Below are 124,077 nucleotides of genomic sequence, written 5' to 3' on the forward strand. Positions count from 1 at the left end.
AAAAGGAGAAATTTGCACATCAAAAAAGCTGATCAGGTGCCGGAGACAAACGCCAGGACTACGGTGAACGCGCTGGATGCGCGCATTATGAAAATTGTTAGTTTGAGGTTACTTTTCGAGCAAGTTTGGCGTTTCGGATTGCAAAGACTTTAATCAAACAGGGGCTAATTCTGCAGCTGCCAGGGAGCAGGTGAAGAATTGTGGAATTGGCTCAAATCATTTGGAAAAAAATATGAATTACAATCTGGTTCGAAAGAAATCCACATGTTGAGTGCACGGTGAGCAGAGAGGTTGAATTAGTGGGTCAAAAGCATTGACAACAACAACACCGGAAGTGGTTAATACGTCCAGCTTCCGCAGCAGGAAGGAAAACTTAACCGAAGCGATCTAAATATTGACACTGAATATTGAATAGTGACTGTACGAAAAAGAAAATATCGTCAAAATGTCCACTTTTAAATCATAGTTAAATGAGGTGCACATTCCTCGTTCTCCAACTTTAACCAGTTGACTCTCTTTTTTCAAACCAAAACTTCAAGGCTCTCAAATTGAAGGCGAACGCATCAATCAATCAATCAATCAATCAAACCTCATTTGTGTTGCACTTTTCATACAGGCTAGTGAAATTCAGAGTGCATTACAGGTGGATGACTGGCTGGAAATAACACAATTCACATGTAAACAGCAAAACAATTTGAGACTAATGAACGTGAGAGACACACACGTGGTGAAAAACGTAAAACCGCTACGGATTTTATACATTCACTTAAATGTGCTTTAAGACGTAAATTAAAACAAGAGACAATAGATAAAATGAAATGACAAATAGAATCAATGAGAGGGAATAAAATAAATGAAAAATAAATGATTAAATAAAATAAACAGTGGCCATTAAACATTCTAACGAAAGCCAGGCTAAAAAGGTAGGTTTACAATTTGCCTCCACACAGCAAACCCTGGCTTCCACCAGTACACGAAAACATTGTGATTTTCTCTAAACCAAGCACGAGCCTCACCTCCAGTTCATCTTAATTCAACTAAGGAAAACTCCACAAGAGGGATGTCTTCTCCGCAGACTTTGAAGCGATACGACTTTTACAGAACGAATGTTATCGAGAGTATCGTGTCCATTCCTGGACAGATAACATGTCACAACAAGTCGCATTTAAAAATCTCACAATATTATACTGATATCATTTCCCTTGAACATGTTTTATTTGTTGAGTATTAGATTACATCATTTAACTCCATTAAAGACATATAAGACTACGTTTTTTCCTCAGAAAAGCTTCAAACGCGTGGAGGGGGATCTGGAGACTAAAACCGGCTTATTCAGGCTGAAGCTCAGACGAATGGAGAACTGGACACTGTCATCCAGCAGGTTTCGTTCCTTTTCTTCCCACGTGCCGCCGCCCTGATGCTCGGACAGCCAGTCACATAACATCAGGGACGATCCCCCGCGCAATAACCCTGTAATGGTAGAACAATCCTCTGCACCTGCAGATCGACCTCGTGTCGGTTTCGAACTCACACCTGTGCAGTAGCACGCCACACGTCGCCATCGCTTGCCACACGTAAACGCAAGCAGGCTGCACGTGGGCCTGCTGCTCATAGACGTGTGTGCACGCGCGTGCATACTGCACACAACCGCCTGCTGTATGTGCATGAAGCAACTTATTGCATCACCCATGCAGTATTCATTTCACCACTCAGCACCTGAACCACCCGTTTCCTTGTTTACAGCTTTCGGAAACTGTTTGACTCGTATGTAGACGCTTCGTGTGTTGTCCTCCATTGTTGTTCCTACATTTATGCATCAGCCCCCCCCCCCACTGGCCTCTACACAACAGTCACACGTTTATGTGTATTTGTCTTTGCTCAGCGTTGTCGTCCTTGCTTTTTTCCCGCCCAGACAACACTGGGCCGAGAAGCGGGTTCCGGTTGTGACTGTTTAAAAAAATAAAAATAAAAAACTGCAGTTCGCCTGTGAACCTATGGCGTCGCTGCTGAGCTGAACCGCGACCGGAAGCTGTTCCTCAGTCGAATCTCGCGATTTTTTTTTGTTTTCATTGATTTGAAACATGGCGTCTGAAGGAGAGGCGGTTAGTGTTGCTGCAAACAGACCGGAGACCGGAGAGGGGTATGTTTGATTCATGCAAAAAAGTTTTATTGTCAAAAATGTGTAGGGCATGACTCCGATTGTCTGTGAAATTATAAGCCGCGAAACGCTCTTTTTTAGCCATAAAAGCTGTTGAGAGCAGACTGGCCAGCTAGCTAACGTTAGCGATGCACAGACTCACCGACTGAACCATTTGACGGTACAGTTTAGCTGCTCTTTATGAACAGAAACGATCTCTACATCAACAGAACTGACAGTTTAATCTTACTCAGTCTGCCGGCAAACCCATTAAGCCTGCGCGTAATTTAAGACTTTGTACAAGTTGATATGTCCCTCTGATAATCACACATACAAACCCCTTACGCCAGACTCCGTTTGAATAATGCCAGTTTTAGCAAACAGTGTACTTTTGACTCACTGAAATAGAACACTTTGTACAAGGGATAGGTGGGTAACAGGTTTAGATCTGCAATGATTAATCGGGAGCTATTTAAATAACCAAATAATCGTTTTAGCTATCCTTCAAGCTAAAATGCCCAAATTCTCTGGGTCCATCATCGCAAATGTGAGGATTTCACGCTTTTCTTTGCCATATATGATTGTAAAATGAATAATTTTGAGTTTTAGAAGGTTGGTTTGACGAAACAAAACATTTGACAAACACTTACAAACATACCGGATGGGTGATACCTTGGACACTATTTCACTTATCTCATTATGGACTGTATAAAGCCTTTTGAGGAACTATTTTGTTTTTTAGCAGTTGATATGAACTTACCGTCTGTATATACACAGTTGGGTAAATATCTCGATATCTGATCAATCTTTCTGTTAACTTTCAGGGATGCTGCATTTGGGGAACTACCCATCAGCATGGATACTGAATCTTCAAATGGCAAAGAGGGAATGGTAACAGTGTTAGACATTATTATTATGATTTTGTTTTTACTTTGTGTATTTTCATTTAGATGGCAGCGCAGCTGACTTGTTTTTTTGTTTTTTTTCGACTACATGTGATACAGACTCTTCATGGCTTTGCTACGAATAATTGTACACAAGCTGTTTTCTCTGGCACAGGAGACGGCTGGCGAAGGCTCAGAGGCTGCTGATGCTCTGACTGGATCAGGAGATGAGGAGAGTGGGAGGCAGCTGGGGGAGGTGGAGCTGCAGTGTGCCTTGTGTATGAAGTGGTTCACCGCAGACACATTTGGCATCGACACTGCGTAAGTATAGCCAAATGAGTAAATCTGTTATTCAGCTGATGGTCAGTGAAATATCCGCGGTTGTGTGTCAATGCTGACAGTTCTCATGACGTCGTCTTTTACCCCTCTCCCCCTCTACAGGACCTGTCTTCCCTTTATGACCAACTATGTGTTTCACTGCAACGTGTGCCATCACAGCGGTAACACATACTTCCTCAGGAAACAAGCAAGTACGTGTTCTTTGTGTTACAATCTGCAGTTAACATTAAGAACCTTAGCGTTTTCAATCATTCACAAACTGATGGTGCTTTTTGTGTTCAGACCTGAAGGAGATGTGTCTCACAGCCCTGGCAAACCTGACATGGAGATCCAGAACACAAGAAGAGCACCCAAAGACCATGTTCTCCAAAGACAAGGTGGGTTTAATACATTTTCACAAATGTGTTGGTGCTGACGTGGCCCTGTAAAGCCCGATGGTGCAATGGATGTGATTCAAGGAACTTGAATTGACTTTAGAGCCCAAATGATTAGTTGATTAATTGGTTATTTGACTGACAGAAGATGGACTGGCAACAATTTTGATAGCTGATGAACTGCGTAAGAATTTTTTTAAAGTAGAAATGCCAAAACTTTACTGGCTCCAGTCCTGAATGTGAGTTAACGGAATATCTTTGGGTTTTGGATTGTTGGCTGGAATAAGAAAGACATTTAAATATCTCAACTTAGGCTTTGGGGCATTGTGATGGACATTTTTTAAAAACCGTTTTCTTACATTTTATAGATTTAAATGATTAATCAAAAAAGTAAGGGCAGATTAACAAATAATGACAATAATCATTAGTTACAGCCCTACTTGATTTTCAGTAAATATTATGTCACAAACTGAGGCCTGATTTTTACATATAGCAAGGAAGTGTTGTCTCTGTGCATAAATAAAGATTCATCCACCATAAAGAGGAAATTCACGTCGTTCTTCTACTAAAATAATTTATGTTTCCCTACGAGAAATTAATTTAGAATCATAGCACAGACTAAATGCAAATGAGAAGGAGTGAGTGTGGTGAACATTTGTTGTCGTTCACAGCGTGAATACTTTTTCGTTTATGGAAATATTGGTCTGTTTTTTGATTCTCTGTTGCAGGATATCATACCATTCATTGACAAGTACTGGGAGTGCATGACAACTCGTCAGAGGCCGGGGAAGCTCACCTGGCCCAACAACATAGTGAAAACAATGGTAATATTGTGGTATATTGTGGGGAGATACAGTCCAGTACACAGAGAATTTAGAAGAGGCGGCTTCAGATCCTTCATATAAACACCAGTCTACATCAAGGAAGCCAATGAGGAGAAATGTGGTGCTCTCACCCTTCCCTGCAGGTTGCCTCCCTCAGGGGTTGTGGCGGTTCCCAACTTTTGACCCCTTTGCATAATGGGATAAGGGATAGAGGACATCGTGGATCAAAAATAACATGGCCTTGATACAGTTATAGCATAGTAATGGTTTTGTAATAGTACTTTTGGTTATTTTTTTGTTAATTTTCCAGAGTAAAGAGCGAGATGTTTTTCTAGTGAAGGAACACCCTGACCCCGGCAGTAAGGACCCAGAGGAGGAGTACCCCAAATTTGGCCTGTTGGACCAGGTATTTGCCACTCAGCTGTTTATAAATGGCACAATGGGGGCTTCTTGGGCTGCAGAAACCAAAGCATGTTTGTATACATATCTAATGTACAACTTAAGCTGCTGGCTCTGGCTCTTTTGTAGGATCTGGGAAACATTGGACCCTCATATGACACACAGAAACAGACCACTGCTACTCCCACAGCTGGTGGGCTCAATGGTAAGAATACTACTACTTGTAACACGGATTACAGTTGCACTATTTCACATTGTGTTTCAACAAAGGCCAGGGGAACGAAAAGTTTTAGGGTGCTTCCACACTTGTATTTTGGTTCATTAGTTCTGGACCAAAGCAAAAAAGCAATTCAGTGTCTCTCTCTACTTCTGGACTGGTTCAAGTTCACACTGGATTATTACAAACAAACCGAGTTTTGGACAGTTTTGTCGGCTGTCACCCTAGGCCATCAGTGCTGCATGGACCCAAATGGGGAAATTAAATCACGGTGACTGACAGCAAGTCATGCAGCACTTTACGTACCTTTTATGTGTTTATTTACGTTCACAGAGAGCTCCTGGAGAATAACTGATTATAAATATTATAAGTCAAGACTGCAAGCGAACAGTCAGAAATGGGACAAAATGGAGGTATTTGTCCCTGTAATATTACAAGAGGATTGTTACTATGTGGTTTCTATGTTTCCTGATATGGACCTGCTAAAATATGAGTAGGGCACAGGCACAACACACCTCCTGTTTTAATTCCCATTCATGTTTTGATGGATCAGGGAAAATCCCTGCACCCTAGTTACAGAGGGATCTTGTATAATTATAAACTATAGTAGTTAAACTTTTGATTTCATGCTAAAATCACATATCTGCTGTTATATAACCCTGCGGTCGTTCCGCTTTGCTTTCACACCACGAAAAAATGGCCCCAGAGTCCGTTTGGAAACAAACCTCTTTTTGGGGGGGTCTCGAACGGGTTGTTAAGTCCCCACCAGAGTTTCAGTGACAGCTTTAACAACAGCCCAAAAACTGCGCTAAGCTGGGCAAAGAGATCAGAGTTTGATAGAATGGAACCAAGCAGGTTATGTGTGAAAGCACCCTTACATAAACAATGGCCAATATAAAGTCCCCAAACTGAGAGTAAGAGCTTGTTAAATGTGATGACCATGGTGATTCTGTGCATTGTGTTCCAGGTGGATCTTCTTTCTCAGGTGACTATGTGGTATTTTGGCATCTGGAGCTGATCAGTGTCTTTTTGTGTCTTGTAACCCTCTGGATAGAAGTTGGCCCTGAGGTTCCAATCAGACTTTAGTCCCCCACCCCCCCAGCTCAAATCATGCTTGAGCCAAACTGATCCTCAATAAGCATCTTGTGGGCAACTTCATCCACGTCCAGTTGTAACCTCCCTGTCTGTTCTCTGTATCTGTTTGGTGCCTCTTGCCCAAAAGCTTTGCCCCCTTTGATCGGTGAACATATCTTCCTCGTCTTTGGCTTGCTGCTAATGGACCCTGAATTCCCTAAAAAAAAAAACTCCTCACTGAAATGACACTCTGCCCTCCATACCACAACGTATGTGACAGCAGAGTGCCATTTTTGATCTGCCGTTGGCTTTCATCCAATGCTAATTAGCCTCACCCTCTTCCTACTCCTTCACTTGTGTGTTGTGTGACAAACCATCAAACTTATACAATTCTGTTAAGTTCGAAATCCAACTTCATTAGATGAAGGACCCGAAATTAGTTGTTAAGCCCTAAGTAGATGTTTCAAATCTAAAATTCCTCTTGACCTGTACAAAGGACGACAAAATCGCTTCATGTGACGTTACTGTACTGACTGAAGTGGATCCTCATTATGTGCAGACAACAGACATCAACCAAGTCTTCCCTGTCAGTGTTTAATAACTGAAGACTGTTTCAGTGGATATGTGAAAACTTATATATATTATATTTTAATGTGCGAAGCATCTGTGCCAGCTGCTTTTCTTAAAAATATCTATATATACAAATAAAAATAATGTAAGAATTAGGTTACTTTTGTGGCTATTGGACAGCCAGTGCTTTGTTTTGAGGTCTTTGTAACTAATTGCCAATTGATTATTATTGTTACCATGATTTTCTTCTTATTTGGTTTATACACGATTTAATTTTCCGTAAAACCAGTTTTCAGTATTCCTGGAAGAAAGATGAAGGAAATCTGCCGTTAAACCCCAGCATCTGTCTCTGGTTTCACTTAGTGACAGTACACTGTGGCAGGATCACATAGAAGAGGGATCACAAGAGGCTGATAGTGTTTGGAAAATGCCATGCGAACTAATTCCTGCCTTCTTGTGCCTGCTGTCTCCCTGTGTACACCCAACGCCTAATAACCTGCTTTCACTGTGCGTCTGTAAGTCTGTGTGTGTGTGTGTGTGTGTGCGCTCAGTGGCAGTCTTGGCAGTACTGGTGTGGAAAGATGAAAAGTAAAAGGGATAAAAATATATTTTAATTAATGACGAACTGTAAGTATGATTTAAAGCATGAGACAGTTTTGGAAGTATAAAAACTTCGAGGAGGCCTGGAAGCTGGATAGAACGATCTACCATCCAATAACACACTTCAACTAACTATGCCACCTGGTTTAAAGTAGTGGGACTGAACCTTTAGTAATCTGTTATTTATAGTCAATACAGCAGCAACTTGAGCCAGCAGGTGTTTTATCAACATAAATGGGATGGACAAAAAACAGCAACATGAATTGAATCCTCCAGAATGACCCTAAAGTTGAATCGACAAAACTGAACATTATAACCTTCATGAAAGGAGGATTTCGTGCATGTATTAGACTGCATTAGTTATAACTAATTATACCTAATAAACTGGCAACTAGGTGTATATTGCCTTTGCCATTGACTGCCTGTGCGTGTATGCGTGTGTGTGTGTGTGTGTGTGTGTGTGTGTGTGTGTGTGTGTGTGTGTTTGTGTGCATTTGTTTCTGTTCAGCAGTGTAATCTGTGGTGTGTCTTTGAAGGTGCTTTGGCCCCTGGCCCAGGAAAAGGAAGAGGAGCCAAACGTAAACAGCAGCAGCAACAGGAGGGCACGGCTGCAGGGGCGACGAAGAGAACACGCAGGTATAGAATGAAAAACGGCTGTCGCAGCGATGTGAGGATCCCGAAATGCACTGCACGGACAGGATCAGGAGACTTAGAGCTTTCAAGCAAAGTATAAGTTGTCAAGGTTGTGGGAGATTGAGTCCGGTAGAGACCAAAAAACAGGATGTATTTTAAAAGATTCAAACTTGTGCTTCTCCTCCTCCCTCGTCACAGTGACCCTCTGTTCTCGGCCCAGCGCCTGCCTCCGCATGGTTACCCGCTGGAGCACCCATTCAATAAAGATGGGTACCGTTACATCCTGGCAGAGCCAGACCCCCACGCCCCAGACCCGGAGAAGCTTGAGCTGGACTGCTGGGCCGGCAAACCCATACCCGGTGATCTGTACAGAGCCTGTCTGTATGAGAGGGTGCTGCTGGCCTTACACGACAGAGGTACTCGGACGTCAAAGACACATTTCTAGGAGAGTGGTTTAACCTGTCACATCCTTAAAAAAGGTCTTGAAAGGTCTTAAATTGATTCTTAAAATTGAAGGCATTAAAATATCTGGAAAAGTCTTAAGTATTTTATTTATGAAAGGGCGTATATATTTTAAGATGAGGCCTAAACCCATGAGAAATCGTTTTGGCCCGTGTGGAGGAACCTTTATCGTTGTAAACATTCCTATTGTCCTCAAACAAGCAAACTGTAATTACAGGCTAGCAAAATTAGTTATGTAAGGTTAGTTAGGTCAGACTTCATGGAATGCACAACAGTGGAAGACAGTTCATTGCATTAACCATTTTGATTATTATATTACAAATTTATATGTGATTTTGCATATGTTTGTTATGTGGAGATGCATATCAATATCAGGAAAAGTCTCCATATTAATGTTGTGATTGATTTGCAACATATTGCAATGGCTTTAATGTGCATTTGTTCTGCTGTGGAAAGGGGGTGATACATTTTCTTTGTTGAGATCTTAAAAAGGGTTACGTTTGCTTTCCAAAAGTGTGCTGATACGCTGTTGCGGACATGATTTAAATTTTCTCCTCTACATTTTAATTTCATGTCTGTCCCTTAAAAGGCTAACTTATTTCGTGATCAAGCCGTGTTGCGGCGTCCATGTTTGTTTTGACGTGTACAAAACTGCCGTGTGTCCGTGCTGCAGCGCCTCAGCTGAAGATCTCTGACGACCGTCTGACAGTGACTGGGGAGAAGGGTTACTCCATGGTGCGAGCCTCCCACGGCGTACGGAAAGGCTCCTGGTACTTCGAGGTTTCGGTTGATGACATGCCTCCGGAGACCGCGGCCAGGCTCGGCTGGTCTCAGCCACTAGGTCGGTACTGCTTCGTACTCGCACTAACCGCTTTGAATTTTCTAACAAGGCATTTAGAGTCTAAACTGCTGTAGACGTGTTCAGAGATTCTTCTGATAAAAGTAACAACACGGTGTAAATTCGGTGTATCTCTACTCCATCCACTTCATCCACCTGAGAGACGTGGGTTTCCCATCTGCTCTTTTCTCATGTGAATCCTGGATTCCTTAAAGAGTAAGTTCACAGTTTTTCATTTCCGCCGGGTGCCCATATGAACATTGGAACAGGATTTGCTGGCTGTAATCATTCCTCCTGTAGAGCTTTCAGTATAAATGACTGGGAACAAAATGCACTTGATCTTTGTAAAAATGTGTTTGAGAGTTTATCTGAAGCTACTATGAGACTTGAGCAGTCTGAGTCAGACGAATCAAATAGATCAAATCAAAGCCTCCAAAGTTACAGTCATTTTAGCGTAACATTTCCTTTTTGTGTTTCCCCGTTGAGCTGCAGTGGAAGGACACAAACAAAAAGACTGTTTCAGTGTTAATATGAGCCCCTGACGAAGTCTTTTAAGACAGACTTGAAATATTGTGAACCTGCCCTTTAACTAATATCACTCTTTCATATAGATGAACATGATATTCTGTGTTTTTAAAATAATGATACATTTCATTTGTAGTGCTTTTCTTGATACTCGAAGACTCATTCACACATCGACAACACATTTTGGGTAGAGCAGAGAGAAGTCAGTTTTCGCTCATCGTTTTTGTACATGATGTTTGGCGTAAATTCAATCCAGCAAAATGTAGATGCTCCCTGATTTGTTATTTATTCTAAAGGATGCAGATTGCTTTGCAAACAGCCACATTTTCCCCTTTTTTTACACTATAGGTAACCTGCAGGCTCCGCTGGGTTACGACAAGTTCAGCTACTCGTGGCGCAGTAAGAAGGGCACACGGTTTCACCAGTCAATAGGAAAGCATTATTCCTCAGGCTACAGTCAGGGAGACACGCTGGGCTTCTTCATAGAGCTGCCTGATGGCACAGAGACAGCCAAGGCTCTGCCTGACACATACAAGGACAAGGTAACACCTGAGAGATAATGAGAACCATGCTGACTGTACACACGTTGTCACTCTGACATGTTTTCTTGAATCTGTCCTGTTTTCAGGCGCTAATTAAGTTCAAGAGCTACCTGTACTTTGAGGAGAAGGACTATTTGGACAAAGCAGAGAAAAGCCTCAAGTCAACGAGCCCTAGCAGGGTTAGAAAACCTCACCAAAATAAAATCCAGTTAGAAAACTCGGCACCGTTGGCTGCTGTTAACTTTTGGTTCCTGTTTTCCAGATGATATTCTATAAAAATGGAGTGAGCCAAGGTGTTGCCTTTGAAAACCTGTACGAGGGCATCTACTTCCCTGCCATCTCACTCTACAAGAGCTGCACGGTCGGTACAGGTGTTGTGCTTCTGACCTTCGTGCCTTCTTCATTTTTTAGTTTGTTAAAGTTTGCCTCTGTCTCTTTTCAGGTTTCAGTCAATTTTGGGCCACATTTCAAATACCCTCCGAAGGACATCAAGTACCAGCCGGTGAGAGCCCATGCAAAGGGTCACTTCCTTTCCAAGATCACGCTAACGTCTACTGAGCTATTGTTTGATCAGTTGTCTGTGGATCCTTGGTTTTTTTTTCTCCTCCCCACAGATGAGTGACATGGGCTGGGGAGCTGTGATCGAACACACACTGGCTGATATGCTTTACCACGTGGAGACGGAAGTGGACGGACGACGCAGCCCTCCGTGGGAAGGATGAACACGGCTTGAATTCAGTACGCACACTCCCCCAGTCAAAACATTGTTCCTCCGTCGGACAGTAAAATGAAAGCACCACACGCTGCAGTAGACTGTCGGTTGATAAAGTTGTGGCTGATTTCAGCTCTTGCGATGTTAGTTTTTCCAGACAGGAAGTTAAAACCTAATAAATTTGTCCTAACGTGATTCTGCCAAGTTTTTAATGGATGGCTGCATATATCATTTGTAAGCGTGCCATCAGCAGACATTCCACCCCGAACATTTTACAACTAAATCATCTTATCTTTGGTGCTCTGCTTTAAAGTATGTATACTTTCACGTTATTGTTATGCTGTAGAGAGACCTAATTGGATGTCAGAACCGATGTTCTGCGTAGAGTTGCGGCCAATCAGATCCACTTCAACATTTCTCAGTCATTCTGTAGACAGGAGTTGTTTCTGCAGTCTTTAGTGTGTTTTGTCATTTTGCTCATTTTACTTGTTTTACAATGTGTATCGGTTATTTACTGTTTTATACTCTGGGTTAAATAAATAAAATAAAAAAGCTACATGGAGAAAGCTGATCTCATGAATGAAATCTGGATTTCAAAAAAGGGGTCATTTATTTGACATTAAAAAGTGGTTCCAAACACTTTGCTTTAAGCACTAGTGCCTATTAATGTGATTGATGTGCAGTACTTGTCCACAACGAACCTCTAAACAGTTATTTTCCTCGTGCCTCTTCGCTGCAGCCAGAGCCATTACATTTTTGGGTCCGTCCATCCGTCCGTCCCATTCTTGTGAACGTGATATCTCAGGGAATATCACGTTCGAGGGAACGCCTCGAGGGAATTTTTTGTCACAAACGCTCACTTGGACATAAGGATGAAATGATAAGAATTTGGCGGTCAAAGGTCAAGGTCACTGTGACCTCACAGAACACATTTTTGGCCATAACTAGAAGAATGCATATGCTCATTACGATAAAATACTCTTAATACCTTTCATTAAATTCCTTCAAAGCCTTCACTACATGTATTATAAGAGTCTGGACAGACATGGATGTAAACTGCAACTTGGCTGGTTGGCGGAGGCGTAGAACTGTGAGGCAGGAATTCTAGTAATCGATAAATCTGTCGATTATTTCCTCAATAAATCGATGAATCGCTTGTTCTGTAAAATGTCAGAAAATATTGAAAGAGAGATTTAATTTACTATCATACAAGACTAAGATGATCTGTAAATATTTACATTTGGAACCAGAAGGGAATGTGGAACCACTAAACTTTTGTCTGTTTTTGCTTTAAAATGTACTAATGACCCTGCATGACAGGCTATTGCTTTTGTGTGAACTGAAATGTGAGCAGTTGTCGTTTCCTTTGAAGGATTAAATAAGAGAAAAGTCAGAAAAGGCAATCTCTTATAATGTTATGAAGTAGCTTCACTTTCCATGGTATTTGTATTAAAATTCAAGTACTTAACAGAAAGCTACTGACATAAGTTGTTTTTAAAATGGATGGATATGAGTGTTGCTGCGTGTGTGTAACTGACAGATCGTTAAATTATACATCGGCTGGACCTGAGAACAGATGAAGCAACAAGTGCCAATGTAGCTGTGAGTGAGAGCAGAACAATACAAATGCAAAGAAATGTATGCTGTGCTGTGATTGAAAAAGGAAGAACGGAACTGCTCCCATTGTCCTTCGCCGCTACAGTGGATGGATTCCGGTTGTTGTCAGGGTCCTAGAGTAGTCTCTGTGCTGTGATGGTCCTCAGAGGGCAGTGCTGAGTAGTCCTGACCTCATGTAGGTCTCATTGGAAACCAAACTCTGTCTGCTTTCGTCTGACGAATCTGGGGGTTGCTGTTGGAGGGGAGGGAGGAAAGAAATTTTCAGCTTTCACATAACTCTGCACACAATTTGGGAAAGAGTAGACTGTGTTCTTACATGTCTGCGGAGGATTCGGTCCAGCAGGCTGCGTTTGGGGCTCTCGGGGGTCTGGGACCAGTCCAGGTCTGGGGAGCGAGAACCAACAGGGCCAAAAATATTCAGCTCCCTGAAACATCCCGTCTCTATCATCTACAGGGGAGACAGGAAGATGTTGAGGCTGTTTTTTGGTTCTGTCTGGACAGATAATACGATGAACGCACCTCATTCTGCCAGTTTATAGGAACGCTGCCTGTGTTGAACTCGGAGTAGAAGTTGCTGTCTGCTTGGTCCAGGATGACTCCCTTCACCGTAGAGAACTCTTCGATGTCCCGCACATCACTGCAGTACACCTGTCTGGGCTGGAGGAGTAAAAACAATCACAGCATGCACTGAACACGGAGCTAAATCAAGTTTATCGCCCTCCTGCGCATTTATTCAAGCACAGCTTACATATCTTAGACCCATAGTCGCTGGTTGTTCTGCACATTAAGTTTGCAGATTAAGATTTCACTGTGGTATGTTGAACTCAGAAACCATGATGCACTGTTATTGATAAACTGGCCAATATAAAGTTCAAATTAGCTCCCCCTCAAACATCTACGGCATTAAAATTCTGGGCACCACTTTCCAAGAAAGCATTCTTTATAACGGGTTTATTCGCCATCAAGTCTACAGTTTCAGTCATTTTATGCTCTGTAGCCCTTTTCCTGAAATTACAAAGGGCACAAAGTGAACAATGATTGCCAGATCTCAAAGAATTAAAAAAGACAAGGCAAGTTATGTTGGAGGATATAGACCAGCAAAAATGTATGTCTGTTGTAATAGAGCACTTTTACACTGTGCCGTGAATAATTCTTCTATCACTGCCCATGTCAGACTGTGTAACGGGTGGCACGAGGGAAGTTCCACCAGTGGATAAAACAGGAAAATGCACATGTGCCGAGATAGCGTTTGTCTCTAAACCATTCAGAGTGGGTAAATCGTTAGGGTACTTGCATCAGGTTTAAATGGAGGCTCGACAAGTCCTGCCTCCAGCATCCTGAAGTTGATTTTTCGGAAGAAGGGATGTGACTGTACTTCTCTCCCCGTTGAGCCCTGGCAGCCCAACCTCCGTTCCGGGTCCTTGGTCAGCAGCTGCAATGCGGGAATTAAGAACCCGTTCATTTCTTGGGTAAAAGAAAAGACGTATTCGTCCCTGATTGAGTTGTGAGTCGTCAAAGCGATCTGCTGAGCACTTCTGATGACTTCTTGAGGACTCACCGAGGAGCAGATGTCTTTCACCGCCTTGCCAAACTTGTCACAAAATTCCTCCTGCTGCGTCTGAATCCTTCTCTCCATCTCTGAGGCGTTCGGATGCTCTCCCCGGGCCCTGAACGGGGGCTGCCCTGCAGTCATTTCGTAGATCAGACAGCCGAGGCCCCACCAGTCTGCACTCAGCCCATAATGCGCGTTGCCGATCACCTCTGGAGCTGAAATCAGGATTCTAATCAGTGACCCGTGTCTGCTCTGCTGCAGGCTGCTTGGTGATTGTGCCGTTTCCATCCAAGCCAAACACCACAAAGTTTGTTGTTGTTGTTTTTTTTTCGTTTTTTTTTATAGCCATGCTAGACACGAGGCCCTAGAGATGGGAATCTCGGTCAGTGGGTCTGTCAATCCACCACTTAAGCACAGACTGTAGTTAATGTCTGTCCAACTACTGGAAGGATTTGAATTCTAATGCTGAAACTGTACAGAAAAGACTACCGGTACCATACATAATGTATATGGTGATAGTTCACGCCTAAGTCTCCAGAAAAAATAGACCATATTTCCACCATCTCTCAGCTCATCTTTCACATCTTCATCACCTTGATACTTTAGTGAGAATTGCTTATAGCCAAGAGTCCTTTGAACTGACAGCATATATGAGAGGTTAGCGACAACTATTTCAGTCTCTCCGTTGGTCTATTCAGCTCTGATGTTTTTCAGCTCTTCAGAGGAAGTTTGAGTGACGTTGAAGTCAGATGCTTTATTTATTGTTTCTTATTATTTGAGTCTGTTTCCATTTTGTTTATGTCATTACGTCAACGTTTCCACCTCAGACAAGTGCAAAAACCTTTTTTTGACTTTTTTTTTTTTTAATTTCTGGAATTTCTACTCAGTTTTTTTTTTCCAATGCAAAAATTGAAAAGGTGCATAAAAGCGGGGGGGTCGCAACACACTGAGCGAGGAATGTCAAGACATTAGAGTTCAATGTCAAGGCCACCCGGGAACCCAGATATAAACCCTCTGATACAGGCCGCCACAGTGCTTTGTGTGTCGTGAGTGTCTTTACGTTTTCATCTCTTGAAGAGTTTGGTTTTGCTTTCAGATTAGCTCCTCTTGTGGTTCAAAGTGTCAATCAGTGAAATCAGCCTCTGTGCTGTTTTGCTGAGATGAGAACCTACGGACTCACGGTCCTCTGTGGACTTTGGCTGGAGACCAACAATGTGAGTTACATACAAACCCATATAGCCCAGCGTGCCCACCCTGCCTCGCAACAGACTCCCCTCAGACAGCCTCACAGCCAGGCCCAGGTCAGAGATGCGGATGTGTCCTTGGGGTAACAAACAGAAAAGAAATCCACTGAGCTGCTTTCACGGTTCTCTCCCTCTCCCCTTTGCCCTATCATTTCCTACATCCCCGCACTGTGGTGTGTAAAGCAGGAGTTGGTGCTGGCTCTTGGAAATAATACACAAAGTGTGTCTTCAGTAATCTGACCAGCAATTTGTAAAACACTAAGGCGTTTAAAACAAAGGCGGTTCCAGGTCTTCAAAAGTGCTGCCAAGAATGAAGGAACAGGTGTAGAGACTTCTAAACATAGATGACACCACACATCATTCCCCCAGGCTTTCACTTCCTCAACCTGCCTTTGTTTGTACCCTGTGAACAGGTAGATGCATCTGAAGAGTGTTTCCGATTGGCCGAACGATTGCCTGGCAGAACTCGATCTGTTATTTAAGTCATTCAGACTAACTTAGGAGCCAACGTCAGCAGGTGCTTTAAAAAGAAAATAACTTCATTATGTTCTGTCTGCGCAGCTTCGGAATGTGATCCGTTTCGATGTTGTTATATTAGTCAGCATTAGTCATTGCTGGAGATCAATTTATTGCACACTATTCACTGGAACAAACGAGGCGTACATACCCTTGTCATCCAACAGAATGTTTTCTGGTTTCAGATCCCTGGAACATCAAACACAGCATTTGATTCAGTAGCTCCAGGACAGTAAAGATGGGACTTGAGGCACTGCCAATGTGGAAGTATACCGACCGATATAATATTGACTTCCGGTGGAGGTGCGTTAGACCGCAGCAGACTTCCGCGGCGTAGAAGCGCACTCTGTCCCTCTCCAGGCCGGGTACTCCTATCTTATAGATGTGATACTTCAAGTCCCCACCGCTCATCATGGTCAACACCATGCAGAGGGTGTGCTTGGTCTCATAAGCGTACGCCAGATTCACCTGAATGGAGACGGAGAAAGCGCATGTGAAGCGCAGAACCGCCGAGAACTCGGCAGTATTCTGTAAGCTCCTGTAACATCTGGGCACTGACGTGTACGAGGAAATAGTGCGTTTGTTGGGGACAATTTTTCGGTTCCCAACTATCACACATTTGGGGTGACGCTTGAACCCCCCTCTTTAGCTTTTTATGAGCAGCACATAAACATTTATTAAATTGTTTATATCACACTATAATGTAGTTGTACGCCGATGTGAGGATGTTTCTAAGTCTTTCTATTAATGCACAATTTTTGTCAACCACAACTTCTCCTATGGAGACACAGTTTATATGATTACAGCTGTGTTTTACCATATTGTCGTTCATTATCTGTTCACACAGCAGCCTCCGCTTGCCGGTGTCCACAGGACGAGTTAGAGCTGTTAACAAGTACATCAGTAAACCCTTATGTCTGCTGGCAACTACATTCTAGTGCAATATAATTTAGGCAGAAAGCCAAAGGACCAAACAGCCTGAGAGCTGCTGCGGTAATCTCACCACAAATCGACTGTCCAACCCTTCCAGTATCTCTTTCTCGTTGAGAGCCATGGCCTCTCCTCGCCTCTTCTTCACGTGGGTTTTCTCCAGCTTCTTGCAGGCGTACATCATTCCCGTGGCTCGCGCCTGACATGCCCACACCTGGAGAGGAAACACGGTACGATCAAGGACACCGAACGTGTGGGGTCCTTGGGACTGGGGGCAGCATCAAAACCACAGGTGAAAGTTGTGTCAAAAGTAAATCGGGTGTTTGAAAGTGACTAGCTCTCTGAGATGAGATTCCCGTAGCTGAACCGGTGTACACAGGGCAACATGCGGCACTGTGAAGCATTGTAAATATTCCAACGGTTTAATACTGCATTTCCATTCAATTGGGGAACTTTTAAGGGACAGATTTAAAAAGAGTGATCAAAATGGAAGCAGCAGAGGCCGAGATATCCAGACTTTTATTCTCTAGGACTCCAAAAGCACGGGATTCATACATTTCCCATGAAGCAATGAAACGAGAACCACTGCCCAGTTTGTAACACAGGCTCCCTGGTGAAAGTTTATGGTCACTTAAGTGACTTTCTTAGACTTTCTTTGGTGCTATGTAGGTATCGCAGGTTATTTTCGGTTTTATTTGCTCAGGGTTTTGAGATATCAGTCACTGCCAGCAGTTTTCACTGGAACAGCTTTTGCCTAAGGAAGTAGGTTAATTGTTGGCAGGAGGTTTCCAGAGTAAGAGGGATTCTGGTAAAACAAGATAACGAAATTCCTTCCCTTTCCACTGTAGTGTGGATGAAGGCAGAAATGTCAGAAATGGATATCTCCAAACGTGGACAGATAAGACCCAAACTCTCTGGATTTGTAGATGCCGCTAGACGTACTTGAGAAATGATGTGTTTTTATTCTTATTCTTATTGTTTGGGTGAAGCATAGCAGGGACTGATTTGGTCATTAAAGTGATGTGACTGCGGTCTTACCTCTCCAAACCCTCCTTTCCCCAGTAGTCTGTACTGTCTGAACGTCTGCTTGGTGATGGGCTGCCTTGAGGAGAGAGACAGTTTTTTTGTTTGTTTGTTTGGTTTTTAATAAAAACTATAATTGCAGTGGAGCTGATCGAGTACAAGCAGGTAAACCAGCTACCCGACCGACCCCCAACACACATACTAACCTCTCTAACATCTTCCACTGCAGAAAACGGTCGAAAAACATGCTCTCCTGGTACTGGATGAAGGGCTCTCCGCCGAGGTGTTTGTGTAGGTCCCTAATCCATTAAGAACGAGAGGTTGGTCGTTATTCCCTAAAAACACGCGCATGTACACAGAGTAGAAGGAGCATGTGTGGACTCACGCCCTGCAGTCACGAAAGACGTCCCCACAGCAGTCGAGCTCCAGACCGTGGATGCAGCTCTGTTTGTGCCTCAGCACAATGGAGACACACTGAGCGGACTGAGGACAGATGGACGTGGTAGTTAAAACAGTGTGTGGAGCAGCAGCAGCAGCAGCAGCAGAGACCAAAGCGTTATGTTATTGCCGGCAGCAGCGGTTGAAAGCAACATTTTTGTTTCTAGGTGGACTAATATGAGAATAAAGTGTGGAAACTGTATTTCATAAAGTGCATTTCAGTGAAAATAAACACATGCAATAAGAAAAAGATCCATAAAGATGAATGTTTGAAGTAGTAAAGACGTGTGTTTTCCATGTAGTTGCCAGACCTGACTCATGAGGAATCTCTGAATGATGCCGATACCAAAATCTCTCCTCTCCTCGTCCGACTTTGTCTCAAAAGAGTCCTGAGGGAGACGAAGACGAAAGGGATACACGGGAACGGAGCATGAATGAGCGGGACACTGACCACATCCTGCGTACCGAGCCATGTCAATCGGGACATCAGACTCGGACAACTGCACATTTGACTAATATCAGACATCCTGCTCTAAATTTGATACACAGCAACCATCACATTTTTTCACAGCGCTTATTGCAAGGAAACGTGTCTGTCCTATAGCTCTTTCCTGCTTATTTTTATCGTTCACCATCCAAATGTTGGCAACTTTTTGGTATCAACTGTTGATTCGTTAAAGGTTGTGAAACGCACAGATTAATGCTTGTCACAGACCTCTGCAAATATTTCCTTCCTTGTTATTCCAGACCTGTACTGGACGCACGGTCATGTTGGAACAGTCCGGCCCACTCAGGCAAACTGACAACACAGCACATCTGATGCACTGCCCTGCATCTTTTTAGTTTTAGTTTTTTACTGTTTGTTCTAATTGTTTAGTGTAAACGTTTCACATTTTGCATTTTAAATGACCGTAGTCCAAGAACTGCCTCCTGAGCCTCAGGTTGCTCTGTATTTCTTACAGTAGCGAATCCTATGACTCATATTCTCCACAGAAGTCAGCAGAGTTTGAAGTGTACCAAAGCGTCCTGGAGGGAAGTGTAGTTCTGCAGATCAGGGCGACTCCGACAGAAGAGCTGAAACAGTTTCTTGCCGATGGGCTGCTTCACACACAGGCTGTGGTAGTCTCGTTCTGATGGGGAAAAATCAAAACCTGATGTGAAACCACACAGCAAACCGCACCGTGCGATGGCGTATGAAATACAGTACACTCGTGCACACACCTATGTTCATGGCCAGGTCCACACACTGACTAATGTGAGGGAAGCGAAGCATCTCTTTCCATTTGCAGCTTCGGCCTTTACTCCCTCCAACTGCGGACGGCGGGGAGGGACAGGGGAAGTACAACTATTTTAGGTTGTCGTGTTGTGAAAACGCATCGCCGTACCTCAGACTGGCACATCTGTCAGCAGTGTGTCACAAACATCCACATGTACATGCACGCCTGGCTTGTCAGGTTTCACACAATAGTGGGCTTGACAACAGTCAATGAACTATTAATAGCTCTGGGAACAGGTAAGCAAAGCCTGTGGGACCACATTACTCTGCAACTTAATTTCACACTTGAATGGCCGTGCTGCCGCTTGATGATCGCATCTTAGATACGATTCTAATCTCTGACTCGATGGCTTCAGGCGAAGTCACCTTCTTCAAATCAGGGCACAGCTGCGGAAACACCATCCACACCTGTGATCCTGACAAAGTTTGTGTACTGAAGTGTGTGTGCAAATGAAAGTCTAAAAAAACTCTGCGTGTTATTGATCTAAAACCGTGTGCAGCACATGTTAAAGTTAAGCTTGGGTTTGATCCAAATGTGGAGAAAGAAGCAGCTGTCAGCCTACGACATCCTGTCACACTGGCTTCTTAAAATACGTTTTACAAACCTTTCTAACATCAATTCCGTAGAAGAACACGAAAGAATCAACTCTTACGTTCCCTGGCTTTAACAAGAGCGCTGTTTGCCACAATGCTCTCAATCTCCATGGAGGCGTGTGTGTGTGTGTTTGTTCTAACAGTTGTCCTCGTCCGTTTGTCCGCAAGCAGCAGTAGATCCAGCCTTCGTGCGCTGACTGGCACTGAAAAGAGAGCAGCAAAAAGCAGCAGTCCAGCTGGTTTGGCTGCCGTCTGACCCGCAGTGCCTGTGACTGGCTCATGAATGGAGACGCAGGTGTTTGCACCTTTTGTGTTACAGCGAACTCCGACCGCAGGACACTCCCACGTCGCAGAGGCGGGTCAAACCCTGCGGAGCGCTCATCATCGGGGCGACAAGGAAACGTTACAGGGCCTAATGTGTGGTCTATCTCGCAATACTTCTCTGATTCTAAGCACCGCATGCATAAAACCGAGCAAGAGGAATCATTAGATAAAGGAGGAAATGAGAGGAAAGAGGCAAAATGTAATGTGCAAAGATGACTCTGACACAGTTACCATATGAAGGAGGTGTAATGGAAGCTGTTGTGTGCCGGAGAGACTTGTAATTAAACAGCAGAATGAACCTTTTACCTGTTGCTCGACCATTTGGTTCTCCACATTTTGGCCACATCTTTGTGAAAAAAACTGTTGTACTTTGAGGGGAAATTTAGTATTTCGCTTCTACAAAGACAGACTCAAAAAAGAACGGTAAAAAAAAGAAAGAAATAGACTGTTTTCACGTTCAAATGTTTGAAACAGTTTTTACTGAGTCTGGTCAACCTTCCCCCACCTGCTGCGCCAGTGGCCTGTAGACGACGTCCAGACAGGCTGCGCCTCCACACCCAGTAGGACCCTGGTTAACCCCACACACACACACACACACACACACACACACACACACACACACACACACACACACACACACACACACAAATTCTGAACTTTTTCGCTCTTTGATAGCAGCAGACAGCTGGTTTAGTGGCACTACAGTAAGGGAATGATATCAGTGGTGGAACGGTCCCAGATGTACAGGTCAAACATGTATTTTGGACTTTGCCCTGCAGTTCCAGTTCAAAACTCCAATAGGAAAACAACACATTTTAGAGCAAATTAAACAGAAGGTTAAGCAGTACACTCACGCTCAGGAGCTTTGATCTGTAAAGCTAACAATGTGTCGACAAGTTTGTCTGTGGCAGGATTTCAGGTTTCAGGCAAACAGGGCATCGTTTAATTAATTAAACTGAATTACAAGTTCATCAAATCAGTAAATCTGGGAAAATTGACCAGAATTTCTCTGAGCAATGTAACTGGACATGACACCGTTCTGATACAAGTGTTGAAAGAGCAGTCTGTCGTTTGTTTTTCAGCGAACCAGTGGATTCCACCCTCCGCCACTCAGGTTGGGAGTAGAAGAGCGTTGAAGCCCAAAGACAAATTTCAATGAGCGGACGTCCAAAGCCTGCAGCGAACAAGCGTGTGTTATTCGCCACAAAGGTCCTTTTTGGTAACAAGTCGGAGTTGGAGCTCGAATCCAGCTTTAATCAGGTTGGTGACTCGTTAAATGAGCCTTCGATGTGTTACCTAGTTCCCTGCTTAGCTTTTTCCACCGGTGTAAACTGACCCTTGTGAAAACACAGCCTGGCAACAGCTCATTCAAAGTTATTATAGCTGCAAAAAAAAAAAAAAGAAAAGAAATAGACTGTTTTCACGTTCAAATGTTTGAAACAGTTTTTACTGAGTCTGGTCAACCTTCCCCCACCTGCTGCGCCAGTGGCCTGTAGACGACGTCCAGACAGGCTGCGCCTCCACACCCAGTAGGACCCTGCTTAACCACACACACACACACACACACACAAATTCTGAACTTTTTCGCTCTTTGATAGCAGCAGACAGCTGGTTTAGTGGCACTACAGTAAGGGAATGATATCAGTGGTGGAACGGTCCCAGATGTACAGGTCAAACATGTATTTTGGACTTTGCCCTGCAGTTCCAGTTCAAAACTCCAATAGGAAAACAACACATTTTAGAGCAGATTAAACAGAAGGTTAAGCAGTACACTCACGCTCAGGAGCTTTGATCTGTAAAGCTGACAATGTGTCGACAAGTTTGTCTGTGGCAGGATTTCAGGTTTCAGGCAAACAGGGCATCGTTTAATTAATTAAACTGAATTACAAGTTCATCAAATCAGTAAATCTGGGAAAATTGACCAGAATTTCTCTGAGCAATGTAACTGGACATGACACCGTTCTGATACAAGTGTTGAAAGAGCAGTCTGTCGTTTGTTTTTCAGCGAACCAGTGGATTCCACCCTCCGCCACTCAGGTTGGGAGTAGAAGAGCGTTGAAGCCCAAAGACAAATTTCAATGAGCGGACGTCCAAAGCCTGCAGCGAACAAGCGTGTGTTATTCGCCACAAAGGTCCTTTTTGGTAACAAGTCGGAGTTGGAGCTCGAATCCAGCTTTAATCAGGTTGGTGACTCGTTAAATGAGCCTTCGATGTGTTACCTAGTTCCCTGCTTAGCTTTTTCCACCGGTGTAAACTGACCCTTGTGAAAACACAGCCTGGCAACAGCTCATTCAAAGTTATTATAGCTGCAAAAAAAAAAAAAAAGAGGGTAAAGCCTGACACCTGGTGGACAGAGGACACTACACCACACAGAAATGCAAACAAACACACGAGGGATGTGTTCACACACGTTCTTCCCATTATCTAGTGTACTGTGTGTATCCGTCTCTCTTCACCTGTGTAGGAACGGAGGGGCGTTGTGCAAGGGGGCGGCACGACGCCGTGCTCCTCCGCTCTCCTCCCCGTAGAGAGGGGATGCACGAAATCCGGCAGGGGGGGGGATTTCAGATGTCGCAAATGCGGTCCCGGGACAGAGGGTGGGTTTGTCTGCTGGGTGTGCGCACTGCGTGTGCTGAGTGTGTCTTGCTGTCTTTCAATAGTGGACGTCGCTGTCAAAAGAGGAACAGGCCGAATTTTAGGGCCCAGAGCTCCCACCAGGGCTGGAAGTAAGAGATGAAATGCGACCACCCTGGACCTTGTTTGACTGAGATTAAAGCACGGATTGTTAAAATGCACCGACTTTGCAAACAGCAAATGTACAGTAAGAGTCCAACTACTTTTGAGGATCTTAGTGAAACTATAGTTAAATAAGTGGGAGTCTTACTGAACGTTTTCGTTTGTACGAGAGACTGTGAGAGGGCGAAGGTCAGGATCCTTACAGATGATCAAACGATTTAATATAAAACAACTTCCCCACTCAGTGAACATCAACACTCAGGCACAAGGGTTTCACTGAATTGTGATTTTTTTTTTTGCAAAAGAATTAAATCGTGACTCTTTGATATTAAATGTCGGTTGGATCAGTGTTAGTGTCAAAAATGTTGCTTGATGCGGCTTCAAGAAGCGGTATCGTGTTTTCCGAGGGTTTCATAAAGTCTGAGAGGACCGAGCGGCGTTTCTGTTTGTGCGTGTTGCGGCCTCATGTCTCTGAACCTGGACAGGAAACTCGGCAGACCAAAAAAAACTGCCTGTGTCACATCTGTCACCTGCCTCGGGTGTACGTACGCCGCCGCCGCCGCCGCTCAAACTCAGAGTCCACCCGCTCGGGGGACGTCGGAGGACAGGTGTCAGCAGAGACGGAGCAGCTTGAGACCCTTCCCCTTCGCTGCACAGCCTCCGCTGGCCTCGTCTCCGCCCGGAGCGAAAACCGAATTAACACGTAAAGAAAGAAAATCAAACGGCCCGATGAGAGTACAGGTATAAGACCAACACATGCAGCAACACAGAGGGCGGTTATCACCTTCTGACACGTGACCACACTTATAACCGTCTACTTTGAATGTTATTATTATCATATCTGGTATCGTTATGGTACGAAACCGTGCGCCTCATTTCCAAGTTACACTCAGTTCCCAGTTTATTAGGAGCACCCAGCTAGAACGAATGCAGTCTGATCCAACGGTCCTGCAGCAGATCCTCCTTCGCGACGGTTGTCACGCTCAGAGACGCGTTGGCTCAACCGCACGATCGTGCTAGAGGATGTGGTCTGTGGTGCTGGCGAACGGCGCCAACGGGTGTTTCTATTGTTTTGTCCACCCCGTTTATGTCAATGGGGGTAGGCTGGATAACAGACACACCTCCCCTGGGTGTACATGACGAACCACTAGTAACTAATTGTGACAGGTATTTCTTTTATGCCTTGTATGCCCCCCCCCCCGGGTCACCAGATAAAAAGGTCGCGAGACGATTGATGAGAGAAGAAAGAAGAAAAACCAAGTCCTGATACTGACACTGATAACAACTCGTAAACATCTGAAAAGTAACAAGGAGCCACAGCTAGATACTGATTTTTTTGGAAGAGGTCAAAAGCCGTAAATGCTGGAAGTCACTGGTTTAATCTTTGAGTGTGTGTCTGGTGCTTTAGATACTGATCATGTGTTAAATCTGAAAAGAAAAAAGTAACTAAACTACAGTCATTAAATATAGTGGAGGAAAATATTTCCCTTTGAATTGTAGTAGCATAAAATGGAAATACTCAAGTAAAGTACAACTGTCTCAGAACTGTAATGAAGTACAGTAAATGTACTTAGTTACACTACATTCCCCTACTGGGAACTACTGGTCTATAACTATTAAACCATAAGTAAGACCAATCTAAAAATATCACGCTCTGCAGAACCTATCTACATTTTTACCCGTTCAATGGCAGCATGGTAACGGCAAAACCTACTCTGAGCATTTCAGGAAAGAAGAAGAAAAAAAAAAAATCCCTCACAAACAAGAATGTCACTTGTCGTTTACGGGGCGGTGTGTAATGTGCAGCAAATTGGCTTCTCGTGTTCGGCGGTGGGACAGAAAGTGAGAGAGTCCGGGAGAGGTTTGGCTGATTCATGGGTTGTAGGAGAAACCTGTGCGCAACCCGGAAGCTGGCCCGTTGCCACAGGTGGACGCAACTTTTCAGGCCAATGACACATGTTCGTCACATGGGAAACGCATGATGTTGAGGGCTTGCTTAAGGCCCTGTGGTTTGTACTTCCTTTTCATCAAATGCTAGCATCAGCATTTAGGAAGGAAGGCATGTGGGTGAGATCTCAAGTCTTGCCCTTTAAAACCTAAAACGGTCTGAGGATGAGAGGTTTCCGATTTCACAGCGCAGTCAGATGAGGGGCTGTGGTGGCCTCATGCCCGCTAATGTGAATGAAGCAATCATGTGTACGCTCAGTAAGAGAGGACCTCTTCATCATCCAAATCCACCAAATCCATGAATAAAGATATGAGGTATTGAACCTCATCGCTGGTCAAGGAATTTAAACGTTTTTTTGTTTGGTTTTTTTCCTGGAGCCAGGCCTGGCTAGAATCACGATCTTCACTTGCTGGAAATGTTCCCCGGTTTAATCGTCTCACAGAGGCGCCTTTATCTGCTGTTACCGGCAGGAAAACATTTGGCATGACTGAAAAGGTCCATAATTATGTAACGCCACGCTACAGTTCAATGTGATCCCTGCCTGAAAGGAACCCCAGGCACGGATGCACAGACGCCACGTGAAGCGGTAGTTTTTCGCCTTCGCTCTGCTGGTCCACGCTGAAATATCTCTGCCCCGAAATTTCCCGCACGCATTCGTGGTGTCCGGATGATGAATCCTAATAACTTTGATGACGCGCTGACTTTTCTCCTCTTGCGCCACCGGGAGGTGACATTTGTGGCCTTCACCGAAAAAGTTCGACATCTATCAGATGCATTGCCGTGAAAGTTTCGAGACATATCCACGTTCCGCTCAGGACGAATCGTAGTAACGTTTTGATCCCTTAACTAATCATCTAGTTCCATCATCAGGTCAAAAATGTCATTTGTCTTGTTCTTTTTTGTTAAAAACGCCTCAGCTCTGCTTTGCGTTTAGCGCTAATTAGCAAATGTTTGCGTGCTAAACGTTAAAACTTGCAAAACTCCAAATACAGGGTAAGGACGCCAAAACTAAGATGGTGACACCTTCTGATGGGCATCGTTTAAAATGGGTTAACAAGCTGTAATTAATGATTTATCATAGATTTACAGGTCAGTCATAAGCCCTCAATAAGAACAATACGAATAAGAACAATTGCTGTAGAGCCTTTTGTTCGCATGTATATGGGATTGACTCATTTTTTGCTGACGGCTTAGTACCAATCGAGAAACTCATGACCCTCCGTTAATGACTTGCTGACATTTATCTCCAAACCCAAGTCCCATCATCAGGGTTATTTTCTCAGACTTGACAGATTTCCCATAGGGGGCGTCACAGTACGGGGCCGAGACATATGCCAGAGAAGCCACAGTGTACCCGGTTATACCTCTCGACTACATGCATCAATCACAGGATGATTATCAGAATTATTATTTAATGCTGGTTTGATACCTTTTTTACTCTTTCACCATTTCATATTTAGCCTTTATTTGCAGTTTTGTAGGTTCTAATGTCGTCTAAATGTGTGATTTTTGTACCGAGGCAACCCGTGCAACAGACTGTGACCTGCTCTCATCAGATCACCCTGTATATAAAAAAAAAAAAAAAAAAAAGCAAGAGCTACCACGGGGGTAACCTTGTTTTCCCATCCGCCAGTGTCATGCAGACACAGGCGTCATTGTCAACCTGACTCTCTGGTTTGGAAGTCAAACCACGAACAACGCCCAGTCCTGTTTCCTTCACTTAAGGCAAATGTCCAAATTTCTATCCGGAGCTGACCTTGGAAAACTTCTCCCCGCTCTCATCTCCTCCTAACTTGAAGGCTGTCTCAGTGTCTTTCGCTCCACCCCCTTGGTCTTAACCTCTGCCTGCCGACTCCTTTCCCCGATGCGCCAGCTCGGGGATCAGACCCGACTGTAGCTCTCCTCCGATAAAACCAGGTGGTGATGCGGGATGAGGTGCCTCATTTACACCAGCCTAATTCCTCTAAAAAGCTGGTTTGCATGCAGTTGTTCAGCGATCAGACTTAAAGGAACAGTTCAAGATTTTGGAAAACAAGCTTATCCTCTTCCTTGTGGAGAGTTAGATGAGAGGACTGGTGCCACTCTCGTGTCTGTCCGTTACACATGAAGCTACAGCCAGCGGCCGGTTAGCTTAGCTTAGCACAAAGACTGGAAACAGGGGGGGAAACAGCTAGCCTGGCTCGGTCCAAAGGTAACAAAGTCCACCTGACACCACCTCTGAACTGTTAATCAGTGAGATGATAATGATGATAATTTGCCGTTTTATGGGGGGTTATTTGTCGGACCACTTCTTCAAACTGCCCCCTCAGTCTCCTTTACCTCCTCTGTGTTTCTCTCTTTCATCCAGTCATAAGCGTCAGTCAAACGTTAAAGTTGCACAACCGTTAATCAACGGAGCGACAGAATCACTCTGTTGTTGTTTCTAATGTGTGAAAATTGCGTTTCAAATGCATCGTATTTTAACCCGTCAGGGGCCTAATTTGCCGAATCCAGGTGGTTCTTCCGAACGGTTCTTGAGTTTAGCTCCTCCGGTTCCCTAGTTCCCTGAACTTTTTGGTGAAAGAAGACTTTTAGTCTCGTTTGTCATTGTTCTTAACGTCTTAGAGTTATTTTAGCCGAGATTTTGGTCATTTCTGTTTTTGTTCTAGGACTCTGGGCTGCATCTCTGTATGAGAGGTTCTATGCGAATCCAGTTATCATTTATTTAGCCCCGTGCCTTCCTCTTTACTTCGTACGCAACTGTGCGAACCACGCGTTTTACCGCAGGCTTCATCAGGCCCGCTTCGGTCTACTCGTACACGCAGAGAAGAATAAACAGTCTCAAAACACACGTCCAACCCACATCGATCAGTTACTGACGCATGCAGCGAGGGTGTGAGTGGAAAACAGCTTCAAGTATTTCTTCCTATTTCTTTTTTATCGTGGATGACCCTAATGAAGACAATAGGTGGAAATGTGTTGGATCCACAGAGTGTGAACTATGAATAAATTCCGTCTTCGAGATATCCCTAGCTCTGATGGCCAGTCAGCCATCGAACTGCAGAGGTCCGGGATGTAGCTGTACCACCACGGGAACGACTTTAGCCATGACCAAGCGTTTCTTTTGGATAATTAGCGTTAAGGTCAACTCTGGGAAACCTGATTCTTTGACTGCTTTCATCGCTGAGAGGTCAAACAATGCTGCAAGACAGAGAGACCCGCACCTCCCTCACTCCTCCTAATCCCTAAACCGCCTCATCTGCCAATCAATCATTTCTGTGATTGACGTCAAACTGTGAGCACGAGCACGAACTGGTCATCTACCCAAACCTGCGGTAACAGATTTATCGGACCACTTGGAGACATGAGTCAACACAACATTGACATATTGCCAGATTTAAAAAGTGAGCAAACAGCTGCTTATTTCAACATCCAGCAGTTGCAGAGCCGCTTGACCTTTCACCTGGATCTGGTGTTTGTGTCACCTGACGAATCTAAGTCCAGCACCCCCTCTCTTTTACCTCCGGTTTTGGTCTCCACCAGCTCCTGGGGGGAAACACCTGGCTCTTTTAGCTGCTTAAATGCTCGACTATGTCCACCAGCTGGTCTTTGTCTTGCTGGTTGCTGCTCAGCAGGTAGTGGACAGTGGCTTTTTTTTTTTTTTTTACCCAGTTTTTAATCCAGATTTCTGGAAAAATAAAAACTTTCTGTTTCCCAGTTATTGCTCCCTTTTTTCCCCACAGTCTTGTTTTCCTCCGCTGTATCTACTGTACTATGAAGTAGCAGTAGGCGTTACATTGGTTTCATACATTAAGTATGAAACCAGCGCCATATTTATACAACGAAATTACACAAAAAAAATGGCAAATGGCGCTGTCATCTGACTATAGTGTGACTTTACATGAATTTGCATGGTTTTGAGAGAAAAGTGCGCAAGATGTACACACGCCCCTCAACTGGGGGGAGGGGGGGGGGGTGCAGCAGCACTGTATAAACACAACCCGCACGCCGGACCTCAGATCCCTCTCGATCCATCAGGCGCGGTTCCCGGTCGGACTTTTAAAACACAGTAGACTCGGAGGCAGATTTTTTTCCTCTCTAATCAGGCGAGACTGGTCCTTATTAGCAACCATGCGCATGAATAAATCCAAAGTGGCCGTTGGATTCATAGTGACAGGGGCTCTGACGGTGATCTTCGGAGCAGTTCTTCTATTTGTGGGACCAGCGGTAATGAAGGACCAGATAATTAAAGTAAGTCACCCCAAAATCCGGATCATTTAGAATTATGAAAGTAAGGTCCTAACTGGGTACATAGGCTTTCTTTTTTCCCCTGTTTAATTTCAGTTTTTGGATTATTAAGAGACACAGTTTCTGCTTTTTATTTGTTTTTGTTTGCGCAAAAGTAAATTATTCACATTGACAAACACACACACACACACACACGCACACACACACACACACACTAAAAAGGTGTGTGTATTCAAATAGACCCTACTGAGGACTCACATTTGCATGTTTATCAACCTGCGCGCAGTAGAAAAGATGAAGCCGCGCCGCAGTTCCGTGGCGCCACAGCTTCCACGGGCGCCTAAAGCCGCGGGCGTCGGGCTGCCGGCCACTGCAGCGGCCGCAGCGCGACGCCCGTTTCACCGGCGACTCCACGGCGCCGAAGGCCGAGCGACTGTGGAAACTGCGGCGAGCAGTGGCGGAGGTGAAGTACCCAGGGCCGTGGCTTCGGTGAAGTCGGCCTCTGTTACAGGTTAAAGTCGCGCATTCCGGAGCTCAGTTGAATAAGAGAACAACTGTTTATATTCTGTAAGAATAATGTGAATCCGCAAAGTGGCTGGTTGCTGCGGCAGACAGACGGATGTAGTCAAGTGAAGAGCACAAAGTTTCACTCAGGACTGAGTCGAAAATGAAGCAGCGTAAAACAGAAATACTAAAGTAAAGTGCGAGTACTTCAGTAAATGTACTTTTATCTTTCTTGCCAAATGCAGTTGGGATGCTGAACACATATCCCATTTTATTTCACTTTATTCTTATTATTACTGTATCTATGTCTGTTAAATCATGTGGTTTGTTGACGCTGTGTCCCTGTCTTCTGCCCTCATCTCTGTCACCTATTGCTTTTAAAGCTTCCACTGCTGGCTGGCTGGCTGGCTGACTGACTGACTGAATAACTGACTGAATAACTGACTGAATGACTGACTGACCGACTGACCGACTGAATGACTGACTGACTAAGTGACTGAATGACTGACCGATCGACCGACCGACCGATCGACTGAATGACTGACCGACGGACTGACTGACTAACTGACTTACTGACTAACTGACTAACTGACTGACTAACTAACTGACTGACTGACTAACTAACTGACTTACTGACCGACCGACCGACTAAATAACTGACTAACTGACTGACCGACTAACTGACTGACTGACCGACTAACTGACTGACTGACCGACCGACCGACCGACCGACTAAAGTTCGAAGCGACAGAGTACCGAGCTGGCTCTAAGCTCAGGTTTGACGTATTTTTACGTCACTTGTCTTGGCGAATTCAATTTCAGTTGCGATCATTCCGCTGCAGGGAGTGGAAAGCGTTGACCTTGGCGGCAACGGAAAGGGGCACTCCGTTGAGCATAGGTGGTCGGCGTCGGATCGCGAGTTCGAAGGTGTCAAACAAAACATGCCGATGAGGTGATAATCCATGCGGCTTATTCTTTTTAGTCCCTTCCCCCGTACCAGCTGTCACGATTTACTCATTTTTCTCCCAGTCTTGTGCTAAAAACGTGAAAAGACATTCGGTTGGAACCATTCACAGGCTTTTTGTTTGTGTCCAGAAATACACAGGTGTTTCCTTCAGTGGTGGAAAGACTTAGGTAACATCTTGAGGAACTTGCACTTTACTTGAGTTTTCTGTCAATGTACTCCCTCACGTTTATCCTAAGGGAGCCTATTAGAGAATTATTGCACTTTCTAACCCACCACATATAAATACCTTTCAGATTAAGATTTTAAATAAAAACAGATACGTTTATAAATTACAACCGTCTGGCCTCGTGACTCTGTAGGGAAAAAATGTGCTTCGCTGGGGCCCAGGGCCGTGTTTCACATGTATATGATTTGTTATCGGCTCCACCAAAGAGACGTTTCTTCCCACATGGTTTCATTCAAACGACGGTTCGAGGCCCAAAGAGGTAAAATTATCCAACATTTCACTAAAAAAAAACCAAAAAAAACAAACAAAAGCAAAAACCAAAGGTTGGAGAAAAAGGCCATAAAAATGGCCGTAGTTCCTGAACGGTTGATGCAGTATTCTGGCTAAAGCCCTTGAATTAAAGCTGAAAGTCCACGCTTCAATCACAGCTCGATGGCTTCGTTTCAAATCCGCTGTGGTTGAGCAGGGAGGAAAAATCACGAAAATGGTGTCACTGTCCAAATACTTACGTACCCAACCATAGATATGAATAAACTTTTCTTTTCACTTTAACTTATGTAGGATTTTGATTGAACGTGAGCTCACGCTTCCAATGACTAAATGCTGTTTAGTTATTTTGACACGCTTGTACCGGGTCTTCGACCCCAGTGAGGCGTCTGGATCCTCCCACCGCCGCCGTCGACGGCTGAGAGTCAGCGCGTCCGAGCGGCGAGTGCGCGGCCACTCCCAGAATCCCCGGATCTGCGGAGGCGTGGCCCCTCGGGCTATAAATGCCAGGGACAATGGCAGCCGGTCAACGGCATCGATCAGGGGCGCTGATGTGGCGGCGGGAGCGCGGACAGTAGCTCGGACCGAGAAGCGTTTGATGCCGAAACGTCGCCGCGCTCGTTCACGGTTCGCCGACTCTGCTCCGCCGTCGCGCTCTCCGGACATAACGCAGGCTTCCCCGGGACAACAACGCTCGACTCCGGGCTGACGCTGACAAACCATGGCCATCAGTAGATCCAAAGCGGCGGTTGCGTTCGTGGTGGCAGGTGTCCTGGCCGTGGTTTTCGGGACGGTGCTTTCTTTCGTGGGACCGATAGTCATCGACGACCAGATAGTGAAGGTAAGAAGCGGCGTCCTGACACGGACAACCGGTGTTGTTGACGCGCCGGGCCGAGCCTGTTTAGGGTTTTAATCTCGGCCGAAGTCTCCGGGGGCTTCGACCGGCCAGGTGAGGAAAACAAGGCAGGAGACTGGCAAAGTGAACGGGGGAGCAAAACCCAGCGGTCGCTCGCAAAGCCGAACTTCGGATGAACGATCGGGAGGCAGACATCGCACAGTGGCGGCTCCTTTCTGGTGTAATGGTCCGACTGGGACTGTTTCCCATTCCCTGAGAAACGGAGGCTGATTTAATCCTTTTGATTTCATTATGTGCGTTCACGTTGAAGTGTTGACATCGTGCCGCGGCGGCCCCCTTCTGCAATCTGTCCCCGGAACTTCGGGTGGTCTCCGGAGGAGCTGCTTTCATCACTGTCTCATAAACTAAACAGTCGGTGAATTCAACCAAAGAAAAAAAAAAAAAACCGGCAAAAGTTTTTAGTGGCAGTGAAGCGACGAGCCGGGCATCCACCTTTCCCCAGTCCCGCTGAGCTCCGTCCACCGGGCCCACTTCCTACCGGCGTTTACGCCCCAACAGAACGCAGGTGTCGGGGGACAGGGGGGGACAGGGGGAGACGCCGGCGCCGGCACCCAGCGCCGCGGCGTCCGCACCTGATCCCGAGGAGCCTCGCGTGAGAGGATGGCGCGGTCTACGAGTCACACGCGTGACACTGTTGGGCGCGAGCAGGGGGAACCCCGGTCTTCATGGTTTATCTGTGAATGTAAAAAAAACTACGTTTGATGTATGTCTGCTCAGTTCTGTTACAGCTGTCACGATCAGTGGGTCAGTGACAATTCTGACTATTCTCTGGCCATTTTCTGGAAAAATGGTTCATTGGCAGATGAAGTGATAATGGAAATTGGTGGCGGTTGCGACCCCATTTTGTTCCGTACACTGACTTTTCTCCTCTGATCCCTCTCATGCCAGAACACGGTGATCGACCCAAAGAACGATCTGTCCTACACCATGTGGAGGGACATCCCAGTGCCCTTCTTCATGTCGGTCTACTTCTTCCACATCCTCAACCCCAAGGAGATACTGCAGGGAGAGAAGCCCATGGTGGAGCAGCGAGGACCCTATGTGTACAGGTACGGGGTCTAGATAAACGGCCGGGACCTCCCCGAGGTCACAAGCTGAACCATCTGTTTCCCTATCAGCAAACTTTGTCCTGCAACCCGCGGGACGTGTTGCAAGACTCCTCTCTGCTCTGCCCACCCTGTCCACCGGGACCACTCTCCCGAAACACATTTCGACCCAGCTTCGGACTTTCAGTCTTCAGTCTCTGTTCTCCAGCGTGAAAACATCATCCAGGCTGCCTATTGGCTCCTGCCTCGGCAGAGCAGAGCTGTGCCTTGGTGTCTGATTGGCTCGTTTTTTAGGAACACAATGTGCCCTCCTGGCAAATATGTAGGTCAGTCGGGCAGCCGAACCTTTTACTAGTGACGCAGTGGGATGCAGTAAAACAGAGAGTTGTTGCATAACCATACCCTATGTATAACAGTGGGGGCTGGGGGGGGTGGACAGGTACCTTCTCTGTGTTTCACCGTGAAAACATTAATCACCACGTCCTAGAGCACCATGTGTTGAAGTGGATTTAAAAAAAAAAAATTTTTTCTTAACCACAGAGGGGTGTGGACTCAAACCGGCTCCAAGCAGGAGCAGAATGATCTCATAACGGATTCTTGCGGACTTGCCACGTCGCCTCTCACCTCACTGGGGCCCTTCATCAACTGTTCTAGGTTCAGAGGGAAGCACTTCGGAGCCCGGTGGCGTGTGTTTTGTTTTTTTTCAGAATCAGGACTTTTAAACTGCTTATAGAATGAAAAAAGCTTAGAGTTGTGTCTCTGGCCGTCCAGCGACGCTTCTCTGCCCAAGGTTAACCTTGTGACATACGCCCTCCCACCCCTCGGTGGCGCTACTTTAACAGTGTTTTACGTCTACATACTTTGGGAGTTTTTTGTTTTCTTCTTTTACTTAAGTCAGGCTCTCGACCTCTGCTGCATCAATTTTGACTATTACTACTACTACTACTTTTTCTCAGTCTGTCAAAAGTCCAACAACCTCATGGAGGTGCAGCCCTAACCCCCTCGGGTCTGCCTTTTGGACAATCCTTGAGGCACCATTGGGCACACCTGTACACCTTCACGCACTTATCCAGTCAGCCAATCAGGTGGCAGCAGTGCATAAAGCCCCGCGGGCGCAGGTCGGGAGCTTCGGTTAACGTCCACATCGGGCATCGACTGCGGAACATGATTGTTGGTGCCAGTTTGAGGATTTCACAAACTGCCCCCCCCAACTGACTTTCTTTTCCAGCAACTAGTGAGGTGGTTTATTCTCTCCTCTTTGTCTCTACCTTATCTCCCTTCATCTTCTTTATCACTTTATCACATTAGTAGGACTCTCTGTACCTTGAACCGCAGATTCGGCTCTCAGGTCTGCCAGGACTGTTGAAGAACAAGGGCGTGCGTACATGTTGTTTATTTTATTTTTTTCTCTCTTTCAGAAAACGCTGTCAGAAAGACAACATCACCTTTCATCACAACGATACGGTGTCGTACAGGGAGTACAGAAGATACTACTTCGAGCCTTCCATGTCTGTGGGGAACGAGTCTGACGTCGTCACGATTCCAAACATGTTGGTGCTGGTAAGACGCTGTTTTTACCCCCTCGCTCGACACACATCTTCCAGCCAAGTGACTCGCAAACCCCTGCGTTCGTCCGCTTCCTCACTCCTGTCTGCGTCCCCAGGGCGCAGCGGTGATGATGGAAAACCTGCCGTTCGCGGTGCGTTTGATGATCAGCGCCACCTTCAAGACGTTCAACGAGGGGCCCTTTCTGACCAAGACGGTGGGGGAGCTGATGTGGGGTTATGACAGCAAACTGGTCGATTTCCTCAATAAGTACCTGCCCGGCATGCTGCCCGCAACGGGAAAGTTTGGCCTTTTTGCTGAAGTGAGTGTTTTGAGATGGTTTGTCATGATCATTAGGAGTGGAGGTTTATGGTTTCCATGCCAGGGAGGGCAACGTGGAGACTTGCAAAATGCTCGAAGAAAGTCGACCAAAGCTGTGTACAACTGGGCAACAGCGTTTTGGAAGATGTTCTGTACTCGCACCGAAAAAAAAAAAAAGACAAAAAAAGGGGTCAAGTAGCTCATGTGCAGAAATTTAATCAACAGAAATTTTGACAATTGTTGTTTGGCCAATGAATTGTTTGAGTCCTTTTATCAGGCAAAAATGCCCAATATCTGCTGAGTCCAGTCTGGAGATGTTTGGATGATTTATTTTTCACTTGTTTCGGTCAAAAATGAATAAGCTCATGCAGATAGCTAATGGAGTTCATGTTGATCTTTTAGTTCAACAACTCCAACACTGGTCTGTTCACCATCTTCACCGGACAAGACGACATCAGGAAAGTTCATAAAGTTGATTCCTGGAACGGCCTGACGGAGGTGAGCTGTCAACCCAACGCCCGCCGGGTCTCGTCTTTACTGCTCCTGTCCGTGTTTTTTCATACCCAACTGATTGTCCTCTCTGTTTAACAGCTGAGCTACTGGAGGACTCCTCAGTGTAACATGATCAATGGAACGGCTGGCCAGATGTGGCCTCCCTTCATGACGAAAGAGAGCACCTTGCCTTTCTACAGCCCTGACGCCTGCAGGTAAGCGATTTTTGACCGTTTTTCTTCAGTTAATTCGCTCACAGTTCCTTCGCAAACTTACTGAACTGTTTTTCCTTTTTTTTTTTCAGATCTATGGAGCTCGTTTACCAGCGTCCTGGTGAGTTTAAGGGTATCCCTCTATATCGATATGTTGCACCCGAGACCCTGTTCGCCAACGGGACAGAGTACGCCCCCAATGAAGGTTTCTGCCCCTGTAGACAGTCCGGCCTGCTGAATGTCAGCAGCTGTCGCCACAGTGAGTATTCATGACCATCAAATGACCTACTTCATGTCCTAGTCGTATACTATGGCTCTGCTCAAAGACAAAAAAAAAAAAAAAATGAGAGTAAGTCTTCATCCTCATGTCGGTCAGGAAAAATGTCTAATTGATTCATTAATCATTTTGTCAATAAAATGTCAGAAAATTGACATCGCGATTTAATGTTTGCTTGTTTTGTCTGAACAAAAGGTCAAAACTCAAAAGATTTTTCATTTTGCCCTCGTAGAACAGAGACAGTATTTCTGCTTGATAAATGACTTCAATGATCAATCAAAATTATTGATTCATTTTCTGGGCGTCGACTCGCTGACACACGCTTTAAAAAAAAAAAAAAAAAATCAATGGTAGGAGGTTCAGTACTAACACCAACTTATTCCTGATGGTTCATCGTTTGTGGTGGTTCACTCATTTTCATTGTGGTTCAAATGATGGACTGTCTCCCTCCGTGTCCATTTCACAGACTCTCCAGTCTTCATCTCTCATCCTCACTTCTTTAATGCTGATCCCGTGCTCCTGGACTATGTGGAGGGCCTCCGTCCCAATGAGGAAGAGCATGGCCTCTTCATAGACATCCACCCGGTGAGTGCGCACGAAAACACACGGGCACACACACACACACACACACACACACACACACACTAAGGTGAAGTAGGAAGTGATTGAGCTTGGGAACAGATTAAAACCGCAGCCTTTACTGAGGTAGTTCAAGTCACAAGTTCGTGTCTTTATCCTCTGCAATGACAGAATTTGGAGTGAAGAGGAAAATGAAGGTGACCCACCAGGAAAAACTGCACTTTATACAAAATGCTGTGATAGGACGAGTGGCTGTCTAGAGGGAACGTGAAAAACAGTATATCAGGTGCCATCAGATTGTTTTAGTGCCCCTGTCGTCAGCCTTGTCCTTGAAGCTTGACCATCTTCACCAGAAGTCCGACGGATTGACTGATAACATCTCATCTAATGCAAACTTTGCAAACTTTGTATTGTGTGTCATGGTCAAGTCTTAAGTTTTTATCTTTTTTAGAGAACGACATCAGATCGAATGTGGGCGAAAGGTTGGATCCTGCTTTTACAGTTAAATGTTGTTGTTGTTGTTGTTGTTGTTGTTGTTGTTGTTGTTGTTGTTGTTGTTGTTGTTTAAATACTTGTATGAGCTCTTTTTAAACGTGCCTCAGGGCAGGATCCCTAAACTTGTGTCGATCTGCACTCAGTTGTCAGTTTATTAGGAACACCGAGCTAAAAACGAATACAGTCTAATGCAACAGTGCTGTGGTAAATCCTCTTTGGTGAAGCTGGTAATGTTTAGTTTTCCTTGAAGCTGTTTTTTTAGAGACGCGTTGGGCATTTTTGCAGGCCGCAGTTGTCGTATTTCTTCATACTCAGAGGTTTTTCTAATATTTAGTCTGTCCTTATTGATGTAAATGGGGTAGACAGAATCCTGCCACTAAATAAACAGACACGGGTTAAATCGTTAACCTCCTCGGCGGAGGTAACAAAAAAGGGACATTACAAACTCTCATGATAGGCCGGCAGGATTGTTGTATTAGCCTGCACTCATTTTGGCCACGTTTGCCTAAAACTGCTGGCTGAGTGTATGTTCTGAATTCATAATACGTACTTGTCTTACATTATTTGTGAGGACACTCATTGACATAATGCATTCCCCAGATTCTTGGTAACCATTTCTTCTTCCGATCCTCCAGCTGTCACTATGTCAAACCGATTATCAGTGTCATCATATTTATTGGCGTTGACCTAGTGGTGATACCATAAATAAACTGAGAGACGGAGGGTTGAAGTTAATGTTTGTTTTCCTTCATGGAAAAGTCATAGGTAAGGTCCCTTTTTTACAAAACATGAACTCAACGATAACTGATTTTATTGCCGCACAATAACTCAGTAAAAGTGCACTGATGATAATTTCATTGCTGCTTGAATAGGCTACAAACACCAGGGACTGATGAGTTTGATGTAACCCTGCTGTGATTCAGCTCATTATGCAACTCTGCCTGTGTAAACCTCATCAGCAGTGAATTATGTTGCCTGTGACCCGCGGTCTGATAAGGTAATTGGAAATTGGGCTTTTGTCTGAGACTACGGTTGTTAGAAACGTTCAATGGCTCCAATAAAAATCAGTCCCGATAACATTCGCTATCAGTTTTGCCGTGCGGATTAAAGCTCGTAAGGTGTTGTTGTTGTTGTTGTTGTTGTTGTTGTTGTTGTTGTTGTTTAAATACTTGTATGAGCTCTTTTTAAACGTGCCTCAGGGCAGGATCCCTAAACTTGTGTCGATCTGCACTCAGTTGTCAGTTTATTAGGAACACCGAGCTAAAAACGAATACAGTCTAATGCAACAGTGCTGCGGTAAATCCTCCTTGGTGAAGCTGGTAATGTTTAGTTTTCCTTGAAGCTGTTTTTTTAGAGACACGTTGGGCATTTTTGCAGGCCGCAGTTGTCGTATTTCTTCATACTCAGAGGTTTTTCTAATATTTAGTCTGTCCTTATTGATGTAAATGGGGTAGACAGAATCCTGCCACTAAATAAACAGGCACGGGTTAAATCGTTAACCTCCTCGGCGGAGGTAACAAAAAAGGGACATTACAAACTCTCATGATAGGCCGGCAGGATTGTTGTATTAGCCTGCACTCATTTTGGCCACGTTTGCCTAAAACTGCTGGCTGAGTGTATGTTCTGAATTCATAATACGTACTTGTCTTACATTATTTGTGAGGACACTCATTGACATAATGCATTCCCCAGATTCTTGGTAACCATTTCTTCTTCCGATCCTCCAGCTGTCACTATGTCAAACCGATTATCAGTGTCATCATGTTTATTGGCGTTGACCTAGTGGTGATACCATAAATAAACTGAGAGACGGAGGGTTGAAGTTAATGTTTGTTTTCCTTCGTGGAAAAGTCATAGGTAAGGTCCCTTTTTTACAAAACATGAACTCAACGATAACTGATTTTATTACCGCACAATAACTCAGTAAAAGTGCACTGATGATAATTTCATTGGCGTTTGAATAGGCTACAAACACCAGGGACTGATGAGTTTGATGTAACCCTGCTGTGATTCAGCTCATTATGCAACTCTGCCTGTGTAAACCTCATCAGCGGTGAATTACGTTGCCTGTGACCCGCGGTCTGATAAGGTAATTGGAAATTGGGCTTTTTAGAAACGTTCAATGGCTCCAATAAAAATCAGTCCCGATAACATTCGCTATCAGTTTTGCCGTGCGGATTAAAGCTCGTAAGGTGTTTCCAGGTAGATGAGAGTAAGGTGTTCAGTTGAATCCAGCAGGTCTAGATTGGTATCGGGTTAATAATTAAGGGAAATCACTTGGTGCTGGATTTAATGAGGTTATTACAAATGGGAAGGAAAAACGTGGACCCAAAGGGGTTGTGACTTCTCCGCCCTACAGCTGAGATTCCCTGTGTGTCTAGTTCAATGGTTTCCAAAGTGGGGGTGACTTTTAAAGCAAGACCTCTGAAAACAGGAAATAGCACATGCTTTATCTTCCATATGAACAGTGGAATTTATGAGCAGTAAATTCACTCCCGCTCAATTCAACACACTCAGGATTTTTGCGGCTAGAGGGTGACTCGGCCTGTCACGACACACTCGTGAGATCGACAGCACCGAGTCAGTCCGCGGACTCGATGATTCTTTTTATACTACTACTGTCGCACTACATTTTACTATTTACCATTGTCTCGCCTCATCATCTGTCGCTTGTGGCCACCGCGGCCGCCCTTCAGCTAAACTCCGGTACCGCACTGACTCTGAGGATCAGCATCGGCTCCAACGGAGCCAATCAGAAATCTGATCCCTTCCCCACCTACATCACTGCCCTCCTGTGCCACAGCTGGGTTCCACACAGTGCATGTGAAAATCGGTTCAGACGCCGAGGTTGGCGAAAATGCACAGGGTTGCTCAACTCTGGCGCTTCAAGGGGGCTGACAACTTCTGAGTTTTAGCCGGCGCCGAACGTCGCGTTTACCCATTAAAATGAGGAAGGGCGGCGGCCGGTCGCGTCGGCTGTTTCAACATAACCGTTAATTCCATCGGTCGGAACAGAATTCATCCTGTCTGTTTTCTGGCCGAGTGTAGACGAGGCCTTCAGGCGGCAGTTTGACCCAAGATCACGTGTGAGTGTTTCTGTGGTCCCCATGACTGCAGACTGACAGGTCTTCTCTCCGGCTGATCCCACGTCAGGCGCATTCTCCCAGTTAATCTCTCGCTTATAGCGTATCAGTTATTTAGGCTTAATCTTTTTCATCCAGGACCTTCAGTGTTTGGGTCAAATAAGGTGCGTTGGACTAACAGTGGTCTACAGCTGTTTACCTCAGTGTGTCAGAGACATAGACCTACAGTGTACGCGCTCCCCAGCCCGTGGGAGTTCCAGGTGCACAGCTGTCAGAAACTGCGACTGCCGGGGGATAGCGAGCACCATTTTTTTAAATGCAGGCCAAGCATGTCAGTCATACGTCAGCGTTTTTTCACCGCACCTCTGTTATCGCCGCCGTCTGGCACCACCAGCAGCTGCATTCCTCTCCTTTTGTCCTCGGTCGACCCTCCTGAATTCAGCCCACATTAACTTTTTTTTATCCGAGCCACATGTCCAGAACTGAACGCTGACGTGTGAACGCACTGAGCAAAAACGTCCCCCCAGAGAAGAGAGTTTGATGGAAGACATGACGAGCAGGGCGCGTTTTGCATCCGTCTTTTTCTAGGGTGTCACTTTGTTACAGGACGCATCTTCAGTCGGAAGGCATCCGGACATTACACAAAAATATAGACAGCTTTAACAATCTAGGATGCATGAGTAGGAGGGTGGGGGGTAAAAAAAAAAAAGCTCCCTTCTGCAGCATCATGATAGGTAATGTTTTCAGTATTTGAAAACAATTAGTAATAGTAAACTGACTCTTTAGATGTGAATGTGTGTATGGCCCCGGTTTCCTTTTTGTGGATATCGAACATTGAATTCACGTTACTTCTGCAGTCAGCTCCTCGTATCAAGCTCCCCATAAGCGCTCAGTCAGGGCGGCAGCCCTGGTTTTTTAAAAATGATTGATTGATTGATTACAGGGTAAAAGCTTTCACCTACTCTTGAATGTAACCTGTGTGATCCTCTCCCTCTAACGCGACTCTGTCACACCGAAGATCTTCGGTCAGACGGTGTGACTTTTCCTTTGGCCCTCATTCATACTGTGTGTATTTATCCTACGTGTTTATGTACGACTACGAAGGCCTACGCAGCTACGGGCCACACTGCATTTGTCGCGTTAGTGCCGGACGTGACGCTGCTCGCATTAACGTCACCCCTTCCGACTTTGCTGTGCGCTCACGGCAGGTGGGCACCGTGCATCTTTACGGGGGGGATCTAGATCCTTAAATCAACAGTCGCACACCAGTTAAAATCCTGACAGCTCGGCAGATCCGGTGTAATGTATGTTAGGTGCTTTGTCGTTCCTCTTTGAACGCTACCGCCGTTCGACTTTTTGCAGTGTTTAACAGAGCGTACCTCACACCCTAGTGATGTGGCAGCCTGTTGTTATGGAATAAGTGGCCCGACACAATAAGTGCTACTGTAGAAAATGTCTTCTGGGGGCTGGATGACATTTCATTTCCTGCAGGTTCGAACAGTAAAGGGTTGATTTCCGGCTCTCGCTTGCCCGAGGTCTAAGGATTTGTGTAGTTGAAAGGGCAAATTCCTGAGGAAGCATTTTAGCACGAATGAGCTGGAAGAGAACGGTTATGAAAGTGTCCATGGCCTTTACACCAGAAGCATTTTATATTGTTCACGATTTGCAGTAGTTCAAGATTGCCAAGTACCGTACGAGGATAACATACATGGATGAGCTTGCTTTGATCACAGTGAGCCAGAAAGTGGGCTGGAGCGAGCCGCTCAGTCATCCATTGCTGAAACGGTCGTTCTAGCCCGGAGACAATCTGGGGAAAGCGGAGACCTTTTGGTGAATCCGAACCCCGCTGTCAGGTACTGAAAACGCACCCCGGTGATTAGTGACCTCAGCTCTCGGGGTCGGAGCTGAAGATCTGGACCGATCTGAGTCACAGTGTGTTCTGCCAGAAAAACACTCGGGATCACATTAAAGCCTGACTCTGAGTATTTACGATGCAATTCATCAAGGCCTTGGACGAACTTGTATGTGAAGCAGTCTCCACTTTCAAACAGTATTGGCTCCTGTGAAATGTAGGGTCTTCTTTTTTACCTTGTTTTGTTCTGTGCATGTCCCCTGTTTACCTGCCAAATAACTCACTTTGGAAAGGTTTAAGACGTTAAAACACCAAATGCAAAATAGGACATTCAGGTTACCTCTTACACACACACACACACACACTCGGTTGGCGGTTTATCAGATACACCCGGACGAAACCAACTCAGTCCAATACAACAGTCCTTGTTGAAATTCTACGATCATTCGGAGGCAGCGGTTGCATTGTATTGCGTAAGTCTGACGGGTGTTTCTGTCATTTTGTCAACCCCATTTCTACCGAGGACGGCAGGTTAAGTAACAGAAAGCCAGCCGCAAATCCCTGCAGGTTCCAAAGTCTGGTCGAAAGCCTGGAGCCAGAAGAAACCACACGGGTGCTCGGGGTGTTTGGGGTCTGCTGGTCCACCACTTTGGTCCAGAGCGCCTTGATATTTTGTACAGATGTGTTGTAGTTCACCGTGACATCTCACTTGTTGTTTGTTTTTCCTGGTGTGCCAGTTTGACAATGGAGTCCTTGGGGGACGCTAAAACTGATTTGTTGTCCCATTAAAATCTAAAGATGGCCCCCAAAAGAAAGCCCCTCACGTGAGGATATCCTGCTTTTGTTTGCCCTGTCCTGTAATGGAGCATTTTTTTACACAGTTGGCTGGAGTTTAAATGTTCCAATTCTCTAGTTGAGGCGTAATTGTCTCTTTATTTAAAATGATGACACTGAAGTGGTTTTTTTTTTTTATTCTCCATTAGAGATTTTTAAATTTTTTTTTTTTTCTTCTTCTTCTTCTTTTGTGCGTGTCTCTCCAGCAAACAGGTGTCCCCCTGAACGTGGCCATCCGTCTGCAACTCAATCTTTACATGAAGAGAGTGTCAGGAATTACGTAAGGAAGTTATTCCCTAAGCTATGGTCAACGCCATTAACATGTGTGAAGTATTGTGCTGAAGTCTATTCATCACGCTATAGACCGTTTTACTGTTTCCTGCTTTTCTTACCACACGCTGTGTAGCCTGGGAGTTTGAGGTGGGGTTGTTCTTGTCCTTGTAGAGAGACTGGCAAGATTTCGGAGGTGGTGATGCCCATGATCTGGTTTGAGGAGGTAAGTTGTTGCAGGTCCGTTACTGACATACATCTCTGCCATTAAGAGTTTTGAAGTTTGTTTATAGAGCCTTCCTTATTATATATGCACATGAATGGTTCTTGCTTCTCCATTTCTTATGTCACCAGTGTTTGATCAGTGTTTTCCCTGTTTTTATGTCATTGCTGTTCAGATCTTAATGTGCCTCTCTGTTTTTTATAGTATTTTACAATTGCTTTGCCTCAGTTTTAACAAGAGTTGAAAGAATTTGCAAACCGCCGAACACCAAAATGTTCCAGTCAGAATTTTGGCCTCAAAATCTCACACAGAAACCAAAAACGAAAACATCTCCGTCAAGGGTGGTAAGAAAGTGAGTTTAGCCAGAGCACGGCAACGTTCTGCGTGTAAATCACTGATCTTTAGTCACTTTCACAGCGTAAAATGAAACCGTCCTCATCGAATAATCACAACAGTCAGCAGTGGTCTTCTCCTCAAGGATTATATAACCCACATTGATTCTGTGGAGAGAGAGAAAACTGAGCCAAAGCAATTGTGAAATACTGTAACACACCACAACCTTTGTTTGTTTATTGCCACCCCCCACAGAGCGGGTATATAGACGGCCCTGTCCTCAACACGTTCCACACAAACCTGGTTGTTCTGCCTGCTGTGATGGAGTACATGCAGTACGGCTTCATAGCACTCGGCCTGGCAACGATAATAGTTGCCGCCCTGGTGCATCATAAAGTGAAGGTAAGGCCGCCGAACGGCACAGAGTGGCTTTTTGTTCTTCAACTGCATGCGGCATGCTGCACAGTCTCGCATGTTCTCCCGCAAACAGATGGAAAAAGGAGCCGGAGCGGCTGCGCTACAGATGCACTGGTTGACGTTCACTCTGCAAGCTGCACAACTTATATCTCCGATACATTACGGGTCTTATCTGGTTGGCGAAGGACGCTGTTGATTTTCATACACGTCTTAACCCAGTTTGGATCCGATATGTAAAACTCACCCATAGACAGATAGAAAACTCTACATCCGTGCTTCAATCCGTCAGATTTATAAAGGTGTGTGTGCACATCCGTCCTCCTCTAAACTGACTGTCAAATAAAAGCAAAAATGCCGAAAATGGACCTTTTTTTTTTTTTTTTTTTTTTGTTTAAAAACAAAAAAAAACAATCTCACTTCTTGTGGAAGTTGGTTCATGTGCACAGGCCTGATTTCCACTCCCACGGTTAGTCCCAGATGGACACAGGCACAACCTCATGTCGATGGAACGAACTCATGGGCAGATTTAAAACTATCGATTCAAGCGCCTCCACACAGTCCCTCTTGATCCTCTGCTGACATGTAGTTATATGAAAATCTAAAACACCAGACTTTGTCTGCAGCTCAAACTCTCAACCCCCCCCTTTGACTGACTGGATGAAGAATCGGCTGAGCCCCTCCGGCTGCTCCCCGCTGCCTCCTGCCTCTTTGCCTTGGCACTGACGGCAACGTGTTAGATATTACAAGCTGCGCCAGAGTTTGCTTTGGTAGCAAACAAGGACAAGGCGGCAGGCCCCGTGTTGCGTCATCCTTATGGTTCATTTTACATTCTGCTCGTTTTGAGTAAGTCAGCAAATGTCTGACCTCGGGTGGAACTGAACCTCTGGACTCTCACATACAGATTCAGCTTTTGAAATGTGCTTTTATCAGATGTCAGGCGCACACACGGGAACTGAAGGTCTCACAGTTTGAGTCGTTCTGCAGCAAGACTGAGAGAGATCTTTAGTCTCTCTCTCTCCTCACGTTTTGTAGGCGAAATATGGAGCTAGAGCCAGGACAGTTATCTTAGTCTGGCACAAAGACTGGAAACCGGGAAAAGAGCCAGCCTGACCATCCAAATCCCATCCCATTATATGTTTTATTTCTATCTTTAAAGCCAAAAGAGAGAAGTACATTGTATACGGTGTAGAATATGCATGAGAAGAAACAAATCCGTGTTGGTTCTAGGTCTTGGCACTTGGCGGAGAGTGACGGTGTCACCCGACAGTTTGAAGGAGGAATTCGACACAAAATCCTTTTTTATATAAGCGGGAAATTACAACCTGTCATTTGATTTAAATGTGTCCTCCTGGTGTCAAGCCGTAGAACGGGTGTTGGTTTGTTTGTTCTGTGCGCATTCTGCACAATATACTCAATATTCTCTCTTTGAAAGTATAAATGCATAGACATGTTCATACACTATGTGTATTTCAAGTCCTGTATGGGGCACATTGTCCCCCCCCCCACAAATCCAACTGATTGGGGGGGGGTTATTTTATATCAGAGGCGGCACCGGCTGCATGTGTGGCCTGTGTTTTGTTCACGGGGACGTTTGTTCGTATGAAACGTTGCGCTCACAGAAAGCCGATATTTGGCGCGTCAGTCTTCTCGTCTCACAAAAAAAGCGAATATCTGCATTTCCCAAAAAAAAAAAGTCAAACTCTTCCTTCAAACCGATCAAAGGTGCTTCCAGGGACGAGGCGGCCATCGTCCTCCGCTGGCGGGCCAGTCACGCCAGTGTCATTAATTAGCGCGCCTGGGATGTGTTATGAAACACATCACACTCGATGTTATGTAACACCATAGCCCCACCAGTTGAGCTTAATGAGTGAACGTGTGTTTCCGGCAGGGCGCTGTCACAACTCCGCTGCGGGGCTTTTACGGTGTGTTAATCGGCGGCAGGCGGCCTGTAAAGCACACAGAGGTGGCCTGTCTTCCAAGAGCTTTTAGTTTCAGTGAAGTGGTTCTGAACGCTGGCAGGTTTAATGTCATGATTTCAAAGTGGTTTCTCATGTCCTGTGTTTTGCAGAGGTCTCATAGAGAGGCTACCATAACCTCCACAGTGGTGGAAAACCCCGGGGTCTGTAAAACTGTCACGTCCTTAAACAGTTCTGGTTTTTAATCTACATTTGATTTTGTACTCTGGATATCAGCTTGATTTCTGGACTAGAGCTGATTGTGGGTTTTTTTTTTTCTTTCTTCTTCTTTTGATCAGTGCAACAAGAATATTTGCTTTGTTTCTCTAAATTGGACGAGCTGCCTTTTACTTTTGAATCAGATCCTACATAAAATTTTAGCATTTCATTTTAGTAGCTGAATCGATTTCATTTAGAAAAATAACTGAGAGATGAAGTGATTAATGAACGTCATCGCTAGTTGCAGCCCTGCGCTCAGGATCAAGTCAACGCCACGTCCCAGTGCCGTTGAATTTTGATTGTGTGTGTGTGTGTGTGTGTGTGTGTGTGTGTGTGTGTGTGTGTGTGTGTGTGTCAGGGCTGCGTGACTCTGCCCTCTGACCGTCTAATCATCACTTTCACCATTCCAGGAGCCAGTCAGCCCAACATTATCCCAAAAGGGATAATCTACCTATCGGATAATTGATGTTAGAAAAAAAATCCCTTCAAGATGTGGCAGAAATGCTGCGTTTGTTGATCCTTATCCTCAGTCTGAGTCAATTTCAGTCTGTAGTACGGTTTTCAAATTTGATATGGATACTTTTCTTATCTTTCCTGTCTGGCAAGTTCTGTTGCATGACAATCAGTCCATCAAAAGGGCCGTCGAGGCAAACGGACCGGCTCCAGCCACGTTTAATCCTACACGATCCCGTTAACGAGACGCGCAATTAACCAGCCTCATGATTAACCGCATGGTCGAGCTGATTACCACCACAAATGACTCTCTGCATGAATGCTGCTGACTCTGCGCATCCGCAGCTTAAAAATGAAAACCCCACGCTGTCGGTCTCGCCTGCGCGACACCTCGAATCACACCAGCCGATTGTCTGTCTGTGTATTTTCTGATTTGGCCTCATGTGTGAGACAGTCTGATCATCTTTTAGGCCTCCGATAAAGAGCCGGTAAAAGGCTCACACGGCCACGAAACAAGGGAGAAATATGTCATGAGAAACTCAGGTGGGTGCACACACACGCATAAATCTGCTCTTTGCTTTTCTTCGTTTGTCTTTAAGCTTTGGAGACGACCACAGGACAAGGAAATGGGACTTTTTGCTTAATGTACACAACTAAACAATATGTTACGCAGACGTGATGTATTGGTCCCAGGGACAAGACATTAAAACTGCTCAAATTACGTCCTGTCTGTCTCAAAAATGTGGATGATGCCATGTCTGATTGTTAATAAACAGCATTCATTCTTAAAAATTCCGTTTAAGTTAAATGCTGGTTTATGATTTTACGACTCATGTCGCTACTTTTTGAAGAGTAAACCTGGTTTTGTGGACACGAAGTTTATTGCTCATCAAAAAAAGAAACCAGAAAAGAGCTTGAGGAAGAGACTAACTTTTTTATTTTTTATTTTTGACATTTACCCCATGTACTGCTACTACTGTAGAAAATAAAATACAGAATAAACATGTATTCTGGAACATGCAAACTTCTACACACACTGTTGAGATCGATGTGAAACTTTTATAATAACTTCAAAGATTTTTTTTTTTTTCTCCCGCTGACGTCCACAGTGTGATTCTAAAACCAGTTTAACAAGTTTGCAGGTTGTTTTTAAACAAACAGAAGAGAGGATAGACCTGACTAATCCGTTCAATCCAACACACGCAAATGCTGCTTTATTAGGTTAAAAAAATTCTATTAAAAGTGTGAAATGTAGTTTCAGTGTTGACTTAAACAATTTGTACGGCTGGTAACAGAAAACACCTCCATGGATCAGCGATGATATTTGCACGCTCCTGTTCTTTAACCTTTGAACGAGCAAGCAATCAAAGTTGCTTAGTGTAAAATTTTCTGTTGTCACTCATTAATTTTAGACCTTCTCTCCATGACAGTTCTGCCATTTTACCGCTCGTTTACCTTTTTATAAAGAGGGACTCCTGTTTGCAGGTTTAAAGTAAGTAGGTAGTTGTCATAACGAACTGCAAACGGAAGAGAGAAGACGGGACATGGCAGCACCTCCCGTTCACCGCACTGTCCGTCCACGCGTAGAAACACTGTGTGTGTCCCAAAGAGAAATCGCGTGTATATAACGACGGTATGGGTGAAATCTGTGGATCTACGTTCGAGCGAGCGGCCTCGGGCTTTGCTCTGCACAGTGGGCGACTGTTCTACGGCTTCATCCCCAGAGCTGCTCGTTTGTCAGGGTCTGGGAAATGTATAGGTTTTTTTTTTTTAATGCATTTAAGAAAAGCAGCTGCGTGAGCTCCCGCGTGTTGGTGAGAATGAACAAAGTGGTGTTCCAGTGTGAGTATAATGGACGGGGTGGATTCGAAGAACACCACGTTGTGAACTGGAGCAGCGTTTCCTTCACTCAGTCCATTATTTTCTTTACTGGGAAACATCCAGAGTGTGTTCTTGGGTTTATGTGATGGTGTCTTTGTTTTAATTGTCATCCATTTTGTTTTCTCAGTTTAACTTGTTGCAACCAGTGACTTAAAGGACAAGACTGGTTCTTCTATATCTTTATTATCGTCAACAAAATCCCATGAAAAGACCTAAACCGACAGTGTTTTAGTTCGTCTCTCAACACCTTCCCTCCTCTGTCCGTGGCTCCCGGGTCCGAGCCCACTGGTTCCCAATGAAGACGTAAATCTTTAAAAACAAACATATACTTTCATTCTTTTAGAAAGGCTCAGTTGGCCGCTGTAGTTTCTAAGCAAATATTACTATTTTTCCTATTTTCAGTGGCGGATTAATCCACATTTGTTGCTGCACTGAGCGTTTGTGGCAGCAGGACGGTGTGTGTGTGTGTGTGTGTGGGACTGAGTCTAAATAAACTACGTTGTGTGTGTCTGTGTGTGTGTGTCTGTGTGTGTGTGTGTGTGTTTTCATGGTGATGAAGGAACATGTCATCCAGTGCAACAGTGTGGCAGCTCTGTGGCTCAGAGGAATAAGATGCATCAGGGTTTGTGTCCACACACACACACACACACACACACACTACTTGCTAGACGGGATCAGTTGATGGATGGTTTCGGTCTTTGCATGGGATTTGTTCTTCATAATAAAACTATATAGAATATCAGCAGACTTCTGCTTCAGCTGGTGATGCCATTTAATCAGACTGTAAGCACAGTACTTTGGCTGTTTCCCCTCCAGTTTAGTGTCGTTAAAACAAGGATTTTCAACCGGTGCATGATTACAACATACAGTTTTCACCGGACACCCGACAGCCAGTCGGGATGTTTCAGTGGCTACGGTTTATGTTTCATTGAATCAGGCTTGAAATTGAGCAGCTGAAAGTCTGAGTGTTCAGCTGCAGTTTGGCTCGATGACTGTATTTTTTTGCCGGACGGTGCTTCACTGGTCTTCTGAACTCTTCATAACAGCCTCTTTCTTCTGGTCCCGACACAGAGAAATAGAGGCGAAGGCGCAGCCACGGGCACTTCGACCGAAGAGAGAGACCCTCTACTACAAGATGAAAAGGACTGACACACACGCTCACACACACACACACACACACACGGACAAAAACACACCGAGCTGATGTCGCGGACTCACTGGCGGCCAACATCGTTCCCAGAGTCATGAACTGAAACACCGTCACGTGGTGCACCGCTCAGTATTATGCTAATGAAAACTCGTGCACAAGTTTTTCTTCACTGCGAAGTCGATGAAACTCTCAGCCGAAGACTCGTGTTCACTCTATGAACTGTGTTTGTGTCGAGGCTCTCGGGTTGAGACGGCTCGTTTCTCGAGGCCGAGCGAGTGGAGGCGCTTCCTACACTGAAAGCCACTTTTTGTACAAAGAACTGCAGCTGTGAACACGCGAAGCCGTTCAGGCTCAGCTCGCTGTCGGGTGACCATCGCTGTTGCTCGGAAACATTTTATAGTTTCATCACTTCATCGGGAACAATAATAGACAGTTAGCGTGGGGGCTGTCGTTTACTACTACTACTACTACTACTACTACATTTAAAGAAATGTTTCCGTATTGACAACAAGGGAACTAAGAGGCAGGAAAGCTCCGTCTCTGCCCAGCGGCTGCCTGGGGAACAGTATTTTACCACCAGCGTGCCTTCGTTAAGAGGGACGCATTTCACCGCCCACTTTACCTGAGCTCCAGGTCCTTTTTTATTTCAGGGATTTCAAGGACCACAAATTGAATTTGTTGTTGTCAAACAATCAGTGAGAGCAGCAGAGTGGACGTGCTCCTGTTTGTATACTACTTTCTTCTGTAAAGCTTTGAATGTATTTCTTGAAACTTGATGTGAACAGAAGCCATTTGGTGTCGGATGCCTCGTTGTTATAAATGAATGAACCAATAAACGTTCCTTTGATTGAAATTCTAATGATCAATGTGTGTGATGGTGTCTTCCTGTGGCAGAATCCAGGGCCCCCCTGTGAGCAGTGCCAAAAAAGGGCCTTTTGAAATTTTGAAAATGGTGCTAATTGAGAAGGGAAGATGACCGGATAACTCTGCGCTCAGGTTCCTTTCCCCCATGATATTTGCTGAGCGTCAGAGCTGCGTGTCCCCCCTCTGCCCGCGGGGGAAACGCGACGCCTTTCTCTGCTCTGTCGATGACAGATTCACTGCGAATATGTCCAGGTTCATTTCACAGGATATCGGCAACTAAGACTCGAGCTTAGTTCCACGCGTCGCCCGCTCGCGCCCGCTTCAGGCGTGACGCTTCCTTTGGAAGAAGAATTTTCACAGCTTCTCTCAACTGAATGAACTTGTTTGTCAAAGCTTCGTGTCTCGGTTAAAAATGTGTTCCTCTTACGGTAACTTCTGCGGGGTGTTTGAGCTTCGATCAGGTCTGTGCAGAGTTTGCTTTCACATTCAGCTGCTGAAAAGGGAAACTCTCTCTCTGCTTGTCTTTCTTCTCTACAATTTACACAGGTCTGATGTGGAAACTTGAGGCATCCAGCGCACGTACACTAAGACTGGACCTTTTTTTTTAGCGAAGTAGGAAACATCTCGTGTCCGACACACTTGCGTATTCCTAGATTCTGGATTTTTTGAATGAAGGGGGACAATGTTGGAAGCCCGAATCAGACAGAAAATGTTATTCAAAGCAGATTATTTTCACCTGTTTTCACACTTGTCTGAAGAAGATCTTTTAAAAACTAGACTCAGTCTGGTCACACCACCCCCACTGGTCTCGTTCCAGGCTCAACAGTTCCCGCATCCAAAGAGTTTCAAGGTCCCTGCTCTAGATAGAGAGAGAAGGGAAATCAAAAACCACCAGCAGGCAGCTCCTATAGAGCCCAAGGACTTCGACGACTCTGTGACCATCGGTCGGTGTCGCCAGAGATGGTTGGTGATGTCTATACTCGACTCACACACCCTTGGCTTGTGTCACGCGTCGCTCTGAAAAGGTTTCCCAGCACCAAAATAGAACATAATTAGCGTGTTATCATGCTGTCAGCAAAGCAAAAATCACGGAGCCGCCGCCTCTGACCCTCAGCCTTGTTCCATCGTTGTCAATTGACCGGTGAGTCGGACAAAACAGGACATTTGAAGACGTCACCGCGGGAAGCGGATGAGGAGTGGAAGGAAAAAAAAAAAAAAAATCACCAGCGTCAGGCAGGGAAGACCTCTGATGGTGTGGATCTCCTGCCGCTGTGTACGAGGTGTGTATGAGCGCACAGACTGAAGCAGAGGAATTTGACCTCTTTATCTGAACAACAGCCTTTATCTTCGGCGATGATTACTTCCTGTTCTTTTCAGAAGATGCACCGGAGCTGTAAGTCAGAGTCTGGTAAAAATCCCTCCTGGTGGCATGTTATGTATAAGCTTGTTGCATATTTGATATTTGCCCACACAGATCCAAGCAATGAGGCTTTTGAAACTGTGTTGACTGATTTGAGTGAAGCGAGTTTTATTATTTGACTTGCTGGTCCAAAATTCTGATATTTTTTTTTCAAAGTGTCGTTAAATGTGAAAGTTTCTCAGTGATCTGGACATGTTTTCAATTATTAGTTTTTTAAGGCACCGGAAACACTTGAATACGTAGATGAGTCATATGCCAATAGTAAGAACAACTTTACAGTTGCCAGGTGGTTAAAAAAAAAAAATCTCTCTCAGGAAGTCTCACTGAGATCAAGATCTCTTTTGCAAGAGAGACCCGAGGAAAACAGATAAAAAGAAAGACAAACAGAACCGGACGCAAAGCACATTCAGCATCTGAGAGACAGCAGACGACAGGAAATAGATTCACAGTTAAAAGTTAGACATCAGCCACTGGCGCAGGTTTTAACCACTTTTTAAAGTCCTCTGCAATTCATTCCAGTTATATGGTGCAAAGTAGTAGAAGACAGTCAGTTTGGCTGGTCTCTGACAGGCTGCTGCTGAACCTTCTATGAATATTAACGAGCCCCCCCCCCCCCTCTCTCGTGCTACTTAGGATTTATTGGCAGTTTACAAACCATGAATGCAGCTGTAGGCCAAAATAAAGACAACGACTAACTCCTCCTTGAAGCATCCATATCTGACGTATAAACATAAACTGATGCAATAAATGCATAATCACACGGTGTAAACATATGTACAATCATATATAATGACGAGTTCTCAGGACGTATCATATCAGTACGTGTGTAAATGATCATCCATTGACCATTAATGGATTAGTTGAGCAGGTTTAAAAAGAAAACAAACTATAAAGCCGTCAGACTTCTTTAGGAATGCATGTACTGCAGCCACAGAATCAAAACAGGATTACCTTTGAAGTCAGTTCAATCCGCGGTGCACATTTTCTGGGGCCGGACACACTTCGACAGAGATGCTGAGTACGGTTTAGTGCGGCACATTTTTCAACGAGCGATCACATCTCAGTCTCAAATCACACCTAAAACAATAGAGCGGACCTCTGGTCTAACTTCACGTCACTCGCGGTGATTTGTTTTGACATGGAGCTTTGTCAGAGACGCTTCCTGGCTCGCCGAATTCCCGGCGGCACCGCAGGCCTGGTGGAGTCGGTGGGTGTGGTCGGCGCCGTTCATCTTGGTTCTCGTCGCGGTTCCTGACCGTCGGCCGACGCAGTCAAATATCAGCCCGTGCTGAGCAATGTCCCGCTCAGATCTTCAAACGCAACACACAGCCTGTACAGACGTTAAAGGCTCGGTTCACCCAAATTACAAAGCTAGAACTCTGGCAGAAGCCTTGCACATAGTTTTTTTTTGGGGGGGGGGCCCAGGTTTAAACAAAGCTCTCTCTGAGATTTCTGCCTCCAACCCCAGCACACGACGATGAAGTTTCACTTGACTCACGGCACCGAAAAAATGTATTTAACCTCTCTTTGGAAACAGCTGCTGACACGCACAGTGAGCGGTCGACACCAAATGTAACTTTGTGCTGAAGATGGTCTTTTTAAAAAAAAATCAGATGTCCGAGGTGCAGATGTGAGCACCATCGAAATGTGGACGTCTCTGAGACGGATATCTGAACCTGCGCGACGCACGCAGTAAAACCAACAGGGTGTGAGCAGGCAGTGGAAACAGCCAGCTGTACACTGGTCAACGTTGGGAACACGCGTCCACGCTACGAGGAGGCCATGTGACCTGACACCGCCGCAGATATCAGATTACGGGGACAGACCTCATCACAAACTTGTGACTGGCGCACTGTGTGTTTCAGCGGGCTGTTTCGAGCTCTCTCATGCTAACTTGGAATAGCAGGTACGTTCTTACTCGTGGATTCGCACCATTTTATTTGTACTTCTTCGGTCTGGAATCCGATTTGCCGCGCGGGGATGTCACATTGTCACAAACACATAATAAAACAGAAATACCAACTCGTGCTGAACGGCCCCCGTGACGATTCTGACGGCAACATGGCCAGCCCTACCCGGAGCCGCGCAGGAGAACCGATCTCGTGGTCCGTGGACGTTTGTCCGACGGCCGCAGAGGAAAGCCTCGGGCCCCTCCAGCTCTGTCGGTGCCTCACGCCGCACGTCAGAGCACGGAGCTCCTCGGACATTCGCTAAACTGCAGGCGCAAGGGGATCGCAGGCAGCAGCCTGGGGGTGGGCAAGACCAAGTAAGAGCAGGGCCAGGGTCGCCGATATCAACACCAACACTTTTTATTGTTAAAAGCAGCCAATGTACTGTCACGTAAGGGAGAGAAATACAGTAATGTCATGATTAATGAGGTGAATGTGTTCTTAGCAGGTTACATCTGAAAATGTTTGAACTGCCACATTTTTTTTTACTGTTGTCTGTTAATGACTTAATCACATGCTCGTTTTCAGTGGCAAGTAACAAGTGTCCGTTTGCAGCAGAGACGCAGATATTGCAGCACCAGGAAGAGTTTTCACGTGGCCCGGATCCTATAGACGCAGGTATTGACCCCCTATCTGTGGTATCGAGGCTTTGGGAATCGATTTCGACCACCGCTCCAGCGGATGTCGCTTCACACAACGCAGAACATTCCCTTTTCCAGTGTAGACGGGAAGTTGAAAAGACAGAGTCATGGAGTTCTCACCTGGTGAAACGCATGAGGTCAACAGTACAAATGAATTTTTCTGCAACAACGCATACAGTAATCACTAGAGCCTGTTGTTATACTGAACCGATACATGACAAGATGTCCTCGTACCACGTGACGTCAAAATATTTGGTCCCCACACATTCCGTGTGCTTAACGTGTGCGTTCATCAGCAGGTAAACGGCTAAAACAGTCCAGTAAACTGTATTTGACAATCTTCCACCACGTCTGTGCAGCTGTCTGTGTCTGCGAGGCTGAAATAGCACCATCCCTCACCAGCGACGAACCCCTTCCCCCAGTCGGTAGCGTGTAAAGAGAGATGCGCTGTTGTGAAGCTCTTCATGTCTCCAATGCTTTTCTTGCCTCCACCACCTAAACAATCCTTCTGTATGTGTCTCCCTCTTTCTCCCCCGTCCCGTCCTCTATATTTAGCTTGCCTGTGACCTGCTGCAGCCTGAACCCCGCTCTACACATTGTCAAAACAAGGGGCTAATCCTGTCCAACAGGTGCGAGATCTCCGCGCACGCTCTCTCTGAAGCCGACTCCCTATTTCCACACAACGCAAACACGGCACCGCGAACACAACTTGACACGACACCGTTGCCAAGGGGAGGCCGAGTGCCACGCTTTCCAAAACCAGCCCGAGAATGCCGGGGGGTCAGGAGTCGACGCCGCCCTCGCGCTGAATGATGAGACAAAGCAGTGTGTGGTCTACTGCGGCGTTTCTACTGTTTCTATCAGGCCTCCGAGGTTCGCGTCTGTGGTGCAGGACATCTCATGACATTCACTGGGTATTAGTGCACTTGGCTAGGCGGTTGGAACGAAATATCTCAGCTAGATAATGGACTTGATCTGTACAAAGGTGTGGATTTCTTTGCCGTCTGAGCGCGACTGTCCCCTGCCAACGCTTCAGGTTTCAGCCACATGTTGGCACTTTGTTTCCACACTGCAGTGTGTCACTCTTGACATAAGGGCTCTTGGTAAATGTCTCGGAGCCCGGGCCGCGGCTTGCGACCTTCAGTTGGCGCCGGGTCGGAGGGGCGCGGGCCGGCAGCTTCGCCCCCCTGTGCTCCGATATTGCAGGAGGGTACGGCGGTGGAAACGACGGTCTCCATCCGACTGGCTCGGTATAAGCTCATCTGAAAATAGAGAAGTTACGTTACTGACAGTTTCACGAAACAGTCCCTTCATTATAACCTTATTTCCCATTTTTTATGCTGAACTGGCATCTTAACCTTATGGTGTTTTCGTCGAAGTACAGAAACAGCAATGTTCTTGTATTACAGTGTGGAGCCATCTAGTCCTAGTATTATAAACGAAGGAAAAATATAAGATCAGACTCGTATTTCATTCCAACATAACCCTGTTTATCTGGACATGCAAGCCAGAGGTTAGGTTTATGGTTTATTGTTCATAGTTCCAGACTTCCCTGGCCTGCCATTTTCTGTGCTCAGATCGTTAAGAATGATAATGAGGTATTGTACTTAATTATAGATTGATCCTTTTTTTTCAGTTTAATTTTTGTGAGGCTTCTGCACCCGTTGCATTATGATCCTCATCGCCAATGCACAATGTGTATCTGCAGTTTACCCAATAAAACCGCAGCATTACAGTTACACTTAGTTACGTTTTTATGCTAAAAAAAAAGGTCCACAATGCCTTGCGACATATCCAGTCACACCGCGACAGCATCGGCGAAACGATAGGACAGAATCAAAAAGGGCAGCTTTAGGGAGACGTCACGGCAACCACACTGACAACACAGACGGCGTACCGCATGACAAAACCACGCTCTTTAAGAGCCGCTGGTGGTCGGAAGCTGGACGTGGGCTTTATTTTGTCCGAGCTGGAGCAGCTGTCTGAATCCAAACCTCCCGACGCAGCAGATCAACAGGCTACAGATAAATTAGGATATTACAGGAAACCACGTGGAAAACCTGTGATGGTCGTAATCGCATAGAAAAAGATGGAACTGCTGTGGGTGGCAGGGACCATGAGAGAGGGGGGCAACCTCACAGTAGAATAAGAATCAGAATAAGAATAACACGCCTGAGCCAACTGGGGGGGGGGGTTGCTGCAGCACCCTCAGGTCGACGTCTCGGTGTTGAATATCCTCAGGACGAGGACCAGGACCAGCTGAGTCTGACGCCTCAGCAAACAGCCGTCGGTGAAAACCTACCTCCCTACTCCCAGTGACTTTTCACACGTCGCAGCGGACGCACTGATTGTGAATCAGTCTCTGTCTCTGTTCCTCTCACACACACACACACACACACACACCTGTGTTTGCAGGTAACGCGGTGATTTGAGCTCTAGCTCCTCCTTGGCGACAGTGGGGGCACAGCAAAAAAACACCCGCTGGAAACCCGCTCTGAACCTGCCGAGTGGAAGACAAATATTTCATAATAGGGCGGATTAAAAAGGCCGACGGGTTTTTATAGACAAAACTGCAGATTACCCACCACATGAGCAGACTCACTACACAGATGGCAGAGACAAACTTGCGAACAGACAGGCAGCGAGCCATTTTGACGGGAAACTGCTGAAAGCGGACTGGACTCCCTACCTGCTGTTGAGGCAGTAGTAGATGATGGGGTTGTACATGGTGGAGCTCATGGCCAGCCACATGATGGCCAGGTAGACCTGCTGGACGTAGTGGTGTTCGAACAGCTCGGGGAAGAACTGGTGCAGTAAGAAGTAGATGTGGTAGGGCAGCCAGCAGACAGCGAACGTGCACACCACCACGATCATCATCTTCACCACCTGCCACGGGAAAACACAGAGGAGACGGGGCTGAAGAGCGGGTTTAAAATAATCTGTTCAATTTTTTTTTTTTTTTTTTTTTGGTTTTCATGTAGGGATTACAAAGCCATTAAATTAAACGATAGTGTTTAGTGATAGCGCAGGGCCAGGAGGCTAAAGGGCAAGACAAAAGTGGTAGGAGAAGTGTGTGTGTGTGTGTGTGTTTGCATCACCTTGCGTTTGGCGATGAGCTGTTCTTTGTAGTGTTCAGACGAGTCTCCGGGAATCTCACTCGCCCAGAGGGTGACGCCCACGGTCGTGTACGCGCATCCCATGACGCAAAGAGGCAAGAAGTAGATCAGCAGTATCAAACACACTTGGTATCTACGGCAAAAATGAAAGATGACACACGACAAGAGGAGAGGACGGGAGGGAAAGAGGACACATATAGATGAAGTGGAACGTTTAAACTGTAAATACTGCCGGTGATGAATGATTTGAAAGAAAATAGGTCCAATATTCCCGAACTGCTGGTGCACAGTGCGTTTAGCTGATGTGTCTCTAGCCCACGTTGGGCTAAATATTAAACAGGCCAGCAAACTTATCCCAGGGTTGAGATCACTCAAGCAGGGAAAGCCACCGGACAGTGGCATCAATGGTGGTGGTTTATAATCAAAGTCTGACATTGTCATCAATCGGAGTTATTTTTCTGACCAGTAAATCATAAAGTTATGTCCGTCTCTTCGGTTCCGCCTCGATATTTTTTTTATGCTTTGCTATGACTTCCTTATTTTGCGTTTTTTTTTTTAGTACATTTGTGTATTAATGTATATATTGACAATTACACATATGAGGTGAACCCGGCGAAAACCCATCCATAATGATATAATGGAAAAAATCTGCCAGTATAATGCATTACAGTTCAACAGCGCCACAAACTGCATTTTCCAAAACGATCATTCAGTTGAATCAACATATGAGCCCACGCTTAAAGCTGGATGCAACAACTGACATTGGCGATTCTGTGTAACTTCAACTTTTACATAACACTGTAGTGGTGTAGCTGTGGGGATGGCGGAGTCACTGTGTAGGCTGTGAAAATGTATACAGACATTCAAGGTCCCCAGAGGATGAATCCCAATGGCTTTGGTGATCCTCCTTGACTTTTCATCTAGCACTATCGTGAGGGTAACGTTTGTGAAATATGTGAACAGCTTTTGGATGAATTACCATTAAACAGGCTCCCCTCAGTCTGAATTGTAACGACTTTGGTGATCCCTTAACTTTTCAGATATTTTTCAGTACCGTTATCAGGTCAAAATTTCAGTTTGTAGTAGCAGGTTATGACGAAATACTTGCAAAACTAATGACATTCCCACCAATGCTAACATGCTAACCCGCTTAACTGAGACGGTGATGATGGCAAACATTACACTTGCTTGGCATCACAATATTAGAATAGTCATTTTGGGCCTCAAGAAATCAGGACCACTAAATTAAAGATACTTTAATTTGCAGGAGGGTTCAGAAGGTGTGTTAGTGGGGCAGTCGGGGATGATATCAAGATATTAATTTTCCTCTTTTAGCTCCGGAGATATTTCCGAAAGGAGTCGACCAGACACGGGGACCATCCTCATAGACAGATCCATCACCTGAGGGGTCTTGTTTTTTCGTATTCTAAGTTAACCCTACAAGGGAATGACTATCGCTCTGGCACAGACAGGCTGCAGCATCACTGCAGCAGCAGGTGTCCTGTCCAGTATGGGATGACTAGGGTACAAACCTTATTAACCACAAGGGCGTGTTGCTGCTGGATATATATATATATATATATATATATATAAAATAGGCATGATATAATAAAGTTTGACCAGTTCTGACATTCTGGGCATCAAACACTTCACACTAACACTAACGTATCCCCAAAAAACCTTTCTTTTTAAGGGGTTTGACCCTAAGTGAAATGAACGCCCACCTGGAGGAGCGTAACACCTGAGCTGCCGGAAGAGGAGCAAGAAAATACTCTCAAGCTCTTATTCCCAGGTTCAGGTCAACAACTAACCAAATGGTAAGTTTATTCATTTAATTTTGGGTTATTATTCTGAATACTGATGGAGCACGAATGGATGTTTAAATTGGAAACCAGTTGGACACCACATTCACCGAATCAGTTTAGTACTTCCACCATATTAATGAATAACAAAACAAGCGCTGAATTTCATGATGCATGTGCACATTTTGGCCAAAAAAATGTTTTAATTCTGCTTTAACCTTTTAAAAGATGTGTGTGTGTATTGCGTGTATGTGGGTGGTTGTCCGTGTTGTTTGTTTTTGTATTTTATCTATTATAGTTAAAGACCAACTGGTGAACCTAGCGGAGCATTTAGCAGCTAAAGAGCCAGATGTTTCCCTCAGGAGCTGGTGGAGACCAAAACCAGAGCTATGAGAAGAGGGGGTACTGGACTTAGACACAGACACATGCCTTTAAAGGAATGCTAATGTTGCTTTTCTGGATATGTCAATAGGCAACTAACTTCTTAACATGTCTAACATAGTCTCACTGTTGTGTTTATAACTTCTTCCGCTGCCTCCAAAAATGAATTAATACAGGTTTAACATACAGACATGGGAGTGGTGTTGACTTTCCCATCAAACTCTCAGAAATAAATAATGAAAGCGTTGAGAGGAAATGGTACCCTTGTCATCCGGTGGTTCGTGTTTACGGAGGCCTTGTGTCCTGCTATACTCACATCTTCCTGAAGTCCACAGTGGTGTATTCAGGCCAGTCTATGTAGCAGACTGTGCGTCCAGGCAGCAGAGTAGTAGACGAGTAGAAGTACTGAGGGAAGGCCAGAAGCAGAGCCAGCGTCCAGATCACAGCAATCACCATACGAGTCTCCGTAGAAGTCAACCTCTGCTGCAGGGGGTGGATGATAGCCATGTATCTAACAAAAACAAACAGTACGTTGTCCAGTACCATATGACATTTTATAGGATATTTGGTGATTATCAACATCCTTTCCCCGGTGGAGAAGACACAATAGTGGTATGTTGCTGTATTTTGTATCAGAATGGACAGACAGCTGGGTTTTGCATAGTATAAAGTCATTTTACATTTTAGGTTTAAATATTTTTAGCCAAATTTCCCTCAGTTGCTCGCTCCACCACTTTGGTCCAGACTGAAATATGTTGACAGCTAATGAATGGATTGGCACGAAGTTTTGCCAGACATTCCCGGTCCCCGGAGGATGAATCCCACCGACTTTGGTGATCCACTGGTCTTTCATATAGCGCTGGCATCAAAATTTGAGGTGGTCCAATACTACGGTCTATGACTATCCCAGGATCCGGGACTCTGTACCGCACATCACAGTAATGCCTACTGTCTAAATATTCCCACAGCGAAAGGTCTCTCCCATGAAGGTCAGTACAAACCATGAAAAATCAAGGATGGCGTGGGACTCCACCCTGCCTCCACTGGTAGCAGCACTGGCGCGGATGTATGAGTGAGACGACCATTTTCATCCCTGCTGTCGTTGCAGTCTAGCTTCCTGAGGTTTTTCTGCCGTTGAGCTGCTGCTCTAGGTGGCGAGCGGCGAAGGAGTCCGGCTCATCTTTGATTTTACTTGGTTTTTTTTTAATTGACTCCAGTAGAAGAGCCCTCTCTCCGTCAGAATATAGAGTATCATGTTTTTTGTCACCCTACAGCCACCCGACGTGCTTGTTTCCAAGTTTATAGATCACTGAGAAGACTTCCTACCATTCAGCGAGTTTGTACTCTCAACTTTCTTCCCTCAACACATTCCGTGAGCAGATCTGCGAGTGAAATGCCCAAGTACCCGCGAAACTAATGACACTCCCATCAGCCTCAGCTGTACTTTTTTTTAGCGCTTATCGGCAAATGTTAGCATGCCAACTCGCTAAACTAAGACGGCAGACATTGTTAAACATTATACCCGCTAAACGCTGGATTGCTCTCTTTGTGTGCATGTTAGCATGCGGATGTTAGCATTTCATCTCAAAGCATCCCTGTGCAGCCCCACAGAGACAGTCTCTCAGTCTTGTTTTCTTTTTTTCTTGTTTATAGCCTTTCATGCAACCATGCAAGTGAGAGCTGTGAGGTGCGAAAAGCCTTTATATTCAATAAGGTGTCCTCTACTGTATATTGGCCCAGCGTCGTGGGGGATCTTCTATAGCGCCCACATTGCCTCGAGGCGCGCACTCTCATTTTGATTTCAGCGCCGTGGTGGAGAATTGTAAATGTTTCTGGGCTGCGTGGGATTTCAGATGCTGCTGTAACAAAGTCCCAGCAGAGAAAACACACACACACACACACACACACACACACACACACACACCTGTCCAGCGCGATGGCCATCATGGAGTAAATGCTGGCAAATATGGCCGCAACGGGGAAGAAGTTGTGCAGGCGGCAGTAAACCAAACCGAAGTACCACTCGTTGTTAACAGCGTAGGTAAAGTTGATCACCGTGTTGAACGCCGACATGGCGGCCTCGGCAAAGGCCAGGTTCACCTGCGGGAGAGTTATAGAATGACAATGAACTGTACCGCTCTTGCCACGGTACGCACAGGAATACGTAAGCAAGTCCCATTCAGTAACCCCAGGGGCTTTTTAACTATCTGTCTGCATTGGCTGGAGAGAAACGTTGGGTTCACGATGTACTCCCTGCAAAGACACATTCAAACTCCCGATGACCTACTACGTCCGTACATAACTGCAGACTTTCACCTTGTAGCGGACTGGCTAACTAACCGGCTTTGATGACGAGGATCGGTCCGGCATTAAAATCCACTCGAACCCCCGAACAAACAGCAACAATCTAAAGCATCTCATTTTGTTGGGAGCAGGATAGAACCTGGGAGGAGAAGCCGCCTGGGTGACTAAACTCAGGGCAAAAACCTGACTTTTGCCCTCTCAGGTGTATGAATGGAGAAGCGAAAGGGGTTTGGCCGACAGTAAACATACAGATCACCTCTGATATCTCGGGTAAACAGCACATATTCTATTCTAAACGCAGTCACTACACTATTTTTGAGCCTGTTCTCTAAAGAAGACGACTGAGCTCTGTCAGTTTAATAAGATTCAGTACAGCTGCAACGATCACTTGATTAATCAAGCGGACGATCAACAGGAAATGAATCTTCATTTATTATGAAAATCTAACAATCATTTAAATCATTTTTTAGGCAAAAATGCCAAACGTCTTTTTTTTTTTTTTTTTGTTTCCAGCCTGTCAAATGTGAGGATTTGATGCTTTAGTTTTTTCATACACGAACAAGACATAAAATGCCTTAAATTCATCGCAGTTGCATCCGTTTTTGCAAAAGGATCTGGTATCAAAAAACTCCCATACTATTACTGTTTACAAACACTTTTCTAAATATGGACAAGTTTGGGGCAAACTGTGGAGAAATAGGATCAATAGTTTTCTGACTTTAGAGCTTAAATGAGCATTCGTCCCCGTTTTCTGATATTTTATAGATGCAGTGAATGATCCAGAACATCGCTGTGGCGTGAACGGATAGTGAAAATAATCGTGAAGCTACATCTGTAGCGTGACGACCTGCTGCAGAGCAGGCGGCGGATCGAATCCTAAGCTAAATGGAGTCAGTATCGGAGACTTTAAATCTATTTGGATTGGAGTTCGTTTGGTTTTATTTTTTCAGCGATTTCGTTCTGCCTGTTGCTTCACGTTTCAGGGATTCTATATTTTGGTCCTGTATGTCTAGAGCCGCAACGACTGGTCGATTAATTGATTAGTTGACTGACATCTAATCGACTGGCGACTTTTTTTTTTTAATAATCGATTAATCATAAGCAAAAATGCCAAACATGCTTTTACCAAAGGAAAATAAGACATTTGAATGTGCTCAAAGATATGGTGGAGAGATTTTTTATTTGATTTATTATTATTATGAATATTTATTTATTTTTACAGTTTTCCAGCCGTTAATTGATCAATGGAGAAAATAACCATCAGATTCATCGATACTGGAAACAACTGCTATCTCAGCCCTGTGCTCTGCGAAGTGAATCGGGATCCATTCGTGTTTTCATCGCGGGAGCCAAAGAGAGTTTGAGTGGTCGCATGAATCCAAAGCACTAGTTCGGTAAACATTTGGCCCGGGGAGTTCGCGTTACTCGCCAGATCCGCCAGGCAGCGGAACGGATTTGTTGCGCGCACAGTTCCACAGAAAACGTATTGATGTTGCGGGCCGGTGCAGTTGACCATCCTCTGTGTGTGTGTGTGTGTGTGTGTGTCTAAGCAGCAGTCACGGACGCGCCTGGCATGTGCAAAGTTCCGTTCGCCTCTGTTGGGGAGTTGGTTCTCAATAGTCCATTGTAGATGGAGACACATTGAATGCCCCCTTTCGGTGTCTCCGGAAAACAACGCACATGCTTAAAAAAAAAAAAAAAGTTTCCCCCTCTCAAACAAAACCTGACATTTACAATCGACCTGAATTAACAGGCTCTTTCATGCACATAGAATAGAGCGAACCCACGGTGTTTACCAGAAAGTAATTGGTGACGGTCCTCATGCGTTTGTGAGCCAGGATAATCCAGATAACCACCATGTTACCGACCACCGACACCGCGACGATGCCGCAGTAGGCGACGGCCCACAGTGCGATCTGCCAGGCCGGCTGGACGAACTGGTTGAAGCCGTCGCTGCTGTTCACGGAGGCGTTTGTCCCGCTGCACTCGGTGGCATTGACCGGGGAGTCCATCTTACGGGCATCAGACTTGGTCGGTGAGTTGGATGCTAAAAATAGATTCTATCCTGTTACCGGAACGGATTCCTTTCTAGAACGAAAAGGAACGGCCCCCGTGGAAACGCACAAACGGGCAGTTCGCTCATTCTCCGGAGGAACTGTCTTTACGCACCGTGAAGCCGCGCGCTCCAGAGGACATCGCCGCCCCAGAACGCACGACGCGGCTCGCCAAGCATCGACGTTCCTCGGGCTGTTTATACCCGCCCCCCGGGACACACACCCCTTCCCTTTAAACACACCAAATGATTAATCCTGGTCAGATATCGGCCGTTGGAAATCACTATGTACGACCCTGAAATGCAACGCACCTTATCTGGACCCCCTAATACCATCTCTGCAGGATTAGTCCTCAGTCGCTCTGATGATGGTGGCTTATATAATGGGAAGGCTTTTAATGTCCAAAATGGGTAACGGTATCTAAACACACCTTAATGTTGTCGTAAGCAGAGATAATGGCACTGTAACGGGTCTGTAAAACGATAAAACAGCTGCAATCATTTACATCCGAGTATGAAGTGTGAAGTTTGTTCTTTTAACGTTGATTCCTTTAGATTGTTACCTTGAGTAAAGAAATGTTTCATTGAAATACCTATGAACCTTTTTTATCGTCGTCTTCGCTGATCACAATTTGACAACCGCAGGGGAAAAAATTCCGTTCGCTGAGCGAGGCTGAAACCTCTAGAAGAAATCGAGTAAGTGGACCTTGAGTCTAGTTGGGAATTGTTTTCTTCAGCATGTCTTCGGGAGTCTTGAAACAGTTTTAGACAAACCAGTGAGTGATTTGTACATGCGCGTAAACATTTGATTAATGTTTTGGGGTTTTTTTTACGCGTATGATTAAATTAAATGTAATTACAGATATGTTATACACTGTGTAGTTTATTAGATGGTGGTGATGATGTGAAGAGGATGAAGGAGGCTCCGCTGACACCGTCTCGATTGCATATAAAAGGTTTATTACGAAGAGGCACAGCGGCAAGTCGAGCACCTGCAGGTCTGCTCGTGAGAGGGCGTGAAGCCGATGAACCGCTCTGGAAACCGGCCTTGACCACCGACTCTCAAACGAGGCCGCTGTCTTCCTAAAAACTGTCACTGACGTATGGACTCAGTCACAAAGCACCAACTTCCTTTTCCAACCCGTGAGGCCCCACTCTGACGACCTTTGACCTCTATGTAAACACATGTAAACACACACCTCACTCTTTTATTAGCGGCTTATGCAGCAGTTAAGGACTCTTCATGAGAGAAGCTACAAACGTTGCCCTCGCGCACATGTGCAGATCACAGTGATCAAATCCTTGACATTTTGGAGGCTCAGACAAAAGCAGCTGATTCTGCTGAAATGACACTTGTCATTTTGTCAGCTCCGGCTAATGAGCTCTGGCTTCCTTTTACAATGACTGTTGTGTAAAAGGGCTTTTTAATGAGCACGCGAGGGCTACATATGTGATATCACGCCACCAGTTGATGATCCATGTAGAAAGCTTGAAAATGAGGAAGCGGCATTTTCTTCTTGTTTTGCAGTCTAGAGCTGGTTGTTGCTATAAGACGAATAAGGAGAAACCGTAGCGTCATTCTAATATGAGCTTTGTGGCTGCTCAGCTACTCGTTTGTATTTTCACTGACGAGTGTGAAGTTTTCTCGTGTTATTTTATGTTGCTGGAGCGTAAACTCCTCCAGAGCCGACAAAGAGCCAGGCAGAGCTCCTCACGTTAGCCTGAACTCCGACAGCGTCCGGGACCTAGTTAATGACGAGCTCCTGGGCCCAAGTGACGTCGGCTTTGCTGACGACATGCTAACACCGGCATCTTGCTTCCTCACCCTTCAGCTCCTGTGTTTTTGGTTTTGAAAAGACAAACAAACCCCAAACTACTCATTAGAGTATGTTACGAATCATTTATTAAGTTTTTTAAATGCTGCCTTTGAATGCCAAAAGGGGGGCTAAAGATTAGTGTCCAGAAGGTAACAAAAGAAGTTAAAGTTTTTCACACATTTTCCAGCAGTCATTTTGTCAGAATCGGCCGGTTCGGAAACTGCCTCGTGGACTCGTGTATGTCGAGCTCAAGCCTCGACATCTGATCCATTCGAGGCAAATTATGTTCGTTGAAAATCTAAATGGGCCGAGCCGACATGCATCTCAAGCTAAAATATTTGCAGCTCTGTTTGCCTCGCTGTGATTTCGGGGCTCGACGAGTTCAGGTCACAAAGCCACTGGACCAGATTGCATGTCGGCTCACCAAAGTAATGGAAAAACAGATAGTATGTGGCACTGCCCGTAAATGGAGTGTATTTATCTCTGAGCGCCTCCACAACTCGCTGTCTCTCTGCTGCATCAGGTCGGACCTATTAGGATCCACTACAGGGCAAACAGGAATTCAATCTCATTTGTCACCTGCTCCCCCTCGCAGCCGCCGTATCTAACACCACAGTGACGGTAGCGAAAGCTCGTGTTCGAACAAGTGATGAGGGAAGGATGTGACACGAACAAAAGGGAGGCAGAATTCACCAGGGGAGGTTTCTTCATTTATCTGTGCGTCTGCCCGGACAGCTGCTCTCATCTGAAACTCAAATTACAAAGGGAGAATTGGGTAAACAGGAACACGTCGACGCCATTGTAAGGCCACGATTTAAATCTCCCAGCAAATGGACAAGAAAGTGGGAAGAGAGAATTACTGGTGGCGACTGAGAAGGAGGAGAGAGGACGAAGCTCCTCACGTGTCTATATGGGAATTTGTTGTGTGTTTTGCTTATAAATGTACAGATATTATTATTATTATTATAAAAAATAAATATTGGATTATCAAAGTAGTTGCAGATTAATTTTCTGTTGATCGACTATTAATCGACTAATCATTGCAGATCTAGTATATGAGTGTGTGTGTGTGTGTGTGTGTGTCTGTGTGACACACACAGATGACATGCATGGAGGCATCTTCAGCTGCGGTTCGTCAAGACTCTCTCGCCAGACTCCTTTGCTGTCAGAGAGGTTACAGTCCCTTTGCCAGGAGCCAGTCTTTGAAGCCATGGTCCCAAGGTCAGCAGTCGTGGTTTTTTTTTCCTGTTATTTAGCTGCGAGGGTGTAAATAACAAAGACTGAAACAACAAACCCAACACCACCAGTTCATCTCACCATTCACATGAATTCTCATGTAATATTTCCAACATTTTTCTGACTATGTCTCCAGAGATTTCAGTGTCTGTCGCTCAGTCCGCCGCTTTGGTCCAGACTGAAATATCTCAACCGCCACCGGATTGATTGCTGCGAAATTTTGCGCAGACATTCGTGTTCCCCAGAGGTTGGATCCTACGGACGTTGGTGATCCTCTGGGGTTTCATCTAGCGCCACAGGCAGGTCAAAGTATTGATTTACCCGGTAACTTATCTCAACATCTACTTCATGGATTGGCAGACGCGGTTCCCAGGATATGAATCCTAATGAATTAGGGGATCCTCGGACTTTTCCTCTGGTGCCACCGTGAGGTTATATTGAAACAACTATTGGGTGGATTGCGGTGAACTTTGAAACACATATTCGTGGTCTCTAGCGCATGAATAATAACAACTTTAGTCCCCTAACCTTTCGTCCAACCCCACCATCAGGTAAAATTTCAAAGTGTCCAATACTTTGATTCATGACCAAAACCTGCAAACCTGACGACACTCCAGTCAGCCTCTGCTGTACTTTGTACCTGCTGCTAATTAGCAAATGCTAGCATGCTAACATGCCAAACTAAGATGGCGATGTTCACGTTCAGCTCAAAGCACCACACGGCTGTAGACTCTAGAGTCTTGTTCAATAAAAAAGTTGGATCTGTGAGATCGTCTGTCAGTTATCCCTCTTTCTTCAAATCCACCATGGTCACTTGATTTTGTTAGTTCGTGTTTGGAAACTTCCAGGCCTCAAAAGGACTGTCCTATTTTTTCAATTTGTGTTTTGCAGCCTGAAAAAATATCTGTTTTTATTAGTGTCCAAGCTTGTTTTAAAATTTGAGTGAACGTATCAGTGAGGTTAAAGGGAAAAAGAGCCAAGCAGTTCAACTTTATTTAAACAGCCCAGAAAACACCCTCTATCCTTGCAGTATTGGCGAGATTAAACTGGCACAGAAGTCTGTGCCCCCCCCGTTGCTTTATAGAGGACCTGTAGTCATGCTTATACTATATTTGAAATATATACAAAGGAGGAAGACTTACTGATAAAGCTATTAAGCAACTAGGCTGTGCAGTGGTTCAGAAACTTCTGTGAGTTGGGAAGAGAAATATGAAGAGATTTTAAGACACATTTTAAAGTTAGACTGGGATAATTATCCAGCTTTGATTTAAATAAAAAAAATAAAATAAACAACTTTAAAAATAGTCTTCAAATCCTGTTAAAACAAGTATCATTTTAACACATTTTTTGTTTCACAGCATCCTCTTTATAAAAATATCATTGTGTGTTTTTGTGCACATGCATGTGTATATCAGAATCCATTAGCAGCAGCACAAAGAGGAGAAAATCCAATGAAATCAGTTTCCTTCGCCCTGAGGGCTTGATATTCACCACATATAACATCAGATATGAAAAACTGTGTGTGTGTGTGTGTGTGCCACGCTGACACGGTCAAATGCGATTATTCTACAGAAGAATCTTCAAACAAAGGACGATGCCTTATCAATCTAATATGCAAATAGGTTGATTCATTTAGCGGTGCAGCAGAAATGAAGTCCATGGGGCAGTCCATGGGAAAGAGAGATGATGAGTGAACAAGACACCGGTACACTGGAGGGAGGGAAATCGGAGCAAGTCAAGAATATGGAATTACCCTCCTGACATAGGCCACTGATTACTGCAGCAACAATGACTGAATACACACAGAAACCTGGAATTAGAGAAGAGGAGAAAATGACCATTCACGTGCCGAGAGCAGGACAGAGATGACTCGACGATAAAAACGTCATCTTTAGAAGGTCTAAAGCTTCTCCTGCAGTTCCTTTACTGTTTACTCGCTCTGTTTGGTTCATGTCACGCCTTGATCTGAAAAGTAACTATAGCTGTCAAATAAAAGTAGTGGAGTTGTATAAAGTAGCGTGAGATTCTTTATAGTACATTAAAATAATACTTAAGTGCAGTACTTGACTCAGTGTACTTGGTTACTTTCCACCACTGACTTGCCTATTCCCATTCTTTAGCTTTACACGGTGTGTGTGTGTGTGTGTGTGTGTGTGTGTGTGAGTGTGTTGGGGGGGTCCTAACTTGACCTCCGACCTCCCAGACTTAGCAGATAAAATGCGTTTTACTAACTCTAAGGAGCTGCCATGCATCCTCCTGAAATAAAACATGTTCTCGCTGCTGTTCTGGAGCCAGTGAAAGTGATGCGTTCAAAATTCTTCTCGGGTAAAAATATACATTCAAAATATACTCAGAGTACCAAATGTAAAAGTACTCCTTATGCAGAATGGCCCATTTCAGAATAATGCATATTATATTAGCAGATTATAAAATATTGATGCATTCATGTGTGAAGGTGGGGCTAGTTTTGGTTACTTTATATACTGCAGGGCAGCTTGTGGATCCGCCCCCAGGTATCAGTGACGTCTTATCTAATTTTAGCCAATAATAATGTATCATAACTAGTTTGTTGATTATATTTTGTTTTATTAAAGGGATTCTGCAGGGTCACTATTAACTAAATGTTGTGTGGTAAAAAGTATAATATTTCAATATAAAGTAGCGGAAAGTGGAAATACTCAGTAAAGTATAGTGAAGTACCTCAGAATTCTACTAAAGTACAGTACCTGAGTAAATGTCTTTAATTATCTTCTACCACCGCACATAGTAGTGGAAGGTAACTAAGTACATTTACTCAGGTACTGTACAAATTTGAACTGCCTGTAATTTACTTGAGTATTTCCTATTTTTTGGTCCTTTAAACTTCCACATTTCAGGGGGAAGTATTGTGCTCTTTACTCCACCGCATTTATTTGACAGCTGTGGTAACTAGTTACTTTTCGGATTAGGATTTTAGTTTTTTTTTTTGTTTTTTTTTTAAATGCGATACGCTTACATGACACGAGGCCGTACTGGACCGTCGATCTGCCCAGTGGAAGATAAAGCATCTGAAATTCTCCTACATGTATTCATTAGCGCTGAAAACAGAATAACATAATATGCTGTAATAAAGCAGCTCTCCAAAAGGAGCCATTCTGCATAGCTAGTGAGCGTCTTTACTTTTGGCACTTCTGAACACTTTTTCTACCTCTGTTGATGATGGGCAAGAGCCCTCACTCAAGAGCCCTAATGTATTAGACTCGTTAATTAAGGGCGGCTGTTTGTTGAGTTGAATAACATTAACCGAAAAAGCGTGTCGCTTTGTAATCTTTTTTTTTTTTTGTGGAGCTGTTATTTATCATTGTCATTTATTATTGCCGCTAACCACTGTAGCTATGGAGGTCATCGCTCATAATGGACAAGTGCCCGTTGTTTAGCAAAAGCGTCATTAGTTTTCCGTTGTTTAATTGACCCGTCGATGCTCTGCCTCTTATCTGAGTCCAGGTCACCGCGACTTGATTAATTATATTACTGAGAACTGCTGTTATATACAGCTGGCAGGCACTGACAAAAATGTGACATAAATGTCGATAAATACATGTGTCTGATTAATAAATGTAGGCCGGATTGTCCCTACTGATTGGCTGTCATTCACAGTTCCTGGTATAACCGTGAAAAGGGTATTAATTTGCTGTCTTTGTGGAATTTAACTTCTTCAGAAGTACTGAATTTGATTCGGTGACCGCTGCAGAATCCCTGTGCAGGGCACCACTTCCTAGATTATAGTCGGGGTATCTGCAGGCATGTTAAGGACGATTTTGAATTCAGGGCTTTCCTTTGAATTGGCGTGTTTTTAGACTACGGTATTTTAACCTCTACATAAGAAGAGTATACTGACAGCTTCCTCCATCTCTGCACGGAGGCCTATTTAACCTCTGTAAATCAAATCATCAGTTAAATCAAATAAAAGGTTACCGTTGCAGTTCGCTAGATGTACAACAGGGGGCGCCAGCTACCTGCAGAAGGTTTGTAGGCACCAGAGAGAAGATGCAGAAGAAAACAGAGTCCAGTTTAGCTTCATTGCTGAGAAGGAAAAGTTGTTTTTACTACTTAAGACTTTTTTTTTTTTTTTTAAGTTGACTCGGGCGTTTTTTGATGAGTTTGGCTCTTTTTTTTTTTGTGCTAACACCAGTTTTAAACGATGCTAGTTCATGTTCAGTGTCATCACTGTGAAATGGGGGGAAAAAAACAAACAAACAAACAAAAACAAAAAACAACAGCTGGAGAGCGCGAAAGAATTAACAAGGTGAGTTTAAGGAACTGAAATGTGAAAAGGAGCAAACTAGAAACTAGCCCCAGCTTGTGCCTCTCATTATACTCCGTTTACATTCAGGTCAAGGTAACTCTGTTTTCTATCCAGGTAACCGTTTCTTTCCAGGTAACCCACCTGCTACCGACGCTGAACCTAAGCCTCACGTTTAGTGGAAAGTTTAGGGAAACTTGACTTTTGACAATACACCCGAGTGACCCAGTCTCGGTTTCCCGGTCCCCTCACTGCCGTGGAAGGCCGTTAGACACTGTCTTTAAAGCCTTCACGCAGTTTGAAAGCAACTTTCACATTTGTAAAAACTTTATTTTATTTATGAAAGCAAGAAAGGACCACGTTGGACCAGGTCCAGATCAAAAACTGTTACACTTGGACTTGTCAAATCTGGACTAGATTGTCCCAGATAAGGTAGAGGCCCTGGTAAAACACACTGTAAGATTTGTGAAAACGTAAAAAAGGGAGATTTCACTACCTTTTTTTTTTTTTTTCTTTTTTAAAATCATCTAAACCACATTAGACCAGGTCTGGATCAAAAACCACTATACCTGGACTGATCAAATCTGGACTAGATTGTTCCAGAGAAGCTTAAGACTCTTTAAAATCCAGATTTCAGATTTGTAGAATCTTTTCTTCTCTTTGTGAGAACGCCAAAATTTGTGTAACGGTAAAACTAAATCAGCATAAAAACCTTTAAAAAAAATAAATTGTGCCGCGCATTAAATGTTCTTTCATCCCAATGGTTAGAAGAGTCGGAGGAATCTGAAAAAATGCCCTCAGAGCAGCCGTAAGGGTTTTTACATCGCTGGTCAGTTTCAGTAGAAGAGCACATCTAGGCTTAGCACATTTTATATCATTGAAATTGTTGACTTACAGCAAAGTAAAAGCAAAGCCAGTTATCTTTTAGAGGAACTGACGGTGACCTCTGTGACCCATGCTAATGCCGGAACAGGCACCAACTCTCTGACCGAAACTGTCGTCTCGTGGCATCTGCTTTTCTAATCACAGACGGGCTTCGCTTTCTGTTTTTGCGAAAATTCAAGGAAGTAAACTAAAACTGCAAAGTCTTGAGATGTACCTGCACCTGCAAACTTAAGTTACGCTGCGTGGTGTGCAGGTTTTGGTGGACAAGCTCTCGAGAGAGAGAGGACCTTCGGGACGCGAGACGACCACCACCGCTGCTGCTGGAGGGGCCGAGGAGGGACGCTCGCATGGATTCGGGTGCACTGGAAATGAAACATAAGGAGCCTGTAGATGAACTGAAACAACGTAGTCGACTGGGAGATTGTAACTCAGCGACTTCAAGAGAAATACAGCCACTCAACTGAAGAGAAACTCCAGAAATGAAAAAAGTCAGAAATGAAAGTATCTGGGTATTAACAGAAATCAGAGAGTGGAGAGTTTGATTTTTTTGTTTTCTCGGTTTCAGATTTGAATGAACAAAGCTCTTCACAAAGGGACAATTTAAATCAATTCTAATTTATTATTATTATCATTATTATTATTATTGTAATGAAGCAGCTCTGGGTAAAATTCTGAAGGATGAATTCACATATTTTTTTGAAGTTGAGTGAAGCTTGTTTTCCGGCTCCTCCAGTCCACGCGTCGAAGTGTCCTCGGGCAAGATACTGAGCCTCGTGTGAGTGCGTGAACGGGACGTATGAATGTATGAATGTGCGCGTGAACGGGTGAATGTGGCACGTGTAGCGTGGAGCGCTCCGAGCGGTCGATAAGACTGGGGCAGTGCTACGTAAGCGCAGGCCACAGATCACATGTGTGATGCTGTGGAGGGAGGTAGGAGGATTACCGACGACACCTCAGCAAGGGGCGAGGGGGGGGCTGCACCGGGCGGGCGGAGACCCTCAGCGGGCGTCTGCTGCGCCATCTACTCACCTGGAACAGGAGACCGGCTTTTCAGAGCCGTCTCGTGGGGGCACGGTCCGCGGTCAAGCCAAAAGCGTCGGCCACAGTCAAGTGGCCGAAGCCCACTAAAGACCCCGAACCGACGACGACCGTCTCCTACTAACAAGTAATGTGCGTGTGTTCAAAGCCTGATGTGTCCAGGGGTCCCTGGGATCCGGTGCAGCGGCGCAGGGAGGGCGGGGGAAATCACGTATGTCTGTGAGCGCACGCAGGGAGGGCCGGTAAAGAGACCGACGGTTCAAAGTTAATGGATTTTTTTTTTTTTTTTATGGTCCACCGGCCCACATTATGATGGTGGAAGCTGCCGATCAGATTGATTTAGTTAGTAGTCGAAGGTGCCGTCGTCCTGGATCGTTCCGGCCCTAATATTTTCTCCCTGTGGGCCCCAGAGCTCCTCTGTCGTCCAGAGACTATTAAAAACACATCAGTGAGCCACAGAGTTCCATCATTGCTTCTATTTATTTTTATTTTTTTTAAATTTATTTCATTATTTCCCTATTTCTTTGTTTTATTAGTAAAACAAACGGAATATTTTGGGCTGTTACTAAAACAAGACATTTGAACAAATCACCTTGGACTCTGGGAAATGACACTGGGTGTTTTTCACTATTGTTGATGTTTAATAGACCAGACAATGAATCGATTGGTTCAGTAAATGATTTTCAGATTTATCAAAACTATCATTAGTTGCAGCCCAGATATATACGATCATCTGATATTTTACATGCAGAATCACAATATGTAAAGCAACTATAAACTAAAGTTATAAAATAAATTGAGTGGCGTATAAAATCGAATATTTCCGCCACTGGTCAGTATCTCAATGGTTCTATTGAAAGAAAAAACTGAGGAAAATGTGACTGGACTCCCCCTGAATGAACCAATTGCACTGTACATACTGTTGCTCTACACACACCCTACCCCCACAATGCCCGCACCAGCCCGCAAGCACGCACACACACACACACACACACACACAGCACACACACACACACACACACACACACACAGACTCTCTGGCGGGATCCAGTACTCGATATTCAGGTTGTCTGTGCAGTCACTGAGAGAAGTCTGTCGGCGTTTGGTTGCAGCACTTTGCTCCATAGTTTCTATACGGAACGGTATTGACATCTGTTTTATTCTGACCATTTTGTGCTTTGTTACAGTACTTGAACGTGATAAAAATCCTCGGTAACGTCTTGATTTGGGTCGTCTCACCCTCAGCTATCACGCCAGGTAAGGCATTTACAAGTTTCTTTTGCCACCATGTTATTTTGACGTGATTTTCCTGCTTGTACCGTTGATTTGGAGCCGTCTAGAGAATCTGAATCTAAATATTTGAACTACCACATTAATTTGAAGGTAAACTAAGTACCGTTAGAGGTCGGAGGACTGGTTGGAGGTGTCGGGATGCTCTGAGCAGCAGAGTAAAATTATATTTGCACTTCATAAAGACTTTGGCAAGTGGCAAGCTTTAAAAAAGTCATTTTGTTTTTGAAAATCTGTAGTCTGAGATCATTTCTCTTGAGATTTTGTGGATCCAAATTTGGCAACTCAATTCAAGAAAAACCCACAGATGACTTTGCGTTGGAACGATGAAATATGGATGGACCGTAGTTTTTCTACATTTCAGGGGGAAGTATTTCCCTCTTGGGAGAATGGAGTTTACAGCACTTTTTATTACGCTGTACTGTGTGTTTGGGGTGCCCGCTTTAATATTTGACTGAAAATGTTTCAGCATGTCACAAATATATGCAACGAAAAACTATCCACCTTTTGAAATAAGGTCATTTTATTAGGAAATCAGGATTTCAAGACTTGACTGATTTTTGTTAAATGTTTGTTTTAAACAAAACCCCATCTTAACAGACGACATCTGATCCCTTACCGAGTGGAGGCAGCCGAGCTTCAGCTGGTGTGCTGGCTCTTTGAGCCGGTCGTCACCAACCAAGAAAATCAGACAATTTTATGCCCAGTGTTGCTGTAGGTGTTGACCTCTTCCTGAGGCAAATTCCCAAGCGAGGGGCTAGACCAAGAGCGATGGCTTGTTCCCCTTCCTCGGTGAACAAGCTTGCTGGCGGGTGCCTGGTGCTGGGACCTCCTTAGGGCCGTGGTTGGGCTCAGCCTGGGAAAACAACGTGAGGTCAATAGACCGTAGTTGAAGTTTGTCCGGTGATGTAAGACACTAACCTCCATGCATCTGTGTGTCGTGAAGAGCAAGGATGTGACTGTCTGTGTCTTATTACTCAACTTCTGTACTAGCCAAGGACTGTCCGTTATTGGACAGACACGTCTGCCGAATTAAGGGAATCCAGTCCGATGTAAAATAAACCCAATTTTTAAGAATAAGGTAGTTGGCAAGAGAGTACCTTGTACCAAGAAATGTTAGGTCAAAGATCAGCGATCCAACAATACAACTTGGCAGTTTCGTCATTAGATCTGCGGCCGTATGTCTGGGGCGTTTGAGTGAAGAGAGGAGCAGATTCATCAGTTACCACCCAGCGATCACTGGGATCCGATGGTGAGAAGAGTCACCCGCCGGGTCCTGTCTCCTGGATAACCATGATATTTGTCCCCAGAATGGATTTAACAAAGTAAATGGGGCATTTTACAAATGTGGTTACTAGGGGGACAGGGTTGACTGACAGAGTTAGTAGACCCGCAGTGAAGGGTGCACTGTGAAGATAAAAGCTTCCACTTAACAACTTCCTCCAAAACACAATGTTTTTGACTAAATCGAGCAGCACACTACCTCCTGAAACCTTTTTTTTCTTTTTTTTTTTGCTGATATTCCTTTTCATTAAATGTTATACATATTATATATGTATAACAATATGCTAAGATTGCCTCTCATTGCTCCATCTGTGTGCTGTTGCGGCCATGAGTGCATGACTGCACTCGTGTGACTGTCCTTCACAGTCAGTGGTCAGGCTTCAGGGACTGCTAAGCGATCAGAAATGACATCTATTGATCAGCCTAGAAAACTCCCCCGGATCAGCTTTAGGAAGAGAAACCTACGTCACAAGTGAACCGGAACAATCGGGGATCAGTTCAGCGTGTACGAACATCGTTTATAAGAACACGTCTAGGTGTCATCAATGCAGAGAAACAGAAAGAAGATTTTAAATTGCTTTGTTTTCTTTGGTTTTTTTTTGTTTTGTTTTTTTGGCAGCAGTAAACCGAAACCGCGTCGATGGCTCAGGATCGCTCACATAACTAACATCCATAACTAACTCCTGCCTGAGGGAACTGTAGGAGTTTCCTATTGTGATGAATTCAGTCCTAGGGAATAATGAGGATAACACTTTCTAACAATGAGCCTTTTAAAAAAAAAGAGACAATGAATGGCTTTATTAACGGTTAACAAATCATTTACTAATGCTTTAATAAATCAGTTACACTGGAAACCTTGCAAGCCGGTTCATCGTAAGACCTTCCCTGCTGCCTTAAACACGAGAGTTAACTGAATTCAACTTGATTTAATGAGTTCAAACTCATCTCATGAGTTGTGAAAAAGTAAAAACTACCTGATTTAAATTCACTGAACTTGAGAACGCAAGTTCAGTGAACTTATCTTAACTTACTGAATACCTTGATTCAGTTCCGTTAACAACAGGTGCAGTTAAACCAAAAAAACGTTAGAACCAGATTTGCTCCTCAGTTTCGTTTGGGCAGTTTGATTTGTCAGTTTTGTCACAGGGGTTTTGTGGCTGTCTCTGCAACTACAGGAGCCATTTTTGTTCAAGCGGAAATACTAGGACAGCATGTGAGGCTGCTCCCAGTTACCTAGTTGGTTAAGAGGAGTAGGGGAGTGGGGACTGAATTAGGTACCACTCTTCATCATGGCAGATTATTCATTACTCTCAGAGGAAACAACCATGACTTAACTTTATATGTATTAAACAAAACACAGCAAGTTTCCATTCATGTACTGCGTGTTTTCTTCAAGCTCCAAAAAAGAGGAGTCTCTGGACGGCTTAACCTGCGAATGGTGCATGCTGGGAAGTCAACACGACACGATGTTTCTTTAAAACACTTGGCAACACATTCACTCAAATCATAGCTTCAAGTTACAAGACTTCGTGTCAGAATATCTCACGATTATAAAATCTGAAAAGGGTCTGAAAATGAAAACTCAACTTTTCAAGTTGAATTAACTTGCAATGAATAAAATTGAATTTATTTAAATTAAGTTGATGATAAAACAAGATTTGTTTCCATTAAAAAGAAACAGCCTTGGGTTGCCTGGTTGAGAAAAATTCCTTTTGTTGATTTCTATTTGGTAATAATACAGTTATAACGGGAAATGGGTAATCCGTTAATAAATACTCAAGGTTTCTAACAAGTCATGTAAAACTTTAGTAAATTAACCATCAGTTAGAATTCATAAACCCTTCATAAAGGGTTCCTTAGTAGAGAGTAGTAAGGGAAGGATAAAAACCAGCCAAAGTGATTTTGTTTTTTCACAACCTGGCAACCCAAAATTAGTTCTTATTAATGGCCTGTTTGTGCTCTATAAAGTACTAGTAAATGACTTATTACCCATAAACAAAAATATTAGTTACAACTTCTAAACCCTATATACAGGGTGACTTATTAGAAAGTGGCAATAAGTCACATGTTTATCTGATCTTTCTGGAAACAAAAATGGCCTCGTGCCTTAATCAGCGTTTCTAACACTTGTACAGCTACAGCTGTGCTATGTCTGCTGTTGCGTATTGTTTATGTGGGGTTTCCTTTTTCCACATAAAACTCAATGAATAAACTTTTTAAGTTTAATTTGAGTAAAGTTTTTTTACTAAGTTGCAAGAGATTTTCATGAACGCTTTCGTGGTTTTCAGTGGCTTTAGGTTCTAGGCTGACGTGTGCGGACACTGTGCCGTTATACAGTTATTTTTAAAGGTAGGATATGAGACATTTAAGTTCAAAGTCCACCCCCGTTTTTACAAAACGACTGGTCCAGCAGCAGTTCGGTGGGAATTCTTAGCTGTTTGTTTTGGTTTCCACGGTTAGAGCTTGTCCTGGAGGGCTGCTGGGGGTTTCCATTGAGTTTTCCCCTTGTCATCCATTGATTTGTTGAGGTTGCAGTGGCACATGTGTTCCCATGTTTGTCTGGCAGCTCACATGGTACAGTAAGGATTGTCCAGGAGGATTCCCGGATCAAAGAAAACTCTGCGGCCAGAGAACTTACTGTAGATTTAAGTCTGATGTATCATCATTTATTCAGGTCTTCTCTTTCTTCACTTTCCAGCTGCATCCATATTTCTCAGTAAACCACCTCCTGCTTGATTCTGCTCGTCTGTTTCAGGATGGATCATCATGACTGGCAGCGAGGGAGAAGTAGAGGTCACCGACACTACGATGACGATGACGGTGAGGAAACGGTAACCCAGCAAGAAGGGGTTGCCATGGAGCTCCTTAAAACCTTAGGTTCAATAAACGACAATTAGTCTGGGATATAGTATGTAATTAGCTGTAACTTCTGCTAGGGAAAAGTTGGAATATGCACTACTATAGCACGACATCAGCTGACATGAAGGCTCTTAAGTCTGCATTCATTTACTTTACTTTCTTTTTTTTTTTTTGGCCACCTGGGCACAGCACAACCAAACGGATGTATTATCAAATTAGAGAGTTGATATGGCAAAGGTGTTAGCAAGCGGTTGCTGATTATGTCATCCAGTGGACACAGAGCAGCAGAAGCATTCATTTGACGTTTGTAAGTCTGATATTCGCTCTCGTTTGGGCTCAGTTTTTTGGGTCTCTGGGAGTGAGGTTGAGGAGCGCAGTGAGAGTGAACCAAAACAGTAAAACAGTGAGCTAAAAGACACCACAACCCTCCATAGAGGTGAGGGGAACTGCAGAGTGATGATTCTCCGTGTTAGCCAATATGACCAACACCTCCCTCTATAATAATATTTTTAGTGCAGCTTTGATGTTGGTCCTTCTTTCTTCTCTAATCTTATAGCCCTGTATTGAAGTTCTAGATTTACGAACATTATTTCAGTAAATGCTTGTCTTACAGTGTGCGTCAATTTGTGCTTAAATCAAATAACCAAACACCCCCATGCCCATTATGGCTTCAAAGACCTGCTGAACCCTTGGCATCTTTCTTTCTTCCTTGACTTCAATTCATTTCAGCTCAAACCGCTGGCATGAATCTAAGGTGAACACTATTGCCATGACACCCACAGCAGTTAAAACATGATAAGTCGGTGGTTATGAATCCAGTACGGACATAATTAATGAATTTACGGTAATTAATGACAATAAAATTAAAAAAAAAGAACAGTGTTGACAAATGGTATTTGTGTGGATAAATTAAAAAAAAAAAAAATCACAATTCCTTTGTAGATGGACTCTACTTTTCTCCCCAAACGGTTACTGTATTGATCCGGGTCCTACGTGGTCTCTCTGTCTGTCTCACACTCAGAAGGCCAGCCGGTCTACATCGGTGTTCCGGTTTCCCACAGACGGAAGAGGCGCAGGCATCACTCCAATTCCAGCGACGCCGACCACAGCGCGCGACACGCACACTATGATCACCACACACATCGCGAACACTCGCACCGAGGGTATTACCACGATAGAGATGAGCGCTATGACGACGACGACGAGGGGAGTACAGAACATCAGGAGCACACCGACCCCACAGGTTAGAAACTCTAAGTCTGTGTGAGATGTGTGTCCCATAATGTATTCAGTGTCTGTGTTCATTTTCTAAAGCTACCCAATAGAATAAAAGAATGAATAGGCTAATAATAATGACTTTTGTGCTGCGGTTTTCATAATGAAGTTACAAAGTGCTTCACAGGAAAAAGTAAAAAGGGCATTAAAAGCATACAAATCTATGAAACTGTGAAACAGAAAGGATACAAAGAAAAATACATATGCCAAGAATGTAACGGTAAAAACAGATGAAACATGAAATATTCAAAGAGAAAAGTTAAACTGAGCGCACACTTTCATGCTGTTGCACTCAGCGTTCAAGTTATAAAACTTCTGGGACACGGGGCGCTATGGTGAACTAGAGGTTAGGATGCCGACCCTGAACAACAACACCTGCGTTTCCTGACCTTTGTTACATGACAGTTCCCCCAACTTTGTCTTGTCATTTCCTGTCATCACTGCTCTGTCAAACCTCTCAAATAAAGGCATTATGATGAAAAGAAGAGAGAGAATAAATTGCTGTGCCCCCAATTCTTGTGTGATAATCCAACGAGCACTTCATTTGAAGGATGCTCTGATTTTCAGGTTCTAAAACTAACTATCAGTATGTAGTTTTCCTGTTTTGTCTAAAACGTTCATATTGTGGGTCATAGTAACCGTCGTTATATCCTCTAGAGGCCACTGGCGGCGCTTTAGACTTGAGGCAGATTTACTCAAAAGCCATTTTCGGATTTTCCTCCTCAGTTTCGATTCACCACTTACTCTGCAAATATCCCACCAGTGACTTGGATTTCCTTTTATTTTCCAGCCTAAGTTTGGGCTTTAAATTGATAACACAGAGTGACTCTAGGGATGGCAATGTTGGTCCACCACTTCGGTCCGGACCGAAACATCTCAACAAGGATCAGATGTATCGTTATGAAATTTTGTAAAATCATGGTCCCCAGAGGAAGAATCCCTCTGACTTTGGTTACTCCCTGATTTTTTTTGTTTTCCTCCAGTGATGCTACCAGTGAGGTAGAGTTCTGTGGTTTTTAGTAAATTATCTCAACAGCAATTTAATGAATTGTCGTAAAAATTTGTTTCTGACATACATGTTCGCCTTGGGGATTTATTAACGTAATAACTTTGGTGAATGTATTAACTTCCATCTAGTGCCTCTGCCACCATTTTTTTTTTTTTTTTACCAAATATCCTCAAAATTAACGACATTACCATCAGCTGTAATATGTTAACATGGTGAACATGGAAAACATCTTATCTGCTAAGCATCAGCATGTTGATGTTGTCATTGTGAGCATCTTAACACGCAGATGTTAGCATTTAGCACAAAGCATTGCGCTGCTAGCACGGCCGTGGGCTCTTAGTCTTGCGAATAAACCTGCCTATTGCAGCTTTAACAGCCAAATTTATTTTCAATTGAAGTTGAAAAAAATGAAACACACCAAACTTAATCGGTGCTTTTTTGCAGCATGGCTAAATGTACACACAGTAGCGAGAGGCGTATGACCCGGCTGGACCTACGCTGTTGGGCAGATGAGCCAAAGGTCTGCCTGCATTAAAAGTGCGTGATGGGGTAGAAGTTGCTGATGCATGCATGTATGCGATGAATATTTTGCAGCATGGTCCCTGTTCCCAAGGGGCCATGAAGTCTGAAGCCTTGTAAGCTGCTTAGAGCTGAGGAACTCCAAGCTGTGCGTGCATGTGTGTGTGTGTGTGTGTGTGTGTGCCTGCCTGTTATTTGGGGTGACAGTGAGTTTTTTCGTGATTGGTATACTTTGCATTTTCGCCCATTCCGGACAGGATCCACAGCGAATGTGTGCAGCAAACACAAGGCCCGAGGCGGCTAGTTAGATGCATTGATGCAGGACTGCAGGGGTCATTCGAGCAGTACAAGTTGAGAGTCTGCGAGTGAGGATGTTCTTGTGTTTCTTGACTGTGCATGTCTGTCTGAGTATGTGTGTGCGCGCATGGACCTCTGGGTGGAGAGTACTAGAGGACCCTGTGGTGTGTGTCAACCCTCTTAAAGCCTCTGGCTCTTTGCTGCTTTGGAGATTTCAGTGGATTTCTGCCACAGCTTAGAGGGGACCTTTTCCAGCTGATTGAATGGCGCAAGTCTCACTTAGACCAAACACACAGCGAATCATGCATGGCTTATTGAAATAACAAAACTGCGGAGACGCGGAGGAACAACCAGAAAGGACGTACGTGAGAAGGAGTGAAATTGTGTCACTTCTCTCCACTCATGGTGGAGAGCGAGGAGTGGTGAGCTAAGGACCTCAACAAGAGGACGGGGAGCTAGACGCCTCTTTTTTTTCCTTTTTTTTTTCTCCTGGGTCCGAACCAAACCGAGGATCTCTGTCCAGCTACCTTTGGGTCTCTCTGGTCAGTGAGCATGCAGGACCCCGGGGCCTCTTTTACCTCGACTATGGCCTCCCGCTGGACCCTACCTGGCTCCCAAATAGGTAAAGATTGCACGAGAGAAGAGCAAAAAGCGTGAAAAAAGAGAGTGTCTGTATTATGCGCTGCCAAAATGGAAGCTAGGGTCACTAGCTGCAGTCAAATTAGTTTAATTTTTGGTATCATGGTATTTACTTTAAGTTTCTTTGGTGGCAAAAGGAGAGAATCAACAATGACGTACTAATGGATATAAACTTTACTCTCCATTATCCCCAATCCTACAGTATAAACTGACTGCAAACATCAAATACACGTATTTAGGATCTTCTGTTCTGGTTCATATTTAATGTGATCTAGGCATTGATATTTTCAGGTATTTATTTAGTTGTAGAAATAGTTACAGTGACGTGTTGAATCAATTGATGTTATTAATGGCTACAAGACCCAAAGAGACAATTATAAAAAACAAAAAACTTTAAAGATTCACTTTCTGGTCTTCAATCTAGTGGACAGCTTTGGTTACAGTTATTTAAAGCAGCATTTTCAGGTCCACGTGGGGGCGGCGGAACAAGCTGTAATCACACCATTTACATATCGCCTCATTAAGTTGTTTCGGCTAAATTGTAAGCCCAGAGTTGTGTATTTGCGCACCCGGCAAACATGGAACAACATTAGCATTAATTGAGAGGGAAGTTTCTGGCCACTTGATGAATGTAAGTCCAGTATATTTGATGCTGGTTTGGTCTCCACTCACCCCTGAGAAAAATAAGTGACTCTTTAGCTCCTAAATGCTCCACCAGCAAGGATGTGTGTGCAGCGGACGAGGGGGTGGGGTGGGGTAATTTTGTATGTGGCACCCATCCTTGCATCACGCATGAGATTCCGATGAGAAATGGTAGCTCGTAGCTTTAATAACGCAAATCCAGACTTCACAAAGTCTCTTGCAGACTTTTGGCCCCCAAATGATCCGAAACAATCCAAACATAATACACCTCGGTCTCCCTCTGTGGGATTACATCGGCTGGTCAGTGATCAGGACACAAACAAACGAGGAACATCAGAGGACCTCCTAATTCCGGCCTGACCTAATGTGACAGAGCTGACACAGTGATGGAAACAGCGTCTGATTCCTGTGGTCGCACGGTGGAACATTGTATTGTATTATGATTATGCACCACGCTGTAGTTAACATAGATTACATAATTGTCCCCTGTACATGGAAGTGTTGATTGACATTGTGAACGTCACTGTCACATGAGACACACATTCTTGTACTTACAGACCACGCACACACACACACACACACACACAGTGTTGGGATTCAAGTGCACAGCGCCCCCGGGCTCAGATGTTAATGTAGATTGATCTGCTCACAGTAAAATTAGAAAACTTGCTGGCCGATAGATTACACATCCCTATCAGACCGTAATTAGAGGAGTTAACCCTCTGGTTTGCTCGCTGAAACAAGGTAATGGGGGGTTGTTTAAATTAAACATGGCTGCTTCTAATGTCTGGACGACTATAGCAGTTCTCCAGGGGGTGTCTTGTTGGCCCAGTGGTCTAAGGCACATTCTGTCTAATTTGAAATGTCCTGGGATTTAAAGCAACAAAGGCCTTTTGTCACATGTAAAACCCCACTCTCTCTCTCTCTCTCTCTCTCTCTCCCAGTGTTTGTTGTTGCCTCCACTGTGCAAGAAAGGCAAAATCACATACAAATATTAGTAAGAAAAGCCTAAAGCTTGTGGCTCCTAGAAGCAGCAGAGTTTATTCCACGGAACAAAACAACATATTGATGAGTTGGCTTTTAATTGTGTCCTAACACTGAAAAATAATCAATGAAAATAAACAATACCTGCAGCCTTTATATACTTTATGTGATAATCCCTTACGTTGTGAAGGGGAAGTTTTAGATACTGTATTTGGTATTTTCCTTTAAGAGCTTACACCTGTTCATTTTAAAATATTTGTAAAACCAATACATAACTAGTTAAATTTAATTGTTAAAATAAAAAGTGATTTTTGTTGAATTTTTTTTGTACACTAGAAGAATATATATAGAAGTATAGTACCAGAGTTACAGAATCCATATTCAGAACTGTTATTTTAATGTAAAACATGGTGCGCTTACTTTCAGTACATAAAAGTATCCTCAGGTAGTCTGAATTCCTCCAAGTGGTATTGTCTGACTATACTGACCTCCACATTTTAAGAATAATATTGTTCATTGCTGAGGAGATATCGCCAATACACTAGAAGTAAAATATAAATATAGTTTTGATACAAGTACAAAAAGATCATTCTCATACTTAAAGTATATTTTAATACTAGTATAAAAGTTTTAGGTGAAATCACCCAAAAATAATGGAAAAATATATAGGGGGTACAGCTTAAGAGGTTTCAGTTTATTGCAACCTTAAGAACATAGATTTGATATAAATAGAAAGTATTCTAAAGTATATGAAATATATTTTTAGATGTATAAAAAATATACTTGTATACTTGTTTACTATCTTGTGTTTAGTGTGTTAGCATGCTCCGCGTACAGCTGATGCTGACGGGAATGTGATTATTTTTGCCGGGATTTGATCGGAAACCAAACTATCGGACAAACCCAAATTTTGATCTGATGTTGGCGCTGGATAAAAGTTGAGGGATCACCAAAGTTGTTAGAATTTCAGTCTGAACCAAGGTGGTGGAGCGACCGACGTTGCCGTCCGTGGTGCCATGCTGCTAGCATGGCTGGAAATGTAAAGTTTGTCCTGAGGGCAGAGCTTAAAAAAAGGCTATTTGGGCTATTTAGTCCTGATCTGGACAGACGTTGATGGTTGTCTTGCTTTCTGGACCAAAGGAAAAGCCACAAAATCCCTTATTAGCATGCTTGTTGGAGCTTTTATCTGTGCACATGTCCATGTCAGTTGGGTTTACATCGGTTGCCTCTGACTTGGCTCAAATGTGAATTCAATGGAAACCTGAAACTGACTCTGTCTCTTGTTTGGCTTTCATTTTGTAGTGTCCCCCGCAGCAGAGCGGCTGCGCCACATACTGGGGGAGGAGGACAGCACGCCAACGCCCACCATATTCACTGAGATGGACACGCTACAGCACGAGGGGGGGGAATTAGAGTGGAAAGAGTCTGCAAGGTACACGGAAGTGCACACAAATATGCAGGGGGTCAGAGTGTCAGAGCTTTCATTAGTTTAGGATTTGGGGTCACTTTTGATAGGATTCAGGGGTTTAGGGTTGCATTTGAGACGTCATGGGTGCTGCGTGACAGGACTATAACACTACACATGATTTAAGCCGCAGTTAAAATTGCATAACAGCATCCTGCTGGTTGGCACTCCCGAACCTGGACAAATCAATCATTCTGTCTCTCTTGAAACAGTCAGAAAAACACCACTTCAGTCACTGAATTCCGAGCCCAAACCTCTTTTCTTCCCCTCTCTGCAGGTGGGTGAAGTTTGAGGAGAAGGTGGAGGAGGGAGGGGAAAGATGGAGCAAGCCTCACGTCTCCACGCTGACCCTCCACAGCCTGTTTGAGCTCAGGACCTGTCTGCAGACAGGAAGCATTCTGCTCGACCTGGAAGGCTACTCACTGCCACAGATAGTGGGTGAGTCACACCGCATGTCTCCACTATCATATCTGTACATCAGAACTAGAAAGAATCACCTAGTACTACTAGAACGAATGTAAACAACCGTACTGCCCACCATTTTCCAAAGCATTTCATTTAGATTTTAGACTGAATGCCTACATATCAGACAGCATAAAATCCACTTGTACACACTTGAAATGTAATTGAAATAGTTAAAAACAAACACAAACTTACTTGGTAGTTGTTTGGTAATGCAGGTGCAGGCAGGGAATAAGTTGGTGGTGCATTCGAGGATTCTCCAACAACTCTTTGTTACCCTTTGTTATTCTAAAATGAAGTGCGAAGGCCGAGGAACAAAAGCTGTGTTTTAGTTCGATACTACATACTCATAGTATACAATGTCTTAAATATGAGATGTCGTAGAATTCTGTTTTTGCAGTTAGTATGCAATAAATCAATGCACTGCTTTGTGCTAAGAAAACCGTAATATCGTCACCTTACAACGCTGATGTGATGGTTGCTTTTTCATACATCCAGCAGACTCAGAGCAACATTAGGTTTTGGAGTCATGTTTATATCCAAACATGATATCTGGCTCTTCAGCTGTAGCTAGTTGCTAGCTCTGGTGGCGTAGAGTGGATTCATCAGAGCTTTTTCTCTGAAAACTCCTGCCTCCTTCGCTGCTGCTGGAAACAGAGTTGATTAGAGCAGAATTTAGAAGCTAGAAAAATCACAGAAACACTCTGAGTCAGGTGATAATTCTCTTTGGGTTTGTCACCGCGAACAACCCCTCTCAGATTAATCATATAAATTTGGTACATTATTAATATGGAAATATTGATTAGTGCAGCTTTAGCAATCAGAATACAACTTGTTTTTTATAAAGATTTTATAGTGTTTTGTTTTCCTTTTTCTTTCCAGAGTTGTCTCAACACCATCAACAATTTATTTTAATCTAGTTTTTTAATTTTTGCAGCTGTCAGTGGTTCCTCACTTTTCGTTTGTGAATTGAAGTGTAGGACAAGAGTGGACTTTAACAGGACACCCAGAGGCATATTGACTTTTTTGGGTCTACACAGAAACACTACTGTAGACCTTTCGAGGAGGACAATAATACAAAAATGTTTGTTTCCTTAAAATGTTGCTGCTAAGCGTCTGACCTTCCAACCGCAAATATCGGCATGTCCTTGAACTCACCGGTGGACAGTCCCTATGTGCAACAGATTGACAACAGCTTTTTAAGAAACAAATCAAGCAAGCTTCAAGTGTCTGTTGATTTGAAGTCAACCTTCGTGGTGTAGTGAACTCAACTTAAACCAGCTGGCTACCTGTAAAACTAGTAAATCACTTTTAAAACCTATGGTTCCATTAACAATGGAATACTTGATTTGTAGTAAATGGTTTAAACCGAGCAAAATCACCTCTATTGTTCATGCAAATTCAACTGTGCTGTGAACTTTGACTCCAGATGAGATCGTGGATCGGCAGGTAGCTGACGGTCTCATCCCCGCGGATCTGAAGGAGAAGATCAGCTTTGTGTTGCTCAGGAAGCACCGTCACCAGACCAAGAAACCAATCCACCGTTCGCTGGCAGACATGGGAAAATCCTCCAACACAGCGCCCAGTAAGTGTGTGTTTGTGTGTGTGTGTGTGCCTTGCACACATTTTCAACTACCAATCACCAAACTGCCAAACTCTTAACTACATCCTAATGCTTCCTCTGTTTTCTGCCATGTTGATCACCACCTACTTCACCTTCCCTCGTTAAAATCGCCTCTTCTGCGCTCATCGTTTTCACGTCTTCTGCTGACGCTGCTCTGTCAGGCCGTAGTCCTCAGGTTAATCTGAGTCGTAGTACTAGTTCAGCCTCTGGGATCCACCGCTCCACAGAGGACCTACGCTCTCGGCAGTCAAGCAGCCTTGGCCGCCTGCGTGAGTCTAAACGCACCACACGAACACGCACACATACATGCACAATGACTTCCAAGTTTATACTGAAGCCTTGTTATGTTTCAGATGTCTGGGGTCTTAGCCACTCAACTCAACTTTATTTATATAGCACCTTTCATACAAAGATGCAGCCCAAAGTGCCTCACATAGCAAGATAAAACAATAAAATGTTAGAAATAAATAAATAAAAGTCAGTAAAATGAAATAAAAACAAGGGACAAAAATAAATATGAAAACCAAAGCAGTTCCACCAAAGAGACATTTCTACTCTAAAATTCTCATGTGGTTTCATTTAAATAGTTTTTTGAGTTCAAATTATCCAATATTTCACAAAAAAAGTCAAAGAAAATCAGGGCCCTTCAGATTTATCTGGTGACCCTTTGGAGGGGCTCGACCCCTAGGTTAGGAACCGATGGGCTCTACCTGTATGGAAAGCAGTTAAGAGCAGCTCCAAAAGTAAACTGCTGCTGAAGCATTGATGCAGTCAATGTCATATATAATATTATGTCAGTCACGGGGGACATTTTACTGCAGAAGGAGAACTTTTCACGCTTAAAGTGCATCTTGCTAAAATACTCGTTGAATAATCGGCTTTGTAAATGTTTTATCAGGAAAGAACATGTGCGCTGAACATGTTTGTCAGACCTCAACGATACACGCATTGTGTTTTGATGAGAAACAGCGAATGTAAACGCAACTCTTGTTTGTTTACAAGAAAACACCACAGGGCCCCTTTTTATAAGGAGGATTTTTCCTACAGGTCTTTTACTTCTAATGAAGTTTTACATTGTTGTATTGGTACTTTTACCCGAGCAAAAGATCTGACTACTTCTTCCACCTCTCATACACGCTCCATACTTGTCTCTCACTTTCTTAACTTCTCTGCTTTATTGTATGTTTTTAATTAACACTGATCCCAGCTAAATCCCAGCTGCTGCATGATTTCAACGCTCGATATGGCTTTGTGCGTATAGACTCACCGTAAATACAATGTGTTGGACATAACCTGTGTTTACTTAAGAGATTTTTGTCCTATTGTGTGCACCTTTGCTGATTTCTTTCGTGAATCTATCTGGGTGAAGGGGATTATGAGAGGATTTTTGGGCTCTGTGCGGTATGTTCTTTTCCTCCTCTCTCTCTGTTCAATTTTATTTGTTTCCAAATCTGCTTTGAGGGAAAAAAAAAAAGGGAAATGAGTCATTAAAGTATAATCTTTCACAGAAACAACTCGTCATGGTTAAGTTGTAGAACACATTGTGGACACGCTTGAATGCCCTCTCTCTTGCTCCTATAACCCTTTAATTGGATTAAAATGGAAATTTTTTACATTTGCATTTTTTTTGCATAATATCTGAGTAGCTACTGTACAAATATTCTCGAAGACAAATCTATGGCATATTGTGTGTTTTTAAATATCCAATCTAAGTGTGTGGTTCATTTACAGACCATGCCCAGAGTCGAAGCATGATTGACATTTCAGACACACCGAGCACGGACCAGGTAACTGTTGTGTTCAATATTTCCCGTGTGCATGTGGGCGTGTGCAACGGCAGGTGGATTTGTGTGCATGTGGGTGCTTGTGTGGGTGCAGCTTTCAGGGTTCACAAAATTATGCTCAGGACTGAGGCTGTTGGTATTCTGTATTTACTTTCTATATTTTTTCTTACTGTCAACAAATCCCATGAAAGGACCAAAGCCAACAACACTTTCGGACTTTCCCTACCCTGTGTGCTGCTCTCAGCCCCAAGCGCATCGCTTCCTACTGAAGACATAAATGTTTAATAACGTCACAAACCTCACAAATATATAGTTTCATTAAAAAAAAAAGGTTATTCAAACAGGTAGAAATAGTTCATTTGTTAGGGACTGTTTTCAGGGGGGGGGATTAATGCACATTCAGTGCTCTAGTGAGTATTTGGGTCAGCAGTGCGGCTCAGTGATGTGTCTTAACAGTTTTTGGACAATGGAGCTCTATGTCACAGAGGAATGAGATACGTCGGGGTTCGGATGCACATACAGTTCTTGTTAGTAGATATATTCGTTGTTGGCTTGGTCTTTCGTTAACATTGATCTACATACGTTGTGTTTACAGTTAAACGGTCAATCCACCCAAATCACACACTGTGGAAATAACTTCCCACCTAATCCTTAGTGGTATGTGGCCTTGCAGATAGTTGGGAACTGCCCTTTAAAATCCATGTAAACAGTCTCAGTCAGCTGTTTATACAAGTGATGGGGTCCTATGTGAAGTGTTCTTGGCATTTCACATGAGAGATTTCTGTATTTGTGTTCCTGTGCGTGCTTCTCTCACTGGTTTTGAAGTAGATGGACCTCGGCTGGAAAAAGGTGATGTCATGTACTTCTGTCCACCAATCAGGATTTATCAAAATTTGAGTGAAAATCTGATGACAGCTCTGGTCGTTTGCTTATTCTCGTAATCCAACATTCAAACAAATCTCATCAAAACAAACCCACACATTCTTGGTGAACATTAATTAAAATTCTTGAGCATTAAAGCGGCTATAATAAATATTTTTATAATAACAATGGATCAAATAACAATTTGGAAAGGTTAGGATGTAGCACTTCCCCTCAGCTTTACGGAGTGAGCTATAGTGAGTATAATCTCATGGTTTATCTGTCCAGACCACAACTTCACTGTTCTGGTTCACTCTCACCGCTCTCATAGTGTGAATCGGGAGACAGACACAGTCAGAGACCGGCTGGTGAACATAGCGGAGCATTTAGCAGCTAAAGAGCCAGATGTTTCCCTTTAGGAGCTGGTGGAGACCAAAACCAGAGCTAACAGAGAGGGAATGCTGGACTTAGATTCATCAGGTGACACAAACATGACTCCAGATGAATGTAAGTGTTGCGCCGTATATGTTGCTCAGTAACTGCTTGATGTCTAAATAAGCAACTGTTTTCTAACACGTTCACCATATCAACTCAAATGGTATTGGTATATGGTTTAATTAAGCTCCTCCAGAGCCACAGCCATTATGCAACTGTTTTCTGCGGCTGAATAGTACACGTCATGATGAGTAAACTGACCGTTATATGTAACATTGGTGGAGTTCCCCTTTAATATCGGTATATTTCACACTTTCAATTGTGCCTAGATGTATCCCCGGTCACTGTCTGAGTTGTTATTGATTTGTATTCAGATAATCTCCTGTTGCTTGTGGGAAAATAACAATGGATTGTTTCAGTTCTGCGCACAATTAATAGATGGAATAAATTGACACATTCCCTCCCCATTTCTAAGTGTGTGTGTGTGTGTGTGTGTGTGTGTGTGTGTGTGTCTGTGTGTGTGTGTGTGCTTTTTGCATGTCGATGTGTTTGTGTTATATGAAAAGTTGAGTCTTGTTTTATGAGACGGTATACAGAGTCGTCAGAACTACTTAATCCCTCTAATCCACACAGCCTAGTAGCTGAGGTGGGAATTTGTTAAATTATGATTTAACTGCACGCGTGTTTGTACTTATGATTTTGTGATTTTGTGCAGAGTTTCACAGTTCCAGTCACTTGCTTTTCCTTTTGATTTTCTTTTCCTTTTGCTTTGAAGTGTGCAATGACTTGAGGTTCTCTTTCACTGTATTAATTGTTAACCAGCAGCAGTAATTTGGTGTCTGTGTCATTTTGGTAAATATCTTGAGGGAAACTTCAAAGCAAGCAAGAAATGAACTCATGCGCGTGACCCCTGAGTCTGGTTTAATTATTAGTTCACAGAAGCTGGCGTTGCGCATCCAGTTTGATCTCACCGATACGCAAACCTTTACAGTAAAGTACATCACATCATAACCTGTAATGCCTACTGGAGGAGTACACAACTACGAGATTAAACTCAGTACAGCAGAGCTGTAGGCGGCTACTGGAGTGAGCTGGTAGATTATTCTTAAATTAGTTCATAGCATGGTAGATTGAAATGCATTGTTTATGGTTGCTTAGGGACAAGAAGTTAGAGAGTGAAAGAGGACCAGTTGGTGAACTGACTCTCAAAGCAGCATTAACAGATTATGAAGAGATTTTAATTTAAGCACCCACCACTCCACTGCCACGTGCATTCTTGGTTGGGAGGAGGAGGAGGAGGAAGGGTGCACCGGAGGAGTTGCGTGATTTTATACAGTATGTAAATAATCCTGTAGAAAACAAAACAGAGTCTAGAGTCGACAGCGGCTCTGGGATGCTGCCGTGCTCATTGAAAGATAAAAGTCCAAACGTTTGCTTTTGATTCTTAGTAGTCATGGTGAAGTGAATATAAAAATTTAAAGGAAGGCAGTATCAGAATAAAGGTCTTTGGTAAATTCTATATCAAAACGGTTTCTGCCTGTTGTGAGAATGCGTGAGGCAGTATTGTTTCTTTGAGGATGTTTCAAGCAGAAAGTTGAAGACATTTGTGAGATTTTATGATACCTTCACCAAAGTTATTACAGTTCATCCTGAGGGAACATGAACATCTGAACCAAATTTCATTAAATCAATTCAATAGTTGTCGAGACATTTCACTCAAAACTGAAATTCTGACCTCATGGTGGTGCCAGAGGAAAAGGCAGAGGATCACCAAAGTCCGTAAGCTACATCCTCTGGGGACCATGAATGCCTGTATAAAATTTCATGGCAGTTCATTCAATAGTTGTCGACATATGTTTGGATCGAAGTGGTGGACACACCGATTAATATTGCTGTCTCCAAAAAACATCCATTTTTAGTAAGGAGTTCCTGCCAAATGTTAGTGAGAAAGCAGTAACGTGTAACTAACTGTACCGGTTTAAAGAGGAGCAAGACTCTAGCTTTGGATGTCTTTCTCTGCTGTAGTTGTCATTTTCGGTAACGACTTAACTATTGTAACTATCCAACCATTCGATTTCCCCAGCTAACATGATCTGATTAACCCCTGACACATAGTAATTCTCGTTAATCATGGCACATATAGGCAGCTAGGAAAGGTCAGCTGCGGTGCAACGTACCTCAGTGTGCGATTTCGACTCATGCTTTCTCTCCGGCTGCCCCTTTCTGTTTGTTCCTCCAGCTGAAGAATAAGTTCATGAAGAAGATTCCTCGTGATGCTGAAGCATCCAACGTCCTGATTGGTGAGGTGGATTTTCTGGAGAAGCCATTCGTCTCCTTTGTACGTTTAGCTCAAGCCACAACGCTGGGAGGCCTCACTGAGGTCCCTGTGCCGACCAGGTGGGTGTCTCTAATGTCTCCCTTTCTATCTCTCGCTAGAAGTGTGTGTCCTTGCATTTACTAGCCCTTTAACCTTCTGTTCTGACAGGTTTCTCTTCATCTTGCTGGGTCCTCATGGCAAAACCAAATCCTACAATGAGATAGGCAGAGCTATTGCTACACTCATGGTGGACGATGTAAGTGACTGGACCCATCACACCCCTATAGGCTACACTCACACCCCATTTCAAGTTTATTACATTGATTCTATTTCTTTATTTCATGCCAGCTGTTCAGTGATGTTGCCTACAAAGCAAGGGACCGCGACGACCTGATTGCAGGTGTTGATGAGTTTCTGGATGAGGTGATTGTCCTCCCTCCAGGGGAGTGGGACCCAAAAATACGCATTGAACCTCCCAAGAAGGTTCCGTCAGCGGAAATGAGGCACGTACATTAACCAAACACATGTCCACGTGGTCTCTGGGCTGTCTCAGCCTCTTTGTTTTGTTTTTTTCAAGTCAAGGCAAGGCAAGGCAAGTATATTTGTATAGCACCTTTAAAGCATAGAGGAAATTCAAAGTGCTTTACATAAATTAAAATAACATAAAAATAGACAAAATTCAATAAAAGAAAGAAAAAGTGCAGTAGACAAATTAATAAATCAAAGACACCTTTGATTTCCATCTTGTCTTTATTTATCTGAAGGAAATTTAATTGCATCCGGCTGTTTACTTGCTCTAATCACTGATAGAGTGAGTTTATGGGACCGTAATCATTTGATGAGAGAGCCAAGTAAATCTTGAGTGTTGTCTGTGTATCCGTGATAAGCAACATTAATGTCATGTCTGATTTGGCCTATAGCGTGTGCGGGTTGAATAATAGACGCCCAAGAATTGAACCCTGGGGGGCTCCACATGTCACTGTGATCCTCTCAGATTTGTGGTCACCAATCACAACAACTTAGATCCCATCTGCGAGATATGATCCGAACCAACTGTTAAAGGTTGCCGTAAGATTTAGCAGATGTTTTAGGGTCCAGACAAACGTCATTTCACACCTTTTATCAGTGCAGTCTTAGTGCTGTGATGTGGTCTGAAGCCAGACTGAAAATGGTCCAAAAGGCCATTTACATTTAAGAAGTTGTTGAGTTGAGTAGAAACACTTTTCTCAATTATCTTAATCCCAGGAAGTCAGTGCTAAACCTGAATGAGCTGGGTCAGATGAATGGCTCAGCTGGTGGGGCGGCTGGAGAAGATGAAGAGCTCCCAGTTCCACATGAGCTAGGAGAGGAGCTGAAATTCACTGGGAGGTATGAGAGGACTGGAGTAGACTATATCATACCGTATGTCATGTCCAGGTTCTTTACTACGTTCTCAACCGTGTGTTAATAGGATTTTTGGTGGATTATGGCTGGACATTAAAAGGAAGATGCCATGGTATTGTAGTGATATCTACGACGGCTTCCATATCCAGTCCATCTCTGCTGTGCTCTTCATCTACCTGGGCTGCATCACAAATGCCATCACCTTCGGAGGGCTGCTAGGGGATGCCACCGACAATTACCAGGTACTCATAGCCCTGCTGAAAGACCACAACATAAAGAACCAATTCAGCAAAGCTCCAGGCAGCGTTACAGCTGACAAACTTTACCTCACAGGTAAATTGATGTCTCTCTGCCCGTCCCCTGTCTTTCTCTCAGGGAGTGATGGAGAGTTTCCTTGGCACTGCTTTAGCAGGGACTGTCTTTTGTATGTTTGGCGGACAACCCCTCATCATCCTCAGTTCTACTGGACCCATTCTCATCTTTGAAAAACTGCTTTATGAATTCAGCAAGTAAGACGCACACATGCTGAAGCACACAGATGTATACAGCACAAACAACCAGATAAGAGGGGGACGTAAGCACTTGTCTCTTTAACATTTCACACTTCACAGGAATAATGATATAGATTACATGGAGTTGCGTCTGTGGATTGGCCTTCACTCGTGTCTACAGTGCTTTCTGCTGGTACTCACGGACGCCAGCTACATCATCAAGTACATGACCCGCTTCACAGAGGAGGGTTTCTCCAGCCTCATCTCCTTCATATTCATCTCCGATGCCATTAAGAAGATGGTGGGTAACATGTTGTCGTGTGCAATGGACGAACGGCGAATATTTCTGCCTCTCACACTTTCACACAGATACAAAAGGACGACACAGATGCACAGCACAACTCTTAAGACACATTTTAAAGCTATGTTAAAGAAAAAAAACTTTTCTTTTCCACAGGTAGGAGCCTTTAAGTATTACCCGATTAACCGTGACTTCAAGCCTGACTACATAACAGCCTACAAATGTGAATGCATCGCTCCAGACCAGGGTGAGTCTTCAAACTCTTCTTTTGTTTTTCTCTACATGTTCTGTTTGTGCTATAGGGAAATTGTTACAACTGAATGTGATCATATTTAATGTCATCACCTTAGCGAGATAGGGAGATTCCTCACCGAGCATGGTCATAAATTGCCACTTGAATTACTGGTAAATCATTTTATTGACCAATAAAATACTTAGAGGTGGAGCTGACATACGTTAACTGCTGTACTTAAAGTAATAGTTCAACCTTTAGGTAGAAATTTTTGCTGGAGTCGGGATGTAGTTGGGGGAAAGAACTAGCCTGGCTCTGTCTCAAAGTTTAAAAAATACATGCGCCAACACCTCTAAATGCTGTTGGATGCTGTTCGTTTACTCTGTACACAGAGAGAGAGAAATGTAAAATCAACGGTTTGTGGTTTTATGGGGAATTACGTGTTGGAACTATTCCTTAGTGAACAACAGCTTGGCTGCACAGACGTATTTAGCGGACGGATAAACTGTTGCTCTTCTACATCATGTAGCTCCCCCTAAAGTCGCATTATTGTTTGTGTACAGATTAAGCCTCAGAAGTGTTGGTGGGTGTATTTTTGATCCATGGACAGAGCCAGGCTAGCTGTTTCCCCGTGCTTCCAGTCTTTATTCTAAGCTAGTCTAACCACCCCCTGACTCCAGGTTGTGAGATCGGTATCAATCTCCTTATGTCACTCTTGAAAAGAAAGAAACAAATAAGTGTTTCCAAAAATGTTAAACTATTCCTTTCAATTTTGTGAGGTGGTGTGGCATGACATGACAACTGCAAAGTGTTGTGTATTTTTTATAATTTCTTTTTGTAATTTGTCGATTCATCATCACCATAATGACTTGATCCCCGTGAGAAATTGGCAGGAAAACATTAGGTCGTTATGCCCACATAGTAATCAATTGGGGAGATATTTCACCGTGAATCGATGCAAATATCTGGTCTTTACTCCGTGATGATGTGTGTGTCTTGTCTGTTTGTGCCTCACTTTTGGATGCTGTCTGGAAAAGTGAGTATGCATTTATAGACATGGGTAGACCCTGCTATATGCTAAGAGAAATACTGATGGGGCCGGGATATAACCTGGGAAAATTATACTGCAGTCCGAAAGTTTGATGTTACCCATCATTCGTTTTCATTTCTGTTGTCTCTCTTAGCATCTGTGCTGGGCTTGAATGTTTCAGCTCCAATCGCAGACGATAACATGACTCTGCTGGTAAGTGACAAAAGACAGAAGGTTCTGATCATCCTCACTCACACGAATCTTTCCTTTTCCTCTTTGGGAAAGCAGCTGCTGAAACCGCGCTTTGGGTAACTGAGTTGCATCCCCGGTTGTTTGGGATATTGTACTGTTTAACCTGTCCCCTCACCAAGCAATGCTACAGAAAATCTGGCCCGTATTTATCAAGCATCTCAGGGTCGGAAATCAGTCCTAACTGGCCAAAAATTCTCAGTAATGAATCAGTGTTTGGTCGGTTTTTAGGACTGTGAGTAAAAGGCCTTCGTCAGCTTTCTTCATTTGGTAAATAACTCCTATCTCTGCTGATACTTAGGTGAGATCCAGAGGTGTCCTAACCTGTTTTGACAAAAAACTGAATCGTTTTTTATTTAACTTGCCCTGAATGGGAAACAGAGGAGAACACACGCTGTCACCATTGAAAATGCAGCCGTACGACAGTGATGACAACCTCGGCAATAATAAATCAAACTCTGATCCCTCTTATAGCACCTCATAAAGATAATGTGCACTACTCAAGAGTCCCAGTGAGAGTGGACTATAACTTTTATTGGAACACAGTCACGTCCCTCAGCCTGGATGTCACCTGTTTTATTTCAACTTACAACAGGTAAAATCTAAAATAGGTTCTTGTTGTATCCTCTAGATTATTTATTTCGGAAATAGCTGGGCTGTAGTACTTGAGACAAATGTTCATATCTGACTGGAGAAATATGCCGTGACCCAAGGTCGGGTGACATTACAGAAATAAGCATTTGGTTGAGGGCTGTGGCCAAATGGCGAATTGGACAGTGGAGGCCAAGATTCGATGTTTTCAGTGGAGAGTTGCGCCACAGCCCGTGAGTTTTTGATATCATTGATGCACGAGCCTGTGTGCAACATGTGCATGATGCAACTCTGCTGCAATGAGTGATATTACCCACTACTTTAATTTTGAAGCCATGAATATAGCTTTGCGGTCTTTACTTTCAACCTACCATTTAAATGGCATATTTGTAAATGTCGTTGTGACATTTAAGCTATTTATTAATTTTAGCTTCATATTTTTTCATAACCTTGGTAACCTGTTACTCAAGTTATTGGCCTGTAGACATAAAACCCGTAACATGTGGAAAGTGGTGCTACTATATCAAATGTTGCCTCTATCACTGTCACCACACCTTTCAGAAATCCACAGATCATCATCATATTTTTTACTTTGCGACGTCACGCTGTCTTCTCCTCAGTCAGTGTCAGTGAAGGCAGCGTCATGAATAACCGAGTGTTTTTTAGTCCTGGGTCAACTTTAAGGGCGATTCCTAGTAGAGCTGCAACGATTAGTCGATTAATCGATTAGTGGATCGCCAGAAAATTAATCAGCAACATTCGCTGGTTCGAGCTTCTTAAATGTGGTGATTGGCTGCTTTTTTTTTCTATTGTCATATCTGATTGTTAACTGAATATTTTTTGCGATCTGGATGACAGCGGGCAACGTTAACCAGGTTAACCGATTAATCGAGAAAATAGTCGGCAGATTAATCGATCGTGAAAGTTATCATTACTTGCAGCTGTAAATCCGAGGACTCTGAAATGCTTGATACCTACGGTCCCACGGGTCTTCTTACTATGAAGTTTTTAGCTGTGATAGAGCACTGTGGCTGTGGTTTCTTTGTTCTGTACTCTCTTTTCTTCTGTTATCGCTTGTCTTTTCTCTCTTCTGGGTCTGCTTCTTGTCCCCTCCTCCACCGACCCTTCAACTGTCCATTTTCGGCTGTGCTTCCCGCCTCGTCTTCAACTCCCCATCCCACCCTTTCTCCCCTCTCCTCCCACTCTCCTCCTCCACCCGTGTCTTGTCTTTCGTAGTTTAACCTGACAGACCTGGACTGGAGTCAGCTGAGTAAGAAAGAGTGTGTGAAGTATGGCGGCGCTCTGTTGGGGAACGCCTGTAAGTATGTTCCTGACCTGGCCCTCATGTCCTTCATCCTCTTCTTTGGCACCTATTCCATGACCATTTCTCTTAAGAAGTTCAAGTTCAGCCGCTACTTCCCGACAAAGGTAAGACAGCCTCACGCTCGCCGAATGCTTTAGGCAGAAAATGTGGTCCCACGATGACTGTACTGCTGTTAGAGGCTCTTCCATCCTGCATGCGAAACCATGGAACGTCCTAATTTGGCGGGATATTCTCAAAGCATGGAAACAGTGATATTCGTTATTTTTCTTATTGTCCCGAGAGACCAAACCAGCTCTACGCTAGCAAATGTTTAGCAGCTGTTATCTAAATGTATGGGTGATGTGTTGCAGTGCAGACATGTACATTTCAGATACTTTGCTCTAAACTATATATTTGTGAGGAACCAGTGGAGGTGAGATTCACAGGGTAGAGAAGACGGACGAACGCATTGTTGGTTTTGGTCTTTTCGTGGGATCTGTTGACATAAGAAAAAATATAGAAAATCACCAGCATTCTTTCTTAAAGCTACTGAATATCAGCATGAAATATCAGCAGCTTTAATTTGACTGCTTCATCCTGGTTCCCAGCCCCATCCCTGTCTTCCGCATTACCCAAACCACCACCTTTAAACCTCCACCCCTGTCCTCTCCCATGCTCTCTCCTCCTCTGCGCCCCCTGAACTTGCTCCAGCTCCGCACCCTGGTCAGTGATTTTGCCATCATCGTTTCTATCCTGGTCTTCTGTGGGTTGGACCGCTTGCTGGAGCTGGATACCCCCAAGCTGCACGTGCCCACTGAGATCAAGGTCCGCTCTTCCCTAAATACTTGACCTCTTTCACCTTTCCCGTCTTCTTTCTTTTTTTTCACTGCTCGGATGCATTTCTTTCCTCAAGGACCAAGTTTTTATACATTTCACATCATTTCATTTGTTTTTATGTGGATTTATCAATGTAAGGATTCTTTTACAGAGTTTGTCTTCTCTTTTCTCCTGTCTTCATTTCCTCGTGTACGCACATTTGTCATGTCTCTCCCCTCCTCACCGTCATACTACACATCTTTGTCTTTCCTCCATTTGTCTCGGTGTGTGTGTGTGTCCGTGTGTGTGCTGGTGGACGTAAAGCTGAGGAAGCTAATCAGTGATTTTGCCATCTTCATGTCAATCATGTCCTTTGTGGGTCTGGATATGTTGATTGGGTTAGACACACCCAAACTAATCGTTCCAACTGAGTTCAAGGTATTTGATTTCTCCCTAGAGAAAGTGTCTATTTCCACCATATCCCCTTTTCTTATAACATATGACCGCCCTTCTGCATGTGAATCTGTTTCTTGTTTCTTTTGGGTGTGCACGCTAGCAGTGGTGGAAAGTACCTGAGTACATTTACTCAAGTGCAACTTTAACGAGTATTTCCATTTTCTGCCACGTTTTCCTTCTACTTCAGTACATCTGAGAGGGAAATATTGTACTTTTTACCCCGCTCCTCTTATCTGACAGCTACAGTTACTGGTTACTTTTCCGATACACAGTATTTTTATATTGTTGTATTCGCACTTTTACTTAATTAAATGATCTGAATACTTCCTCCACCACTGTATATATATATATATATATATATATAAGTATATGTAAAGCATTTGATTTTTTAAAGTTAGATCCGTGCAGTGACCTGTTCGCCTGCACAGCTTTGTTTAATGTTTATTTTTCTCTCCTATGTGCGTGTGTCCTGCAGCCGACGCGTCTCGACCGCGGCTGGTTGGTGATGCCGTTTGGTAAGAACCCCTGGTGGTGGTATGTGGCCAGCTTCGTTCCCGCTCTCCTCGTCACCATCCTCATCTTCATGGACCAGCAGATCAGCGCTGTCATCGTCAACCGCAAGGAAAACAAACTGAAGGTCTGCAAACAAAGAAAAGAAAATCATTCTTAGAAGAGATATAAGGCTTAACACACCATGAACCCAGGCTTATTTTAATTGAAATTTTATTTAAATTCAACAGCGACTCGGGTAGGGTTGAAAATGTTTTTTTGTTTTTTTTTCTAATTGAAATCTCAGTTTGAAAGGGTCCAATTTTCAAATAATGAGTTACGATTTTAATTTCAACTTTCAACTAATGAGCTTTACTGTAGCAAGTGAGAGTTTAAGTCAGTGACTGTTGCTTTTACCAGCTACATTGAGAACTGTCACTGGTAAATTCAGCTGTAGTTACCACTGATTCAGTGACTTGGTGATACATAAAGGAAATCCTGGCTGTTGCTAGGGTACTATGCTCCCTTTCTGCATGAAACTGTCAAAGAACGAAGAACAGTCCTTATAATTATGACTTTTTTTTTTTTTTAAATAAGGAGCGCAACATGTCTTTTTGCTGTCCATAAAGGTGAGCAGAGTATCTTTATGTGCCAGTCATGGTTAGATCCGAGTGATTTTTCCCTCCCTGTCGTTGAATCCGTTTGCAGAAAGGTTGTGGCTATCACTTGGACCTGTTCTGGGTCGGCGTACTGATGGCTGTGTGTTCCTTCATGGGTCTGCCCTGGTACGTAGCCGCTACTGTCATCTCCATCGCCCACATCGACTCTCTGAAGATGGAGAGCGAGTCCAGCGCCCCCGGGGAGCAGCCACAGTTCCTGGGAGTCAGGTAAGACAATCCTGACACGGAAGACCAAGAATCTTACCCGAAGGTCTGCTCTCTTTGGAGCTTATGTGCCCGCGTGAATCTTTTTTCCACTGTGTGCATCAATAAAATAACATGATATTGTTTCATGTGTAGGGAGCAGAGGTTGACAGGCATTCTGGTGTTTGTCCTGACCGGACTCTCAATCTTCCTCGCTCCTGTCCTTCAGGTCAGTTGGCAGATGAGGCACATGCATGAACGGGGAATATTCTACGTGACGTTGCTTGTTCAGCGGCATCAGTTGGTTTCATTTTACACTATACACTTCATTTTGCTTTGCCCGTTCTGCTGTTCTGTTTATTTCAGTACATCCCCATGCCAGTCCTGTATGGTGTGTTCCTCTACATGGGAGTGGCCTCACTGAGTGGTATCCAGGTAGACTGAAGGTTATGTACTTACAGTGTGTGCTGATTACTTTGTCAATTAAGTGTTTGGTCAGAAAACTGTGAAAAAAAACACTGATCTCTCATCTTATTTTGTCCGACCAACGTCCAAAACCCACAGAGAATCAATTTACTGTCATGTTAGACAAAGATAAGCAGCAGATTCTCACATTTTAGAACCTGGAACCATCAAATGTTTGATAAATCAATTATCAGAAAAGTTGCATATTAATTTTCTTCAAATCGATTAATCAACTAATCAGTGCAGTTTTTTTCACGGCATTCATTTTTCAAATCACAGCCCCCTAAAATGTCGTCTTTTCCACTTTCACTTATGCAAATCAACCAAAACAACAGATCTGATTGCGAATGATAATGGAAATCAATGGAACGCCATGTCGATATTCATTGTTTTTTATTAACAGAATACCGAGAATAGAACTTGAAAACTTGGAATACTGAAAATGTAGGAATGTTGCCACCTCTACAAAGTAAAAACTGTATTGCATGGTGGTTGGATTAGCTCAGGAAAAACTCCTGTCACGGTTTCCTGAATCCCAAGCTGCCATCTTCAAACCGCTTGTTTTTGTTTTTTTCCAAACAGTCCAAAAATCCAAAAGTCGTCAGTTGTTTACTGTCACATCAGACAGAGAGAGAACACCTGAGAACGCGTTCCGCATCTTTCTGTTTCAGTTCTGGGAGCGTATCAAGCTGTATCTCATGCCAGCCAAACACCAGCCGGACTTCTCCTTCCTGCGTCACGTTCCCCTGAGGCGCGTCCATCTTTTCACCCTCGTCCAGATCGTCTGTCTGGCTGTCCTCTGGATCCTCAAGTCCACATTCCTGGCCATCATCTTCCCAGTAATGGTGAGTGTGTTACTGGGACTCTTGGTCGCTCATTGTCCCTCTGCCTGATGTTATATTAAGCATCAAGACAGTAACATGTTTTAGTTCATTGAAGTTACAATGTGAACATGTACATACTGAAGAGGTTCCCTTCATTTTCAAGGCGTTATGAGACTTCTAATCACAACATTTCCAGCACCTTGAATCCGGGCCTTGATCAATTCCGACTGTTTTGAAAATAAAACAAGGATCCTTCCTTGCGGTAAAAAAAATGAGAGAGGAGACTGATCGCTTGATTACTGTCTTTCCACTGCGTGTAGATTCTGGGTCTGATGGTCGTACGGAAGCTGCTGGATCTGATGTTCTCGCAGCACGACTTGGCCTGGCTGGACGACATCCTGCCAGACAAAGACAAGAAGAAGAAGGAGGATGAGAAGAGGAAGATGAAAGAGAAGAGGGCGTCGGAGCCCGAGAGCGACGAGGAGGTGAGGGCAATGTCAGCAAACATGAAAAGAAACACAAGATCACTCAGCGTAGATACACGCAGATTCCGTGTCTGCCTGCCAAACACTCGGCCCCTCTAATCTCCTGAGTTGGTGAACGTGGGTCTCTTTTCTTGGTATTTACTCTGTATTTACTGTAAATGTGTGTCACTCCATCTGTTGTGTCATTCCTGGGTTTGTTTTCTCTGACTAATACTGTATGTTTCTCCTCTCTGTCCCACAGTGTTGCTGAAAAGGCACTGTATAACACTTACTACAGTCTTTTTGTCCGTCCACCCTCCTTTTAGTATATCCCCTCCCCTCCGTGAGCATCTTTGTCCCCATTTATGTCCCGGTTTCAGTCCTCATCCAAAGCCCTGAACAGGAGATGCCCCTCGGCATTAGTTTGAGGACAGTGGTGCTGTCCACTGATGATTCTTATTAAAGGATAAGGCTGGTGCTATTCTATATTTTTGTTATTGTCAGCAAATCCCATGAGAAGAACAAAACCAACGATGTGTTACGGCCTGGTCACACCAGGAAGTGACGCAGCTAAATTTAATCGTCATGAAATATTGGGCCCTAGAGGCTCAGTAGCGTAGTGACCACTCCCAGGTCTGCACAGGAGGCGCAGTTGTAAATGAAAATAAGTGTAAATAAAGAGCAGGAGACAAAGCTGCCAGTTAGCAAGCCTGTTAGCTCGGCTGCTAACGGGAACATCCAGCTCTCACGGTTTATTGAAAAGTACCATAGACTTCTATCTCATCACTGTCTGCAAAGCCATTCCTCTTTTGTGGAGCCGCTTATACTCCGACATGGGAAGTTAAATAAAACTGGATGGTGACACGCCGCTAACAGGCCGCGATATCGCCCTCGATGTTGGACTCTGGTCCCTCATGGATCACCACACTCAAGACAGTCTGTTGTTGGTTAATCTTAAAAAAACACCCCACAAATGTATAGTTTTGTATTTTTAAAAAAAAAGGCTCAGTAATTTTCCTAAAACAACCGGTCACTGTAGATTTAGTCAAACAAACGGGAGGAAATAGAGCATTTGTCGGGGACTATTTTCAGCGGCGGATTAATCTGCATCCGGTGCTCTAGTGAGTATCTGGGGCAGCAGGTGTGTGTGGGACTGAGTCTAAATAAACTACAGTGTGTATGTATGATAGTTATTTGACAACAGTGGAGCTCTGTGGCTCAGAGGAATATCTTATTTTTATTATAACAAAGAAGTAGAATAGCACCGTCCTTATCCTTTAAGTTCCCAGTTTGTCCTGCATGCCGACTGCTTCCTCTTTCTGTCACTCAGCCCCCGAGCTCTGTCCCCCCTCCAGTGAAGATTCCCATGGAGGCCATAGAGCCCCACACAGAGCCAGACCCCACCCGTGCTAACCCCCCTACCCAAATCCAGACTTCTGATTGTGAGTACACCGACCTTTTTCCTCCGCCTCTCGCTGCGTCAGCATGATTTGTTTCAGATCTTTGATGCCTTTCACTAAATGTGTCAGATGGAGTGCTAATCACGTTTTTGATGTTGCTAGTGACCATGGGGGGGGGCTATCTGTTATAGATCTCACATTGGCTACTTATACAAGCACAAAAAAATGTGACTGGGAGAAATTCGGGGAGTAACGCAATACTTGACCTCCCTATGATAATCTGTCACATACCCGTGTTGTGTTTAGAATCTGAGCACTGTTTCTAATTGATGGCCTTCGATAGACCAAACGAATCATTGAAAAACTAATCAGCAGATTAATCGCTGATGAAAATAATTGGTTGTCGCGGCCCTTAATGTCACCACACGTCACAGAACTGATTAGACTTAAAATGAAGCGAAGACCATGTTTACGGTCAGCGTGGACGAGGCTCTGACCTTGGCTCCTCGGATCATTTCTTAAAATGCAAATAATCACATTTTTGATGTGCCTGCAAACAGAGCCACTGTTTTTACCGTATTAAAGGTGGTCAGCAGTAAAAATATAAACATGATATAATTGTCAGTGGTCCAGTGCAACTTGTAAAGATGAACTGGTTGCTGTTATGACGGTCGATGTGAAGATCATTAGGAATCTCTTTTTCTGATGCTTTTGTTCATCCTCATTATCTCTCCGTGTCTGTGTGTTCGTATTCCTGTTGAACTGTACATGTGTTTCCATGCCTGTGGGTGCTTGTTCCGTTTGGTTTTGTGCATACGTTCTCTCTGCGTGTGTGTGTGTGTTTCTGTGTTTCCTCACAGGAGGGGAACCCTTACTCGACGGTCGCGTCAGATCAAAATGAACTAGACCGCAGGTACTGTGTGCTGAAACTGCACGTGCCCTACAGTGATCTGATTTCCTCACCTGACACACACACCGGCTGGAACGGCAGCGCCCTCACGTCCAGGCAACCAAACGCATAGTCACAGCGTAGAAACACACACTCTGTTCAGTTCTCGGCTGCTGCATCACTTGTATTTATATGTGTGTTGATTTTGATTTTGATTTTAGACATTTTATTTTTAAACGTAGACTATTCAGATTGCTTACATTGTTTTTACACTGCAGGCATGTACAGTAGAGATAATGTAGGAGATAATTCAGTGCACTTGCATAGAAAGTACTGTGTACAGTGCAGTGCAGAGGGCATGAAATTGCCGTTTGAATATTCAGTAAGTTGTACGTACTCTAGGTCTGAGGTTTTCAAAGTCTGACACTGTGAGACCCCCCCGTTATGATATCCTCAGAGAGCGTAAGTCACACTGAATCCAAAAACGTGTGTGCATACTGTCTACGTGTGCCGATTGGACTGAGTTATGACAAGAGCCCTGACTGCCTCTGTGAGCCGACAGTGTCAAAAGCTGGACGAATCCACCAGAACTGCAGAACTGCAGTAAGTGACCCGCCGTCGATTTTAGCGTGCACCCGCCCCCGTCTCTCCCTCCAAGCGTCCCTGGGGAGGGGACGCCTCGCGGTTTTGAAAACCTCCGCTCTAGGTCTGTCCTTTTAATTTAACACTGCCTCCAGTATCCTCCTGCCGGTGTATGTATTTGAGTCACTGTAGAGCCTGGCACATCTAGACAGACCATTATAATGACTTTTCTCAGTTGTAAAATGTGCCATGCTCTGCATTTGCATTACCATCTGGACGGTCGCTCTGCCCTGCCCCTGATACGAACAGCGAATTAAGATTCCGCTCTCACTGTGCCCCTGAAAGTCGTGCAGATTTCAGGCTCGGGTAGCTCCGTCCCGAGAAGGTGTCATTTACCTCTGCTGTTTTATATAAAGTCTAGTGGTGTGATTGTCTTGGCTGCGGGAAGCTACGAGGAACAAAATCTAAAGTGTCTGGTAATCACTGGATTTCAATGGCTTTATTCTGATGCCTGTTGTAGAGATTTTATTGAGAGTTTTTGGCTTTGAAAACCCACAGCTGTTTATTTTTTCAGGGAGTTCTGATAAAAACAGCATAGGAGCCTTCTCTCCTTATTAAACCTGGGCCCTGTTTCCTGATAATGATCCATTTTACAAGTCGGGAGTGTTTTTCTGCTAACGGGCGGGTCTCTGCCTCTCTGATGGCAGCGAGACACGAACAAAAGATAAGAAAAGAAGCACGTCTGGACTCGAGAGATGCACGGTCATGTCTTCGCGTCAGTCTGACAGAACAGCAACACCGGGACTTTGGCTCAGCAGGATGCTGCGAACCTCTTTTCTCAGGTCACTTCCCCGAACGTGAGCCTGGATAAAATCTGTCCGTTGCAGTTGGCAGGTTATTGGGTACAACCAGCTAAAACTAATCCCGTCCCTGTAATAAATCCTCCTTCACGAAGCTTCTAATGTCGAGTTTATGTTGAAACTGTTGTAGAGAGCTGTCGATTCAAGTTAATGATCATTGTGGAGGCTGTTGGACTGTATTCTGTTACACCGGGAGGTGTTTCAGATATCTTACTCCAGCCCGTTTAATCAATGAGGGTGTTCGAGGTCATTCACCTTGACAGGATTTTGGTTGTTTCTTTTGAAAATACCAATTTTCCCCTTTAAACTGGCTCCTGTTGCCCTAGTTCCTCGACTGTGAAAAAGCACATTGATTCAGTCAGAGCGCGCTCCAGGGTCACGTTGCGTCTTACACCCCTCGCCGCGTCACGCGTTTCCAGTCTGTATGCAGGTGTTGGCGTGTCACGGTCCCCCTGCATGGCTGCTGTTCTCTCTGCGTTACAAAGTCTGAGGAACACTCAGTACACTCCTCCTCTGCTTTGTGGCAGAGTCGAGATTGAGATGTGTGAAAATGAAGAGCACACATCAAGATGAAACGAGATCAACGGGTATTTGTCACTGCCGCACTTTTCTCCACTGGTTTGATGCACTTCTCCCAACTTCACACAAGTCTTAAAAACAACAGTCGAGTGCTCACATGAACTTTGTACCAGGTTCTGCTGCTGTAATCATCCAGTCCGTTCATAGTGGAAATAAAGATTCCTTTCCAATGCGGTTTCAATGTAATTGACGGGGATGAAACCCACTGTCCTCGTTTTCAGAACTTCTTCTGAAGCTAATATGAGGCTTCATTCGTCCAAATTTGTCAAATCAAGCGTATGTTCTACTCCTCCGCTCATTGCTTCAACACTGTCCGGGGAGAGACAGAGAGGGAATTTTATACTAAAAAGGCTGTAATTTTGGAAGATTCCCACTTGATTTAACCGACTCGGACTGCTGAAACCTCCTATCAGCTTCAGATAAACTGTGGAACGGAGAATGCCACAGTAGGTGGGATCTGGATAAAACTATATGAGCTGAAGCAAATGAGAAGATAAAGATCAGGAAACAAACTGCTGCCGTTGTGTTGCACGTTTTTTCAGTTTTGTGTATCTGCAGATTGCGTCGAAAAAGACGATCTTAAGCGAATAGTTTTTTCTTCCAGTATTTTCTATTTAGACGCCAGTATGTGGTTTTGGAGAATGCCTTTACTTAACGCAGTTTTGGTGTTTGTGTCTCAAAGACTTGGCTTTTCTTTCTTACAATGCATCAAAACAATGGAGAAAAACTAGAACTTAGATTTAAGGACACAACGTTTGTCAAAAAATGTTTGTATCGTACTATTCTACGCTTGTAGTGAATTTTTTGCGTAATTTTACGGGAGCTGATTGGATTTATTCTAAAGGAATCAGGAAACCTGCCATTTTTTTTTTTAGAAATTTTACCCTATTTGCCCTGAGCTTTGGCCTGAGCTTTGCCCTGAGCTTTGCCCTGAGCTTTGCCCTGAGCTTTGCCCTGAGCTTTGCCCTGAGCTTTGCCCTGAGCTTTGCCCTGAGCTTTCCTGTTGCAGCTTCACACTTCTTCCCTCCCTGGTGTCGGCCCACATGCATCTCTCCTCTCTCTCCCTCCATCAGCATTTCACTCCTTCACCCGCCTGCCAGTGGGAGAATCCCTGAAAGCTTGAGTCCCCGTTAAGCTTGAAGAACAGCGCCCTCTTCAGTAATTTGACGGTCCAACCAAACTGGCCCTCACCGATACACAAAATGCGGCGTTGAGACTGCCTTTTTTTTTTTTCCATGTAACACGCTGCACCTTCAATGATGCCGGACAGATAATCACACAAGTTCCATTTCAAAATGATTGTCCCATAAAAGAGAGTGCGTGTTACAGCTTCAGTGCTCACACTTTGTGTAGTTTTGATCTTGTGCATGTGTACAGTCCACTCAGTTGGCGGTTTATCAGGTACAGCCAGACTGACGCGGTCCGATCCGACGGTCCTGTAACAAATCCTCCTCCATAAAGGTTCTGATGTTCAGTGTCTGTTGTAGAGCCGTGTTGAATCAACTTTACTCAAGCACTGCACGTCTGTAATTTTAACGTGTACTTCACTGAAGTATTTCTGTTTCATTATGTAGCTTCATGCTTCTACCTGATTAGATTCCTAGAGGGAAATATTTTGCTATTTACTCCACTACATTTATTTGACAGATGCCGTGACTTGTTACATTGCAAATAAAAGGCTCTACACGTCGGATCACTCTGGCTGATTAGACCTCCAGTCTGGTGCAAGTTGGGTGGAGGTCTGCTGGGAATTACGTAGTGTCACCAAACTGGACTAATAAATATGCAATCAGCAAGACCAACAGAGAGATGAGGGAGATGTCCCTCCAGCACAGTTTGTACACACCCACACAGCCCGAAGAAGTGGCCTGAACACCTGTGTGCTCTGGCTACGCGTGTGCCGGAACTTTAAAAATCTGCACACAACATTATTTCCATTGTAGATTAATCTGCCAGTTATTTTCCCAATTGATTGTTGGGCCATAAAACATCGGAGAACAGTTAAAAAAACAAAAACTCACCACAGTTTCCTAGAGCCCAAATGGATGACATCAAATGTCTTGTTTCGCCCGAACAAAAGCCCAAAATCCCAAAACATTAAATTTACTATGACGTAAAACAAGACAATGAAGCAAATTCTCATATTTGAGAAGCTGGAACCTTCAAACATTGAATTCCTCCACCACTGGTTATTCAGCCTGCCACCATCTTTGATATGAGCGGGGTGGACAACATAGCAGCAACACCCCTCATTGAATCGCAACACAGTTCACCAGCGGCACAACCCGCTGAATCGTGGTAGAGTACAAGTATATCATTGCATAACATAGAAATACTGAAGTGCAAGTAAAGGTTGTATTTATGTACAGTACTTGAGTAAATGTACTCAGTTACTTTCCACGTCTGGAATAACAGAAACAGCTCCCCGTACAACGCAAACTAACAAAGAGTTGAGCTCTCAGAACAGTTTGAAGAGAAACTGAACATTAGAACCTTCACGGAGGAGGATTTATTACAGGACCGTTGGATCAGACCGCGTTAGTTGGGTGTTCCTAATAAAGTGGCCACTGGGTGTACGTGTGAGAGTAAAAGTGTAACCTGGCCGGTTCCGCCACTGTTCCTCAGCATCACTCTGCACCTGAAGATCTCCTGCCCCCCCTCACCTGTCCACTCCCAGACGAGCCTCGTCCCCGGGGACGCGCCATCGCTCCTGCCGCCTCGCCAGCCCGTGCCCCAGGTCAGCATCCAGGTGGAGTCAGACCTGGAGGAGTCTGGCCTCTACTCCAGACGGCAACGCAGCCTCTACCCACCCACTGACCCGCCACCACCTGAAACACACAGAGACTTTTACAGAAATCTGCACGCTCACCTCGGTGACTCCTGTACTGAGACCATTCTGTAAACACACACACACACACACAGAGAAGGTGCAAAGCGTTGCGTACTGATTACAGCTCATAATCTGTCTGATATCTCCACGTGTCGGTTTCAGTACAGTGTTTTAGAGGCTGAACTGCAGCCTGGTGAGCATACAGGAAGTGATCTTTCACACTTATTAATTGGATTTTTATCAAATGTCAGGCCATCGTATTATACAGCCCCCCTCCCCCCCCGACCTAAAACTACCTTAGCTCTCAGGTCATATCTCCAGAAACCAGCTTCCTGTAGTGACACTAATAGAAAGAAACAACCAAAATGAGTTAATAAAAATACATGAACCCACTCTGAACCTGTGTTAGGCATCAGTCGATTTGTTCACCTTTGCTCTTTTTTTCTTGTGCATTTAAAGAACGGTAGAGAAGAGGTTGATTAAATGGTGCTTTTGTCTGCATTATGGATGTTAAGCCCTGAAAATGTAATAAAACTGCATTTCAATTCTGTCTCTGGTGGTTGAGACCAGCTCCCTGAGCACGGTGTTTCATTTGAAGAGGCTGGGGCTAGAAACTGGTTTGCGGTAATCGAGGTAGTGAACGAATAAAACCACAACTTTACTCGTAAAACTCATGGTTTTATAATATTTAACATGATTTTGCATATTTATTTCGATGGGATTGCTCAGTTTTATTTGTGAGAATCTACTTATTTAAATGTTTGTAGCTGGAGACAGGATCCATTCATTTTGTTGACACAAATGATCAGATTCTGTCAAATGTTGACTCCTGTAACGCAGCCCAGTTGTGACGTCGTCATTTCTTTAAATTTACTTGCAGTTTCAGTTTCTGACAAAGTGCTGGCAGGGGAAAAAGGAAATTTAATATTGAGACAAAGAGAACTGATGAACTTTAACATTCAGAACTGAAGTAATTAGTCGAATAATCGGTAAATTTACAATTAATCTGGAATAACTCGTAAGCGATTAATCATTTGTGTCGTTTATGAAGCAAAAACAAATGTATTTCACTGCCTAAAGCTTCTCAAACATGAATATTTGCTGGTTCTGCGATAGTCAGTGGTGGAGGGAGCATTCAGATCCTTTACTTAAGAGTCACTGGTTTACTATTTTATTGTATATTATAATATTGGTTCATTGGTTCGATGCATTTCTTTGTGAGCAGCATTTTACTGCTGTAGCTAAGATTGAACTATTTTATGCACCGTCTCAATCTAGAACGGTGCATTATATTTTATAAGACAGCGTTGGAAAGGAACCAGGTACATTTACCCAAGTGCCGTACTTCAGTACAATTTTGAGCTACTTGTACTTTACTTGAGTGTTTGTATTTTGTTACTTCTACTCGACTACATTTCGGAGGGAAATGTTGTACTTGTAGCAACGATACATTCGTTCGACAGTTTTAGCTTCTACTTTTCAGATTAAGATTTTACTTTAAAAAAAAAACACGCAAGCTCATGAAATACAATTTTACAAGGTTAAATATTTAATCGGTGGTTTCCAACCAATTTGACATGTGACCAATTTAAAAATAAAACGGTGGGAACCAGTGGACTGAACGATCTCCCTGTCTGTGACGTAGCTAAAAGCAGCTCCAACAGTAAAACGCTGCCGAAGCCTCCATGACTCAGGATCAATGATCTGATCACGTCAGAGAGAATCACAGACCAGTCACAGGGGACCAGGTCACTTTTATACTTTCAATCCATTTTGCTGTTGATACTTTTACCTAAATAGTATTTTGAATGCAGCACTTTCACTTGCAATGGAATATTATGAAACTGTGGTGCTGGATCTGAAGACTCTTAAGAGCTAATCATATTCTTTGTATGTAAAATTTTACTCTGGAAAATAACTAGTAACTCATACAAACAGAGTAAAACGTACAATATTTCCCTCTGAAATGTGGTGCAGTAGAAGTATAAAGTAGCGTGGAAATGAAAATACTCGAGTAAAGTACATTAAGAGTAAATGTACTCGGTTACATTCCACCATTGATGGTAGCGAACTGAATTCGTTGTTCGGACAAAACAAGGCATTTGAAGGCGTCACTGTGGGTCCTACTCAAGTCCTGCCTTCAAATTTCTACTTGAGTAAAAGTACAGACGTACTATCAGCCAGATGTAGTTGTATCAAAGTAAAAGTACTTATTACGCACACCAGCCCCTTTCAGAGGGTCAAACTGAGAAGCACACAGCAGAAGATAGTTGGCAAACACAAGCTATTATCTCGGAAAACTAGATCAGAAAGTCATTTTCAGGGCTTCGGCAGCAAGTCACAACTTCATCGTTCTTGTTGGTGCACGATAAACTCTCATAAATCCAGGTTTAACCGGCCGCAGATCTGAAAACACCCGTGTGTCTACGCATGCAAGGCCTTTAACCCGTAATAACGCATCATATTTTATAACCTGATCATATTTTGTGTATGCAAAATCAAAGTAATTAGTAACTATAGTAGTTGGATAAATGTAGAGTTAAAAAGTACAGTATTTCCCTCAGAATCGTAGTGAAGTATACAGTTGGATTGGAATTGGAAATAATCAAGTAAAGTGGTACCTGGGTACAGTACCTGAGTAAATGTACTAAGCCTTCCGTCGCTGATGAGTCAACAGTTTCCCTGTTTTGGTACAAATATCAGCAACAGTGAAGCAAAGTTACTCAGTACATTTACTCAAGTACTGTACTTGTGTATTTCTATTTCATGCCACTTTATACTAATACTCCACTACATTTCTTTGACAGCTATAGTTGCTAGTTACAAATTAAGATTTAAATATATAAAATTCTATAAATGATGGATTGTTGTAGATTAAACTACACGGCTTCACCTCAACCAACTGCAACAGTAAAGTCCTACCTATATATTTATACCTAATTAATGATCAATGTAACATAACACTGCATAATTAGCACTTTTACTTTTAGTGCATTTTATTACACTTAAAGAACTAACACTGGACTTCTACAGCGTGGTTTCGCTACTTTTTCTTAACTGATGTGAATATTGCTTCCACCACCAAAATAGATCAACCAGCAAGAATATACACACACGCTGTTCTGCAATAGTACAATATATGAATTGTCCCGTCAACCACAGCATGTTGCAATGTTAGTTAAGTTGGTCCTCTGGTGACAACTAGTGGCTGAATACCAAAGCCCTGCGTAGACCAAGGAAAAGAAAAACCTCCAAGTGTTCAGAAACGTTAGCTCTTGCTATGAGAATTTATGTCCCACTAGTTCTTTGGCTAAGCAGGGCAACAAAAATTACTTGTGTAGATGTCAAATTTGGTTTGGAATTTGAAGTTTGAAAAATAAAACATTTTTATGAATCCGCAACGGCTAGACCTGCAACAATCTGGAGCTATTGATACCTGACTAAAACATTACCTGGTTCCAGCTTCTCATTTGTGAGGCTTCTGCTTAATACGGTTGTGAAGCTGAATCCCGCTCAGGTATCAGACAAGGCACTTGAAGAGGTCACATTGGGGTTCCAGAGTACTGCAGGTGTTTCACTAGTCGATGTTCTAAAGACGAAGCAGCTGAGAAAATAACCAGCGGACTCACTGATGAGTAGGATCATTGGTTGCAACCCTAGTAACCAACTATCCAGACCCAGAGGCAGAAGTTACGAAGCTGCAGCTGAAAATAACCAGCGGACACTGATGGAGGTAGGATCATTGGCAACCTAACTAACAACTAACTCCCAGACAGAGGCAGAAGTTACGAATCTTCTGCCTAACTAGAAAATAATAAGCTGACCGGGTGACAGTGAGAAGCCGTTTATTAGTTATGATGAACACGCAACAGCAGGATTTCCACAGATGCTTTGCTTTCAAGGTCATAGTAAAAACAGAAGCTACATTTCAGGTCTCAGATCTACCAACTTGTCAACTGGAGGCTGCTAGTGAACTCTTGTCCATGTTGGACCACTAATCACAAACATGCATCCGATTTTAGCGTCTTTACATTGTGTTTGTATATTTACCAAACTCAATGAAACGAAATGCAAAGTGAAACTAAAGCCAATAAAAGCATAGTTCAGGAATGCTAAACCTTTATTGAAACTTAAAAAAAAGAAAAAGGAATGACTGGCAACAGGATCAGCGATTCCAGCACTGGAACTGAGACATGATCAGAAGCTGCCTAGTTTCCTCCTCTCAGACGGAGCACAAGATGGAGGGTGGATTCCTTCTGGATGTTGTAGTCGGAGAGGGTGCGGCCATCTTCCAGCTGCTTGCCTGCAAAGATGAGACGCTGCTGGTCTGGAGGGATGCCCTCTTTGTCCTGGATTTTGGCCTTGACGTTCTCAATGGTGTCGCTGGGCTCGACCTCCAGGGTGATGGTCTTGCCAGTCAGGGTCTTCACGAAGATCTGCATGCCTCCCCTGAGACGCAAGACCAGATGGAGGGTGGACTCCTTCTGGATATTGTAGTCGGAGAGGGTGCGGCCATCTTCCAGCTGCTTGCCTGCAAAGATGAGACGCTGCTGGTCTGGAGGGATGCCTTCCTTGTCCTGGATTTTGGCCTTGACGTTCTCAATGGTGTCGCTGGGCTCGACCTCCAGGGTGATGGTCTTGCCAGTCAGGGTCTTCACAAAGATCTGCATGCCTCCCCTCAGACGGAGCACCAGATGGAGAGTGGATTCCTTCTGGATGTTGTAGTCGGAGAGGGTGCGGCCATCTTCCAGCTGTTTACCAGCAAAGATCAGCCTCTGCTGGTCTGGAGGGATGCCTTCCTTGTCCTGGATTTTGGCTTTGACATTCTCAATGGTGTCGCTGGGCTCGACCTCCAAAGTGATGGTCTTGCCAGTCAGGGTCTTCACAAAGATCTGCATCTTGACACTGTTGAAAGAAAATATTTAATGGTGGAACACTGAAAACAGTCTCTTCATTAAAGTCTGTAGTCCAATGTGTTATTTTAGGGCTGCAACTAAAATCACTCTCATTATTAATCTGACTTTCATATCAATTTATCTGTCAAAAGGTCAATAGTTTAATACCCATCAGTTCCAAGAGTCCAACGTGACATCCCAAATGTTTTGTTCAATCAAAAGCCCAAAATCCAGATATATTTCATTTACAATTTATTTAAAAAATAGCAGCAGCAACCTTTCTGATTGTGATTTAAAACACTCATTTAAGAAAAAGAAAACCAAAAAAAAAAAAAAAAAAAAGTCTAACTCAATCCATTTTTCTGGATGCAGACATTGGTGGATTAAGAGACAATAGGCTCCAGGATATATACACAAGTTAAAAGCCCCCCCACCCCTCCAGGGTAGGACCCCAGACTCAGACGTTTGTCTTTGTGCGCTAGTTTTCGTCTGAGACAATCGTTTTCCATCACTCTAAGAACACTATAATCTTGAATTTGACTTTTATTAAAATCAATGTGTTGAACTACAAACAGACCGAAACCCCTCAAATATTCACTCAACTATCAGAACAAAAAAAAAAAAAAAAAAAAAGGCAGTGAATTATTACATTTGAGAAGCTGGGACCAGCAGATGTTTGGTATTTAATTAGCCGGTTATTAAAATAGCTGCATTTTTTTTTCAATCGACTAATCGCTGCAGCTGTAAAATTAAAATCATCGTCATCCATGTAGCTAAGCTAACCATTAGGCGACGTTGCGGTACAATTAACCACTTTCTACCCGAATCTGTGTGACAAAAAACCAAAACAACAGCTGTGCTATCGAACAGCCTACTGGGGGGGCAAAACAAAAACACACAAAAGCCCCGGAATTTAATCGAGCAGAAGGTAATTGTGTTCGGTTATTCAGCCACCTTGACCCGACGCTTCGCATTTGTGTCCGGCCAGCTGACGAAACAGCTGTTGAAGCTAACAAGCTAACGTTGCTAAGATAACCGGATGCCGCAAGAAATGGTCGGCGTTTTGTCGTTTACTGTGGCGTAGATTTATCCACCGACTTGACCTCTCACGTTTCGTATTAGATTCTCCGCCGATTCCACTGACTGAATTAAAGAGACAAATATTGCTGTGTCCCGACGACGTGTTATTTCAGGCTAGGCCAACAAAACAGCTGACGTATCTACTGGTTCGTTCGCCATCAACTGCTAAGTTAACGTTAACACACACAACATCACAGAACGATACATAAGGATGGAAGAAGAAAAAAGCAGGCGTAAACACAGTGTTCACGCTTTAAAAAGCTCCAATTACTTACAAGCAAATTGTTCCCGATGGTGTTTACGCCGCTCTACTCCGGACGATGTAGCTGTTTTTGGCAAAGAAAACAGCTGCGGAGAGATATTTATAGACAACCAGCCCGATATCCTTCCGCTGCCCCACCCGGCGGCACTATAAAATATCTACAAAACACGCCGTAAAATAATTATGGAATTAATTTAAAATAACGTCCCTTGTAAAATACACGGATATAGTTTTCTTTTTTTTATGGGGACGACATGGGAGCGTTTTAGAGGAAGAGAGAGGTGAAAAAAAAGAGGTAAGAAAGAAAGAAAGAAAGAAAGAAAAAGGGTTTCACAGCCTGCGCGGATGTAGATTTTTCCCTGATCAAAACAAGACAAGTTAGTCCAACACCGAAGTGCAGTGAACATGTTACTAAAGTAAAAGTATCTAAGTATAATCAGGAAAATGTATTTCAGATATTAAAAGTAAAGGTCCCTAAAGGGGGCCGGATGAAACCCGCACTATGTATGGCAGTTTTATTATTTACACGGGCCCCCACAAGCCAACCAGTGCCTGGACCTAACCTGATTAGTTGATTATAAAATGAACCAGCGACAACTGGTTATAACTGATTAATCATCTCAGTCTCAGCAGAAAAATCATATTTTCCAGCTTCTCAAGTGTGAACATTATTATCAGCTGCTGTTGTTGTTGGTGTCGTTGTTCATGTTGCTGTTATCAGTTGTGGTAATATCTGTTATGACTTGCACTAGCGCCACCGCTGTAAATGAGAGAAAAAGCATGTTTTATGAGTGGCAGACAACAAGAAATCAACTGAAACCAACTGCACCACAAACGACCGAACGGAAGGACACAAATCAAACATCATTGGATAAGGAATTTTTGGAAATTCTGGCGTCTCCTGCACTGGTGTTCTTGAAGGAGGAAAGAGGCGCCACGAGGAGGCCGACATGTGTGGTTTTGAGTGACATATCTCCACCACTGTTGGATGGATCGCCATGACCCTTGGTTCAGAGGTTCACGTCAACCCCAGGATGAATTGTCTCTGGTGATCCTCTGGACCTGTCATCTACCACCGTTATCAGGTCCAGAATTACAACATGACTACGTCGTGCATTCTATGGTGCTGCAGAGGACTCTCCGAAACCTCACTGTGCCCCGTGTTCAGCTCTGAAACCAACCCTGCTAATCATTATCAGCGCCATCACGGCATTTCCTTTTGGTATGTCAAACTGTCGATCCCTTGTCACCGATTCTTGGCTCATCTTTACCTCCGCTAATCGCCGGGGAAAGGTGATGTGCCCAGCACTTTCTGTGTTTGTCTAACACCAGTCTCTCCCGTTAGCAAATTGCCAGGTTAATGTGAATTTTGATTCTGGTTTGCATTTTCACGACCGCGTGAGGAAAGAGCATATTGATCGCGGTGACCCCGTGACCTTTTTCCCCTGCACCACCGTCCGGCCTTTGACTTGACAAACAAGCAGGATCTCCTCAGTCATTATTCACAAATTGACACGATATCTGATGCATTTTCCCAACAGGAGGGGACCTACTGATTTTAGTTACCCCATGACCTCAGCCCCCCTTCATTACTATTCTGTCATTAACCAATATAACACTGTCTGTAAAACTAATGGCTAACTAAAGGACTGAGCTGTATTGAGTGCCTCTTCTAATTGTCTGTTGATTTCAGATAATCACTGACACAACATTTTGTGTGAGGTGCATATTCTCCTGCCGTGAGTCCAACGATTTTAAAATGAGCTGCTTGACAACCTCATACTCACCCCCTGAGTTACTAAGAATATTTTCTAAATGTCAGCTTTAATTTGAGGAATTTGTGGTGGAAGCCACATTTTGAACATTTACATTTTATATTCAAGTGCAAAAAAAAGGCATTGTTTCGCACGTCTAAATTATGTTTACGTTCAGTGTTACTCTCCAAAATGCACTGAGTGTATCCTAATGGCCCATCTGATACAGATATTACAGAACATGGGGACGATGCCTGGTCATTAAAAAAGAATGAGTAGCTTTTAAATTACATATTGATTTTACTGCGTATATATATTTTTTCAGTAAGATGAGGTTATGCGATGTAGAAATACATTAACGAAGTAAAATAAAACTCCGAATTATCAGTTCACCGGGATAAAGCGAGTCACGCGGTTTTCCGCATATCGCTGCCGGCCGGCCTGTTGGCTTGATATTTTGATTACAGCAGGGGTTTTTGCCATGAATTCAGTTAGTTAGCCCATTTTTTTTTTTTAGCTTTATCGGTTTACATTTTGGCAAATTAGCACCATCTCATGCCTGCCGAATTAGCCAGCAGCAGTGCCTGGTTGCAGCGTGCCGTGGGATGTACAGACAACTGTCACTGGATTGCGTTGATACTTAAGAAAACCCTAAAAAGACGACGATTCTCAGGCAAGTTCTGGATTTATAAGGGGTGTCTCATGGTTGTCCATTTACAATGGACATCAGAGATTATGGATCTGCGAAAGTGTGACTTACGCTGAATCTAAAAAAAAGGCATATCACACCGTCATGTTCAGATTTCACTGAGTTATGGCTCCGAGAAGGAGTAGCTACCATTTTTGGCTCAAATTGCAGTATACGGATGCTAAAGGCTTTTAGAGTGACGATAAACACCTTTCACCTCTCTATTATACATCCATGTCTTTTAGAGATATTTTCTGCACCTACTGCCTCATTGGTTTGGGTCTGACCCATACTGTTAGCTACTTGTAACACTAGTGATCTCTTTTGTGTGGCTGCACTCGTTGTGAGTATCTCTGGATAATGGCGCCAAATAAAATGCCCTAAATGCAGAAATAAGTGTAATCTATTTCTGGCTCTTTGAATGCCGTTGGTTCATTAAACTTATGTGGGTAGCACTTGGCTTCCTCAGAGTGCCTAATATCATCAAGCATCTGGTTAAAAGCTTCTCAACAGCTGAATTAACTGCAGCAGGAAAGCCTCTGGAAATTGCTATCGTGGCAGGAAGCATTATCTTCTTATTAGTATTCAGGATGGCAACAGAGGGAATCATTAGGACATTATAATGGTTAGGAAGTGGGGGAAATGCTGTGGGGCAGGATCTGCCTCCCACCCATCAGAGTATCGTTGCAAGACAACAGCACTTGTCAAACTGAACGGAGGCCAGAAGCCTGAAGCCTGCAGGCTGCGGTGAAAGTAAGGAGCTCGTTCTTCAAAGGAAACCTTTCACGACAATTAAGCAGATTTAAATCTTTTCACGTCGGTGATGTTGGAATTGCGTCTTGATGAAAAGCTAAAGCAGTGGTTCCCAACCTAAGGGGTCAGGGCCCTCACGAGTGGTCGCAAGACAGGTCTCAAGGGTTGCAAGATGATTAACAGGCTATGGAAGTACTAAAAATTAGGTTTACTTTTTCCGCTAATCTCTGCTTGTTTTGTGATAATTGATGGATATTTTACCGTCAAAAAATATAACAAAAACTGTCTCCTGTTCCGTATGTAGGCCTAACAACACAACCTAACAACATCATCTTTGAAGGGATGGGTGTGCAAAACACAAGAGCATCTTCCTATTCTGTTTGCTGGGTCCCAACAACAACAAAAAATCACCAAGATTTATGACTCCGAAGGACTTACAGGACTGTCAAAGGCTGCCTTTAAAAATTCTCTGTTATTACATCAGAAAAAGTACGATGTTTCAAACCCGAAAATGCTTTTCCACAGGTACAGAGGAATCAAAATATTTGGCTCGCGAGCCCCAAAAAAAACATGTTCGTTTTAAGGGATCACAAGCAAAAAAGGCTGGGAAATGCTAAAGATGTAAAGATTCAGCTGCTTAGATGAACAATCAGTAGAGGAAAGGGCATAGACGTAGACGGTGTTGTGAGCACCGCTCAGCAACAACTTAGATTCTGTGTAGGTCTGTGAAACCTCAGCTAAAGCACCTTGGTTGTTAGTGACCGATATAGCCATGTGTGTTGAGGAGAATATGCCCAACTCCGTATTATTGTAAGGATGAACTGGCAAACCCAATTATTTCTTCCGAAAAAGTAAACTATTATTCTAGCATCATTCTGCATCTTTAAAAGTGCAGTCGAGTTTTAGGGAAGCACCTGCTGAAGCCTGCCGTGGTCACATTACGACGCCGCCCACGAATGAAGCTCCTTTTACTCGAAGAACGACGCCAGGGTTCTCGCGGGCTTTCGCTCTTTAACTTCAAATTATCTGTCGTTCTACAATTTTTGCCGACCACTGTCAAACGCACGCTACACACGTTTAGATCTTTGGACGTTTTCTTCCGACCATCCTTTGGTTCCCATTCAATCCTGTCTGCGTATTCTTTAAACTTGCTCGAGTTCTGTAATCCATTACAATTTCTTGTCAAAAATTACAGTATCATTGCTCGGTAATGCAGTTTATTCGCAGATGAATTTGAAAAGTCTGCAACCATCAGGTATATCTGTCAGTACTAATGTGACGTTGGCAAAAACAAAAGCTTGAACTTGATGTTCGCTGTGATGGTTCAAGCAAGAGTTTGCCGATAGATTTTAATATCGCACTGAAGGTAACGGACGCCATGGATGTCTGTAATGAAGAGCATCCGTGATTTGGATTAAATTGGATCAGATGTGTAAAAACTCCGATGTGGTCCTTTAAAGGCATTTCTCCGGCAAAGTGGACGTTCAACTTTCATATGTAAAATCACTGTTTCTCCATAATCCCTCTGTCTCACATCAGGTACTCTGAGTGTTTCTTATGTAGATCTGCATTTTCGGTTCAAATTTGGCAAATGGTATTTATATATCATATGGCATTATTATTATTATTATACGGTTTTTGAATGTCCAGAGTTTCCCATTGTCCAGATCCTCACTCGGGTTTTTCTGAACTTCTGGCGCACGCCATTTAAATCAGTTCTAGGTTATAGTTCTAGGTGCAGTGCACAGAGTTATAAATGCAGCGCTCACTCGGGGGTTTCCACCCATTTGTTCCTTCTCCTTGACGCACAGCAAATTGTTCCTGACTAAGGGCTCGTAATAAATACAGAGCTGCATCCTCTACTCACCAGACTTATTCAGGATGAACTGACGCACACACACACACACACACACACAGACACAGATCAACAGAGGCTGCATACGTAACCACTCACTGGACCTCACCTGGATATGAGCCTGAAGCAGTGTCTGGGTTTTAAATACAGTCCTTTGTGAGCTGACTTTCATTTGGCTTTAACAGGTTGTCTGTTGTTGTTGTTGTGCAGCCACCGATGCTCATGTAAACCCACAGTTGTTGTGAGTTCCACCGAAACCTCACCGATGTCACTGATTAGCTGGACTATTGCTCTGCTAGGAGCTGTCATGTTTCACGCCTTCATAATTCTACTAAAATGCGTTTTTTTCCCCAGGTGAACCTAAATCCAACATTTCCCGTTTATAATCCATCTTTAATCGTGAATAAAAGAAATATTAAATAAAAGTTGCAATATACAAATCCAGTATATCCATACGGTTTCCGTCTGGCACTGAAACAGTCAAAATGCATTTTAAGTACAAAAGAGTTCATATAAACTTTCTGCATAACCTGTGCAGAGATGTAAAGGAAAATTGTTTGTGGTTGAAGTTTGTTTCCAAATTTGGCCCCTGAAACAAAAATATGCTGCTAAAGAATTCAACAGAACGCCTCAATATTTAAAAAGAATCTTTTGTACTTTTTATTCAAGTTTTACCATTTATTTAGGGAAACTGTCAACATTTGTCTTCTCATAATGAAAATGTACATTTATCAATCTGCATAAAACATCACATATACAGTACATCAAAATAAATACATCATCTGGTGGGTTGATTTGAGCTTGCACTCGAAGATCGGTCAGATAACTACAGCTACGCTATTCACATGGCAAGCTCCACATCTGCAACAATGCGTGTTTTTCATTTTCCCTTTTAACCGTCAGCCGGTCCAGACCTGGGGACTCTGGGGCCAGTCTACGACAGTCATCAATCTAACTACATGTGAGAGAAATAAGACAACAGTACTGCACTGGCCCTGAAGTCACAGATTTAAATACCAATTCACTACAGCTAAGGCCAGAGGTGGAGCGGCTGGGGTAAAAAAAGCCTTGAAGGGGACTGCAGGCAGGAGGGAGTTCAGGGACAGGAGACGGACAACCTGTGTCGGACTGATTAGGAAGGGAATAAAGGCCGCCACTGACCGTCACTTCCTCCCCGGTGTTATCATTTTGCGGCAGGAAGGGTTGACTCGTGCGTGGACGTAAACAAGAACGAAAAATCCACCTCATCCGCTCTACCTGCAAGTTTATCCCCAAGACTCTTAAAGTTGCAATCCTTAAGATTTGAGCCCCGGTTGCCTTGGCGACCTGTAGCGTAGTCGCCACGGCGACAACAGGTGTGGTTCTGCTGTGTGTTGAGACCATGGATGTAGTAAGAGAGCCGGATGCGGGGCCGCTACACAGCCCCGCTGCTAGTTTGTCCTGATATGCAGCACCACTGCATTATGGTGCCACAAACTATAGACAGGACACCTCCGACCGCAAACAAAGTCAACTGTTACTCTTTGTATTATTGACTTTGAATCGATGGAGGTTTTATATTTTTTACAACTTCCCCGGAGTCTAGATAAGGGATTTTTTAAAGTGCCTGAAATCATCCCAGTGTAGAGTCTGATGGCCGAGCAGAAGTAAACCTGGAAGCTGGAAAACCTTTGGTGAGCAATTTTCATTCCAGTGAGCAGGCACCAAACGGGGTCAGGCTCCTATACCACACTGTACTGTAAAGGTGGCGATTGCATAACAAGGCAGCGGATTCGTCGCAAAAACTCACGCAAAGATGCATCTGCGTGAGTAGAAATGATTCGGGCTAACTTAAGTGAAAGATTTAGAGCGTAGGTCTGCGCTCTGCGAATCCGCTTCATAAGCGTACAAAGACAAAGGACAAGGAAGGGGAGAGACAAGGAGAAGAACGGGGAAATAACATCCGCTGTACGGCGTGAATAAACACAAACAGTCCCGCGGTCAAAGAGGCCGAACTTCTAAACATGCAAGTTGTGGAAACAGAGCTAACGCTAGCACGAGACTCCAAGACTCCACCCTTCGCCTACATCCTCGTCATGTTCGCTGCC

The 124,077-nt window shown here is 43.9% G+C and overlaps 6 protein-coding genes across 14 annotated transcripts; 3 read left to right on the top strand and 3 right to left on the bottom strand.

Annotated features, from left to right (window-relative positions):
• The first annotated feature begins 2,078 nt into the window (after positions 1 to 2,078).
• On the top strand, positions 2,079 to 11,790 carry ash2l (ash2 like, histone lysine methyltransferase complex subunit). Of its 2 annotated transcripts, XM_040157607.1 has the most exons (17): positions 2,079 to 2,140; positions 2,962 to 3,028; positions 3,197 to 3,342; positions 3,463 to 3,551; positions 3,643 to 3,737; positions 4,463 to 4,558; positions 4,869 to 4,964; positions 5,087 to 5,162; positions 6,142 to 6,159; positions 7,955 to 8,054; positions 8,250 to 8,467; positions 9,187 to 9,354; positions 10,225 to 10,418; positions 10,505 to 10,597; positions 10,681 to 10,779; positions 10,861 to 10,920; positions 11,033 to 11,790. In XM_040157607.1, the coding sequence occupies exons 1-17, from the start codon at positions 2,082 to 2,084 to the stop codon at positions 11,138 to 11,140; spliced, it is 1,782 nt and encodes a 593-aa protein (XP_040013541.1). In that variant the 5' UTR covers positions 2,079 to 2,081; the 3' UTR covers positions 11,141 to 11,790. The 2 variants fall into 2 exon arrangements, with proteins under 2 accessions (XP_040013541.1, XP_040013542.1); XM_040157608.1 differs by lacking the exon at positions 6,142 to 6,159.
• Positions 11,719 to 20,512, bottom strand: grk5 (G protein-coupled receptor kinase 5). Its single transcript, XM_040157609.1, has 16 exons — positions 20,380 to 20,512; positions 19,672 to 19,761; positions 19,468 to 19,580; positions 18,762 to 18,839; positions 18,398 to 18,495; positions 18,219 to 18,311; positions 18,028 to 18,091; positions 17,063 to 17,203; positions 16,337 to 16,527; positions 16,211 to 16,248; positions 15,531 to 15,620; positions 14,306 to 14,514; positions 14,042 to 14,179; positions 13,267 to 13,404; positions 13,064 to 13,195; positions 11,719 to 12,979 (listed from the first exon to the last, which is right to left on the bottom strand). The coding sequence occupies exons 1-16, from the start codon at positions 20,429 to 20,431 to the stop codon at positions 12,890 to 12,892; spliced, it is 1,755 nt and encodes a 584-aa protein (XP_040013543.1). The 5' UTR covers positions 20,432 to 20,512; the 3' UTR covers positions 11,719 to 12,889.
• An 8,833-nt stretch (positions 20,513 to 29,345) lies between these two features.
• scarb1 (scavenger receptor class B, member 1) lies at positions 29,346 to 50,908 on the top strand. 6 transcript variants are annotated; one of them, XM_040157677.1, is made up of 14 exons: positions 32,036 to 32,360; positions 33,324 to 33,484; positions 34,900 to 35,041; positions 35,145 to 35,348; positions 35,750 to 35,845; positions 35,939 to 36,054; positions 36,144 to 36,310; positions 36,795 to 36,913; positions 43,378 to 43,451; positions 43,616 to 43,667; positions 44,253 to 44,399; positions 46,483 to 46,533; positions 47,512 to 47,584; positions 49,994 to 50,908. In XM_040157677.1, exons 1-14 carry the CDS (start codon positions 32,241 to 32,243, stop codon positions 49,999 to 50,001), a joined length of 1,530 nt encoding a protein of 509 aa, XP_040013611.1. In that variant the 5' UTR covers positions 32,036 to 32,240; the 3' UTR covers positions 50,002 to 50,908. The 6 variants fall into 6 exon arrangements, with proteins under 6 accessions (XP_040013607.1, XP_040013611.1, XP_040013608.1 ...); XM_040157674.1 differs by lacking the exon at positions 46,483 to 46,533; XM_040157673.1 differs by lacking the exons at positions 32,036 to 32,360; positions 46,483 to 46,533; positions 47,512 to 47,584; positions 49,994 to 50,908 and adding exons at positions 29,346 to 29,558; positions 44,488 to 44,774.
• A 5,117-nt stretch (positions 50,909 to 56,025) lies between these two features.
• Positions 56,026 to 64,561, bottom strand: tacr1b (tachykinin receptor 1b). Its single transcript, XM_040158098.1, has 7 exons — positions 64,346 to 64,561; positions 62,170 to 62,345; positions 60,562 to 60,756; positions 58,045 to 58,195; positions 57,636 to 57,832; positions 57,350 to 57,446; positions 56,026 to 56,208 (listed from the first exon to the last, which is right to left on the bottom strand). Exons 1-7 carry the CDS (start codon positions 64,559 to 64,561, stop codon positions 56,026 to 56,028), a joined length of 1,215 nt encoding a protein of 404 aa, XP_040014032.1.
• Positions 64,562 to 80,515: 15,954 nt separating this feature from the next.
• On the top strand, positions 80,516 to 111,204 carry slc4a5b (solute carrier family 4 member 5b). Of its 3 annotated transcripts, XM_040157434.1 has the most exons (25): positions 80,516 to 80,536; positions 85,961 to 86,090; positions 86,401 to 86,561; positions 88,015 to 88,170; positions 88,371 to 88,478; positions 89,941 to 89,996; positions 93,529 to 93,686; positions 93,775 to 93,862; positions 93,955 to 94,109; positions 94,852 to 94,974; positions 95,057 to 95,231; positions 95,365 to 95,498; positions 95,601 to 95,781; positions 95,938 to 96,028; positions 97,198 to 97,256; positions 99,120 to 99,311; positions 99,898 to 100,011; positions 100,934 to 101,095; positions 101,656 to 101,834; positions 101,967 to 102,039; positions 102,177 to 102,245; positions 102,947 to 103,120; positions 103,420 to 103,584; positions 105,824 to 105,876; positions 110,499 to 111,204. In XM_040157434.1, exons 2-25 carry the CDS (start codon positions 86,038 to 86,040, stop codon positions 110,773 to 110,775), a joined length of 3,156 nt encoding a protein of 1,051 aa, XP_040013368.1. In that variant the 5' UTR covers positions 80,516 to 80,536; positions 85,961 to 86,037; the 3' UTR covers positions 110,776 to 111,204. The 3 variants fall into 3 exon arrangements, 1 of the variants encoding a protein (XP_040013368.1); XR_005709685.1 differs by lacking the exons at positions 80,516 to 80,536; positions 85,961 to 86,090; positions 86,401 to 86,561 and adding exons at positions 87,781 to 87,885; positions 104,894 to 105,005; XR_005709684.1 differs by lacking the exons at positions 80,516 to 80,536; positions 85,961 to 86,090; positions 86,401 to 86,561; positions 110,499 to 111,204 and adding exons at positions 104,894 to 105,005; positions 107,009 to 107,348 and having other exon boundaries at positions 87,781 to 88,170.
• Positions 111,205 to 114,531: 3,327 nt separating this feature from the next.
• LOC120806463 (polyubiquitin-B) lies at positions 114,532 to 117,079 on the bottom strand. The gene is made up of 2 exons (XM_040157680.1): positions 116,954 to 117,079; positions 114,532 to 115,608 (listed from the first exon to the last, which is right to left on the bottom strand). The coding sequence occupies exon 2, from the start codon at positions 115,599 to 115,601 to the stop codon at positions 114,912 to 114,914; it is 690 nt and encodes a 229-aa protein (XP_040013614.1). The 5' UTR covers positions 115,602 to 115,608; positions 116,954 to 117,079; the 3' UTR covers positions 114,532 to 114,911.
• Between the last annotated feature and the right edge of the window lie 6,998 nt (positions 117,080 to 124,077).

Source organism: Xiphias gladius, chromosome 20 (assembly GCF_016859285.1).
Source record: "Xiphias gladius isolate SHS-SW01 ecotype Sanya breed wild chromosome 20, ASM1685928v1, whole genome shotgun sequence".
In the NCBI taxonomy this organism is placed as follows: domain Eukaryota; kingdom Metazoa; phylum Chordata; class Actinopteri; order Istiophoriformes; family Xiphiidae; genus Xiphias; species Xiphias gladius.

Coding starts and splice junctions, on each gene's coding strand:
- scarb1 (XM_040157677.1), top strand. CDS start 32,241: ATGGCCATCAGTAGATCCAAAGCGGCGGTTGCGTTCGTGGTGGCAGGT. Junction 35,349..35,749: donor AGTTTGGCCTTTTTGCTGAA/GTGAGTGTTTTG, acceptor TTGATCTTTTAG/TTCAACAACTCCAACACTGG. Junction 36,055..36,143: donor TACAGCCCTGACGCCTGCAG/GTAAGCGATTTT, acceptor TTTTTTTTTCAG/ATCTATGGAGCTCGTTTACC.
- LOC120806463 (XM_040157680.1), bottom strand. CDS start 115,601: ATGCAGATCTTTGTGAAGACCCTGACTGGCAAGACCATCACTTTGGAG.
- tacr1b (XM_040158098.1), bottom strand. CDS start 64,561: ATGGACTCCCCGGTCAATGCCACCGAGTGCAGCGGGACAAACGCCTCC. Junction 60,757..62,169: donor ATGGCCATCGCGCTGGACAG/GTGTGTGTGTGT, acceptor TGTTTTTGTTAG/ATACATGGCTATCATCCACC. Junction 57,447..57,635: donor TACTACTGCCTCAACAGCAG/GTAGGGAGTCCA, acceptor TCCACTCGGCAG/GTTCAGAGCGGGTTTCCAGC.
- slc4a5b (XM_040157434.1), top strand. CDS start 86,038: ATGGACACGCTACAGCACGAGGGGGGGGAATTAGAGTGGAAAGAGTCT. Junction 88,479..89,940: donor AAGCAGCCTTGGCCGCCTGC/GTGAGTCTAAAC, acceptor GTTCATTTACAG/ACCATGCCCAGAGTCGAAGC. Junction 101,096..101,655: donor GCAAGGAAAACAAACTGAAG/GTCTGCAAACAA, acceptor ATCCGTTTGCAG/AAAGGTTGTGGCTATCACTT.
- ash2l (XM_040157607.1), top strand. CDS start 2,082: ATGGCGTCTGAAGGAGAGGCGGTTAGTGTTGCTGCAAACAGACCGGAG. Junction 3,029..3,196: donor CAAATGGCAAAGAGGGAATG/GTAACAGTGTTA, acceptor TCTCTGGCACAG/GAGACGGCTGGCGAAGGCTC. Junction 3,738..4,462: donor CCATGTTCTCCAAAGACAAG/GTGGGTTTAATA, acceptor TCTCTGTTGCAG/GATATCATACCATTCATTGA.
- grk5 (XM_040157609.1), bottom strand. CDS start 20,431: ATGGAGATTGAGAGCATTGTGGCAAACAGCGCTCTTGTTAAAGCCAGG. Junction 18,312..18,397: donor GTCTTTCGTGACTGCAGGGC/GTGAGTCCACAC, acceptor TTAATGGATTAG/GGACCTACACAAACACCTCG. Junction 18,092..18,218: donor CAGTGGAAGATGTTAGAGAG/GTTAGTATGTGT, acceptor TCTCTCCTCAAG/GCAGCCCATCACCAAGCAGA.